General features: G+C 37.0%; 1 protein-coding gene across 6 annotated transcripts; it reads left to right on the top strand.

Moving 5' to 3' along the window:
- The first annotated feature begins 53,862 nt into the window (after positions 1 to 53,862).
- POT1 (protection of telomeres 1) lies at positions 53,863 to 115,977 on the top strand. Of its 6 annotated transcripts, none has more exons than XM_036401231.2 (21): positions 53,863 to 54,295; positions 54,932 to 55,015; positions 58,270 to 58,403; positions 62,945 to 63,017; positions 64,356 to 64,447; positions 68,547 to 68,657; positions 70,498 to 70,545; positions 71,708 to 71,822; positions 78,712 to 78,842; positions 88,170 to 88,460; positions 92,423 to 92,578; positions 99,842 to 100,002; positions 102,301 to 102,386; positions 103,542 to 103,586; positions 104,028 to 104,184; positions 105,457 to 105,662; positions 106,913 to 107,048; positions 109,245 to 109,339; positions 110,801 to 110,892; positions 113,032 to 113,137; positions 114,138 to 115,977. In XM_036401231.2, the coding sequence occupies exons 3-21, from the start codon at positions 58,281 to 58,283 to the stop codon at positions 114,248 to 114,250; spliced, it is 2,337 nt and encodes a 778-aa protein (XP_036257124.1). In that variant the 5' UTR covers positions 53,863 to 54,295; positions 54,932 to 55,015; positions 58,270 to 58,280; the 3' UTR covers positions 114,251 to 115,977. The 6 variants fall into 6 exon arrangements, with proteins under 6 accessions (XP_036257124.1, XP_036257125.1, XP_036257126.1 ...); XM_036401232.2 differs by having other exon boundaries at positions 53,863 to 54,274; XM_036401233.2 differs by having other exon boundaries at positions 53,863 to 54,080.
- The last annotated feature ends 28,202 nt before the right edge of the window (positions 115,978 to 144,179 follow it).

Below are 144,179 nucleotides of genomic sequence, written 5' to 3' on the forward strand. Positions count from 1 at the left end.
TGATTGTATGCAATAAACTTCATAAATTGAATATCTCAACATTTAAGCATCCCTTTTCTAGAAGTGGCTTCTTAAGGAATAAATGTCCTGAGAAATCCCACTGTGTCCTTCATACATGTTCTGAAAGTTTCCCTTTGGCTCATTTCTTAGCTGCATCACAACTAAGTACTGTAAACTAGAATCAATTTTGATGTGTCTTTCTTTGCAATCCCACAGTTTTTTGGGGTTAAACAAAGGAGTTATGTCTAAGCACCAAAGGATAAGCAAATCAGAAGTCAGACACAGATAACCAAACCCAGTTTCAGGGTGCTGGAGGTCCCTGGCCAATACTGTTGCATGAGGCTACAAGTTTAGAGCTCTTCATTGGCCAACTGCTCCCATGACAAAGCATTCAGTAACCTTAAGGATTAAAGGTTAGAACAATGAGTAATTACCAGTTTCTAGATTATTTTTCTGTACTAGCGCTGATCAAAATCTGAGGACTTCTGTGAGAAAAATTGCCTTGTTAATGCATTTTTACATCATCCTTTTTTTAAAAAAAAGTCACTTAATTTAACTTGTAGGCTGAGTATAGTCTTATAGGCAAAAGGGAAAAAAAGACAAACTACCAATCCCAAACTGAATACAAGTTATGTTTACCTCGGTTACTTCCTGCTCTGTTACAGAAAATGTCATTTAAAATCTGGAAAATGTTAAATTTTGATGATGCTTTTATATAGAAGATCATATTTCAATGATCAAGCAGATTGGTAACAGCCAACATATCATTTCAAAGGGCAAATCATGCCTGAAAAATTTGGTGGCACTCTATGATGGGGCTCAGCATTGGTGGATCTGGCAGAGCAACTTACGTTGTATACTTGGACCTCTGCAAAGCAATTGACACCGTCCCACATGACATCCTTGTCTCCAAATTGGAGAGACTTGGATCCTAACCCCTCAGCATTCTATGCCACGTTTGTTTGCAATAAACTATGTTGGGAGGAAAGGGTTAGAAGCAGAAGAAAGATGAGGAGGATGGTTAATTGGCTCGGGTGACCTTGCAGCTGGGAACGCCAGGGCCTGGAGATAACATGTGGAAAACCACGTATCCTGTATGGTATATGTATATTGTCTATTGTGCCTTCTGCTGTGGATCCTCTGACTGTTTTGAGGAGTAGGATCTCTGTGTAGAGGTAACATAGGTGTTTACAGATGCTTGGAGGCACTCTCACTGACCTGCTTGAGTCTCAGTGCTGGGAGAGAGAATATCAAAGCTCAGAGATTATAAAAGAGCACAAGGGAGATCACAGCATGGGCTGCATGGGCCTTTAATAAATGCATGCATGCAGCAGCCGTGCCACTGCTAGGGTGGGTTCAGCATGATGGTGCCATCATTTCCACCTGTGTGTCTCCACCTGCGTATTGTTTTGGGATCCTCCAACTAGTGAGGTAATGAAATAAATTTACTCTTTGCATTTCAGCCATAGTTTTGTGGTAGTAGTGTGTGCCTGCCTGTGTCAATTCACACAACTAGTACAACCATTTGAAAATTGCACAGAATAACCCAAAAGAGCTAAAGATATTTTTTCTGGAACTGTCCTTTCCATCACCAATATTAATTTTCAAAGCTTGTATTTCCACAATTATCAGTTTTACAGTACACGTTTTATTAGTAGACATCTGAGGTATGGGAATAATTCCTTGTACTTAGAAAGACAATATAATTATTGTCTCATACTTTATAACTTACAGCCCAGTACCAGCTGACTTTTAATACTTTCTACATAATAACAGTGTTTTACATCATAAGTGCTTACCACAAAATAGTGTATCTTAACCACAAAGAGTTTCAGAAATACAGCTGCATATGATTTTGTTTTGTAACAGAGATCACCAGTGCTAACAAGAATACACAGCTGTTGAAAACAACAGCCTTCTCAAGACAAAAATACTTCATTATTACTACATTCAGTAAGGCTGGCAGGGATCTTTCAAAGAAAGTGCGTTCATTTTCATGCTTTCATTCAATTAACAGCTGGAAACAGATATAAATTTGGACATTTTGCTGAAATGTTGTTTCCCAAGATTATCTCCCCTCATTTTGATACCTTTTGTAAAAGTTAGTATTTTAGTTAGGCAGTGCATCATTGTCAGGATTCCTAGTGTCACATAACAGGGTTGTGCTAAAATGGATAGGAAATTCCATTGAAGTTAAAGATTGTTTGGGAAGTCACATTTAGGGGGATATTTCTTTATTTCTGGAATCACAATCCTCAAATGAGTAGGACTGTACAAAGTATATGCAGTGAATAATCTAGATACCTGCTGATTCTCATCCAGAAAACTGATTCTTATGAAGAAAGACTGAAAGAGAACACAGGCTAGAATCTCAGCTTTTATTGCTACCTCATGGATGAGTTCAAGATGAATATGCAACATATTCAGCATATCCTACAGTGATTTAAATGTTTTTGATAATATTATTCCCATTTCAGCAAAGAGAGCAATTGAATCCTACAAGAGAATGAGAACAACTTTTTTCCCTTCCTTCCTTCCTTCCTTCCTTCCTTCCTTCCTTCCTTCCTTCCTTCCTTCCTTCCTTCCTTCCTTCCTTCCTTCCTTCCTTCCTTCCTTCCTTCCTTCCTTCCTTCCTTCCTTCCTTCCTTCCTCCCTTCCTCCCTTCCTCCCTCCCTTCCTCCCTTCCTTCCTTCCTCATTAATAATCTATGGAATATGGAAATCTATAAAATTACACACAATTTCTCCTGTAGGTGCTCCCAGGTGATGTGGGACAACAAAGGACCAGTGGAGTTTTAACCAAGTAAGAAAAGATGAGACTGGAATTCCTGGCAAATGCTGTGATTCCCTTGGGACACAAGGAGACAAACCTTACCTTAGAAAGACAGGATAGTGATGCTTTCTGCTTTTGTTCAACATACAGACTTGTTAAATCATGACTGCTGCCTCATCATTAAAACTCCCATGGTGTTGATTCTTTGCCCTAGATAATCTTCTGCACCACCTGACTTGCAGATCAAAGCAGCTGAGGAAAAGTTATCCTAGAGCGTGTTCAGACCTCTGTCTATGGAGGAGTCCGATGTTTATAGGGAGATGACTGCCATGTGGATAAAAGGAGATTCTAGGTAGTTAAATTTTCTGTTCTACACCACCAGAGACAAAAAAAAAGGTATTATTGCATTAAGGTTTTGTTCTCTGCGTGTGTTACTTTTCTTTTTTCCTTGAAAAGCAATTGTTAGAGAAAATTCATCCAAGACTTTATTCCTTTAAAGTTAAAAGCAGATCTTAAATCTAAAAGCTGAGTATACACTAACTTTGACAGAAGAAAAAATACAGATCAGTCAGCAATCAATAGAAGAGTCTGGCCTTCTGCATTTGAATCCTGTAAGGCACTGTTCCCAGAGAGAGCTCCCAGGTTTGTTAAAACATCTCCCTCCCTCTGTTCCTTCTTCCTTTGAAGTAAATTTCTTTCTCCTGCCGTTACTGCTGTCACTGCTAAATTATACATGCCCTCATGTCCTAAAAACTCTGCATCAGGCACAGTAGTAAAGCAGCATTTTTTTCTGTAGCTTACAGCTGTATGAAATTCAGGTTTCCCTGAGATTTCAGGTTATCCTGCCTCCTTGAATGCCTCACCTTTTTATTACATATCCTCCAAAAAGAAGATTATCCTCCACTCGGTGTGTTGGGACAAAGTATTCTGCAGTACTAGACCCCAGCATGTCTTCCACAACAGAAAGATTGTCCATGGTTCAGAATCAAATTTAGGAAAATCAAACCAATTAATCAAGGTACATTACACTGTAAAATTAGGACTATCTCTGGAAATGCTTAAATCTGCTGGAATATCCAGCTTCTCTTTGGAAAATATAAGTATCTTCATTAGCAGAGGACTCAATAATATAAAACACTGAAAAAAAGAAAAAGCAAAAAATTGAAGTGTGCTGAACTGGAAAGGAAGAGGCATATTACATTTGCCTAAATATGATCTCAAGGTAACCAGCTAAAGTCCACGGTAAGCAGTGTAACTTTGACTAAATGTAGCAGACCTGTAATCTTAGAAATAGAAAAATGTTGTCTTGGTTTGGCTTTTTTCCTATTTTTGTCTGTTCTTTCTGTAGTAGTTCAAAATGTAACACAATCAAATAAATACTGTTTGTCTATAATCATGTAACAACAGAGTGAAAAACAAGATAAAGGAAATGTATTCCTGTCTTCTGCACAAGATAATGGACTAGAACTGAAACCAACCACAATATTTTTTAACAATTCTATTCTAGATTGCTGCAGTTTTCCACTTCAAAGCTAAGCAACTAAATCTAAAGGCACTTCACAATAGAGGAGGAATCTGAAGTCTTTTAGAGGTCGTTTACTGGAAATTGGGCAACTCAGAGAGAAGTTCTTTGAAAATAGAAGATTGAACGAGAAGTGTCAATATCCATGTGTAGATCTGCTACTAAGGAATCAAAAAGCCATTTTGTTGCAAAAAATCCTAGCAATGTACCTTTTTATCAGATCCAAATTCCACCAAAGTTTTTACATTGTTCCACGTGGGCCCTATACCAAGGCCAAAGCTAAGGAAAAGGGTGCAGTCAGGACAGATATAAATGCAAACTGCTCATATTGGGAAAGTGTTGGTTTGGGTATACAGACTGTATTAGCACCCACCAAGACTGGAAAAATGGACACAACATTTTCCTGGCTGAATAAAATGGCTTTTTCCTGCTAACTTCCCAGACAAATAGGCATCTTTCTTGCAAACTGTCAGTCATGCTGCAAAGAGCACAGACATCATGAGTCACTCTTCTTTGAGCTCTAATCTCTGCTCATAGTGACAAATAAGCTTCAAAAATCAATCTGCTTCTTACTCCTCATATCTCTGGGGATTTTAATTTTTTTATTATCAAATAAATTTATTGCATGTTTAAGGTACAAAATTAGAGGATATCAAATTGTGAATGTAATTAAATGAAATATGAAACATCCTGGAGTAAACATGTAATGGTGTTACCATCTTGTAATAAAAATGCAAGCTAATTCCCAGACCTTTAGAGCCTTTTTTAGGTTACTCTTCTAGGCTTATGGCAGTGTAGTTCTTGCCTTTCATAGGCTACTACAAATTATAAAGCAACTCAGAGGATATCTCTTCTACAAGTCAGAAGAAAATACATTATAAATGTCTTGAACTATAATAAAAGGATCTACAAGTAATGACTTGATGTACAATGTCTTCTCCAAAGGGTTTCTATCCTCCCACATTCATTCTATTATTGTCCAAGATGTAATAAACAGAAATATTAGTGTACCACTTATATACCTATTGGCTAGGGATAGGTATATAGGTATTAAGGTTGATAGTTAGGGACTTCCTTTGCCCCTAGGTTTCATGGAGATGACTATTCTACTAGTTTCCTTAGTTAGAAGCCTTCCTCCAAAAGAGTAAAAGGAGGTCTCCAAAACAGAATTGTCTTCTAGAGTGTCAGATTTAAATATTTGAGAGAAATTAATATTCCACATTCTAGCCAACGTCCTTGCTTAATTCAAGAATAAATATTTTTTCTGTAACTACCTCTGTCAGGGAATCCCCCATACTCTGAAAAAATACATCCACTTTGATTTTGGTTGTTGTTTCAACAAAGCCTTACAGATTACCATCAACTGAAACACTTTCCTCCTGAAAAATTTCACTGAAAATTTTAAGTCACATTGGACAACACTGTAAGAAAACCAGTAGTCCTGATTAACCTACAGTTTTGCTACTGTTTTAACTACTTTAGTTGAGCATAGAGCTTTGCTTGAGAATGGAAACAATTACATGATTGAAAGGGACACGATTTCTGCTTTGTAAACATCTATATTAGAAGAAAAGTATTCCTGTAAAAGAATTACTCCTTTTCAGAGTTCAGTGCACATTTGACTGATGACACACTTTTACCACTATGGTCACAAATGGCATATATAAAGACAACCTTAGAAATACAATGTATTGTTTCTCTGTTCTCCTCCTGGCCTTGCTTCTTAATTTGCTTATCTATCTCACATATGGTCTTTTACATAATCACTAAGAAAGATGAGCTAATTCTAAAATCAGATTTAATTGATGGAAAAGCATCAGTTTCAATCCAAAAGTACCATTTATAAGTTCAGTACCAAAAGCTGCTTTTAATTTCCCTCGGATTTGAGTAGCCTTCAATTGCATTATCACTTCTTCAAATGAGTAAAGGAAATTAAGGAAAAGAATAGTGAAATCTAGTACTTACATTGAATGCAAGGGTGGATTTTATTTTTATGAGAGGTAATTACAATGTTCATGAAATGGGAGAGATGTGTGAGAAGAGTGCTACAGCAAAGCTCAGTACTGCAAACCCTGCCAAAAAACCCTCCACCTGTTAATCATTCAGCAAGATATTTCTAGTTTGGGCAAAAGGAAGTAAGGTGCTACACTGTGTGAGTTTGATATAACATTGTTTCAGACACCTCAAGAGGATGTGTCAGCACAAATATGAAAGCCATAAGTAATAAAAGACTCAAATAATTATATATGCACTCTCTCTGTCATCATTATGCACCATCATTTATGGATGTCACCACACATTCTTGCTGACTCCTCTGGCATGTGTCCATTAGGGCCACTTACTGTCAAGTAAGCATTCTCCTTTGTGGTACTGGTGATCCCTCCTTTGCTCATCAGAGAAACCTACAGAAAGATCCAAAAATAATGGATATCTTGGAAGCTAACTATAAAAAAAGTCCTAAAAAAAGGAAATAAAAATTATGTCTTTTTGGACATTTTTCTAAATTAATTTCAGAAATTGGAATGCAAGTGTGGACTTTCACAATCCCAGAAAACAGTATTAATCAGAACAAAGCTGAAACCCATACCCACCCTACAGGCTCAGGGTGTATGAGAGGGAATGCACCTGAAAAGTGAATTTCAGGAGGGTTATCAGAACTTTTGGCTTGAATTGTAGAGCATAAACTCCGAAAAAATCAATACAGAGTGACAGCAGTTAAGCTCTGCATTCAATGTTGTATCTTCTTCTCTGAATGTTCCCAGTTCTTAATGTTAGCAGATACTTTTCTCTGTTCAATGGCTTGAGAGAAAGCAAAGGTGTCAAGTGAATCTCCAGCCTTTACCTCCAATGTACAGTACAGCTGTGCAAGGTTTTAGGAGCATCCAGAGAAGTGTAATACAAAGCAAAGACGTTGTAGGACAAAACTGCTATTGTGTTCTACTGCAAAGGCTTTGTAAAGTGAATAACCCACAGAGCAGACTTGCTGCATTTTAACTGACACCAGGCTAGAATGCAAAAGCATTTATTACAGCATTAATCTCCATTGGAAGGAAACATTTCACTGCATCAGAAGAGTGGTGAAAATACATACACTCATACAAACACACAGTTATCATCTTTGCAATTCAGACCTAAAGTGACTTTCAGTGTAATCCAGGCTGATTGACAAAGTCAGCGAGAGCTACTGACAGACAGATCACATGAAAAGATTACTTTTTTGTATAAGCAAAAGAAGTTTTCTTAAAATTGATGAAAAAGGCCATCCTGTCATACCAAGCAACATTTGGAGGTCTACATTTCAAGTGCTGTGTCAATGTGAAAATTCTTCATTATATTATACATTTACTCTCCAGAACAGTAGGAAGAATTACCTAAAGTAACAAAATCTGTGTTTTATGATTCTTCCATCCAGGCTTGACACTTATGAAAAAGTTATTTCAGTTTTAAGTGGAAAGCTAAGATACGGCATTGGATATAAAATAACAATTCTTTCCAAGCTGCACTTCTGCCTCCCTTCAGTTTGAACTTTATGTTTGTACTCTGTTGTGGTTGCATCTTATACTAAAGAAGTGTGAATCACAGCTTATATTAAACAAGTCTGAATCAATGCTGTGAATAGAGATTCGATCTTTTCTTCACAAATTCTGTTAATAAGATTTTTAGATTCATTCTGGCTGACATTACCTGTCCCAGAGTTAGCAGTCTAGTCTAACCTCATTATCTGCCTTCCCTCCATGGTCAATGCAGCAGGAGAGATGCACAGATACCTTCACAGGCACCTTTATATGGCTTTCCACTGTCACTTGTGTGAGGTGGCTCATTGTCAGCAGAAGTGAAGCCCACCTGCTTAGCAGTTGTCAGAGGTGTCAGTGAAAGATGTTTGGTCTGACAGCCATGAAGCTCTGCAGAGCCCAGCTACACAGCCTTCCCCTCCAGCCTTACACCACTGAAACCAGGAACACAGGAAAAGAATTTGGAGGCAATTTTTCACTTACTTTACACCCTTGCAAGTCCATATGTCTTAACTAAAGAGCAACTTCTGATCTATTTGGAAATGTTTGGAAAATTCAGAAGATGGAAGAAAAAGAGAGTTTAAAGTGTAAGGTTAAAAATTAAGAAAATCTGAAAATATAATTACTATATCAAGCTGCTTTTCAGATTCGCAACAGAATACAATTTTACCTGCTTTAAAATGTATTTAAATAAGCCGTAGTTAGTAAAAAGTGGAAATAAATTTTTAATGTTTTTCTAAAGCTTTTCTGTGAAATTTTTTTCACATTTTTTACAAATAGCAGCATCATGGTTTATTAAAAGAGCTCCATCTTCTGGCAGCTGATAAAGAACAATTCATCATAGATGAAGAAAGGCTTAAAATCATTTGCAGAATATAATGAAAAATTGATCCTGAATAACCAATGTCTGCAGCTGCATTCCACAGAGACATTGTGACATTTTGATTTTATACTAATTTGTTACTTGTTAACCTTGATTTCTAGCCTTTTGTCAGGAAACTTACTCATTATCAAATTAAAATAAAGGGGTAACATATTAGAACTATCCTGAAGTAGGGAAGTAAATGTAAAAGCAAAAAAATTCTGAAAATTTATTTCAGCTTTTCAGAAAGAGATGAATAAACATGATAAGCATATTCTTTCACTTTTTTTTTTTGCCTATCTCAGCAGTAGCTCAATACTTAGAAAAGTTAGTCACTGCCCAAGGAAGAAGGTGCCATCCTTCACTTCATCATTTTTAACACTCATCTCATCATTGATTTTATTACTAAGGGGCCTGGCCTTACTCGTTTTGCTTTTTTTCGAAGAGGCCGTGTTGGAGGAAATGTAAGCTGAATCCCAAGGCTCTTTTCCACATTCTACCATCAATGGCACATCTGCTTGATGTTACAGCACCAGAGATCTGAAGACAACTCAATTTAGGAGATTAATTACCCCTCTTTAAAGTGTTTATGAATAGAATAGTTGCATTAACAGGTTGTAGGTTGTAGGTTTTCTGTAGTAAAAAGTCTTTACATAAAGAATAACTTTAAGAAATGGTGACTTAAGAACTAACTTCCATATTTTTACTCATCTCTGTGTGAAAAGAAATAACATGAAAATGGAGAGAGATCTGACTGTGGAATCAGTTGTTTAGATATCTCTGCAACACTGATTCTGTGTAACAACTTCCAGAAGAAATTTTAAACATTTTAAAGTTTGCAATGGAATATCTATGATATTTCCTCTTGCAGGAAATGCAAAAACAAGCAATGAAATAAAAATACTCTTTTATTTTATAGCCATTTCATTTGTTAATTAGTTAATTAGTAATTAATGGCACAATGATTAAATAGAATAAAAAGTGTTTTTCAGTGAAGTAATTGTTGAATATTCACTCTGAAACAATATTAGAAAAACAGGGGAAAAATATGATGTATATAATTAATCAGATTTTCTTCCCTGTATTTTTCTTACCTTTCTATTAATTAATCTTGGAAGCTGTATTTATTATACATTTACTTTAGAAAATCATATCCTTCCCAGTGGCACCTCTAAAATCATACTTAGACATATTAATTTATTGCAGATGAACTGGCAATAAGGAAAAACAAATTCAGATGGAGGTTTTTAAAAATCCAAGCAGTAAAATCTTTCGTTCAGCTGTCACCCGCCAGTAAACTTAATGAAAATTAATCTGAGTAAAACTGACTTGGTTATTCCTGTGTAGACCAAGATGGAGAGAAAAAATGCACACCTTCTTTTACGTACTTAAAATCTTTCAGTTGAAACAAGTGTGTTTAAAGAAAAGGGGTATTGTGTAAGGGCACTTCTGTCAGATACTGGTCATTTTCTCTTCCAGAAGAAATTTGTTTTAGTTTCAGGAGGCTATGAAGGTCTGAAAACTGAATATCAGTGAAGTATGTAATCATCTGGAAAATACTGGTGTAATGAAGAAAAGACATATTGTTCTAATAAAAACTAAGGCCCAGGGTATATGCAGCATGTAAGAAAGATCATGGTCAGGAAAACTAGATTCCAATCTTTCTCTGTTGGGTAATCACAGGCATGTATTTCATTTTCCCTGTTTCAGCTTCTTTCCCTTGAAAAATGTGATAACTTCATTTTCCCCTCTAAAGAGAATTCTGCTTAAAAAAACACATCAGAGAGGTCAGTCAGACATAGTAACTAGAATATCTGGCAGACCTGTGACATCTGGCCATCATTCCTCACTTGAAGCTGTCCTGCTGTAGGGCTTCTATCAGCTGCTCCCCAGCCTGTTCGCACTGTCCTGGACTGAGGCATTTTCTCCTGCAATAGGGCTTGAATGGTGTCTATTGCTTGGGTCTGGGGGGATAGGCTTTATATCAATTGTAATCCAAATGACTGACCAAAATAAATAAATCACAGTGAAATTCCAATCATTTATCGGTAAATATAGTCAGAAGAGTGGTGGAGTTTAGGTGGTCACATGGCCAAAAATCAGGAAAGAGGACATTTTATGGCATACCTAAAAATGCCCAATTCAAGAAAAACTAGTTTCAGGGAAAATCATGTTCCTACAATATAAAAAATAATAATAATAATGATACTGATTTTTTTCATAAATCCCATTTCATTAGATGTGTCTTCAGCTATTTATAAAAATATTTTCAGAGGTAGAGAGAACAGCAAGCTTACTAAATACACCATTTTTTTCATGCCAATTATCTTCATAAAATATTGTGCTTTGTCTTAATATCTCATATCAGTTCTAAATCATTGCTTCTAAATTTGGAAATGACTGTGGTTCATTCAGAATGTCAATTCTCCTCACTTTTCCATAACACAGTTGTTTAATCCACTACTGATAGTGATTCCTCTTTATGGAGCTGTTAATGTGGCAGGGGAGAGCCAGTGCTGGGCCTAGACAGAGGAGACCTCTTCCAAGGGTAACTTCTCAAGGAGAAGCTCTGTCTCCATGCTCTGCTCCATCTAGAACCCAGGAAACATCAGCCCATCACAGATTTATGTATCTCTAAGGTAAAATCAACAAGCCAACTATAAATTCAAACAATATACAGGGAGTGACACACAATCCCTCTTTAACTTTACAGGTACTTACACAAGCCTGCTGCAGACAATGCAGAATGAGTTCCCCTACAGAATAAACAGGCTAAATCATCAAACAGGATTGGCTTTTAAAGTTTCACACATAACAAGCTTTCCCAGCTTCTTCTGTGGCACTTAGGTGTCACTCTGGCTGCTTAGAGTCTAAAAGCAGATATGTGACAGAAAAAAATATTGCATACAAGAATAAAAAATGGAAGTTTGGTACCATTTTTATAGAACTCCCATACTAAGGCTTTCTTCAGTAATAGACAACTTCTAATTCCTACATCCTTGATTAAGTCAGCAGGAAATCCTAGAGAGAGACTGATGGGGTCATGTGTTCCATTACTGTGAAGTTTTGTATCACCATATCCCACCTTCCTTTTCAAGGTGCTGTGAAGTGGATGTTAAGAGCTCTCAACATTATAAGCAAAGGTGGAAGAGGATAAAAATATCACCCCAGCCAAAAAAAACAAGTAAACAGTTGTCCTGAATAGTCATTAAAGAGCAACACCTCTGTGCATCTCTGGACTCTCCAGCAGCAAACTTCAGAAACAATATGACAGATCCACCTACTGAAATCCAGCATCTCTTTTCCATATTATTTATTTAATTTTTATTACTGAAGCAGCATAATAAAAATGAGTTTAACATAGAAGCTTCAGGGACTTATTTCACAGTGTATCAAGCAATTATATATTGAAGAAGATGAAAAAATAGTATCCTTAATATAACTTCCCACCCAGGGCCTGCAAAAGAAACTGCTGGAAGTCAGAAAATAATAAAAATAAGAAAATTAGGAAGAAAAATCATTATAAAGAACTATCCATGACTACCTTGCTCTAATGTTCTTTTCTTTGCATTTGTAAGAGATTTGAACTCCTTGAAAAATGAATAATCAAGATCAGGCAGAAAGGGGAGGACAAGAGAGAAAGGGTTGTCATTTTTATTAAATAGAAAAGACTTATGAAGGATTAACTCTACTGTTTTTTATGCATATTAAAATGTACTTGTGTAATATAATTTAGTTTATTTTCGCTTTCTATTCTCTACATGTCTCTGTAGGAGAGGGGCTGTATACCAAAGATAAACAGATTAGAAATACACAGGTACTGCAAATAAAGTCTTGCATATATGGAGAAAATACGTGTAAAGTTGACACCAAGAGAAAATATTAATTTGTCAGTAAATGTGTGATTGTAACTAGCCATAGATTTGGCAAGCAGACAAAGAAAACATCCACACAGAGGAATTTCAAGCCAGAAAATAAAGAAGCTAAACTGAAAAAGATAGATTGCACCCCATCAGCAAGCTAGCCAGGTATAGCTTTCTGGCCAGCAGGAGCTCAGGGCCAGCCCACAGACTTGTTCTACTTCTGGCAATGGCACAACCCTCAAAGAAATCAGAATGCAATAAACAAATAAAAAAACAAACAAATACAAGTTAGAGTTGCTGTCAGAAGACTAAGCCCTGGCATTTTGTTAAAAGGACATTTTAGTGCTCAGTAGAAGACAGATGTGCTGCTGTCTTACACAGCCTTGACAGATCTTTACAGTGCTTTGCACACCAATTTCAAGGAGAAAAGATATTACTTATTTATAACAGCACAGCTTCCTATTGATGTCTGTACACAGGAGGCACAGGAAAGGGTGGTGCCTGCTGGTTTCTGCTCAGCTGGAAGGTTCCACGGCCTTTGGAATGGGAAGGGCTGCTTTCAAAACTCAGACATCACCCAGCAGGACCCTCACTGTTACCCCCATCTCAGAGCCGAGGAGTCATGGCCCAAGAAGCAAGTACACCAGCAGCCCTTGGTGTTGACAACAGAATTTTGCAGGAAAAGTAAAATATAGCTATAGGGATCCCAAGCTTCTCTTAAGTAAGGATGTCTTCAATTTACCTTCCTTCTAACTATTAGCAACAGGGTTACCTCTGAAACCACACAGGCATTTTCTCCTTTTTGGTAATCTAACCTGTTTTTACTCATACATAGCTACTCATCTCTTCCTTTAAGGAGCTAAGACCAGTTTTGGGTTGTGCATATCCCTACTTGACACTCAAAAGTGAAGACGATGAAAAGATTAAAAGATAAAAAAGATCAAAAGAGGAAAATATTTACAATCACCCACAATGAACTACTGAGCCCCAGACAAATGGGAGCATTATGTGGCTTTCCAAGGGAAATAAAATGTGATGTGGAACCCTGAACTACTTTCTATGCTCCCATGTAGATTCAGGAACACTGTAAGATGCTGAATTTTGTTTTCTCTAACAGTTGAGGAAGTTAGGGTTGACCTTGCTGCCATGCACTGTAACCACCAAAAGGAAGCCTTCAGATACATTTTTTACAGACCATCCTACTGAAAGACCAGTAAAGAGTACTCTCTGTGGTAGTGTTCACAGGGGTTCTTGGAAGAGGCAAGAGACGAGAATGTTGACTCCATGTTCAGAAGGCTTGATTTATTATTTTATTTTATATATATATATATATATATATATATATATATATATATTACATTATAGCTATACTAAAAAAATAGAAGAAGAGGTTTCCAGGTTTCCTCAGAAGGTTAGCTAAGAATAGAATAGAAAAGAATGATAACAAAAGCAGCTGGCTCGGACAGAGCGCGAGAGCCAGCTCTGCCGTGACTGGTCAGTAAATCCAAACATCCACAGGAGACCAATCATGGATCCACCTGTTGCATTCCACAGCAGCAGATAACCATTGTTTACATTTTGTTTCTGAGGCTTCAGCTTCTCAGAAGAGAAAAAATATTAAGAAAAGATTTTCACAAAAAGATGTCTGCGACAACTCTCCTTATTAAGTGTGATGAGAAATATACCCTACTAGAATATGAGTTAATTTAGACAAACATGCTGGGCTAAATTGCAATGTAGGGTTGACTTTTGCTACTGTTGTACTAACAAAGCCATGCAGTGTAGAGGACTGAGTTCCACCTGCTCACTCTGTCTCCATGCAGAGATCCACTTTATATTTTCATTAGTAAGGAACAACAGTGTTTGAGTCAGATAAGGAGACTAGACTGATCTCCATGGTACTATTTTATCTTATATATTATTGCTGTGTTTGCAAAACCTCTGGCAAGGATTTCATTCATAGCTTATATTTTCACCAGAAATCCCATCAAAATGCAGGTCAGAAAAGGAAAAATTACATGATGGTGTATTAGTCTATTTTTCTCTGGACATCCATTATTTCTGCTTCATGACTGTGATGTCCACAGCAGAAAACAGAGAAAACCATATCAAACTGCAGGAGTCTACTGGCTGCTATCAGACTGCACATGCTTCTGTGCACTTTAATATATGCTGAACACAGCTGAGCAGGACAGCAGGCCTAGAGGAGACATCAGAAGACCAATTATCACTACTCTCTGTCAGTGGAGAATACCCAGATGATTTCTCTGCAGGTGAAATTAAAATGAACTTATCTAAATTTCTAACACATTTTGCATCTCCCTCAGATAGAAGGAAAAGCAAATTTACAGTCAGTATAACATGCTACATGGCAAATATTTGAGCTAAGGCAGGTTAGTGACTGAATTTATTGGGAAAAGATTTCATTAAAGAAAAAAAATCTCATAACTGTTGTTGCAACTCCTGCAGTGAAAATATTGAAGCTTACATATTTCATTGTAGAATTGAGGACAAAATTCTGTTATACTTTCATGTTGCATCATCCTTAACTGTGCAAGATTTCTTTTTTTCTTCACCACCAAACTTTCAACTATAATAATCCATTAAAAGTGGTACAGTCTTCTGCAGTGTCTGTTGAGACAAAACCAACAAAAATGCATTGTGACTATTACTAATTGAAGAAAAGACCACTATTGTCTTCTCTATCTTAGCCTATTCTAACTTTATTTAAAATTCATATTAAATTTTTGAGGCTTAGATCTGCCAGCTTACTAGATTTAACCTTGGTTCACTTCTTTCTTTTATCTTCCTTAGAATATGACTGCACTTTTGAGAAGGCTATTTTACACTAACATCCCCCTAATAAATGAACCCAAACCAAGCAACTGTTTCTCAGATAAAACCCTTTCAGTACAAAGATAATAAAGCAAAAGGAGCAGAGGTAACAAAAGCAATTGCCATTTACTTAATTGAAAGTAATATCTAGTAAGTTTGATGACCTTCTCTTCCTCCAAGACCCCTTTATTATCTGGGGATTAATTTTTATATTGAATAAAATTATGCTCTTGGAAATAATCATGCAAACTGTATTTACACTGGAGTTTTTACAAGTATTAATATCTTTATTTCAAATCTTTCTAAATGCAGAGCCTGCTCTCCGGAGTCTACAAGCATCAAGCAAGTCTTGAGGCACAAAGGGGGAGATCAAATTGTGTCTCTATAAGAACAAGATGAGGCAGTTTGCCCCATTGAAGACATTGCAAAAACCTACCCACCATTCAAACTACAAATACAGGGTCCACATTCTGGGAGAAAGAAGCTCCAGTGCCCTTTGTGCAACAATTCTGGCAACATCTAGCCCTCAGAAACAAATTCTGCTGGAGAGATAGATGTATTAAACAAGGTCATCTTGATCCTTGCCTAGGCTGGCATCCCAAGCAGTATGAAAGATCCTCACAAGCCTTAGGCCAGGTTTTTCCTGTTAGTATAGGCAGTGTTCTTCCATTCTGGGACCCACAGGCAGGCTTCTACTGTCACCAGTCTGCCCCATGTCTGAATCTTGCCATATTCTGTGATTGCAATACGTAAAAAAGTAGAAGTAAATTCTGCCCCTAAAATATTTTCAATAAATACACTTCTCAGCTTCAGGTTCATTTATGGATAGCATACAGCTTTCCTTTATGAATACCTCTGGTGTTCTCTCTTCTTTCAAAGATTTATCAGTATCCCAGCCTACTCACATTTAACATTTTCATTCAGTAACAGCCAAACTTCTCTTCATATAAGATGCTTCCAGTCATCAGTGCACCAAACCTTTCACTGATCTTCTTTCATTCATTTAAAATTCTCTTTCAGGCCACAAATTATGTTTATTGGTTTCAGGAGTAGTTTTTAAGCATCCTCTGCCCTGAACCCTTCTTCTAGTTTTATTGTTTGATATTGCAAATCCACCAGATTATACAGTGATTCTTTAAAATGTCACAAGTTAATCAGGGTCAACACTGAATGACAGAATTCAAGAGGACTGAATATTGGAGAAATATTGCTTGTATTCAATGCAGGTTATTTATTCCCTAAATTAAAAACCAAAACCATGAGATAAAAAAGTGAACTGGATGAGGAAAGGACAATGTATTTCAATCAGAATAAGAAAGGTTTTGCTGGTTTGCAGGTAGCTGAAATCTGCTGGTCTGCTAGTCTGTCTACCTAAATGTTTCAAACACAGATGTCACTACTCATTTCAAAGTAGTTTGATTTCAGTTTACACAATGTCTAGTCTCTCTGGTGACTGCTACTTGATATTAATTCAGAGCAAAATTGCATATCACTCTACTGTCTGTTCTTTGCTGTTGCATGCCAGTCTGAATTTGGTTGTATTTCTGTGGCAGGTAAGTCCTGTTCACCTATATCTCCATGGATTTGTGATACCTAATTACTGCTTTAAAAGCTTTCCTACATCACTGATTAAAAAAAAAACAAAAAACCAAAAAAAAAAAACAAACCACTTCAGCCCTCCTAAGAATCATAATACAGTGCTCCTAATAACATTTTCAATTTGAAAGCCCTACATTTCCTCTGAGTAGAGCTGAACAAGAAAGACATTATCATTATGCCTGCTTTTTTTGTTTGTTTGTTGGGGGCTTTTTAAGCATGTAGATCAGCCAATTTAGCCATCACTGTAAAATATATCAGACATGAACTCAGTTCCTCCTGGTACCAGTCTGATACCAAAATAGGTCTCTGACAGAAAAAATGTATTCTTTAGGAAGTCTATATATTCTCTATATGGACCTCAGAAGCACTTGAAGTCACTGTAATCTGGCTCTTAACAAACTGGAGATAGGCATTTGTATTACTTATTTTCTATATTGCATGCTGAAACATCTCTGCAGCTGGCTCCAAAAAGAAAATCCTAAAGTACTTCAAGTGGAATACAAAGAAATCTAAAACTAGATTTTGGCTCTGAAGTTTTACCGGTACTCTAATGCCAGATCTCACAGGCTGCTGGAAGTGCTAAGAATTAATTGCCCAGATTTCTACTGGGCTGCTGGGGAAAGAGTGGAAGGAAAAAGAAAAAACCCCATAATTTTCTGGGCTCTACCAGAACAAGGAGCTTTATTAGCAATAGAAAATACTTGTGTGTATCCCAAGAATTCTGTTCATGAAAAGAAACTAGACACTGCCACATTGGAGGAACCTTGAGTTGCTCTGTAAGCGATATTTCCAGTCTTTCTTTTTTTTTTTTTCACTAATTCATCAAGTCCTCAGCTGCTACTTCTTAGAAACATATGCAGTTTTACTTTATGTCTTTCCAAAATTCACCAACAGGAGGCTTATTTTTTTATCTCCAGAATCACGAACAGTTGCTTTTCTTTATTAAAAAAAATCATTTTTTTCCCATAACTTGCAGTCCTGTGGTTTACTCTAGATTATTATGATCTGAATTTTAATATCTTACATCAGTAGAAACAGAAATAAGGTATTTATTAGCACATCTATAATTTGTTCCTATTTAGGAATATAGTTCATGTCTCATTAAAAAAACTGGCTCTTTGTCACCAAAAATTTAGAGCCGGAAATGATAATATAAAGATATTTTCCCCAAAAAGCATTTTGGAAAAATAAAATTAGATTTTTTTGTCTTAATTGAATGTTGATTTGAATGAACATAAAATAAAAGAAAATATTTCTTTTTCAAAATGAATTTCCATGTCTATTTCTTCTAAATATACAGTCATATCTATAAAAAATCACAACCTCATAAATTCAGTTACAAAAAAGTCAGTTCATTTTCTGGGCTGTCACTCCTCTTTCTGTTGCACTTCTTTATCAGACACATTGAAAGAAACTTTGTTTCTTGAATAAACCTCATGATGTCAGTGACTTGACTGCCATCCCTGGAGATTTCCCACGTTGGCCATTTGTTCTAGCTGTTTAAGAATTTTTCATAATTTCTAACTTAAGAGCTACCTTTCCTACCTTTAGATCATCATTCCTTGTCATGCCATCTTATCAGACAATGTAATTCCTTTAATTCACTTTTATTGTAACTTTGATGGTGTTTATTAACTAGTGATCATGTTTCTCTTAAGTCCTCCCTTTCCTAAACTATAAAATGTTGTTATTTCCCCTATATTTATCCTTGGACTGGATTATTCTTGCTGAATCTCATTGTATTTTCTGACTCCCCCTGCTCATGCCTGTAGTTTGTAAAGAAGCATGCCCAGTGATGCACCAAGTTCCTCCACACTGTCCTGGTGCATCAGAAAGGTACATGAGCTTTCATTTTGGCAAAAAAACAAACTTGCTGAATATTGAATTCAATAGATTCAATATTGAATCTACAGAAGTTTATAATGTTTGGCTGTATTCTCCCTTGCTGTCCCCAGGGTGGGAAGAACAGGACCTGGCAGCCAAGGTCCATTTTGCAGCAGGGCAGGCTCTGCCTGGGGTGTCCTGCCTTCTTTGCCAGCCAGGAACAGGGCACACAGCAGCCTCTGACCCAGCTCCAGGTGCCCTGAAAAACTGTGTGGTTATTACTTTATTGACCTAAAATCACCTTGTTTCTACCTTTTGCAGCTTGTTCCATAGATCTTGTTGGTTTTTTGGTATTAAGCTTATCTTGCAATTGGTTTTTGTGTCTCAGTGTTCTCCTTACCAGTTGATGCTGGTTTTCAGATAAACCTTCTCTTTTGCTGCAAACAAGACAGGGTACTGGAGGAGACTGGAGGACACAAGAAATCAGAAATTAATTGTACTGAATTGTGCTGAGCTGGAAACTTCAATGTCTAAAATCAAAATAAGTGGTTTTTAAAATGTTAATATAAATTTTTAAAGAGGAGTGATAGATCAAAATCATACATATCATTATACAGGTATACCAAAAACATCGCTTTTTACAAAACCTCCAGCTCTATTAAATTATCTTCTACCAAGGGAAAAGAACTTCACTGAGAAATTTTTTTTTTTCTCCTGAGGAGTACCAAACTGGTAGAAAAAAAGATGCAGCAAGAGTTTGGAAAACTATAAAATAAACCCTTAACATTTATGGTTGCCTAGGTATCTCTGATGTCATCATTGTTAGGACTGCAGCATTGTATAGTGATCTAAACTAATTTGAAGAAAAAAAAATCTAAACTAATTTGAAAAAAAAAAAAAAAAAGAAGCAAGCCAGAAATGGGAAATGAACAGTGGCAGTTAGCAAGAACTGGGCATGTTTCTGAGCATTGTGCTATCTTTGTACTACAATAGATGCTATCTGCAAACATAATTCTGATTCAAGTTACACTTTATTCTGCAACAATTCAATCCCTTTTACTTCAGTAATCCTATTTCCCTTCCTAACCCTGTTAAGTCCTTTGATTTTCTATAGACATCAAATCGATGGCCAAGCATTTTGGTCTGGCTGGTATACATCATATAATATGCTATTTTACAACTGATGGACAGAAGTCTCTTGCTGAATTAATTTTACAAGATAAGTCAGCTCATTTTGAGCGCAAGGGGATGCTATCATTTGACAAAATCACTTTAGTAAATCCATCTAGCTCATTAGACACCAAATATGGTCTCTTCCCAAAAAAAGGTTTAGATAAGTGGCCTCAATCCCATGATGAAGAGCCTAGTGCCTATATATCAGTGGCTACATCTATGTCTATGTCTGTATCTATCCATATAGTTCTAGTGGCATATTCACAGAATTTTTCCCATCTTCTCATCACCTTTCCTTATTGCTTTCTTTTTCTTTTTGTATATTCAGTTGGTAAGGAGTTAACACAGCTAACAATGAAATCATGTGGACTTGTGCAAACAGAATAAAAGATTAGGCTGATCACCTTTCCATATATTTCTCTGTGTATGCCCTATCAAAGATGGATTTTCTGGGGGAAGAAGAAATGTGGAGGTCATATAGAACAACCTCATAGTGCTATGCAGAAGAGGGTGACATTCAGCAGTGTGTGGGTATGTATATATTTGCTCACTGCTGTATTCTTTTCCTAAATTTAACTTATTGGAATTGAATTACAGTGACCTTTCTCTAAGTCCTTTCTGACTCTCCTCCCTGTGTAATATATGTGTGTGTGTGTATATATATACACAGATAAATATTTCAGTTCTAGCAACTAGGAGAACAAAATCATAGCCACTTACACAATTCCATTCCATGTCTGTCATTTCAGAAATACAAACAGTATGAGTCTTTTTTTCTATTTTTTTCATTTTTTTTCCTTTCTTTTTTTTTTTTTTCCAGAATATGAAACAAGACAGAGGAACACAATTCCACACTGCCATCCATCCACTGATAAACTCACTAGGACTGTTATTAGCCAGATTCCATTTGCAGCCTGTGTGGCGTGCTGCTGGGAGAGCTGACAGCCAGAGGAGGAATGATGGCTTGGGGTCAAATTCTGCTCTGCTACTCAGGAGGAACCTTCCAAGTAACTCTAGTGACTTTGAAAGAACATAGTATGTGTCTTGCCACAAAATCCCAATGTGCATCCGGACACAATGTAATCACTGAGCAGAGCATCTCCCTTCAGTAGATATCAAATTAATGTTTTCTGATAATATTTTAGAAAGCACTCTCATTTTCAACCATGTTAGGCCAGCTACAGTGACTGCTAAACCCACTAGAGTCCTAAAAGAAGCCAGCCTGAACTCTCCCTGGTATCAGTTATGTCCTTACGTTGAAGGCTTTCAAATGTTTCTTTCCTTGTTTCACAGATGTCAGTCTGATTTTCCATTCCCAGTTTTACTATGAAAGCTGAAATAGGAACAAAATTATTGTACAGTTGTTGATTAAAAGAAATTGAAAGAAAAAGCAACACTGCTCTAAGGTCTGATCTGTCTTGAAGTTCTTCTGTTCACTCATTTTTGGCACCATTTCAAACATAAAGAAATAAATGTGAAAGTTCTCCCTCTAGTAAAAATCTCATTTATGGAGTAACCATGTACACGTTTGTTTCTCTACATTTTCTCTTCTATAATTCTTAATTATTCAGCCTAACACTCTCTGTTTAAATACATTTGTTTCAAACAGCAGCGAAACCGGCCCACTACATTATCTTGCATTTCTAGTAGAGTTTTTTCTTTTTCATTTATGGCCTGTTTTCTTTCCATGCCAAGATTTATCTACTTGCTGTTTGCAATCATTGTTATGTGCAAACATCAACATCCCTGTGGGGCACTGTTGTAATGAGGATCAGGAAATTCCACTTAAAAAAACTGAAAGGGGAGGAAATGGGAGGTATTAGCACCACATTTTACTTTTAAAGATACTCCTCTGCCAGTCAAAGGAAATCAACCAATGTTACTTTTTGTTGCCAAAAATGCATAAAAATTAACTGTTATTAAAGCTCTCTTTTTACAAAGGAATACCCAACAGATTTAATTATGAGAGAAGGCTGTGACACTTATGAAATAAATATGTCACTATATTCAAACCTTTAATGTATCCTTCCTACACTAGAGATTGCTGAGCTGGCCCCACTGCCACAGAAGAGTCAGAAATTTTATTCTTAATGTCATAATCACAGCAATTAGCACATAGTGTCTGGATTTTGACAGTTCAGGCAGAGACAGAGGAGTCTCTTAAGAATGATCTACTGAGATGGGGGGGAAAAAAAAAGTAAAACCAAAAAATCCACGCACAAAACCTCACTCAAAACAAAAGAAAACCCAAACAGAATCAGAGCAATCCTGTAGAGCTTATTGTACAAATGCAGAGGGATTGGTTCCTCTAAGGGGCTCAGCTTCATGACCTGTATTGTAATCAGTAAACCCTGGCTGCAAACCTAGGCTTAGTAAATTTTTTCAGAAAGAGTTGTTTAAATACTGAGTTAATTATCATCATCAAATCAACACACATGCTTGGATGACAAGCTGAAAATCACTTGCAGTGTTTCTTGTGGGAGAACAGAATTAGAGCCAGGGGCCGCTGAGAACTGTTCCTTTGCACTTGAGCTGGTAACAGGGAGTATTTTAGTTTTGCTCTCTCTTTGGTTTACTCTTCATTTCACCTGACAAGGTCAATTTTTTTAAGGGAAAAAGAAAGTGCATTACTAAATATAAAATTTGTAATAGGCTAAGAAAAATATCCCTTATTATCTGAATGAGGTAACAATTCCTAATGTTCTACGGTATATCATGAGTGTCATCAGCCATTGCTACTCTGTGTTGTTATTCTGAATAAAAGAGCCTGTATAAAAGCAAGTCTGTACTAATGCACTTTAAAGTGTTTCAGCTTAAGGGAAATTGAAAGAGATGTGAATATAAAAGACCATATTGTCTGTTCTATTCCATCCATTTTTTCAGCATCAAGCAGAAATATGGCTATACATCCATTTCTTACTTAACCTTTCTGCATGTTACCTTCTTTGTGTGGACACCTGTTGGAAGGCTACAGTGCTGATGCAAATTCCTACTGGTTGACAAAATTTTAAGCTCTATTGTCAGCTAGCCCAGACCATTTCAGGTCCAAGGTTAAAGTATGCTATGCAAAGCAGGGAGAGAACATGGGATCTTTTAGTCTTCCTTTTTTATCTCCATCTGGGTACAATGGGGAGAAAGGACCAAGAGACCTCATACAAAATAGTGTGTCATTAGCCAAGATTTCTTCTCAGTTTTCATCTGTTGCAAAGTACTGCCACTCTTCCAGCTTGTGCTGCTCACTGAGGAAGGACTGAGTATAATTTGGCTTCATTTAGGGTATATTTTAAAAGGGGTTTTTTCCTGTGGTGGCAAATCTGGATAAACAAATGGGTTTTGTGGCTAAAACATTGCCTGCTTTGAAGTTCATGGGTATGGATTTCTTCACCTGACCAGAGAAATGGGAACATGCTACTCAGCATGTAATAGTGCACAAGCTCTGCATCTCTTCGTCATTCAGCAGTTTCAGTTTACAACAGCTGCAGACCCTACGTTCTGTTTAACACAGGACAAAATTTCATTTTCAGTGGTCAATACACACATATTCATGAAATAAATTAAATTAAATTAGGGGTTGTGGTGAATAAACATCTGGTGAACAAACATCTCAGGACAATATATTTAAACTAATTCTAGAAGCAGAGTTAATAAAATTAAAATGTCATCCTCTCCTTTATGTGTGTTTTGTTCACCTAGAAGTAGGATTTATGTCACTTAACTGTGTGCCTAGTTTGGACTTGTCATTGTGCCCTAACCTGTGGAGAGAAACGAGCACACCCAGAGGGAATTAATCCCATTCTGTATTAGAAATCTATTTCTGGCTATAATGGCCCACACCGAAAATATCTTCACTGCCTAAAGAGCTCTCTATATAATCACCTTAGGCTGAACATGTAATTTTGACACAACTAAAGTTAGGTGAGACATATCCTATTAAAGTGTCAATGAAGTTATGTTCATACCATTTTCTGGGCTAAAACAAAATGGTTATCCACAAAATTCATATGTAGATTCTTGTGTTATCAACAAATAACTTGTTTTTAATTAAAGGTTTCACTAGCTGTCAAGGAAGTATCAAGCCACCTATTTTCATGCTCTCCTCCACTTTGGATGCGTGTAGCCCTCCATCAACAATAGCCATTGTTCTGTGACTAGAGTAAATTTACAAAGATTCCTACTCTGGATTCTTAAAATGTAACCTATACACTGAGGAATCATAATAAACAAGATCTGGACTCTTGAAGGATGGCAGGTAACATAACTTTTGTTAAAGATGGACCTTAATTACCTTCCTGTACCTCCTTTTGCATAGTTGTTAGGGACAAAGTCTATAACTCTTGCTTCCAGAAATATAAGCCAGGCAAAATTAAACTCTTAATTTCCCCTTTAGTTCATTTCAGCATCTGTAGAAGTACAAAATAGAATACAAATCTATTGATTGTTTATTTTTAAAAAAAGTATTCTGCCACTAAATCCTCTAAATAACATAGAGTAATTTCTAGCTGTTAAGAAAATCCAGAGATACATTTTTCAGGTGTTATGCACTTCTGTATGCAAGCAGTGTACGATGGTAGTTCAAGGTACTTTTTTCTTATTGCCAAACACAAAACAAGCTTCTTTCATTTTCTCTAATCTAGTCTTATATAGAATATCCTCTTAAATGGGACTAACAGTATCTGAGATATATTTACATTTTTACCAGAAGATTAAAAATGTGATTTGTAAGTCAAAAGATTTTTTTGAAATTATCTCAGACAGTGTTTTCCAAAGCCATCTCAGAGAGATCATGATTCTATTTTTATGCCAGGTCCTCAGTCAAATCATTTACACAGTCACCATAAGATTTTGTGCTGAAAAGGAAGGCAGCAGTCTTTTTTTGTGTGCGACAGCCACACCAAAAACCTACTCTTTTTGCTAAAAAATGTGAAATGTTTGTCATGTTATTAGCATGAATGCACCAGTCATCACAGCTCTGCAAAAATAATAACCCAAGATATGAACAGTTCCTTTTTCTGTTATGTTTTTGTGTTACCCCCAGGTAATGTATGAGAGGCAATGCTTCCTGTGTCTGATCGAAATGGCATTTAGAGTTGTTGCAGCAGACATTTGAGATCAAATTGTAATGATTTGTGTTCACATGTCTGGAAATACCCAGTTTGATTTTTAGTGCATGAGAGAGCCATGGATATGGCAACAAAGAGAAGGAGAGGACCAATAACTGAGGCTTTGAGATTCCTGAAATTAAGTATGGCAGAGAAAGGGTGCTCTTTAATGTTTAAAACTGCAAAAAAAAAAACCCCAAACATGATTAGATTGTTATTGTTCCCCTCTGTGCCTACTTGCACACTATGTGCAAAAGACTTACTGCAGTGAGAGACTACACCAAGGGCTGAATATCTTCTCTTACTCTTTTAACCTGATGCATCTGCTAAAATACTTACTATGTTAATTCCAGAAGACTGAAAACTCTCAGAAGAATGCTCATGCATATTTCAAGCCTTCTTCTGTCAAGAGGTGCATCCTATCTTCTAAAATTATGTGCCCTGAGCTACAAAAGTGCAATTTCCATTTACTTTGTCTGAGGTGAGTCAAAGGGGTATAATACTCTACAGTGCAGAATGGGCATGCACTGTATTTCATATATTCTTGCCTTTTCATAGAAAAGTGGCACACAGTAAATGTTTTCTGTTGACTCAGGACAGTGAGAGCAAACTAGATGGCATAAAAAGAGAAAACAGTGTGGATGCACACAGCTGAAGCTTGAAGAAACTGATTCAATCAATTCTTTCCTTTTTTTCTTTATTTCCTGCTCATTATGTAAGAAGCAGACATACCACACAGACGAGCACATTGTGAATGCTTGTATTAATAGGTTTTCCTCAAAGTATGTTTCCAAAAATATTAATTTGCTCAAATTATATAGTGAATAGGGTAAATCACTTTAACAAAATAAAGTCCTAGAGAGTTTGACTCAAAATCCTATCATAGGTCATATTCACAAGTTTTAAAAGGCATTCAACTGACATGACCAAAGCAATACCAACTTATACCTGCTGAGCAATAATATGATCTCAAGGGATAAGGCATACCTTTGTGTTATCAAATATGAACAGAAAGACACCTCAGTAGCAATCCCTCAGTGGTCAGAGGAGGCTGAGCACACTTGCAAAGTCTTTTGGCTAAAGGACCCTGCAGTTAGATTAGTTAGGACAATACCACCATTTTTAACTGCTTAAGCAGAGGAGACTATACCAAGTTTACTGTTGTGTCACTAGTGTTTTCCACAAAGTTCATTGTTTATTTGTAGCCATGTGATGCAGGCATCACTGAGTTTAATACAGATTAGAATTTAATTACTACTTTGGTGTTTACATGCTATATGAGTTTTAGTTCATAGACACAAGAAGCATCTGAATGTGAAAGAGTTTTGTCACTGTGTCAGATCAAGAACATTTGTAATGTGCACTCCAGTCTTTTGCACCAAATAGAGAAACTGATCATTCTATCAGAGCCTAAGGGAAAGGTAAAACTATGATCTTTGGGAAACAGAAACATTTTCATTGAGTGCCTTAACATTAAAGCATAGAAATATATGAAAAAATAGTTTTTCTATTTGAATTTAATAAATTCCAGTAAGCTTCATCTACCTTTCAGATTCCTTTTTTAATTTGAAGAATATCTTTTAATATTTTAAAAGATAAAAAGGCAGATATGGATGTAAAATATTATTAATATTTCTAATTATTTCATTACTCATGTAATTGGGACATTCCTTAAAGATATTAAATCTTAAATAAAATGACTGACAGCAAGAAAAATAACCTGGTCTTTGTTTCCTGGGGCCAAAAATAAAATCTTCTCCATTTCCAGGTGATTTTTTGGTCACAGCTGACAGTATCAATGACTTGTTTCAGTTTTAAAATTATGGGTTGCAGGTGGAGACCATGACTTGAAAGCTGAGAACATGTAAGAAACTGCTTGCATTTCACCACAGCTGATGGTAATTTCAAAAATCCTAAATGAGAGTTATAATAATCTAGAGAAAAAAAATAAAAAGGTTTAAAAAAATCACTCAATAGGTACAAGAACTAAAAGCATTTAGTGTCTGAGAGCTGTAGATGGAAAGAAATCTGAAGAGACAGCAAGAATGCTGACACTTGGCAGAAGTATATCTATGTGAGTGAAACTTCATCCCTAGCAATATTCTTTCATTACATCATTGTAATGTTTCTAAAGTTACCTATTGCTCACCATGACTGGGAATATGCATTTTGGCTGGAAGGGCTGAAGAGAAAGGCAGCTGCAAGAGGTGTCCTGACTGTCCTTTACACCACAGTGAAGGACTGCCAGCATCCCCCAGAGAGGGTGCAAGGAAGTTCACACAGACCTGCACGAGATGCTTGCAGAAGTGAAGGCCAAAGCTTTTTCTAGAGGAGTAAGGACAGGATAATGCAAATGAAAGGGTGTTTCAATCATGGGAAAGCTGGAGACATCTTACCACTGGGAGAATTTATTTAAGGATTAATTCTCTCAACTGTCGAAATCTATGTAAGTAGCTGAGAAAATACATAGAAAAGACAAATTCAAATTTCAATTACAAATTGCTGAAGAAAATTGTAAAAAAGTCATGTGGTGTCCATGCATTATTTCATTACAAAAGGAAAAGAAAATCAGGCAATCAAAGACACAGGCAATAGATGGACTGCAAGAGGAGAAAAATTATAAGATTTATAGGCTAAAAGGTGCTAGTAATACAATCTTTGATAGACTGAAATCTAATATACTTGAAAAATTTGGTGAGGGCAGTAAAAAGCTAAGGAAACTTGTGCACTCTTGCAAGGAATAAAACAGAAGAATCTGAATTACTGCCATAGAACATATAAAAATATTTTACAAGCAGCAGACAGATAGGAATAATAAATCATAGCTTCTGAAAGATATCTATTATTAAAGAGGTAGAAATAAAAGTGCTGAAAAAACATTAAGTAAATAATATTCCAGAGAAAAGGGATTGAGCAGATGAAACTATGACAAGCATTGGAAAATCACATAAAAAAATTTGATCCAAGGTCTAAAATTAACTTTAAATACTGCTGCTGTCTCAATTCCTATGACAATTCATTTACATTATACAGAAGATTAAAATAGAGCTGAGAAAACAGGGTGGAACACAGATTTCCTGTACTGCACTAGAGCATTCAATACTTTCTTGTTCACTTGTTTGTGTGTTTGGTGTGCTCTGAGGATCTCTGACCATTGGTTAGTCCAGGTACTCTGGTTATGGAATAGGCACAGTTTTCTCAGACACTGAACCACTTCTGTGCATAAGAAGTCACAGAAGTCCTGAGGAACTCTGAAGTTCAAAAATTTGATGCCAAAAGTGACAAGTTTTGGGGCATAAACTTTTTTAATTGCTGTGTTGCATGGTCCAGCAACTTGTCCCCATTTTACCAAAAATTTATCCTAGGTGCGAGAGAAAACTCTCTGAATGTTATCTGGATTCAGAAAGATTTTGAAAACAGTTTGTTGAGATCTTCAGTTTCACAAACCTCTTGATCACAACAGAGACATTTCTTATGGGCTTTTAGGTTTCTTATGGGTTCAGACCATCTTCTCTTACTGGTAAGTATGAGGAAAGCCAGAATACATTACACTTCTGTGTATGACTTCTCCCCTAAGTCAATTGACATGTCTTGTGGAGAGGAAGAGTTTGAGATAGAAAGGAGACAAAACAAATCAAATTATTAACAGCACATTTTATTAGACAGGTTAAGGAAATGGGTCCTGCTCCTCAAATATCCCACCTTTCTACTCCTGGCCTATTGCTAATGGAACACCTTCACGATTTATTTTTTAAAATAGAGCTAAGAATGGTATATATTCATGAATCTGGTGCTCCTTTCTAAATTCATTTGCAAGTGTGTATATACAAATTTGAAGATATGTAAACAACTACATGTTTACCTCAGGTGAAGCTAATAAATATTTAATGTATTTTAGAGCAAAATAACTTTTTCAAGACAGTGCCACAGCTGAATCTAATCCTTGCTGACAGACTGTATTTTCACAATTATTTTTAAAGGTCTGTTTCTCTTCATTTTATTAGTGCATAATAAAGTCAAGCCCTAAGGCATTCAATTTCTGAGTTAAATGATGAAATATAGTATTTTCTGAAGAGGACTAAATTAAAAAGATAGAAATTATGTTGGGAAAGGAAACCTCCATACAGTGATTTTTTTAGAGACTTGGGCTCTTTCAAGGAGTATATAATGACTCTAAGGTGACAGTATTTTATTGACAGTCCATATGTTTTAGTTCCATTTCTATGCCTTTCAGTTTTACTAGCTATTGCAGGATGTGGGATAGAAAATGACCCCATCTGACGTGCTGTTTACAGTCAGTTAAGAGACTTGGTAGAAAACCTGCTGAGAGAGGCAACAAGCTGGCAAACCAGCAACAGCTCTGCCAAGGGTGAGAGGATGCACCCTATCAATCAAAACCTCTTCATGTTGGAGTTGCAACAACAGGGACAGAAATCTGAACAGAAAACTCTCTGTAATTTTGAAATATATCTTTCTGTCTAATAAAAAAAAATGAAATAAGTAATTGTCCCAGTTATAGAGGTAGGAGTTTAGCACTATTCCACATCATCTATGTCACCTTTGATGGGCTGTCTCTCCAAGCACAGGAGGAAGCAGAAGCGTGGCTGCTCTTCACTTGCCTGGAGCTTGGGGACAGGTAGCCTTCGTGCAGGACCGCCCTGTCATCACTGCAGGTTTGCTGGTCATCATTTTTCCAGCTGGGTGGAGCCCAGGCCTTGAAAAGGCAGCTGTTGTGTGGGACATTGCCATGGGGGCAGCCCCAGGAGCCAGTGCAGTCACAGTCCCAGCCCAGGAGCCACCCGGAGAGACCCTGCTCCCTGCAGACCTCACCGGGCCAGCACAACAGCAGCACAGGCTCCTGCTTCAGACCGTGCCATTTTCCCAGGTTTCTTTTTGCTTTTTCTCTGTCTCCCCATCATCTGTCTGGAAAGTGGAGTGCATTGGACCACAAAACTTCATTTACCACACTGTCTTCTTTGTTCTCTTGGCCCATGTAGGCTAATGAAGGAGCACTCCTGCCTCCCACCATATTGTCAGTCTCCTTGGGGCTGTGTCATATGGGAACAGCAGCCTGTCTTAGCTTTGTCCCACTTGTAAATGCCTTACTGTGGGTAGGGCACGTTTTTTTGGTGTACTTTTGCTATGTGTGTTGTTGTTGTTATTTGTGACTTTAGTAAACTGTTGCTTTTAATTTATAGTCTCTCAGTATTGTCCCCTTGTCAAGGGGCTAGGGGAATGAGAAGCCATGGAGGGTACACCAGTAGTGACTTCTATCTGAATGGACTTTATGCCACTGATGACAACCCTCTGGTCCTGGCTGTTCAGCAAGCTTTTAATCCTTCCTCACTCTCTGTTTATGTAAACCAGATTTTGTCATCTAATCTGTGACAATGTCATAGAAGACTCCATCAAAAACCCTCCTAAAGTCAAGGTAAACCCCCACTTTTCTCCCTCCACCTACCAACCTGGTCACCTCACTGTACAAGGCTATCAGGTTGGTTAAGCAGGATTTTCCTTTCATAAACATGCTGACTACTCCTGATCATCTTCTTGCTTTACTGTCTTGTGCTTCTGGTGACTCAGCACTTGTAGCTGCAACCACTCGGGCTGCATGGATTTCTATATGTTAGCCTGAGTTCTCCTTAACATAGTCCTCCTCTATCAAGGGTTATTCTTCCTTGCTCCAGACTTTTCTCTGGTGTCAGGGGCTTGTGATTCCCAAAGGCTGGTCTTGCCAGTTAAGAGTGAAGAAAAGAAGGCACCAAGTACTTTGTTTTTTTCCATGCCCTTTGTCTGCAGCTCCTTTTTCCTGTGCAGCCCTGGGGCCAGGTTTTCCTTAGTGTTCCCTTTGCTATTTATGTACTCGCTTTATCCTTTCTTTGTATCCTTCTTATCGCTTTGCCAGACTCAATTCCAGGTCAGCCTTGGCTTTCCTAACTCCATCCCTGCATGATCAGACAACCTGTGCAGAGCAGCCCCTCCATGCTACTCCCTGGCACAGTGCTGACTTCCAAGGTTGGAGCAGGCTGCTCAAGGATTTGTGGGGCTTGGATCCTGCAGCCTGTCTGTGCTACCAGCTCCTGAACTGAACTGCTCTTTGTGAAGACATTTCATCACCTCCAAAGAGAGTCTAGCTCCATTGTCTCTATCTCAGGGGGGAAAGACCTCCTTAAGCCTAAGCAAATTCAGCTTCAGAGCCCCTCTTCCCACTCTATATTCCTCAGGCCCTCAACACCTTAATGGCCCTCCTCTATCTTGTTTCCAGTCTCCTGATATTTCTCTTCTACTGAAGTACCCAAAGGGGACAATTGTAACAGGTTAATAAGAAAAGATTTGTCAAGGCATTTAAAATTATGGTCACCTTCAAAATGTTCATCTCTTCTGAGTAATTCCTTTAATTAAAGAAAATAACGTCTGACATTACTAAAGGAAAAACTCTGCTGACATAAAAGAGTTAAAAAATTATTCAATCTTTCTGGCTAGCCATCTTCATCTGAGATGACATGGTTTGTGATATTTGAGTGATGGTTTGTGATACTTGAGAAACAAAATCTGGCAACTGAAGCAACAGTTTCAGGAAACTGAAACTTGTTAATTGAATTAGGGTAAAGGTGAAACCTTCTTGTTCAACACCTTTTCTGCTGCCTCAGGCTGTGAAATTCCTGTACATCTGTTTTGCTTATTCTTTCCAACAGCCAAGAAAAAAGGAATTGACTGCAGTGATTTGATCATTTTAGATACTGCCAGCCAACACTGTAGGTTTTGGAGTCAGAGTTTCATTTCAGAAGAAAAAAAATCCAATAATTTAACAAAGCTTTCTTTTAACGTGATTCCTTGGAAAGTTTGGACTTAGAATTTCAGGCTGATTGCTAAAACTCACAGGAAAGAATCATGAACAAAATAAAGGAAAAAAACCCCAAACCTATGTGATTTGCTTACATAAAAGGACTAATAGCTTTATTAGGAATGCTCTAAATATAGCAAAAAAATGAAATTAATTCATATAGATATATGTTTAAATATCATTTAAAGCTTTAGCTAGACCTTGTAAGCCAGATTATGCAAGCATTAACATATTTTCTTCTACATGTTACTACTGCACTTCTTAACAGGACCTGCAATATTTTACAGTATAATAGGCAGAGATTATAATAAAAAGTTTAAAGAACAGAGTTTAAAATGCTAATTTCATATTCTCATGGTTTGTGTGAAGTGGGGACCTATGTATGATATGCTTATGATGAGAGCTTCTTGACAGCAAGAAAGATTTGCCTATTTTTTTCAGAGGTAATTAAGAAACAGAGCAATAAATCGAACAACATTAGTACTATGCAACATTTCCAGGCCCTGGTCTGAGGAGAGTCACTCCTTCCAAAATATAATTATTATTTATTATTATTTATTTATAATCTTTTTCCCATAGAGCATAGCTAGGATCATTGATTCACTTTAGAACTTATTAGTTAATGTCTCAAAGAAAGACATTTAAGCCAAAAGCAAATAGGAATGATGCTGAGATGGAAATGATGCAGAAGAATTTAAACCAGAACAAAACAAAACAAACAAAATTTAATCATGGGAAAAGGAGAGTGTGCAAAATTTAGATATTTGTTCTCACCTTCCAACAAAAAAATGTAATATAACACCAGTCTTAAGGCTGCTTGTTCTTTCCATTAGATTTGCCTGTTTGGTTTTATCTTTTAAAAACAGGTCTATTGATCCTATGCTTAGATTTTATTTTGAGGAAATGTTTTCATTTGTCATGTTACAGAACTGATTGCACATAGTCTGGTTAAAGTATACACATTCACATTCCCCCTTGTACTCATCTCATACAAACTGAGTTCTTCAGGCAGGATAGGAAAGGGAATTGGAAAAATGAGAACTCATGGGTTGAAATAATGGCATTTTAACAGGGAACACAAATGTCACAGGCACAAGCAAAGCAAAACAAAGACTGTTCAGCCATATCCAGGAAAGCAGGGCTCCATCACACGACTAGGGAAGACAGATATCACCACTCCAAAATTTCCACCCTTCCTTCCCCTCTCTTTACATGCTGAGCACGTTGCCACATGATCTGGAATGCTGCTTGGGTTGGTTTGGGTCGGAGGTCCTGGCTGTATATCCTCCCACCATCTTGTGCACCCCCAGGCTCCTTGCTGGAGGGGTGGTACATGTAGCAGAAAGGCCCTTGACACTGTGCAAGCACTGCTCAGCAAGAACAAAAACATCTCTCTATTGTCAACACTGTTTTCAGCACAAATACAAACCACAGCCCCATACCAGCTGCTGTGAAGAAAATTAACTCTACTCCAGTCAAAACAAACACAGATAAATAACTTTTTTAATAAATCACAGGAATAATAGACCATTGAAACAGAATTCAGAAGAGTTTTCATCTTAAAATGAAATGAGAGAATTGGAATTTGGGACATGTTCTCATCCTGATCACTCAGCTGAACCGTTCTCTGGGAGTCCAGATACTCCAAGGGTGTGAGCAGATCTTCAGGGTGCTCTAGGCCACACAGCCTGTTGAATTTAGCTTAGCAAAACTGGAACAGCCACTGAACTGACAAAGGCCCCCAAAGCTAAGCCCCATCCCTTGACAAAGCTGTTGCTGAGCAGCAAGTCAGGCTGTTGCACATGGAGGGCAAAGCTCAGCTGAGGCCATGCCCAGCACAGGCATCGCTGCATCCCCACCAGCAGATCCCAGACCCACAGTATCTGAGCAGGGTGAGCACAGCAGGATGCCCACACCAGTGGGTTCCACCCACCATCCAGAGAAAGCTGAGGTAATGACTCAGCCTAATATCAGTCCAGGAAATCTAATCAACAGCTGGGGAATGATGTGGACAGGGCTGGAGACAGGCAGATGAGATGATACTAGGGGCCCAGCTTGAGCTGGAATGGGACTTCTGGCCATGGCATGAGAGTAGAAGGGTAGGGGTCCCATTCTAGGCTTGACAGGGCACTAGAAATATTTCATAATGGGACTCAGGAGGCCCAGAGGAAGGGGGGTTTACTATTAGCAAGAGGAAAATGCTTTCAGCAGGGTCTCTAAGCTGTCCTCCAATGTCTGTAGCAAAACATCCCAGTGTCATTAGAGTTAGAATTACCTTGGGTAACCGACTGTGAAGGAAAAGTAAATGACTGTAGACAGACCCATAAAAACAAAGAAATAATTAAATAGGTCCTTGTGGATGAGGAGCTTTTCAGAAAGCAGAGCAATGGTTGAGGCTATTTATCATTTGGTAGATGGTGCTCTGACTTTACGGGAAGAATTAAAGCTGCTTATTACCTCTCCCATTTTCAGTATTGATCCTAGTGCTGTAAAAAATAGTGCTTGGATTATGATGCCAACTGGTTCCTGGGAAAGTAGACAGTACACAAACCATAAATTTCACATTTCCTTCCCAATGCAACAGCCTTGCCCATCTTGCCTATTTTACTCATTATTAGTGTTAGCTAAATTTAAAACTATTAAAACCCTGGAAACAAAGATTAAAAGAAACCATTCTGCTCTCTGATTCTAGACCCCTTGGTTTCTGTACCATAATGTAATTAATAAATTGCTTAGTTTAGTGTTTGAAGTAATTGGTGTTTTTGCCATCACTGTTTTTTCAAAGGCTATTCCAAGGTATTTTTTTGCAAAGCCTGTAGGCAGGATGTGAAACTGTCAATACTATTAACTCCTACAATCAAATGTTCCTGATATATTTTTAAAGTAAATGGCTAATTTTATGACTGGTAATATAATGTTATTTATTTTATAAAGAAAATGTGATCAATATCTGAATCTGTGACAAGGAAGGACCATTAAACAAGTGATAACAAGGTCCCATCCTGTCAGGAAGGGATGGATGATCAAATCATCACCATGTCCTCAGAAGCAGCACTAAGCCTCTTTCAAAAGTGTTTATTAAGCAAGGTGAAATAATTGTCTGATCAAAATTAACACCTTCCCTTGACATCCACATAGCACTGAAGTGCTGTAAGTAATTATGGTAGAGGGAATCTCCACCCGACAGAAATTCAAGAATAGTGAGAGTTTTCTGCCAATAAGTTTTGCATCATTCTCCATTCCTATGCCCAACTTTTATCCAGTCTGTGGCAGAGATATGCTAATACTTTTCCATTTAATAATAGAAAAAGATTTAAAAGAATCCTGTTTCCTCCAGCTCTGCATTTTTCAAGTATCTGGGCCGTTTCCACACTCTATTTATTTTATATTTCATTTATCTTTATATTATTGTGGCTACAACAGTACTCCCAACAGTGAAAGAAGGTCACTAGGACAGCTTAGTACTGGCACTAGGGCTCTTCTGTGACAGCTGGTTGTAAGACCCAGGAGTACTCTCAGTATGTGAATGCTCTAGTGATGGAATTGCTGTGTAAATTTGGATAACTTCAAGCTACTTTTATTCATAAGAAAGATAAAAAAATGGCTCTTGGCTTGCCAGTATTACAGAAACAGAAATCTACCTTGCACAATTGTTCACCAGAACTCAAGGGAAGCTGTTTAGTTAGTTGCTCATCGGTCTTTTATTGTCCAAGTACTAGTTAATACAACTATACTGCATTTTTGAAAAGTAAAAATCCCACAGAGAAAGGATAGATTCCTGTACTTCAACTGACAGCTTTAACTTTGGATGTTGTGAGCTCCATATCTTTTTGAACACCTGCAATTACTTTTCTGTCAGGAAATCTCATATAGTAAAAAAACTCAAGAAGAAATCACTAGGCTACTCAGAAGAGCTTGTAATAACTTACCTCTGGTCATCAATAAATTCCTGTTGTTTCCTCTGAGTGAAATCACAATTTTTCATCATGAGAAGCTGTAAATTACATTTTAAAAATCTGAGGTGAAATTCTGAGGAGACAGTTTTTCTTTTCTTAGATGAACTTTCACTAAAAGAGAGATGCCAAAATCAGTATCTTCTTTTAAGAGATCTGACTTGTTGGGTTTTGTTTTTATTTTGTGGTCGTGAAAATTTCTGATTTTTTACTAAGTCTGCTCCATCTGACTATAGAATTTTGAAAAAATAATCTTTCTTTCTCTATATGTGATGCTGCTGTAATTACCAATGCTTATCCTTTATATCATCCATTGTGAGATTTCCTACTGATTTCACAAGGATTAGTTATGTCAGTAATATTAAATGACTGCATCTGTGACTATAGAGAATTTGAAAGGACGTGATACATTGATTACTGTATGCTTTTAAGCACTTCTGCGGTTAACTTTATGTGCTTCTTGCATTTTATGATATTTTGTTGTATATTTCATTTACAGCAAAGTCTATTGACATATTTTTTCAAAGCATCAGTGTATGGATTTGGCTGATTCATGAGGGGCAAAACCACTAAATTACTAGACCTAGGTGGTTACAGAGAAAAGTTGGGGCCTCTGAGATATAATACTTATGGTAACTTGAAGCAATAAAAGCAACTTTAATTTATTTCCTGAATCAGCCCTTCAACCAGTTTCCTAAGTAGGAAAGACCCAACTCATTTTTCAGTATGCAGGCTCAGAAATTCTGGATTGCAAGAGATTAGACAGAATTTTATTGAGATCAAGTTAAAAGGTTGTACAGGGAATCTTCTTTCTAAACTAGTAACCACTGTTATCCTGGGAAATTAGATGGTTGCATGCAATCTGTTGGCAGTCCTCATTGGAACCTTTCAATTCCAGCATCATGCCCAGGAATTCTTTGAGTGAGTTACTCATGGCACATTAACAAAATCCCGCTAAACACACTAGCTGAAAAGATAAAAGCTTACTAGCATTAGCAGTTGTGTTCCAACACAGAAACATCATTACCTACTGCATAAAGAGCTAGAAATTTTTGTTAAGTATTAAGATTGTACGAAATATGCACATATAAAATTTTAGATGTACATAAAATAAACATATAAAATAAATGTTGTAACAGTCATATAATGTGGCAACAGCTCCTATGGCTTCCTATGCACATTGTAGTCTCAAACACTATGTTTATTAATCCTGATTCAATTTTACATCATCACATTATATTGATCTAATGCTGTTTACTTATTTGCTATTGATCTCACACCACTCTTCTGCTCCAAGTTACAGCTGAGGAGCCCCCTGGCAAGGGAACCTGCAGCATTTTTGCTGGAGCAAACCTACAGAGCACACACAAAACAGAGGCAAAGCACAACAATGTCCACACGTTCCTTTTGTCACATATACTCTGATGTTGTTTATGGCCATTCTTCAAGAAAATCCTCTAACTAACCATATTGGATCACAGAGTACTCTCAAGCTAGTTCATCATTCAGCAGAACAGCACCTTACCTGGACTAAACTGGAGAATGTGGAGCTGAAGACCAGTAGCTATTATCAGGTTCGAAGTTGAATCTGTGATAACACAAAACAAAGGGGAACTTCTCCTGTCTAGGTAAACTCTGTTGGTGTAATGTCAGCAAATACTTGCATGCATGCATGGAGCCCAGCTGAACTAGAAAAATAAAACTGTTTCCATGCAGCTCCAGACAAATCCAAACTGTCTGGCTACTTGCAGCTCACCTGTTCTATTATGTCTACCTTTGGAAGATATTTTGAGTGCACAGATCATGACTTAAAGCAGAGGAAACTTATTGCAGGAAACTACCAAACACTTCTTGGTAATAGAAAATAGAAATAACATTATGGCTCTTGTTGGCCAAACCCACCATGATCATCTGTAGCTGCTTCCAGTTGATTAATGGACTGAACACTTTCTCAAGGAACAAGGGATTGTTGAAGACTTTGTGAACAAACTGCTGCACAAGTTATAGGCTGGGATAAATGTCATGGACCCCAAAGAGTGAAAAACCATCCTCATATTTTGAAGCATTTTTCATCTCGAGGACAGAACATCACGTCTGAGGAATTTATAAACTGCCAGCTGAAACAGACAAATTGATTTCCAGAATGTTTTGAGCAAGAGCAGTTTGATTTGTCAAATTTGGTATTTCTCTCTGCTGACAGAGAAAATGTCAGGTGTACTAGCACAAATCAAAGTTCCTCAAGTAATGTTTGCATTCATGTCTCAAGAACAAAAGAATTTTGTTGTTACCCTGGGCTCTCTGACATATAACTGCACAGCAGGGCCAAGCGTGGCCAAGCGTGCAGGTTACTGCTGAGAATGTGAGTCAGAAGCAATTGTATAAAAGATTGCAAGCAATTTCTTGTCCTGTTTGTGCCATAAATTGTCCAAAGACTTTTATGATTTTGTGAATATCAATTACACATCTCTGCCCACACATTCCAGTAATCTCAAGCTCATACTCCTGCCACTGCTTTGGCCAGCACTAAAAGATCATTTCTTGTCCTCTGAAGCATTGCCATATATATGTTGTTCTGCTAAGCAACAAATCTGCTTTGTCTTCATTCAGAGCCTGCTATCGTTTTTCAGAAAAACCTAATGCAGTTTTCAAAAAGCTGAACCGATCACTCCACTGCATGCAGAGATTCAATCAGTACAGAAAACAGTAAATTAATCCCATCCCACAATATTTCTACCAATGTCATGACGTGCTACGGTAAACAGGCTATACCATTTCATAAAGTCTGGTGATGTGAACAAAACTTAATTCCAGTTTAGAATTCCACACAGTCCCAATTAGTTTATATATTTGTATTCTTATTCACCCTCTTTTCCCTTATGTCATGGTTTCAATCCCAGCTGGGGATGCAGCGATGCCTGTGCTGGGCATGGCCTCAGCTGAGCTTTGCCCTCCCTGTGCAACAGCCTGAATTGCTGCTCAGCAACAGCTTTGTCAAGGGATGAGGCTTAGCTTTGGGGGCCTTTGTCAGTTCAGTGGCTGTTCCAGTTTTGCTAAGGTTGTGTGGCCTAGAGCACCCTGAAGATCTGCTCATACCCTTAGAGCATCCGAGTGCACAATTCAGACACATCATGAGGACTGAAGGATCGGGATGGGAACATGTCCCAAAACCCAATTCTCTCTTTTCATTTTAGGAGTAAAATACAATAATAATGATAATGATGACAATAAAAAGGGAAAGAAAATAATAAATTATTTATGCACAATGCAATTGTTCCACCCACTGACTGATGCAAGACCCCTTTCCTGAACCTAGATCAACCCCACTTCCAGGTAAGTTCCCCAGTTTATATATTGAGCATGATGTGGAATATCCCTTCAGCCAGTGTTATCCACACCATTCTCATTCCAAGTTTAAACTACAGCACTGTATCAACTACTGAGAAGAAATTAACTCTACCCTAGTTGAAACCAGGACATTTCAGTAATTTACACAGTTTTCTTCTTTGAACTTCTGTCATCTGTTAAAATATGGTAAAAATCAATTTCACTGAAATAACAAGAATCATGTGTGAAAGGGAATGAGAGTCAATTGTTAATATCCATTTTTTCCTTTAACTGACATACATATTGTAACACCCCTGCTCTTCTCTGCAGTACGGAAAAAATAGCAAAATACTTAAGTGGAAAACTTCTTTACTAACACAATTTTGAAAGCATCACAATATTTCAGGAATGCAGTACTCAAGTTGTTTACCCAGACAGCAAAAGAAGTGGGGTTTTTTGCTCAACCAAGTGCCTAAAGGTTCTACTCTCATCATTTTTATAACTCACACTCTAATAGCTTATGAATTTGAACCAAATACCTTCTCAAGGGGAGCCTTGAGTTTCTCCAGACCAGTGAGAATTTCAAACATAAATCTTTGCTGCACAGGAAACTCTCAGATGTTGTTAAATAGCTTTTAATGAAGACCTCCTGCTACCTTCCAAGCCTCATTCTTTTGTTGAGATTTAAAAGTATATTGCATTATTTCTAAATTAGTCACACTTGAAGCAATCTCCAGGGGTTTCCTTGCCAGTCTCTCAGGTTGCATCACAGAAATTTTGACTTTATGAACTGTGAATGGATTGGAGAAGCTGACAAATTTGTCAAGCCTGAATTGGAATGTAAAGACAGCTTGTTTGATGCAGTAAATCATGTGAAAACTATTTCCAAGGAGCCTCTTGACAAGCTGTCAGGACATTGGTTGGACAAGCACCAGGTAGCGTTACTCAGGACTGGAACAGCAACTACAGTGAGGAAACATGTCATTTCAGCTCTATATTCCACTTCTTGAGAACTGGCTGTCATATGATAGAAAATATCCTTTCTGTCAGATTGATTTTATATGCTAGGGCTCTACAAACTGGCTGCTTTAAAAGGTGCACATTCCCTAAGTGTAACTTCAGGCACAAAAGCCTAAACTAGGCAGGTTCCCTTTTTCTCAGCAGTGGTGAGAGACAGACTTTTCCAGAGACTCCTTCAGAGATCACAGTCAGGTTCCTTCCAGGAGTTCCCTCTAAAATGGCTCATCTCTGGGCTTCTTCTCATCCCACTTCTCTAGCCAGTTGAGGTCTTCCTGAAGAGCAGGTAGCACAGCCATCAGCTGCTCCTCCCAGTTTTGCATCATATTCAGACTTCTGAGGGTGCAGTCTATCCGCTTGTCCAGGCCATTAACAAAAATGTTTTGGGCAAAAATATATCAGCTGATGGTTTATTCCACTAACAAGTGTCCTCCTGCAGGACTTTGCCCTGATGACCACAGTTGGAGCAGCCAACAGATGAATGTGTTTTCTATTCTCTCAGACCAATTTTTGGTTTTCGGGACTGTTTTCCTGTTCTTCTAGTTAAAAAAGACAATGGCAGTTACTTACTCTTATGTTCTGAGGATGTTTCTCTTCTCTGTGGAAAGCTGTGAACAATTTTCCATAGTATTTTTCAGAAGTGCAATTAATACTGCACTGATTTAGAGGAAAAGCATTATGAGAGACTCATGGTCCCACTTGATAAGCTCTGATGTTTCACAACACCAACTGACATCCTTTGGCTTTCATCAGAGCCTTATAAAATTTTAAAATCTACTGTAGGAATATTCCTCTTTAGTTATCAATAAACTTAAATGGCTAATTGTTAGCCTCTATTTTGTCTCAGAGCTTTTACTCATCTTAGTTTATTCCCTAGGTGACATTGTATAGCTTTACAACATGTTATAGATGTCTAGTCAGATACTAAAATGTTACTTGCATCTTTTATTGGTTTTATAGCTTTTTTTCTTGTCCTGTTTCTTTGTTACCTTGTTTTCCATTTCAGTTCGTCATAACAACTTTCTCTGATTTTTCTATGTAGAAATGCCTATGACAGTTAAATAATTCATATAAGGATTGTTCATGAGTTTCCATAAATATCCATTAATCTCTGAAATGTCACTCTATATAGAGTCCACATCAATTCTCAGATGCAACACCGGTTGATACCAGAGGGAGCTGTGCTCTGTTATACAATATCATTTGAGGTGGTACTGGTACAATTTCCATTTTATCAGTACCACCTGACAAACATTTCCAGAACAATCTGATTCCTGAAGTGAATATAAGAAAGGAATATTTTTAATATTCTGAGTAGTGTATTACTTTCTTTTGCAAGCACATCATATGGGAAATCACTCTATATTTCAGTGGTTATTAAGTTTAGAGTAAGATTATGGTAACAAATAGACTACCCATCAATCAATGTCTTGCTATTATCTTGCCTAGGAACTTCATGATTGCCATCTCTGAATCTTTTTACCTGTGAGATGTGCCAAACTGCACTGCCCTAAGAAAACTCTGTAACAAGTCCTTTTCATAGAGGCCAGAGACCCTGGTTTATCTTCTTTTCTTCTTCTGACCCCAAGAATTTAATGAAATTGCTATGAAGAATGATGGATGAGAAAAAAGGCAGAATCTGGTAGTGATGGCATTTTCAAGAATTTAAGAGATGTACAAAGTAATCAGCCTAAATCACTACTGCAATAATTTTGCCTTTTTTATTTCTGTTTGTGATTTCTAACATCATTTAATAAAATATACTAGTTGTGAGATATTTGAATCCTCTGAAATTGCAGTTGGCTATTTTTCCAATGAAGGTAACATTGTACAGTATTATAACCCCTTTTTTTACAGCTTGTTCATGACAACTCATGCCTTTGGACTTTTTCTCCCTCTTGACTTCTTCTCACAAGTGGACCCTGGCTTCTGTCAGACCATCAAGAAAATAGACAGATTACTCACTAAGAACTGTGGCAAAGCTTAATTTGCTGCTGTCTTAAAACTACTTCTCATCAAACTGACCTCATTACATTGCTGGACTTCTCTTGTGCCAGTTGAAAGCACTTACTGTCAGTGGCTGATGTTCTCCTCAGGACAATGCAGTGTAAGTTCCTGACAAATTTCCTACTTTCTAGAGTAATAAAACTAATAAATAAGAATAAATTTTGCCCATCCTGAAAGAAATTTAGAATTGGACGTCAATACAAATGACGTTGTCATTGTCAATGCATAGCAATATCTGTTGAATACTCCAAAAGTCAGACTAATAGCTAAAAAATACACCCTTTATTTAGTATTTGTTTAAATTAAAATCTGTGAGGCAGGCTAAAAAGAAAGGAGTTATTAAAGCTGATGAGAGCAAGTAGAACTTCAGAATTCTGATGAATCTATTCAGTTCTTAAAGAGTAACAAGGTGATATGGATTTTCTATTTGAAAATGCAATGTGGATAAAACCTTTTGTGTTGGTGTAGCAAAGTTTTGGGATGAGTAGTTGCAGGGGTGGCCTCTGTGGAAGGTCAGAGGTTGTCCAGCACTGGACACAGTCACTTCCAGATAGCTCCCCACCCATCACAAGCCAAAGATGATCCCATCACTGAATTTGATATTGCCTCTGCAAAAATCTTTTTATGAAAGAATAGAAACTCTTGAAAGAGGAGGAGAGAACATGGAGACAATGAGAGAACAGAGATTGGTGGAGGGAACCTGAGGGAAACAGCAAGAGAATACTGAGGTCAGAGAGGCTGGAGCTGTTCCACGGCAGAGCACAATTCCCAAAGGCACAGAGCCTGTGGAAGGCCCATGCCAAAGCAGAGGAAAAAAGCAAAGAAGGAGCACCAAAAGGAGCCCTGACTTGCAAGCAATGCCACTCCTCCACCACTGGATCCCTTGCCTCATTGAAAGTACAACCTGGGGCATAACAAGCTGGGAGGTGAGAGGGGCCCGATGAGAAGCTTGGAAAAAGAAGTGGTGTATTTTCTTAAATGTTTTAATGGTTATTTCTTGTTTTACTTTTGTTTCTCAATACCTGAAAGAGTAATTAAGTATTTATATTAATTTGCAATAAGTAATTTGCCCAGTTTGAGTCTACTCTGCCTGTCACAGCAATCGTGACCTTCTTGTCTTTATCCTGAAACACGAGCTATCTTCTGTTCTGTTTGCTCTTCAGCCATGCTGAAAATGAGAAGAGTGAGAAGGAGCTGTGTGCTTGCCTACCAGCCAGGAGCAGTCCACCACAGACCTTTTTGGTAATTATCTTTTTCATAATGTTGCTGACCTCCTCAGTAGTCCCCTTTCTTACACAGAAATGAACCTTGTTTACAGTAATCCACCTAAATCACAGAGAAGCTAAAACTGCCACCCTCACTGCTGTAGATGCTTCAGAGACAGCTTCACATTTGAGATAATATATTCAGATGTGCAGTGTTTGATCAATTGCAATGTTCTGCAAACAAAATAACACATAAGATTTGCATGAAAATAGCAAAGAAATACTCATATTCACCAAGTTTGAGACAAATGTGATCTACCTGACTCTTCCTAATTTTTTCCTGGAAGAGTGTCCTGTTTTTCTAGAAAACGCTATCTTGGACATCAGTTATAAACAATAACATTAATTAATATATGCAAATCATTTGTCCACCTGATTTAAGAAAACATTACTTCTATTAGCAGAAGCTGCAAGCTCCAAATTTGGTGTACTATTGTGTTCCTTCATGCTTGACTCTTTCCTAAAGATGCAGAAGTCAGTATCAGGAAGCTTTGTCTATATTCAATGTCATAATGCAACATCCAACTGCAATTTTTCTGCAAATAATTAGATGCTTGGTTGAGCACCTAGTCATAGTCAATTCAGTTAAATGCAATGACATATCAGAAAACGCTGTTTACGATGCTTATAATTTTTTGCTACTAATCAAATTATCAAAGAAATTTTAAAATCTATTTTTGAAATTTCTTACCACTTTAAAGATTTTTTGCTATCTAAAAACAATTAAACAAACAACATTAAAACACACAAACCACAAAACTGAATGACATTGTCAATATACAAAAAAGAACAAAGAACAAATGTAGCATGAAAATGGGGCAATGAACAATCAAGCCCAATTGTTTAAAATAAAACTAAATGGCAGCTCTTAAGCTCATATTAATCACATCCAACCAAATACAATGAATATATGCTAAGTCACAAAAAAGCAACAAATTGTAAATATTTCACAGTCTGCATACGAACAAATTTCCATCCTTGTCTAGTGATTACTTTGAGTTCACATAAAGAGCTGAGAATAATGCTAACTGAGAATAATACAGCTTTAAGAAATGAATAAATTTAAAATAAGCAAAGGTTTCAAGCCAAATATGAAAAAATCATAGAAGAATAGAGTTAAAATGACCTTCAGAAAGTATCCTACCTGTCTATCCATCTACTCTGAGACAAATCATCTAGCTAAACTAAATATTTTATTAACCTGGCCCAAAAAAATCCATTCAGTAATGCAGATCTCAGAAAAATTATTCCACGTCTCAGCATTAATTTTTTTTGGTGAGAAAGTCTCTCCTATTGTCAAATACAAATAATTCACTACAAAATTTAAGGTTATTACTTCTTCTCCTCTGTACCATGGACACACACACACACACACAAAAATACTCTTTTTTCAAAAAAAATACATCCCTTTTTACATACATATGACTCCATGTTAGAAAAATTTTAGGCTAAATAACCCCAACTCTTTCCATCCATCTCTGGTGGTCATGTTTCCTAAGCCTTTCCTCATTCACACTGATGTCCTTCAGAATGCCTCCAATGGATTGATGGTTTTATTTTCTTCAAGCTTTATGACAGAAACATGATGCATTACTTCAGCTTATCAGAACTCCTGAACAGGAAGGTTATTTTATGCACCTTACAAGTTATTTGTGCAATTTGTTAATTTTTTTTTTTTTAGAACAGAATGACACATCTGACTCACATGTGATTCATTCCTTTCTTCTCTAAAGAACTGCCACCTATCGCATTGCTTATCCTTGTGTATTTACACTGTGATATTTTTGTTTTAGTATCTTTTGCTTGTCTCTTTTGACTGCATCTTATTTTCTAATCATTTTCTTCAATTCAACAAAATACTTTTGTAGGACAATGACAAGTCAACATTATCAGTATCTGCTATTATTAAGAATCTTCAATTTACCATTCTTCCTTGGTGTGATATATTTGACAGAGCATGGAAACAAGACCATTGCCAAGGTTGTAAGAACATACCAGCATATTCTCATAACTCTGCAGAGCCTGAACATCTGCCCTGAGATTTCTGTGGAAATTGAGCTCATGTAGTACCTCTCAAGAGCTCAGCAGTCTGTTACATAAGGTCTTGACATAGCTGAAAAATCCTGATTTCTACAAGAAATCATTTCTACCAGATTCCATGTGGCTCTAAGTGCCATTGAAGTCCAGAAGAATATGAAACATCAAGTACAACACAGCTGCACTTTAAAAATTGTGTTCAGTAGTGGATGAAATCACAAGCACTCTTGAGTTATGCTGTTCTGGTTCTGGCCAGGACAGGGGTAATTTTTTGCAGTAGCTGGGAGGGGGCATGGCTGGGACATATGGTGGTGTATATGCTACACCACCTCATGTCAGTGGTGGGGCAAGGGAAAGGGACACTCTTCTGGCGAGAAGAGGTTACTGCTAGTCAAAAAAACGTGGTATTGTCTGTTATTGGGGCTTTTTTTCCATGTGAATAGTTTCTTTTGTTGTACTTTCTGTCATTAGTACTGTTGCTGTTATTGTTCATTTTCTTGTTCCATTGCTGTTTCCAGTAAATTGTTCTTATCACAACTTGTGACCTTTGCCTTTTGTGTCTCCAATTCTCCTCTCCATTCCCCTGCAGAGCAGGGAAAGGGGAAAATGGGGAGTGAGAGAGAGTAGAGCATGGTTTGAGAGTCTTGCTGGGGGCACTGAACTGGGGAGCACCATTCCTAAGCCATAACACAAACAAATTCTAGAAGTAAAGACAAGTGCAAACTCATCACTAAACTGTTAGGTACTAATACAGAGGTCAGTCCTTCTTGTGCTTCCCTCTTATTCAGCTGCTGAGGGAGACTTTCTGTCATTAAATGAAAACATAAATGGTATATTTTACCTGACTTTGAACAGTTTGGCTGTTTCCAGGTGTAAAAACAGGTTTATGTTTACCATGTTTTGGAAAATGCTGTTTCTGATTTTCCCTGACAAAGAAGCTTTAAAAAGTAATCATCTAGCCCAGAAATTACACAGACAAAAATGTTTGGAAGACTGAAGACAAATATCTTCCAAGTTATAAATGTTTTTACATAAGGTGGTCTGTTATTCCTGGTAGAGCAACTTCTGTTCATAGAAGTTTAAGCTGAAAAGGTTAAGAGGATTGGACACCCAATGCTTTAGCTTCAGGTTACTGAAAAGCACTTAAGACCTTTCGAGTTAAAACCTGAATTAAGGATCTCTTAGAAAATATTCAGAATATCTCAGGATAGGAGGTGAACATGTGACTCAGTGAACTAGTGTGACTAGATAAAGTCATTCTGTTTAAGCCACAAGCTTTTTCCACCTTTGTTTTAATTTTAATTTCAATTTCATTTTCGTTTTACCTTTATTTTACTGAAAACCAAAATAAGTGCATCATTAAAAAACTACTTTGATGGAAAAATGAATTCAGAATTAAATATGAACAGGACAAAAAACAAGGGAAAAAGTATTTGGAAAAATCCACCACAGTCAATGAAGACAGAATAATCAGAATTGAGCCCTAAATGCTAAAGGATTTTCAATAAGTGAATAAATGGGATTTGTGCTTTTGGGGTATTTTATATATACCAAAAGGTCCATATTTTAATAAATTATAATTCATTTTATGTATAGAAGTTTTCTCCAGGCTGGAGAACTCAATGATGTCTGGAACTGGCACCATCACACACATGAAAGCTACATAACTTAATAGGAATAAGCTTCCCAGTTACATTTCTTTCTAAGTCTCTTTTAGCTTCTTGACATATTTTTTTGTTTCAAAGTAGCTCACTACATATTAAATTAACTCCAATTCTAAGTTTCAAAGTGAGTAGTTCACTACATATTAAATTAACTCCAATTCTCATTTTCTCAGTGTATTTTGACTACAAACCTGGTGAGGTGAAGACAGGCTCTTTTGTTCATCACTACATTGTTAAACACAATTATTTCAGTTCATGATGGCATCTATAGATTTTCACAGTGAAGAAAGTGATGCCTGTGATAATAACCATAGTTAGACTTTCATTCTTGAAAAGGAAGAACTTGAATTTTCCAAGTAAATTGGTTCATAAAGAATTCTATGTAAGAATATTTTCTAAAGAAAAAAAACCTCAGGTTTTAGCACATGTCATAGAAAATAAATTGCTTCAGTTATTGAAAATATCAGAAGAAGAAACACTTTAATATTTTACAAATAATACATAAATAGCTTTTATAGAAATAGTTGAGTTTATCTGCCCTCGCACAATTGTACCCTTTAAAAAGCTCTTTCAATGAGTTTTTTGAAAATGTATTCCCGAATTCCTGTCCACTGTTGTCTGCAACTGATGCACATGTAACAAAAATTCATATGCAATAAATGGATATACAAACAAATGCTCCAACATTAAAAGATTAAACACTCCAGTGAGTGATGCCACTTTGTTTTTAATTACCTTGTAATTATAAATATTTTTCTTATATAAATTTTCTGCTTTTCTCACAAAATATCTGAATACCTCCCTGGTTTTATTTCTCTGTTTCCAACAAATGAAAAGATCCAGTGCTTCTGAAGTGTAGGGGTTTCTTTTTGTTCTCTTACTCCTGGGATATGCATTACACTGACTCTTACATCAACTCTTACATCAACTCTTTGGGCAATTATATGAATTAGATTTTTTTTTTTTTGCAGAAGCCTTCTTAGTCAGTGCAAGCTTATAACCATCAAGGAAAGAAGCACAAACCTCTATAGCTAGTCAGACAGCTGATGCTTTAGAATAAAGAATAGTATTTCATCATTCTTAGAGCTAGTGAGTATTTCAACTGAAATACAGAAAAACTTCTATGCAAAGAGATAATGAATTTCCATCGTTGATTTCTACAGAGGGCTTTTGGGGAGATGCCTTATTAGAAAATAAAATCCTGTTGCTAAGAAAATTAGCTAAGAACACAACCACCGAGCAAACATATTTAATGAGTGTGTTAGATTTAGAAAAGAAAAATATCTCATTTTAAACAAAGAAGCATACTTAATACCTGCAAACAGAAATCTAATCTGCAGTATCTGTGATGATTCAATAAATAGGAAACCTTTTGAGCCAATGAAAAGATTAACATTGAATTCAAACAACTTTGTGTCAGCTTCCAAAATTTACATTAACTGTAATAACTGAATATTAATATATAATTAATATATTAATATTCTCTTAGCATTTATCTTAATAATGCTCAAAATCCTAATAAGTTTTGAAGGCTCCAGCTGGCACAAGAATCCTTTGCAAGAGACTCCATGTATCACCTTCTTTTACTAGCAAACTTGGAGATTCTCAGATACACTTTAGAGCTGCTGAACTACAGAATTGCTGCAAGCAGATATGTCTCCAGGATCACATTAGTGGAGACTTTCTTCATTTCCTTGCCTACATTTATCCTTTCCCATTTATTTTTCCTTATCGCCTAGATACAGAAGAAAATTGTCTCCTGCTCAAAATGAGTCTTCCTTCACCCAATAGTCCATTAGTGAGTTATTTAAAGCTGGCTTCTTCTGATCAGGGAGCCAGCCATGAATCTGCTCAGTGATTGAGCTACTGAAATATCACTAAAATTCTCTAAAGTTTTCTGTGCTATCATATAACTTATACAAATCATAACCTATACAATTTGGTCTAATAAAAGATTTATCCTCCTCTGCAATTCCTGCTTCTTAAATTATCATAATTTACCCATTAAATACTTAAAAACATATGCTCTACTTATTTTTACACTCACATAAGATAAACCCATGTAAGTGAGCTTCAATCACACAAAATGCTAATATAAGACAAACAGCAAAGAATTCCTTATTTTAGTATTTCATATATACTTATTTCAAACTACTCTAATTCTGGTCTCTGCGTTTCAGATTTCTCAGCAGTTACAAAAAGTCAAGAATCTGCCTGTTCTTTACAGAAGGAAAATCCTTTAAGTGCAGTACTTTGTAATGAGAAGCATGCTATAGTAATATGATTTCTTATTGAGTGACTACACATTATTTCAATACAGATGCAATTAATCAAAATGAATTCCTGGAAATCATCTAGAAATTCTTAAACATTTATACTGTAATAATAATTTCTGTGATTTTAATAAATCTGGATTTTTGACTTCTCTTAGCCTATCAGTTCTAGCAAGCAACACATAATTTCAGATGTATTGCAAATGACCTCTGGCTGAATTTGGCTGGTATCCATAAAAGTTAAAGTAAAAATCAAGTGCTATCATCAAAGCAAAGCAAAGTTAAAGGACTAGAAAGGGCTGCATTTAGGCTGTGAAATGTCTCGTGATGAACTTGGAAAATATTATACCCAGGCAGCTGCTAATGAAAATAGCCTGTATTCCTATAGAACAATTCTTTTGCTACTGTTTAACAAGATGTCTGAGGAAAATAAGATTGAAGAGATAGAATTTTCAATATTGCTCAAGGACCTGATTGACACTGGAATGTGTGTTTGGAAAGACATAATTGAAAAACTTACCCATTTTTGGGGGGTTTTTATTGGTTTTTAGGTGTTCTGGAGTTGCTTTTTTTTGTTGTTGTTTTTTTTTTTAAACCCATGAACTCAAGTCTAGTTTCCAAAACCCTTATCTAGCTCTTGCCTTATTAAGAGAACAGTCTTCAGAAGCACCTGTGACTAGGTATTGATTTAATGTATAAGGCTCCTATTCCTGAAAGCTTTGATTCAATGTCTTATGTTACATACAATTTTGATGCACAGGGGACCTTTTGGTTTCCCTCAAATGAATGGAAACTTTTATTATTTTCAGTGAGACCAGAACTTCAGTTGCATTTGGGGATTTCCAAGGATACCTAAACTGCTTAAGAGCATGTGTAACTTCCATGAGGATCCCACTCCAAATAAGCTACCCTCTTATTTATTTATGGACTTTCGTTTTGTAGAGTAAGGGGTTTATTAAAAGCCACAAAGCAACCAACATTAGGATCAGAATCATGGCTTTGTTTTTTTTCCTCTGCTGAGGTACTATTTTCTATTATGATACATATAACTTGCAGCACATTTCAAGATTACTGCAAGTAGTGTGAGAATACACACACTTACTGGAACATTAAAAATCACCTTCTGATGTAATTCATCTAACTTCTCATAAAATTTCTTGAATTAAAACTACTAACTGAAGAAGAGGAAGGTAACTACCAGAAAAAGCAAGGTTAAAATTAAAGAAGAACAGACTTCTGGCTAAATTTTTGGCAGACCCAATTGTTTTGTTGTCTCATAAAACTAAGGTATTCTTTTATCAAACTAAAATTTTTGCTTATATAGAGCTTTTTCTCAGTTTTTCTCTTTTGATTGTATACAGGACGTAAAATAGGTTTAAGATTACTTATAGAATGAATTCAATAGTAAATTTAGAAAAAGTAACTGGAAATAGAAGGAGCAAAAGAGGAGAGAAGCAAGACCAGAAGATCGAGTAACCATTTAAATTACTCTGGAGCGCAACACGATGTTTACAAATCATTTTAATTTAATTCACCTATAATGTATAAGCTTTCCATGATTTCACTTCACCATAATTTTAATTGCTAAAGAAATCTTTTACAGACATGAGAAAAAGAAATCTAAAAGAAAAGCAAAATGCATCAGTGTATTAGAGCTCAATTTTCTCACCATATTCTTTCAAATTATCCATTTTTTACTGAATGACACAAAGCTCTAAAAATGTTTAATTCCTGAATACATCCTTTACCACTTGATCAACTTGGTTTTGGCTGTTGAATTTTTCTTATTGTTTTCTATATTGAAAACTATTGTTTTCAAAATGTAGATTTAAAAATAGAGGTCATAAAAGAAGACAGATCATATTCCACCAGAAATGCTCACTTGACAGGACTTAATAGCCTAAAGATAAGTTTGATCTCTCAAAATCTTTTGATGGAAACAAAGGATGTGGGCAAGTCACACTAATCTTCTGAGCCTATCTGCCATAGCTGGCTCTTCAAATAGGAGATCATTAGTTCTCCATGTAGCCAGCTGGGCTTGAATTCCCATCTCTGACTTAGCTCTCACTGTGGGCTGCTTTTATCACGCCTGTATAACAAGGTCTTAATAATATTTTTGTTCATAATCAAGCATGGTACATCAATACCCAATGGAAGGTACAGGATTAAAATTTATTGAGAACTGTGATGATCAAAGAAAAGAAGCCTGTTCCAGAAAAGGTTGTCAACGGTGAAAATGAGTATAAAGCATAGAAGTCCCTCCAGAGGCTTCCTGAACATGGATTGATCCAAGTTCCATTTTTTGAATTGGATTTGAATTCTAAGTGTAACTATAAAATACTCCAGAGACACAACTAAAAGAGTTCCAAAATAGGAGGAGGGTTGTGAAGGAAATTATTTGAAGGTAGAGAAAGGAGAAAATTGTTTCCAGTGGGACTTTTTTAAAATCACCAAGCGATGAGAAACAAGAAAAAGAACGCTGTCCCAGATATTCAGGACTGCAGAGATGGGAAAGGAAAGAGCGAGAGCATAGACTGGCAGCAGAGGTGTCTCTGAGGTACTGGAGACAGAAAGCTGAAGTCTCTAAAGGAAGAGGCGTCACTGTTGCAATGCTGAGCCACAACTGCTGTAATTTTGAATTGGCAAGCACCACAAATGGGATCTTGGCATGTGTCACTGGGATCTTGGCATGTGTCAACTTGCTGCATCCAAACACCCGCAAGCCTCAGGGAACCGTGTCGCTGTCAGTGATGAATGCTGGTTTCCAAAGCCGTTTAAACAACAGATGCCAGCAAGCAGCAGGGTGTTCTTTTCCCCCCTTTTTTTTTTTATTTCTTTTTTAACTATCTGCAAGTGGCAGCTTTAAGTTCGCCTGAGCACGGCCGTGGCATCCAGGTTTTACGGGCTAGCCCGAACCCTGTCCGGGGCTGGGAGCGGGCGCTTCCCCAAGGCAGAGAATGGGCAGCGGCCGGAGGGGCCGGCAGGAGGGGATTCCCATTCCCCTGCAAGAGGGGTGTGGGAATCCTCAAAATCAGAGGGTTTTGGGAAAGCTGCAAAAGGCAGGCCTCAGAGACAGCAGAACTGTGATTAGAGCTACGCAGTACCCATGAGATAGGTCAGCCATGAGATAGGTCAGCAGAAAAATAATGTAAGAAGTAGAAAAGTGTGGACAAATAGAACAGTGGTCTGTGTATTAATGCTTGTCAAGAATAACTCCCTAAGCTACAGAAAAAGTATATCTAGCGAGATATTAGGAAGTTTTAAGCTTAATAATGGAGATCTGTGATTGTGTTTTAAGGCTTACAAGCAGGTATTGTATTCGAAATAAGCAAGCATTGTTTCAACTGAAGGTATGTGTGCTTATAGTGGTCGGATAGAACTACTGCCAATATGCTTTTGCCTTGTGTGATTGGTCAAAAAACCGTATAAGTAAGTTGTAACATTAAGTTCTTGGTCTGCTGCCTGGGATATGAGCTGATGGCATCTTCCCATTGTCATAACCACGTAATGAGACTGGTGCTGAAAATAAAACAGCTCAAGGCACGTTCCACAGCAGTCCCGTCCCGTCTGTGATCCGTACATAGCCCCCGGCCGGCGGTAGAGGGGCTGCAGCGGCCCGGGGACACGGGGACACGGGGACACGGGGACACGGGGACACCGGGGACACGGGGACACGGGGACACGGGGACACGGGGACAGCCCGGCCCCGGGCAGCCGCACTTTGCCGTCAGCGCTCTTCCCCTCACCCGTGCCATCCTCCTGCAGAGGAACAGGACTACCGCTCAAAAACAGTATTAAAACTTAAAGAAAAACATCCAGACTTCAGGCTAGATTTCTGTCAGACCCAATTGTTTTGCTGATATATAAAGCTGGGGTATTCTTTTATCAAAACTCTGCTTATTTTTTTTCTCTTTTGATTATATACCGGATAGGGTATAAGAACCTCCAATTCTTCTACGTTTAAGATTACTTATAGAAAGAATCTAGTAAATATTATAAAAAAGTAACAGGAAAAAGAAACAGCAAAAAAGGAGATGAGTCAAGAGAAAATCAAGTGACCATTTAAATTAATATGCAGTGCAAATTGATGTTCCCAAATGATTTTAAGTCACCTATAATGTATAAGCTTTCCACGATTTCACTTCACCGCAGTTTTAATTGCTAAACAGATCTTTTACGGACATGAAAAAACAGAACCAGAAGAGAAAACAAGAGCATCAGTGGGTTCAAGCCCGTCCCCGTTCCCATTCTCGGCCCTGTCCCCGTCCCTATCCCTGTCCCTTCAGGACGGGTGTGCCCGGCGCCGCCGCTGCGCGTGCGCGCGCCGCCTGGGCATGCGCGATGCGCGGCCGGAGCGCGGGGAGGGCGGAAGTGGCGCAGGAGGCGGCGAGGCGGGACTGGGACAGGGACCGGGACAGGGACAGGAGCAGGAGCAAGGACCGGGACAGGGACTGGGATAAGGGCTGGGACAAACGGGGTTGGCGGCACACGTGGACCAGCGGGTTTGTGGGCCCGGCTTTGCTTCTCTCCGGCTCGCAGCTGCCCTGCACACCGGCTCTGCTCCGGGAACGCAGTCCCCGCACGGTGCTCCACGGCTTTGGAAGTTTCTTTCCAGGCACTGAGTAAACATTGTTGGTAATTGTGTTGATGGGCTTGGTTCTGAAGTTCTCGGCTGCTTGTAGCTGGTGGATTGACTTTCTGAAGGGATTAGTTCATAGCGTGTGAAGTGTGGGATCTGCGAGTAGCGCTCTCCTCCCGAGGCCGCTGCTTTGCAGTGGATTCAATGCTGCTTTCTAGAGCTGAAGTGCTGTTGAGATAATAATGGCTGTGTAAGAATCCCTTTTCCTCAGGTAATGTTTGATTGTAGTCTCTTTTGCACAACGTCAGATAAGTAAATTTTAATCTTAAATAAAGGAAATTTTGTTTGCGTAAGAAGTCTTGTTGTATTCTAAGGAAACTAAGTATCACCTTGTTCTTAAGAGTAAGAACAGCCAAGGACATACTTCCCATAAAGATAAATGCTCTTCAGCAAGGGCAAGCTGAAGCCTTGCAGCTGAGGGAATGTGTCATGCTACTGACTTGATTTCTCCTTCTGTTTTAGTTAATCTGACAAGATGTTTTCACCTCTTGAGAATTCTCAAGGAACTAATTTATTATAAAATCAGACTTTTGAAAAAATTCTAGACAGACTACACACTTTGTTCACTGATGGTCTTCTTGATTTCATTAAGACTGCTGTATAACAGAAGCTTTGTCCTGTGATGGCACATTGGGTTTGCAGTAGTACTGCCTATTCTGTTCAAGCAGCAAATACTCATTTTTATGACAAAGTGTTGCATAAAATATAGTGGGAATGTGTGGTGAATGGCTGGTCTACACAGGTCTGTGCTTTTATAATGAAGCATAACTTACTTCATAATCATTTTAACTTTCGACAATTACTTCTTATACCTGAATATTGCACTGACTAGTATTTGTGTTTACAGGGCCTTCAGATATCTACCACTGACTGACCACATCAGTAAGATGCTGATGCTCTTGGCTATTCCTTCATTCTTCGTGAGACTTTGGTGAGGTTTCCTTCAGAAGTCCACATAGTCACGTGTTTTATTCACTTCTGTTTCCCAAAATGACATTATTCTCTTCATGTAATGTGGTGCATATTGCATTCTCTCTGGGGTGTTAAATTGTGGGTTGCATCCTATATACAGTATATAGTCTACTTTAAACAGTCTACATCCTTTCATATATTTCTTTGCTAAAGTTGTGAAGTTCTTTGCTCACTCTACAAATTTCTGTCACTTTAATTACTGGAAGGCAAAAGGTATTTGTAGTTCACAATCTTCTTCTTTCTGCTCTGTGTATGTGTTGTGTCTCACTCCTCTTCAAGGCATGTCCCATGCTGCTGTCTGCCTTTCTTGCAGTCTCTGTTGGTTTTGTTTGGGGATTTTTTTCAATATCCATCCTTATGTATAGCTCTCTTTACACCATTTGGGGGCTTCTTAGGCTCATCTTGGAATTATTCCTGTCAGGCTTTTGAGAGCAACAAAGGTATTTGACAGACTTACTTGCACTGAGTTGCTCTCCAGAAGAGTTGGGAACACCAAGGACAGCACTAACAATATCTTCATGTGGATTTTGAAAGCCAACGCTCTATCAGTTTGTTTTGGAAAATTTACCTTCATAACTCTTAGAACTGGATACTCATATCTTTGGTTTTTAATTGCTAGGAACAAGAATCTGAAAGCTTCAGAGATTAGCAGTTAGAACACATAACCTTAGTTTTATATATGTAGGAGTTTTAGAGCTGTAAAAACATTCCACTTGTTTTCAACTGGAATGTTATTTACAATGCTGTGTGTTGTTAAGACATCTTCATGGGAAAATTAAAAAAACAAACAGAAAAATCTATTTTTAATTGCTGAAGTAGTGTAACAGATAGAAACAGGATAAAAAAATAGTTAATCTGTTATGTTGTATATCTCCCTGGCTCATTATACAGTTGCTGGGTGAAGATCAATATTGCTGATTAACTTTGAAGTTGACTCTTTGTAGGTGGAATAGATCAGCTTCTCAGTCTGCTAGAATAAAGTGGGAAGTAGATACTTTGAAATGAAAAGCTGTGTAAATCTTCCAGTTGCTCTTTTCACTAGAGACTTGAAATGGCCGGTAAGCTAATGACACTGCTGTTGTGGTGTGTGTTTGAAAACATACAGATAAAGGCATTTTTTAGCTTCATTTAGTAACATCTTACAGAAGTTCTAACTTCTAATACCTCACTAGTCAAAGCAGGAACAGCATCTGCACCTTTGTAGCAAGCTTTTATTTCTGCTTCAGCTCAAGGAGAAATTGAAACCTGTCTGGTGCTGTACCTCCCAGCTCTGTGCTGTCATAGGATGACCCTGGCTGGAAGACAGGTGCCTGCCAAAGCTGCTCTTATCATTCCCCTCAGGAGGACAGGGAAGAGAAAATACAACTAAAAACTTGCAGGTTGAGACAGGGAGGTCACTCACCATTTACATGGACAAAAGAGACTCAAAGTAATTTAACTTACTGGTCATCAAACCAAGGTAGGATAATGACAAATAAGAACAAGTCTAAAGACCTTTCCCCCACCTCTTCCATTTTCTGGGCTTAGCTCCACTCCAGTTTCTCTACCAGTTTCTCCCCCTGAGCAGTGCAGAGGACAGAATGGCGATTGCGGTCAGTTCATAATGCTTCATTTCTGCCTCCTTGCTCCTCATGTGAATTGGAAACTAGGAAAAAACAAAAGCTAGGTCACCCTGTATGTGCCATTACAGCTGAGACACCCTCAAACCAAAGTATTTTATTGACATGTCATGAGTTACTGTGACTTCTTGCTTATATCTGTTAGACAAGAATAAGAGCCGTGGGGAGTTTGCTGTAAATGGGGAAGGAGAAAGAAGGGTTGCTCACAACAAGAGAAATAGTCACGAGTTATTAGTGAAGTCTGATATCTTTGGATTCTGGAGTAACAATAAAGTGGATTTTTGATTTTTCTGAAGAATAAGGTACTTTTTAAAAGAGTGTGTATAATTTTGCTTTCTGCACCTGTGTGTGTTGACTTATGATTCACTGGTCTTTTATTTTGCAATGGTTTCCCAATTCCATTTAATTATAACTGAATATTTTGTACGGAATTCAGTCTGCATAGCACTGCAAAAGCTCTTTTGAACTGTGATTTAAATGTAGTTTAAGCTTTTATTGAGTAGATTACCAAGTTTTTGTGTCCATTCAAAACTATAGGAAATACTTTCTTTTCTGTTCTTTACTATCGCATAAAAATTGCTAAAACTGTTGGAAATTAGGGCTGTGGCTATAATACTGCCATCTGGACTTTCAGAAAACAGAAATTGTTTTTTGCTTAGTTTATTGAAACTTACTGCAAACAGAAGATTGATAATGTTGCAGCTTTTTTTGAAATAAAAATTATACTGCACTTGAAATAAAAATTATACTGCAAAGACAAAGATACCCCCAGAAGAAATGAGATGACAATGTAATGAAAAAATACAGCAATAGCTACTTACTGCTACATCACTTTTTTCTATTTCTCTTATGTGTAACTTCACTGCAATAGACTACTCTTCCTCTCCCCTATTCTCAGCATTATAGCACTGTCACTAGTAATTTATTTCATTGACTTTTGTTACAGTGAGGGCAGACCAGAGATGACACAGTCATACATTTCTTACCTTGTTCTGAGTGCCTTCCGTGCTCAGCATCTGTAGATACCATTCTTATTTTCTTTGTTATTTTTTCTTTACTTGATTCATTGATGAAATTTTTTTAATCTGTGCATAAGCATCTGTTGTTCAGTTTAAGTTAAAATGAAAAATGTTTTAATTTCTTGCAGTCAAATTTTCATATAGGAAAAAAACTGAATATGGGCTGCTTGTCCATGACCTTGTGCTGGGGAAGGAGTCATTCAAAGTCTTGCGCGCTTTTTATCTGTATTTCTGCACATAAAATATCATCACTGTTTACATTGCCCTTTGCATTTATATGTATTTCTATTTATTTATATGTAAAATAATATTTTATTGCCATTTATGGTGTTTTGGAATGTTTGAAAAATTGAGTAATTTGGATGGTTGTTTTGCCAAGGAAATGTTACTTTCTTCTTGCTGTGTGTGGTACTAAGAGATGAGGCTAATCTTTCTGAAAATTTAGTTTTACATAATTAAACTCTCTCGTTATGAAATTGGTAAATATTCCCCTTCTGAGTAAGATGCAACTTCTAGTAACTCTTAATTTGAACAAAATTAGGAGCTTCAGGACTCTTTTCATTATTTTTGTTTAGATAAAGCAGCTATGCCTGTTCAATTGCTGAAGATCATTGAAGGACAGTCTGAGACTCCACTACCAAGCCATTTGCAGAAGGAGGATTTAAAACATTTGCAAGAAGGGTGTGATTATACCAACAAATACATTCAGGTAAGCTGACCAGTAAAAAAATTTTGCCTTGCTTTGAAATAGCTCCTGTTACATTAGCAAGGTGCTTTCGTATTCCATCTCACTTGGTGACATTCTGCAACTGTGTGTCCTTGTGTTCATCTGTTGCATATCTTTAAGCAGTGAAAAATTATGACCTTGAGCTTCACTGCATGTTGCTATTACCTTCATTGATTCACAGTCCTGTCCCTTTCTCTTATGTTATCAGACTAAAATTTTGTAGGAGTTTCTCTTTTCAGAGTTTTTAAGCAGTGGACCAATTTAAAGACACATTAATATGCAGAATGTTTTGCTGCGAATGGAGGGACTGGGGGGAGGTTAAGTGGTATTTTGTTTAAAAAAAATAGTAATAAGCACCCCAATCCTGTTAAAGATCAGATTTCAGAGTAACTAAAAAGCTTTCTAAAGTAGTTCTCCTTTTGTATGAAATTATACAATATCCAGTTTTATGAAAAGTGTTGTTTGTAGCAACTACCAGCATCAAAACACAATTAGTCTTTTTTATCATTACCAAGTGTGCACTTATATTTGACAGTAATCCCAAATGTATTTCAGATTGGAAGTACAATCCTGCTATAGTAATGAAATGTAGAAATAACCTTTTTCATGCCTAAAACAAGTGTTCTCTGTAAAATGCAGCATCAATTCTTGAGTGTGGTCTTTTTCTATCCTGTTTAACTTTTTTTTTGTCTGTGGCTCTGAGAATCATTTTAGGCATCTCTGATGCTTATGTATCAGGAAATCAGCATTAACCTGGTTTTCTTTCAATCTATTAATTAAAAAAGAGGGGGGTGGAATTAAGGAAATTTGGTTCTGTAGAAAACATAAGTTGTCTTGAATCCTTCAAAAAATGGCACAAACATTTTAAAAATATGAGCTGAACTGATCTGCTTTTTCTGTATCCGAAAGAAACATTTTTGCTACCACAGCTGTATATTCTCAGTTCCAAATCTAGTGCTTATGTGACCCTGTGATTGAGTCCATTTATGAGAAGGAAACTGGCAGAAGACCATCCATATTGCTGGAGAGAGGATAATTTTCTTCTGCTGTCACTCTACACTGGATCATTGTGGTGTCAGATTGATGCTGGGAGTGGTGCACTTCGGTATAGTGAAGGAGCAGAACTGCTCTGTTTGGAAGCAGGCAGCAGTTGAGTGGTGTAGGAGGTGATTTGATTGAGAATGATTCAGCCTCCCTCAGGTCCTGTAAAGGAACAAATGGAAATGTCAATAGCCACTGCTGCTAGCAAACAGGGTTTATTCCTCAGGGGGCAGTTTCCTGGCCCTGTTCACCTGCACAATACATAGACCTTCCTGCTTTGAAGAACCTGTGTCTGCAAGCAGCCCTGACATGGAAGAACAGGGATTCTTGTTCAGAAGAAAGTGGTGAAGGAAACAAAAATGCATTATAAATTAGAAAATATTTCTGCCAAAATATATGTTTCCATTTGGAAAGCAGGGTAATTACTACCAGACTATGATTTAAAGCATATATGCAGTGAAAGGCAAAGTGTGTAGAATGTCTTTCTCAGACTTCTGCTTTATGTTAAGAGAACTTCATGCTGCTGCTGACATGGATTAGTAGGTGGCTAAAACAGCTTGGCATAAACAGCACAACTGGAGGGCTGATAAAGCTGGTGCTAATGCACCATTAAATGTGAAGGAAAATCCAGTTCTGCAGGCTGAGCTTGAAGTGAACCTTAGAATGCACTGATGTTAGGTTATCTTAGTGGTGGCACACTGTCACTCTAGACCTGCCAAAATAGGGATCAGGTCCTGCTTTGACAAGGAGGGAAGGGCAGAAGAGGATTTTTATGAGCTGTGTTCTGGTAAAAGCCACAAAAAACATTTGGGATGCTTCTGTCTGACTTGTGTGCCTCAGTCCTTTCATTCTTCTGCGTTTTTATCTTCCTGATACCTCTTTGAAAACTGCAAGTTTCAAATTTGTGGAAAAACGGCACAAGCAATGTTTGTACCTCCTCAGTCTGTTAACTAAACATGATACCTTCTCCTCTTAGTTCATAATTCTCTGTGTTTTGCTGTAGCAAATCTGAAGCAAACCTTAAAATCAGCTGCCAAATCAGCTACAGAACCAAACTGAGGGAGCGAGGCGTTATAAGGAAGGAGACACATGCAGCAGAAGAATTGTACGGGGTGGGTTTGAGAGTCTGTCTAGTGGCATATGGAATGTCAAGGGTTTTGGAAAAACCCTTTTGGAAAAAGTCTGCCTCTGAGCTCAATAAGCAGTGCAGAATTTGTGAGAGAAGAGCCAATTTGAGCAAGTTTTACTAAGGTGGGTTCTTTTGAAGTTTGGAGCTCAAGACCTTCAGGCATGGGGAGAAGGCAGTGGGGCAGTATGAGGAAATGGGTAGTAGCTGGGGAACAGAACTGTACTAACACCTACTATAGTGTAGGTGCTTGAGATACAAAGGAAAGTGGAGGGGCCAAAACATTATAGCAAAGAATGTGGTCCCAGAATTTGAAAACTCTTTGGAAGATACTGGGATGTAAAAGGAAAAATAAAAAATAAAGATGGTTAAAAAGCAACCACTATCACATTGTTAAGTTTCACTTTTAAATAGTGTGCTGGTGCAGATCGAAATTTCTTACTAAGAAAAAAATATGTATGTAAATGTTGAGTGTTCTGAGATGACTGTTTCATTGCAAAGACTTTATTACAAGCAAAATTCTGTAGCCTTTTGTTTACCTGTGAATACAATTCAAGACAATCTCAGCAAGAACAATTATATATATATATATATATATGTGTGTGTGTGTGTGTATATATAGCAGCATTTTAGACAAAGCTGTAATTTTGAAAACAAGTGAGAAACCTTTCTGGTTTTAACAGGTAAGTTCCTGCTTTTCACAGAGAAGACTATTGAGTTTTGTTAAGGAGATTAAATTATCAAATTATTTTGGAAATCAGAATTGGCAAATAATGCTGAGGTTTTGTGGAGTGATATTATTTCTTTATAAAACAGATAGTAAAATCTTGCTGAATTTGATTTGGATTACTCATCAAGTAGCATGTTGTAGGACAGATTTTACTCTGGAAGGCCTCTGGAGTAACAATTCCCTGCTGCATATTTTATCTTGATTTGGTTTAAGAAGCATTTGCTACCATTTAAGTCAAGTTTCCCACTGAATATGTGTACTGTAAAATCACTGTGATTTACCTGACTGTCCTCTTAATGGTGCATTTATAGACATATTATCATACTTTCTTTTTACAAAAACCTTTTAGTCTATTTTTGTGCTGTTTGTGTCATTTTTTAAGCATTTTGCAGAGTCTGTTTTCAAAAATTTTATTATTCTTTATTGAACTTTTTTGTTTTGGTTTTATCGTTGAGAAGGTTACAGTGCTTTATCTGCAGTTCTGTTAAAGAATACATGTGACTGACATTTTTTGTTGATGATACACTCTTTCTAACTAGATATGTAGATTCCAAAGAGATATTAATATCACTGAAGTTGCTGATTTTTGCTTCATTGTAACTCCAGCATTACAATAAAAAAGAGTACTTTGAATTAATTGTTAAATCATAGGATCTTTTAGAGCATTTGTATTATTACCAAGCAATTAGGACATGACAGTTTCAAAACGTTGTAATACTCTTCTCAGAGCTGTATTTTTTTTTCCACAGAAGGTTTTTTATCTTCATATGCATCTATTATATCTTGACTGAGATTTTGTTCTGACATTTATGTTGTAATCCTTTGCCAATGTTTTTGGAGGAATTGCTACATGTATCTCTTAAGATTTTGATCACTGTCTCTTTAGATGTCTTTCCACTTTTGTCCTAAAACTCTAGTCTTTTTGCTATTTTTGTAACTACTAAAAGTTATATGAATAGTTCCATAGCTACTGTTTTATTGTTAGTTATCATCTGGTCAGTGGAATCTAAATAATATTGTCATGTAATGTCACAGACATCTTTCATGAAAAATCCTTTCTTAGGATTTTTCCTTGTGAGAAGCTGCAGTTTCAGTAACCAAAGTAAACAATGGTTATCTGCTGCTGTGGAATGCAACAGGTAGACCTGGGATTGGTCTCCTGTGGGTGTTTGGATTTACTGACCACTCATGGCAGAGCTGGCTCTTGCTCTGTCTGAGACACAGATCTTTGTTATTCATTCTTTTCTATTCTTAGCTTAGCTAGCTTCTGAAGAAACCTTTTCCTTTCTATTTCTTTTTAGTATGGCCTTAATGTAACATATATCATAAAATAATAAATCAAGCCTTCTGATCATGGAGTCAACATTCTCATCTCTTCTTCATCCTGAAAACCCTTGTGACCATGGTCACAATGTAATACTTGCTTTGTTATATCTCAGGAATGTTGCTTTTTGTTGCTATCCATAGCAGTTGTTTTTTTGTTAAGAATGTAAATGCCAATTTATGCTTGTTCCATGAATTCTGCCTTTTTTATCTTACAGATGTTTCAGCTGTTATCAGTATTGCAGTAACTTAGTGGCATGAAGTCTTAGTTCACAACATTTTATTTTATTTTTTGCTTTGTAGGGAATAGTTACTCTTTCCTACCCATTAACAAAACTCAGAGATGGAACAGACTATTTCAAGATTGTTGTTCAAGGTACTACATTTAAGTATATATTTTTAATTTATGGTACTACATCAGTAGTTCCTGCTTTTGTGTTCAGTAGCATGTTAGATTTAAAATAATCTCTAAAACTGTTCATTTTCTTAAAAAAAAAAGTTTATCTTAAACTTATGCCAGGTAAGTTAATAGAACCAATGCAGTCTTTATATTTCAGTAGACTTCTTGTTGCCTAACTTTTTAAAAGACTGTCCTGGGAATGTATTAGCTATATGTATAGCTTTAATAGTGTATTTTCAAACTGCTTATCATAAGAAGGACCAAGAAAATTGCACACATAATAGTTATCACATAATATAAATAGCATATACTTTGCAAGGGCACCTTTAATATAGGTCAGTATTTTGAATAATGGCAAAATATTTGTGTTTCATTCTGTTTTAATTTAAGCATTTAAGAAAAGGAAATTTCACCTGACTACTCAAGTATTTAAATACCAGTACCTAGATTAGCACTTTGAAACACCTGAATTGTTCATCATGATATGAAATGATATGAAAAAGTAATATGTTCCTTTTAAGTCTTAAGTTTATCATCCCCTCCAGTCAGGAAGGTGGAGGAGGTCATTTGTCAGGGGTCTTTTAGATTCAAGGAACTTTCCCTTTTTCTTTCATTTCATGCTCAGCTTATTCCTTACAGTGGCTAGGAAGCACATCATCATGTGTTCCCTCTGAGCCTCCTGACTCCTGAGCAGCCAGCCTGGGGTCTGCAGCTGCTGCCTGGTGCTGCTGCCTGTGCCTGGTGTTAGCAGAGGTGAATGGAATTGTTGGGGCCTCAGTCAGCCTCCCTGCTGGCTCCAGGTTTCTCAAAGGGATGCTTAACCTCCCTGAGTCTTGCTGATTTCAGTGACTGTTCAGGAGAGGAGAGTTCATGCACATTCTCTGTAGAAACATAAGTTTGCACATCTAAATTGTTGAAACAGTAAAAAGTAGAAAACTCTAAAAATAATAACATTATTTCTGCTTCAGTCCTCTGGAAGGCTATTAATTAATATTTCTATGACCTAGAATATCTTCAGTTTATATTAGATTCTACAATAGGCTCTATCGTTAATCTAACACTACACATTGAATTATCCAAGTAGAAATCTTTTTCATTTCTGTTTAATTGTACACTGGTGTACAATACACTCATTTTAATCCTCTTATGAAGAATATACTGAGCAATATACCTGCAGTTAGCACATTTCCTGTTTGTACATTAATTGAAAAAATTTAGACTGTAGATCAACTTGTTTTGTAAACCTCTTTCCACTGCTGTTATGTTTTGGAGAAGGTATAGTGATTGGAATCACTTTTGCTTTTTTTCCTCCAGATTCGGATAACTTGTGTTCTCAGATCAACAGCATCAATGTTTTCATATATGGAAAAATGGCAGAGGATTGTGCAAAAGTTATACGCCATGGGGTAAAAAACCACCAAAACATATATAGATATAAATTCTTGGATTAGGAATTGTTTTTCACAGATGTATGTTGACTTCTTGTCTTGTCTTGTCTTAGTCTACCTATCCCTAAAATTGGAAATAGTCCTGTTCAGTCCCTTCAAATCTATAGTATTTGCTTATATAAATTCTTTCTCACACTAATATTGAAAAAAAGGAATTATTTTTATCAGTGCTGTTTACCTAGCAAGCAAAGGATCATGAATATGGATAATAGAGAAGTCACCCATTTATATTCACATTTTGATAAGATATATTTTATAATTAAATTCACTTAAAAGACAGTTACACTAAAAGATTAAAAAAAAAAATCAAAACTGTGCATACAGGGCTTTTTTACTGACTTGGTGCTGGTGTCTTGCTTTGTCAGAAGTAGAAATTTGTTTTGATTAGCTCCAGGAAAAGACTTAGACAAGTCAGCCTGTGAGTTTGTTTACCACTAAAGAAGGAAAACAAGATAAAAACAATTACCTCAGTCTTTTTATAAGACTGCCTATCAGTTTACTGATATTTCAATATTAGCCAAATATGAAATTAAAATTAGAATATAAAGCATTACAAGCTCATGTTAGAGCTTTTTCATTTGTGGTATGAATTCACATTAAATCATAGAATAGTTTGGGCTGGAAGGCACCTTTAAAGATCAGCCAGTTACAACCCTCCTGTCATAGGGAGGGAGATATGGGCAGGGACATATTTCACCTCATTAGATTGCTTCAAAGCCCTATCCCAGCTTACTTTGAACACCTCCAATGATGGGGCATCCATAACGTCTCTGGGCAAATCACAATCTTTATACAGATTTCTCAATTCCATGTAATTCTCAATTTTGATGGGGAAGCCAGGGTGGAAAGTTCCTGAACGAATTTGCTAAATATGTAAGGTGCAGAATCTTTTTAAATTCAGTGAACAAATCAGTTTTGTCCTGATAAAAATACAAATGTTGAACAGGGCACTGAGCAGCAATTAGAAGATAAAAAGATCATTACTAAAGAGTTGAATTAGAAGCTACAACCCACAGGCAACAACCCTTAGACAGCCAAGGTGTGCTAGAACTTCAGTTTGTTCTTCCCCAGTGAACTGAACCATCATGGTGCTTCCCTCATGTCTCAAATGAGATTTTAATTTTGGAAGAATATGAATATAAGGAGATGGTGATTTCTGAAGCTAGCAGAGTTTGGAAAAATGCTCCATTTTTTAGCCATTAAAGAATTGCTTCAGTAAGATCCAGAAGGTAGTGTTTATTTGCTGCATACCATTTCAGATTTTAGTATTTTTTAAGATCCATACCATATCTTCCTAAAGTTCAATACTGTAAGAACTTTAGCTAAAGTAGCCAGGGGGACGAGCTGGCAATTTCTAAAAAATGTAAGTGACCATGTTGTTTCCTGAGAGTCTTCTTGATCTGTAACAGAATAACCATCAGGAAAAATATTGTATTTCCTGTATTTCACACTTTCTGAATGAGGGAAATGGAATTTCTTTTTGCCTTTTAAAAATGTTGTTTGAATCTCATAATTTATTTTTGCAATATACTTCCGTTGACATCAAAATCCACCAATTTAAGTAAATAGCTTTGATTCCCAAGGCAATTACAAGATCTTTTTAGCTAAAGATTAGATGGAAACTAATCTACTTTGAAAACTAATATAACATTAAATTTCAAAGCAGCAAACAAATATTAGTAAAATTTTTTTGCGTGTTTAGAAACTGCAAGTCACAACCTGTCAAAGTTGACTGTGAACTTGTAAAAAATCTGAGAATATATCTGTTCTTTCTGCTTGTAGAACTAGATTTTGAGGTTAGTGCTGTCTTTTCTCATGAAAATTGCACTTTGAGAGGAGGTTTGTTTTTGTTTTTTGTTTAATGTGGTGCTACGTATGGCATATATATTACGTGAGAGTAATCACTAATGACCTAATACTACTCCAGAAAATTTTACTTATCAGCTTGTCGCGGTGAGGGAAACTTGGACGCTCAATATGAGTGTTTAGCAAGCTTCATTTATTGAAGAGAGCAGCAGACTTTTATGCACAACAAGTAATAAGCTCATACATATTCTGCAAGCTAAGCAATCTATTGGCTATACTACAATTTCAGCTCTTCCTCATACCTTAGGGGTTACATCTTTCTTTTCTCATGTCTCTCTCACTACTTGTTATTGTACCACAGCCATGCTCAAGGACACAGTGTTTGCAGGTGCAGGGACCCAGATTAGCTGCATCCTCCCGATTCTTGGTCCAGAACGTGGCCCTTGTCATGTGGCCATTCTTCCACATCAGCTTGTTAAAAGGCTGAGTCTCTGTAATTCTGAAGTTCATTCTGACACAGCAAGAGGAAGGAAGACAAGAGACGTTACCGTACAGATCTCCAGTCTTGTCCCAACAGCCATATCTCAGAATCTTGTGCACTCTATATTCTAATAAAATGCTGAATTGGAAATAATGTATAAGACATAGCTTTTTAGATAAAGGGTGATTTTACTGTTGAAGGAACATTCTGAGTAGCATCACCTAACAGTGAAAGGAAAGACACATAGTAACACCTGATTTTGGCAAAAGTAATGGAGTTTGCTGAAGCTTATATTTGTGTGTTTCTGTATCTGGAAAGAATGAAACAGCTTTCATGTATGTTAGTAGGACAGCGTGTTAGAAGTGCAGAGAATACTGAGTGTTCTAATTGTTTTGACATGTTTTAATTTAGCTTTGAGTATGGCTTACTTCTAGGTTTATATATTACTTTTTAGTCCAAGTGTACATTGTGACACTACCTGAAAATCACCGTGTCCTAAGTAGTTTCATTGTGAATTAAGCTGTCTGATTAAATTTATGTTTTCTGCAGAAATTTTTTCCCCAATGTTTTAATAACTACATATATCACTGTCACTTAATCTAGATGCCTTTCTTTTTCTTGCACAAAACATTAAGGTTTTGGATCTTAAATCATTTAGCGTAGCATTGTCAGATTGCTGAAATAGCAAAAAAAGCGCTGTCATAGTGCAATATTTGCTAAAACTGTCAGCTTCAATCAGAAAACTCTTTTATTTGTTGTAATCAAATAAATACATGAAGAAAAGTTATTCAGTAAAAGTTTATGGAAGTGCTTTTGGTAGAAGCTTGAATAGAAATAGAGTTCCAAGTCTAACATGTTTATTGGAATGGAGCACACTGGCACAGCCCTGCTAAGCAGTTCTGATAGCAAGGAAGCTGACTATAAAGGAGCTTTACATTGTATCAGATAGCTTTTTTAATCACTTCTGATTACCTAAAGATATTTAATGTATTCTCTATCTTCTCCTCCTTTTTGCTTTTTCCTTTTTGTTTTTCTTTTTGATTTGGTGAGGTTGCTGCTAAAAACATGAGCTGCTGCTGGGACTTGAATCATGTACCCTTTAAATCCGCTTTTTCTTCTTCATTTTGTGATGTCTGAGGAACTTTGTACCAAAGTGAAAATAGAGTTATAATTTCTTTCTGTGCCAGAATCTCAGGAGTGATGCCAGAGATGTTTTAAGGTCTCTTTTGCTACCAGAAGCTTACCTGTTGATTGACCTACCTATTTAACCCTTAAGGACACTGTTGGTCCAGCCAAAACAGAGTTTATAGGAGAGTTTCTTAAAAGTACATTTGTAATTCAATGGGAAGGAAGCTCTAAGAAAAAATGGTTTATCGCTGCTGGTCTGACGTGTGATTTCTTTTTACTTTAGTTAAACTAAACAGAAAGCAGTCAGCCTTCATTGTATTCAAAGAGTAATGATTCTTTTGCTTTATTCAGTGTGAATCTTCCTCCCTAGGCTTTTTCAAAAATAGCACTCCTTTACAGTAGCATCACGAGTGTGAAAATTTCAGCAGAATTAAAAAGAAAAACTTTCTGACATTTGTTGTAAATATAAATTCCATGGGGAGAAGAACTAAATTGGGAAACTCAAGACAGATTTTAAAATTTGTTCAGGATTTTTGTTTCTTCAGTGTCTTGAGACTTTAGGGTGAAATTTCACGATATAGTCTTAAAATAGAGCATGTGTTAGAATCTCTATAACTTTCTGTTATTGCTCTGTCCCCATAGGAAACCTTCATAGCTGCAGGATTCAAGGTGATAAAATTGCCTACAGAGAGAGAGGATGCTAGACATGATTGTCACCTGGAAGTGTCTGAAGAAGCTGGATCAACCATTTATGTATGTGGTTGCCCAACTTTTTTTTTTCTTTTTTTTTTTTTAATTTCCAAGATGCATTTATTTTGCTTTATAATAGGAAAAAAACCCAATAAAATCTATGTGAAACTTAAATGGTATAGATTATTTACCATGTTCATCAGGAAACAGGACATGTTTCCTGTGTGTGTGTGCACATGTAATTTTATATTAGCCCTAACCAAATTATTTTTCAGGTAAAGTTCTACTTGTTGAGTGCAAGAATTTGACTATGGTTGACTTTATATAGATTCCCAGAGCTGTTTAAAGTACTGTTGTGATAACACATTTCAATAATGCAGACAAGGTAGAGGGTGCAAGAGTGATCTCTGGTCTAAAATGTTTAGTTTTCTCTGGTCTATGAGATTGTACTGTTTTAACTCAAATCATTAGTTGTTGCCTTTCAAATACATGGATTGCTATAATCTAAATTTTATACAGAGAATTGTACCTTTTTGTCCTGAATAAAAGATTTGTTCTTTTGTACTATTCTCACATCAGTTCTGTTTAGTTTTATCTGAACAGTATTGTCTAATTAAATCCTAAATTTAAGAAAATAAAAACTTTTTTTTTAATTTCAGAAAAGCACTTTTGTTCTGGTATTGACCTCTATAGGTAACTAAAACTTGCCACACAGCTCAGTGAGAAACAAGATTATTTAAAATGATAGTGCAGACTGTTTCATGGCATTCATTTTCTGTTGATGATGATATATAGGTAGAAAGAATATTTTTCATTGAAGATCATGGATAGCAAAACTCAGTCTGAATAGGTGTTTGTAGACTAAAAGTGTCTATATTTTAGAAACTACTCCAGGCCTTCAACTGAGTATTGGCAAGACCTCATGACATACAGTCTAATCCCAAAGACACTGTGCAGCTCCCTGAATGCCTGGGTTGTGCTGAAGTGTTTATCTCATCACTGACCACAGAATGGAGCTTGTGGCACTTTGTTTGGTGACACACATACTGGATGCTTAACATTAATACAAATGAGCAGACTTTGTTGTGGGCTTCACTTCCCCAGTCATAACTTTTTACTCAGCTGTTTCAAAGTGAAATCAGCTTCAGGAGTGCAGCTGAGGTGGAGAGCAAAAACAGATCCCTGCAGGAGTGGGCAGTGCTGAGGCAGGGTACAACTGTGACAGGGGGGCTCTGTGTCCAGCAGCCAGGCTGGGCTGTGGCATTGGGGTGATGGCTGAGCCCTGTGTTCCTCACAGAGAGTGGAGAGTGTTGGCTTTTCATCAAATCTCCATGATTAGTTCTTTAAAAGACTTCACATTGAAGGTAAGTCTGGCTTATAAATAAGGCTCAAAAAGCTTAGGAACTATCTTTAAATAAAGCTTATCCCATTCTGGTGAGCTTTTTCCCCCAAAGGAACATAACAAGTCACTGAGAATAGATCTGCTCTAAGCATTGACATGTATATACATCTTTATGTACAAAACCTTAAACCCATTTAAGGTCTATGTTAAGCAACTGTAGTTCTAAATTTGTGGCCTCCAGCTTTCAAATGCTACTCTGATAATGTGACCTAACGTGTTCAAATGGGTGACTTTAGCAAATGTGTGTGTTTTTTTGAATGAATGAATACATGGTATAAATACATACCTTTTGTATGAGTGTGAGTGCACTAAACACTGCTTTCTTTTCTTCTGTAGCTAAAATTTTACTAGCTTCAGATATTGTTCAGGTACAGCAAAAATGTCTGTAGGGCTGGTTTGTATTTCTATATGGTGTTGTATTTGCTTTAAAGTTATCAAATGTTGTTATATTTCCAGTACCTTCAATTTTTAATCAGAAAGTTTGTTATTTTTTCTCCACAGATTTACACTAAACCAGGAACAACTGCTGCTTCAGAAACTGCATCTGTGGTGAGTTTGTATTTGGGATATTTTTAAATCACATGAGATTAACTGCATGTTAATAAGGTGTGGAATTCATTTTTGTTCCGGTTTAATTTATTTCCATATGCTTATCCCAGCCGTCATTTAGCTTTTACTTTTGCAAATAATATACCTGGAACACAAAATAAAATATGAAAGAAGTAGTACATTTTCTAAACTTGGAGTACAGTTCCCATCTCGATCTCCAAATGGATTTCATGTTGGTTTAGGAAATTTGAATTAGAAAGGTAACTATTGGTCTAAACAAGATTGTATGCTTGTGTTGTAAAAAGAAATAATGAAATATGAAACTTCCTTTGATTTAAAATCAGACTTCCAATACTGGCTTTAACATTTGTTTTGATTTCTGTTTGGAACAAGCCCTTATGTGTCTGACTTAAAATTCTACAAGAAATAGTGGTTTAAAAGCAGAGGAACTGGTTTATGAAATTTTGGTATTCTTTATCATGATGTTAAAGATTCAGTACCAATGGTGATAGAGTTTGTTTTCAATTTTTATTTACTGTTTCATTTTTTCAGTATAGTACTTGAAAACCTAAGTTTTCAATCAGTTTGAGAGAACTCTTATTCTTTAAAAGAGTCTAATCAGCAACCTTAAGATGAGAGGAGAATAGTCCTTATACTGTAGAAATTAGCCCTTAATTTCTTTAATCCTCCAGCAGCTGTGGAATTTTAATCAGGAGATGTGCGCAGTGGCTGTGAGAGGTAACCCCCCCCACCACCAGCCCAAGACAAGGATTCTGTGCAGTGACACTGCCAAGCAGAAATACAAAGCTATTTATATATGTGCTTTAAAAAGTCGTCTGGATGGACATGTATAAATGAAGCAGTAAAAAATTGTCTTTCATTGTTCTTTATTGTAATGACTTTTACTCACCTGGTTCATGTGTTGAAACTTACTTCAGTTAACTGGTTGGCTTATTGTAAGAAAGGTGCAATCACAGAAAGAAATTAAAAGTCCTTTCTTAGTCTCAAGTGAATAAGATACAAAAAAAAATAGATAATCTTTATTTCTTCTTTTAAGATTAAATAAATATGTCTGAGGATTAATGATGTTACGAGACAAAATTCTGTGTGAATGTTTGAATAATTTTTTCTTCTGTTCCTTTATTGGATCATGCCTTTTCAGTCTGTTGCTCCAAAATATGTGTATACTCCCCTGAATCATCTTAAAGATGGAACTGTAGTGAACTTGTATGGCGTTGTGAAATTCTTCAAGCCTCCATATATTAGCAAAGGAACTGGTATGTACTATATTCAAGAGATTTGAAATGTCCTCCAGCCAGAACTGTTCTTACTATGTTTCATCAAAATCAACCAGAACAGCAAATTCACATGATCCTTTGACCATAGCTTTGCCCAGCTAATACCAAGGAAACAAGAAAACAAATAGATAAGAGATATCAGCCAGTTTAGGCAGACTGGTGGAGATAGCAAATGAAGAAAGAGATTTATAATTTGTCCAGCTCCTTTAACAAGACTTCAGGGAATTGAGGACTTGGAACATCTTAATTAGACAAGCACTGATTGCTGAAAATCATTAGGGCAGCCATTCTTTCCAGATATGTAAAAATGTGAAGTTAAATGCCCTGACTTTCAAAGTAGCATGTCTCTGAATCTGTCTGCGAGAGATTTTTTTTTCAGCTGAGTTATTTGTCAAGTTAATCACTTCAATTTCTGTAGTTGAAATTTAATAGGGAAAATGATTATTTGTTTAGCAACTAGTCCTTTCCAAAATGTCATAAATAACTTCCTGATATGTCTTCCCTATTTTCAGTTGACATTATTAAAATAACCCAACAGTATCACTGGAGAACAGGAACACAATCTGATATTTCTTATTTATGACGATAGTTGTAAATTCGCGTGCTACTTTATAATGAAAATCTCTAATACAGTTCTAATTAGTTTGGGGTTTTGAGTAAAAATGCTCACTAATCAGTCCAATATTTTAGTGTTGGTCTTTGGTTTTTTGCACAATCCAGAGTGATGTTTGCTTGGGAGGGTACAAAATGGTCGATGATTGTTCTGCATTGTCAGGGCATGAAGTGGCTCATTTTTGTCAGAAAATTCTGCAGTTGCTTTAGATCTGAGCCAGTCCTGCACAAATACATTCTCTATCTGACACTGTAATAATAAGAGTCATGTAGCTTCAAGCTGATGCCCCCTGGAAGCATGGCCACTGTACTTTATCCACATGTAGATTCTTTAGGATCTTTATTCACTGTATAGATATGCCCTGAGGTAAATGATGCTGCTCCTTCTTACACATATTAAGGCTTAAGTCTGAGGTTTTGTACTGTGTTCCCACTGAAGGTGGGTACCACTGGACTGGTACCTAATTTAGTCTTGTTGGTTTACATAATCTATAATTAAAAGTTCATCATTTTCATTGCCATTATTGCATTAGGTGAGTGTTAAAACACTGACGAATTAAATGAGTTTTCAGTATGTTCATAAATCATTTCTTACAGAGAAAGTTGTTTTAGCTAAGCATGCTTTTGCTTGGGGCATATATTTTGACACCTCAGTATATGAGAACTTCATGAGTTCTGAAAACTGCCCAAGAAAGTGCTTTGGGTCTTGCCTCATACAAGAGACAGATGGGATTTTGTCTGATAGAAGATCTGCTGGAAGTGTTCAGAACTATATTCTAACTTTCCTTCCCCAATAGTTTAGGATATTTTAAATTTTTAACAAAGATTATATTCTCTTCTCTCCCTCCCTTAGTCTTAAGGATATCTCAAGTACTTAACCTTGATATTTAAAAGAAAATGTAAGTAAATAGAAGGAAAAAAGAGCCTCTGTCTTTGTAGTGCCCAATTACAGAGATTATGTGCTTGACCATGAAAGTTTTAGGACATTACAACGTGACACCTACTGCTTCCCCAGCCCTTCTTTTTTCATGTAGATACTGGTCAGTATTTTCATAAAGCAGGGGAGAATGAAGAGTAATCCTTGCTGCTGGTTAACAATGTCATAGAATTAATGTTCTGTTTTTCTGGGGAAACCTCCATCTAGCATTTTTTCATAGATACATGCAGTGTATTTTTATGTCACATGTTCAGTTAAAATCTCATTTTACCCAACCTAGACATTCATTTAGATTGTAACTATTTAATTTTTACAAAATATTTCTTAGAATCAAAATTAATAAAGGATAGCAACTTTGGAAAGGACACTTCTAAAAAGCTTGACCACTTCCAGGTCAACAGTTCTACATGCCTAAAATGCAGATGAAGAATCAAATCAGATTCTTAAAGAATTTTTGAAGCCCAGAGTTTTATTTTTGTTCTCAAGTTTTATTTGATCTTGAGCCAAGTTCATCAAACAGCCCAGAGTTTGTTTAAATTATGTAGCTGAAAAATGAGCTCTAATTTCAATGATACCATTTGGTCAACTTGAATTGCAATAGTCAATTTTAGCAAGTAATAGCAAACCAACTTTACAGTGCAAAGCAAGCCCATCACAGAATGTTGTGGCATCCTTTTGTGAGGCAGCAGACTCAGTGATATCTGCAGTAGTTTTTCCTTCAAAGTATTGTTCAAACCTATTCAGACCATTTTTGGATTCTTTTCTGAATCAAAACGTTAAGGATTTATATAAGTTTTGCAGAAGAGAATAAAAACTGTTGCAGAGGTAAAGACAGCAATTTAATTTCTGGATCCCTAGAGATTAGAATAATGTTTTCCTTTCTGTTCACAGTGATTTATATGCATTTCTTTTTAAAATAATCACTCTTTCTTATCTTAAAATATAGAAGATAAGTAAACGATAAAAACATATCTAAAGGAATTAGTAATAATAATAATAATAATAATAATAAATAGTTAATAGAAATCTACAGTTACTTTGATCTAGAGATTACATGATGCTGGCATTGAAACATCTGTTTAGCCAGATGCTTCTGGTAGTTGCCAAATTGTATCTCTAAAGTGTATCACTATTATTTTAGAAATAACAAGCTCTAGTAAAACAGTTTGATTCTTCAGAGATTTTGTTTTGGGCTTCTGCAGCATATGTTTTTATGTATGTATATATACACACATAGGAGTTCTGTGCACATGTATGTTATTTTTTCCTGTCTTGTTGAAATATAGATGGTAAATTAGCTGGGTCAGCTGTTTGGTGTTAGTGCAGACACTTGTGTATTGAATGGCCTCAGTAATTCTTGAAAACAGTATTAAATGTTTCATTTTGTTTTGAAGAGAGAATAATTTGCTACAATAATCTGTCTTTTTTGTGTGCATTGAAATAAAAGAAACAGAAGGCAGTCTTTAATTAGAGTCCCTGACTGCTAACAACATTGCCCAAAACCTTTTTTATCTCTTGGAAAGGAGAAGTTATTGGTTCAGGGTAGTGGGTTTTCTACTAAATGTTATTGAAGAATAAATATGTGATTGCCCAAAGGGGGATGTGTAATTAGATCGATGCTTTCCACCTTAACAATTTATACAAGCATATTTGTCAGGAACTGCTGAAGTCCTCACTAGAACTACAATAAATTTTTAATCAGTGAATACTAAACAACTTGTTGGTCCTACAACATCAATAACTACTAATCTGGAAAGCTTTTTTAGCAATTTTGATTTTCTTAGGATGACTGAAAAATGAGTTTGTACATGAAGCTGTGGAGTGTGGGGTTTTTGTGGTTTTTTTATCTATCTGAACACACTGTGGAGAAATGCTGGCTTTCTGCTCATGCTAATAGCCAGCATAACAGAGATTTCTGTAAAAAGAGTGGAAATGCTGTGACATTATGAAGGAAAAGTTGTAACCTGAAGAAGGAACCTAGACTATCATAGTGGAGGCAACTTTAGATTTTCAGTAACTTTTACAGAGCTGCAAGGGATTCCTATTTCAGAACTATTTAAAGGTCCTGTATAGCTTGACGGTCAGCATTCTCCATGCAGACAGTGCAACCTTCTACTGATTACCAAATTTTTTATGAAATAAAATAAAGAACTTGTTAACAAGTTATAGCAGTTGTATTTTTAAAGAGCAATAAGGACTTAGCTGAAAGAGTATAAAAAGTGTGTAAAATGTATGCAGACCATCACTCTGTACTTTAATTTAAATTAAACATGAGTTATGTCTCCTTGTTTTTGTAACACCAATTCTGGGGTGTTACCAGCATAGGTAGCTGTCCATTGACAGGTGGTTCCTCACATGATGTTAAGCCTAAATGAGAATACCTCTTCCTAATAATCAAATATATTAAAAAAAAAAGGTAGGTGCAGTTTAAAGTTCTGTGTAGCGCTATGAATTACTGAAATTCAGTGCTTTTACTGAGACAATCTATTATGAAAGTAGAAAGCTCTCTTCTGTAGCATATAAATTTGCTGAACTCTGTGCATCCTTTGTGTCATATTTTTAAGACAGGTTATTGCAAGTAAAATCTACCAGTGGTAAAAATTCTCTTTTAAAAAAAATCAGTGGATTTTTTAAATCGAGTTAATTTCTCTAGTAAGGGAAAATTTACTCCAATATGTAAACTTCCATTATTTATTTATTTATTTATTTATTTATTAGCTTAGTAATGATGGAATTATGCTTTTTTTGGGTAGTATATTGAGAAAAATCACAAGTGTGAACAATGACATTACATAATGTCCTAGAGTTAAACAAAACAATATAAATTCAGCAATTCTGTGTAGAGTTTGACTCACTGTTTTTTCAGAAAAGTGAATTCATTCAATGATCTCTAATGCTGCTGTGGAAAACAGGAAACAATTTCCACATTTCAGCTGGAAGAGACAAGTGGCTTTTTATTTTTAACCTTCAGAAAGGACTTCACTGAATGAGGATTTCATTTAAAAAATGAGTATTTATGCTTTGTTCTAAGAGACCTCTGTTGTAATTTGGTTTGTAGAAGGGATGTTTTGAGGTGATAGTAAGGCATGGAAGACTGAAGTCACAGAAGACTTCATGGAAGACTGAACCTCTATTATGTAGAAAGTGTTCCCTGGCTATGTAAAGCAAGTGTACTATTTTATACTGCTTTGACTAGGATGATTATCTGTCTTATATGATTATGCTAATTACACAGACAGTTGAGCTAGTGTGTTTAAGTTCTACCATTAAATAGGCAGCTGCACATGTATGAAGCTGACTAGTTTGCATAATCACAGCATCAAAGAGTAACCACAATTTTAATGTGGAATGTTTTTGCTATTTCCCCTTGATTGTGATGTTGGATTTTATCCGTGCACTGTAGCATGTTATTCTGCATCCCCAAAGGATTGTAAATCTATGAACCATATGGGCTTTTCTTCTTAATTGCTCATTTTGCTCATATTTGCAACAGATCTTTTAAGTTAACCTCTAGAAATCGTACCCAAAGAAATACATCAGTCTTTGGATTACAGTAGTAAATACTTCCAGTTTTGTCAGCCAGTGACTGAAGTTTATTCTTGACATTCTTATCATAAAATGTTACAATTGACTGTATGTGGACCTTGTGCCTTTGGTGGGAGTGGAAAAGAGTCATCTCAGCAACTTCTGAATCTTGGGAAGGAAGAAGAGTACTAGTTTTATAGAAATACAGAAGGTTTTTGTATCTGTAGGAAAAATTTTATTTCTTGGTAAGCCTTCATTGGATTTCTTTCACCCTTCATTCACTCAAATCATTAAGGAATTAAAACTTTTAAGTTTAAATGATAGCAAAATTTAAGGGTATATGTGCTAGAAATGGAAGAATATTTCTTTTGAAGCTTGTATTTTATTCAGTCTTACATACCTACCCTCATGTTTAGGGAATCTATTCAGAGAGTTTACATATAACAGTCATCTTTTTATGACTGCCTTCATGTAACTTTTTTATATAAGGCAAATCTGTCAATTTTACTAGACTGATAGCATTCTCTTTCAAAGCTGTCTAGCAAGAACTTCTGTGTCTGCATCTTCATAATGTGCATGATGGGGACTTCATTGACTGTTTTAGACCTACAACACATTTGTTCAGTTCCTAGCTGTATAAACTGGTATAGTGTCATTATCACCAGGTGTCTCATAGAATTACAGCTAAAGGAAGTTGGGGTTTTTGATCATTTAGATTTTTTTTCTCTTCTGTTTGGATTTCTCTTTTTAAGAGATGAGAAAGTATCTGTCAGGGCAAAATAGATTTGATTTGCGGAATTTAATTCATTGCCAGTTAACATAAACATCTAATATTGAGAAACAAAGAAATACTTGAACAGTTAGGGAGAACACTGTTCCTCCACCTTTCCCAGGTTCAGCTTCACTCCAGGTACCCCTCCTTCCTCCTCTCTAGTCTCTGTTCCTCTGGCTATGGTTACAGGTGTCTCTTGGAGGGACAGTAGGAGGTACAGGAGATCAGGGCCAGGATGTAGCCTTTCTTTCTGCTGCTACTTGGTTTCTCAGGTAGGTTACCGGCTGCCATGTTGTGAAAGAGCAAATGTGTTTTTACTCTGTTTATAAGGTATCAGAGCACACATGTTCTGTGAGCTGAACTGGAAAGTACAGGTTTTGTTTATGTCATCCACAAATTCTATGTTCTCAGCTGATCTGCATTGTCATCTTTGTATCTTGTCTTGATTTTACTTTTTAGTTCATTATTAGAAGTGAAATTCTATGAAGTTTAACTTCAAAATGGCATATTTCATATTTTCACTTTCTGGCTACCACCGTGTGACTCTGTTCTTGTGGTATATATATCTATCTTGCATGTTTTGTTGAAATCAAGGATATGTAATTTATGCTTTAATTTGCTTGTAGAACTTGTAGAACATATTACCTTTTCAGAGAGCTGTGCAAAATAAATCTTAGAAAATGATTTTATTAAATTGTAGATATGTGCCTCATTTTGTAGAAGTAATTGAAACGTGAAAGAATAGCATGCCTGTTGCAGACAGAAGAAAAAGGTTTGTGTGTTCTTGCACACAGAGCTGTGCTTAATCACACATTTCATTTTCAGTTATTTGGGCTAATTATTGAAAAGATGGGCCACACTTCAGTTATTATGGTACTGTAAAAAAATTAAATTAGAAAAAGTTACACAGATCATAGCAAAAAAATAAATTTGCCATAGGGATGTTCCTCCCAAATTTAGTATCTGTGTATTAATAATTCTATAATGCCTGTTACTCATCCAGACACTTTTATATTTTACAGATTATTGCTCAATTGTAACACTTGTGGACCAATCAAATGTGAAGTTAACGTGCAGTCTTTTTAGTGGAAACCTAGATTTTCTACCAAAAATTTACAAAGTTGGAGATATTGTTCGATTTCATAGAATAAAGGTATGTACTAGGATGTGGGGGGTTTATGTGCTTGCTTTTCTGCACTGAGAGGACCATAGAAATAATTTAGTTCTGTATGTACAGAAATTAACTCTTGGAGACATTGGATAAAGCAGCTGATTGTTAAAACAGCTATGGTTATGGTATGGACCAAAACTGAAAGTAAACTATTACATTTTTCAACAACAACATTTATTAAACTACTTGACAAAAAAATCATGTGGCACTTCTAGATGGATAGAATTTAACTGACATAAATCAGCACAATTTATTCCTCTTCAAACTGATATGATTGAGGAGTTTCTCTAGGTCTTCTGTTGTGGAGCAGTTAAGGTCAGCCGGAGAATCACTCCAGTAGAGGGAATCTGTCTGGGCTTGTTAGTGTGCCGTGCACTCCTGCTGCTGCTCCAGTGTTATCCTGCATTACTCCCTATTTACCTGTATCAAAGGGCATGCAGGAAACTGTTTGTAGCTTTGATACTGCTTCTGCTGGGTGTTTGTCTTATGCCTGCTGCAACTGTATAGGGAAGGGGAACCACCCTACAGGGAATGAATAGAAATCTTGTAATGCTGGACTGTGGTTAAAGACGTGCATAATAGGACCAAAGATGTGATTTTACCATTAATTTGCAACATAACCATACATATTTATTTTTTATGGAAAATAATTATAGCAGAAATTGAATGTAATGAAAGAGGCCAGTAAAAAACAAAAAAAAAACCCCAAAACACCAAGAATAAAACAACAACGAAAAACCTCCCAGTTTGCATATCTGAACACTCTTGAGAGTATCCTGGGAAACTTAAGAAATGTAGGAAATTTAGGATTGTACCAAAGGATGATAAAAGGGATAAATATCTGTAGTACTAAGTATGTACATTTTGAAATGCTGTAGCAGGAGAACAAAGAAGAAAACCCCATGACAACAAATGTAAAAAGTGGTAAGATTTATCCAGTATTTGAGTGTCATACTACTGAGATTGTTAAGAAAGAACTTGTTAAGATTCAGAAACAGTCTTAAGTTACTCCTTTATATTGTAAGTATTTACAATTGAGAGAGAAATTAGCTAACCTATTCTGGGTTAGTATCAGGTTTCTCTGAGGTCATCTATATATGTAATAAGAGTGGAATTAAATTGTACTTACATTTTGAAGCTTGTGTGCTGATCAGTACTTGAGATGTGTTATCAGTCTTGGAAGTTCATTAATTTGACTTCAGATGGGAAAGTCTTACGCTAAATTTAATATTTTCTCTGAATCCATCAGGGTAAATGTTGTACAGATACATTCATTTCAGAAATTCAGTGGAGATAACTTGTTTATTGCTTCTGAAAACAGAGTACATGTTTTATAAATGTGAAGAAATAGAAAGGGACTGGTCAAAATAGTAGCATTGAAAAGTGAAAAGTTGTATGGTTGTGGTAAGTCAGTATTGGATTTCTAAGTACACATTAAGAAAATAAACAAGACCACTGTCAGGAAATTTATGTATGCACCCTCTTTTATACAAACATTGTATTGTCTAACTTCTATTTATTATTATCACAAACTTACTAAGGAAGCCTACTGATACAGCACAGGTAAGGGACCTCACTGTTCTGATTTGACATCACTTTTTTGAGGAGATCTAGAATTCTAGAATCTTTGTCAGTTGACACTTTATCATTCTCTGAGATGATGTTCCAGTATTTAAAGAGAGGATCTATCAATTTGCTTCTCACCCTTTTTTTCCATCACAGTTGGGCTGTTCTAGGTGGTTTCCAGTCCTAACAGACCTCCAGCTACTCACAATCTATGTCTCTTCAGATGCATGAGCTGACAGCTTGTTTAATTACTTTCTAAGTGAAAATTATCTAGAGTGACTAAGATATCTTTTTCTGGATGGAAATGTTCTGATTACCCCAGACTAAGTAACAGGTACTTTGGAAGTTTTCACATCTGCTCTGAGCAGGTAGAGAAGTCTGACACAAAAGCCTGGTGCCAGCTTCTGGGAATGAACTGGGAAGGACCTCTTTCTCTTTCAGCCACAAGCAGCATAGTAGGTATGACTTCTAATTACAATTTCTGCAGTTTCTCCTTCACTCTTTCCTGCTTTGGTCTTCAGGCTTTAATCACCTTTTCTTAGCTTGCTGAATGGAAAGCAAGCCAGGGTAGCAGAGGCCACAGTCTGTGAAAGCTGTGCTTACCAGTGAGGACAGATAGATATACACAGCCATTACAGTGGTGTCCTCATGTTCTGTCTGCCCCAGATATGCTTTCCAGGAAGTTGACATTAATAGCAAACACATTTTAAAAATCACTGCTTCCACTTACACTTTTGGCTTCTAATGGATAACTCCTTCTCCAGTAACAGAGGTGTTGGCAAGATCTGATGGCCAGAGCTAATAAGAATTTAATGAAGAGGATTTTTTTGGAATTACTTTGGATAGAGGGTAATTTAATTTGCTTAGTATTTGTTTCAGAGAAGGATAATTTTAAGTGTCTTAGTAATAGAACTAGAAAATTATCTAGTTTTATTACATTTCTGTTAATATTTCTTGAAGTGTATCTTTATGCTTGTCATCCTATGATGATTTCTAATGAATTTCAGAATTTAGTGATTTACAGTACTGTACTTGGGCTTTCAGCCATAATCAGTGCTCTGCAGAGATTGTGGAAGGTGAGCCCCCACTCTCCCAGTATAAAAGCCAGGCCTGTGATCTATTTGTCTAGTCTTCTCCTACTATCTTCATGGCAAAGAAAGAGTTTTCTTGGGTGGATTTTTCTTGGACCTTCTTGTTTATTTTTCACTGTGAATGCTCTTAGTATCTTAGAACTAATGCCTAATGGTACACTGTTAAAGAGTGGGAAGGGGCAATCTGCTGGTACTGGCTAAGCCTGCAATATTTTATACTCCCTTGACTTAGGAGTTTTGGCTGGTATTCTGCCTTTCTTAAAATGCCTCAAACCCTGCCATGGTGATAGAATGGTTAATTTCCTTGTCAGCGTTCCTCTAATATTCCTTATTACCTCTGAGTGATTCACAAACAAGAACTTATTTCCTCACTTCCAGTGAAGAGAATTGGTATTTGATTTCCATTTTAATGTTTGAGGATTGGAAAAAGTGAAGCACATTCTTACTTTGGTGTTCATCTTGTTCAGTGTATTCTAATTGTTTAATGCAGTCAGGATGCCCAGGCTGTGTTCTGGTGGCCCTTCTTCCTGAATGCACAGCATTGGAGAGCTGTGTGATCCATGTGACCTCTGATTATAAACTTCACTTGTATGGCTTCCCTGGCATGGTGCAAACTCTGTAGCAATTGCAAAGCCTTAATTCTCTAGCTTTTTTTCATAGTAATCCTGATGCTGTTCTCTTCTCTTCCTGTCATGAACCTTATCTTCTTCTGTACATAGGAGCCAGTTGCTGTAACAGATGAAGTCGGAATTCTAAAGCTGTCACCCTCTTTCTTAGACAGTATTATTGCATCACCACTGCACTTCTCAAGTCATGCACCATGTCAGAAAATATTCTTTAGAAAAATAGGGTCTTGGGGGTTATTGAACATGGTATCATCACATAAATGCATCATGAGCTGAACTGAGTTTGCACAGACATCAGTAACTGTCATCTACTAACCTTGGGATAACCATGGATTATAATCCTATTGTTTTAGTGTTGTGGTTAGATCACAGAATCAGAGAATCATTAAGATTAAGAATCATTAAGATTGGAAGTTACCTTCAAGGTTATCAAATCTAACCTTTGACCAAATACCACCATGCCCAATGCAGCATCCTAGATCTCTAGAATAAAAAAATGGAGAAAAACACCCGGAAAATCAGATTCCTTGCACGCTATTAATTGCATATTCATCTGATTCAAACTCTTTAGATTTACAGTGTAAACACATAGTCTCTTTGAGCAAAAGGATTTCATAGCCACAATATAGACAGTTGTTCCTTTCATAGATCAGTAGATTGACAAGTGTAAGATGTAGGTTTTGCTAGTGAATTTCTAAGGTATTTGTCCACAGAGGAGAGGGAATCTGAATGTCAAATATGTGGAGCATGGCTTCATAATAGCATAGAAGTATCACACTCCCTTTTTTGTTATCCTTACTAGTTCTGTTCTGTCTCTCTTCTTGTGCATCACTCTCCTAAATCTAGTAATATTTAACATAGCATTTGTTCCACTGTGTTGCTTACTTTGATCTTTAAACAATCTGCTGTTATTTCCAGGAGCAATCTTATTTTTGCACTTAGCTAGCAGTTTCCTTGTCACTTTATGCTCTCTCCTTTAGTTTAATCCAGTTTGTCCAATGAAAGTTGATTTCTTTCTTCTTTCTACTTGATGCAATATGGAAGGTACTGGGAGAAAGACCAGCAGAAATATCTGCTTACTTCTTATTCCTGGGCAGCTCTAGCCATAGCTGTCAGGTTGATAAGGATGAGGGGGAAAGTCTGGAGCTTGGATGTATAGCAGGCTGCATGAACATTAAACTTCAACAGAATAGAGCTCCTGGACTCTTAGTGTCTTCTGAGAAAATGTGGTCCAAATATATAAACTTGGCCAAAATTAGGTTTGAGACTTTCTACTAAAAAAGATGTTGAAGAGCGTGTGTCTTTTGCACTGCTACCCAGTTTTCAAATTCTTTTTCTGAAGAGTGGAAGGAATTAAATTTTTTTATGGTAAGCAGTTAGGAGAATTTTTTTAATACAGAAAAAAAAGAACTTTTTTTTTTTTAGAAATGTCAGTATTAATATGGCTTGTGGTTCTCCTTCAAAATTTCTATAAGGCATACAATACACTTTGAATGGAATTTAAATTAAAAACAAGTATTTTTCCTATAGTAAATAATGTCAGGAAATAATGACTGTAGGCAGTGATAGAGTGTTTCTGTAATTTCAAGTCTTAGCAATTTGCAAAAATGATTTTCCTATCAGTATTTTTGGTCAAGTTACTGGATCAGGTTTTTAATATGTAGAAAATATTCCAAAATAGTAATTTTTTACTCTATTAGAATTTCTAAAGCAGTATCACAGTGCCTGCTGGCTTTTTAAATTACTAAACCAGAAATTATTTCAACTGACTTAAGTATATAAACTTCTTGCATACAATTTTTTCCACAAAATACTTATATCTTCAGGTGAATTGAATTGGTAAATAAAATACATTACATTGCTCATTTTCTTCTTTAATTTGTGTTTCTATTGCTACAGATGTTTCAAACTGTTGCAGTGTGGAGCAATATCCTGTTTTATTTTATTTATTTTATATTTATTTATTTTATCCCTATCCCAGTTTCCCAGGTGTGCCAACCTCTCCCTCCCCTCCCCCTTGCCCCCTTGCTAAGTGCTGTCCGTCAGTCTTAACATTGCAGCAAGGGCGTCGTCTGGTTGGTCAAGTTCCAAAGATGCTTCTCAGCCCTGGGGTCATTGGCCAGTCCAGGTGTCATTGTCCCCTGAGACTGCCCCCCTCCCACCTGGTTGGTGGCTCACCTACCCCTTCCCCTCCCCCTTTATCCGGGCTTAAAAAGACACGGGACCATGCGGTCTGGTGCTGTTGGAGCTGTTACCAAGATTCAGAGATCTGTGACCATGGAATAAAACTCTGGATTAACTCTCCAGCAGAATCTGTCTCCTTTTCCTCTTCACCTCACCTAAAGCCTTTCCACTAGAGGTAAAAACTGAGTTCCTGCTTGTCTGGACTTGTCCCAAGTGCCAGCTGCAGCATACAGCCTGCCTGGGGCGTCTCTGAGCTGAAAACACCACAGCTGCTGCCTCTGGTCAAGCAGCAAGGGCCAGAAGAGCCCAGGCACGTTCCACCCGGTAATATTGGGATCCTATTCCAATATCAAACAATCTTACTTTGCAGGGAGCAATTCAGGAATGCTAGAGAATAAGTTATCACTTACGGTCCTAATATCTAAATGTGTTTATCATGTCTTCAAAAAAAAAATCATTTTACTTCCACGTGACTATCTTTGTTAGTTTTCTTTTAGGAGTTGCCTCCACATAGTTTGTATAGTTCAGCTTTCTTCCTGTGATATTTGAACATATTCAAAATGGTTTAATTTATACTTCAAATGACTTCTCTGTTTCATTAGTATCTCTCTGCTCATACAGCTGGCGGTACAAGTAAACCAGAATTACATTATTAAAATATAAGAAAATAAAATCAGCATCCTCTGTTATCCAAATTTCTTTAGACTATTTACTTAAGATAAGAAAACATTTACAAAATATAATGAAATATACCAGATGCATTCTGGTGGGTTTTTTTCTGACAGGATACTTTCCTTCACACAAATATCATCAGTGACAATCATAAAAATTTGAGATCTTCCTTCTTAGTATAAAAACATACATTAGTTTGGTATATGTTGTTTCCCTAGGCATTTTTTGATGTTCTAAGATGATGTGTGCCTGCAGTGGTTTCATAATAATCCTTTGCTTCTATAATTTAACAGTCAGTTTTGATGATAAGCTACCATGGAGATGCTATTATTCCAGCTTTATACACTACTTACTATCACACTTTTCCATTTAGTGAAACGAATAACACCATCTTCAGAAAAAAAAAAAGATGTATTTTACTTTGCTCTAAATCTATTTATAAATATTTCAAGATTAGCTTCTTTTCAATAACCATATTCAGTATAGGGTTGTACCCCATAGAAATCACTAGAGTTTATTGTCCATGTAGTTTATTGAGGTGACATTTCACCTATTGTTCTTTAGTTTACAGAAACCATGCTAAAGACTCCTGCAATATGTATTGGAATTTACTTGCTTAGAACAAGATAAATGCATTTTATCTGCTCCATTTTTTGTCCCAGAGGATATTTTTATTTAGCAACCATTATTTATTGAAATTATTTAAAATTCTCAGGGACTTTTTAAAGAGATAGCAGTCTGCCCTGTTTCGTTGTTAACCCCCTGCTTCACCCTCCCCCACCAATTTTTTTAAAAACAGGTCCACATCCTCTAGAAATGACACAAAATCTCCTGAAGGGGAAATCATTGTCATATGCAAAAGTCTTAGATTGACTCTTTTATAAATTTAATTCAATTTCAAAATAATTTGGAAAATACAGCATTTTTACAGTATCAGTGCCCAACTTGATCTGAGATCTGCATGAGTGCCATAATGAAACAACATTTTTCCATAGATTTTGTTCATTTTACACTCCAGTGATCCCTCATGACTTTAGCAATGATTTTTTTTTCCAAGGACAAGCCCAGAGAATTTCTGTTGGCCATCATCTGCTTTGTGGGTCCAGCACACGTAATTTTCCAGCTGTGAAATACTTTGTTCTATAACCCACTCTACATTTTCTTCTCCTGTTTCTTCTGTTGTTCACTGAATAATATTGTTGAATTCTGTTTACATTTGAGGGGACTCAGTGGCTTCTCCACCTGTCTGTGCCTGAGGACATCTGGTTTTGCTAAAGATCATTGGTAATTTTCTCTTCATGACAGTTGAGATTTACCTTCTTACATATTTTATTTCTTTTTTTTAGTTATTATTTTATAATTGCCTCTTCCAACATTAAGGCTGATTTCAAATTCACTAAATGAGGGTACTGGGAGATGTCAGAAGTACAGTATGTCAGCCTCCTGAATGCTCAAAGCATGACATAAAGGATTTGGGAAAAGAGGAGAATAACTGATGGTGGAAGCCCAGGGAGAGAAAGTACTTCCTTTCTGGTTTTGTGAAAGGCTTAGAGCCTTTGCAAGGAGTAGGATAGAATTTTTACTAAGAAAAAAATCAAGATATTTTTATGATGATTTTAAAGAACTAATGATGAAATAAATGAATAGGTAAATTAGAAATTAAAACACTTCAAGAAACATTTGACATGTCAGACAAGATATGAAAAATACTCTTGAAGTATATTTTGATACAGGATGAATAGGTAAAAGTGATGAGAGTTTTCATCCCCTCTGCATGTTACCTGTTTAGAGAAGCTATGGAATATAATGCCAGTGATAGCAACTAAAGAACTAAAGTAAATCTTACAGGGGAACATGTTTTTCCAGATTGTAGATAATGGGGGGAAATTGGTTATGAAACCATGTATTTTCCTTATTTGTCCTTTGGCTTTTCTTGCATTTTCAGTATTTAAATGTGAGGTTAAAAGATCGAAGCTTTTCAGTGTTTCACTGAAAAAAAACTTCATCCTGAATTGATGTGTTCCATTGGTCAGGTTTGAAGAATGCTTAAGTAAATCAAGGTTCATCTTAAAGATGACCCTTAATGCATTTATGCATAATGTCAGAGTAGCAGGGATTAAAGGAGTACCTGTCACCAAATTGAACTGGTTTGCATATGAATTTCCAAGGTCAATGAATGCCTGATTTGTTTGCTTTTTAAATTTCACCACGTTTATAAAATACAGGCCTAAATCATTGGCAGTGTTTTGCTGTTTAGAACTTCTGACACACATTGCATGTTCTGCACTTTCAGATCAGTGGGATTTTCGACCATTTGGACATTGAGCACTGGGAATCCCATACTAAACTGTCTCACAAATGCCATGTTCATGCATGTTACCGCTTACTTGGTGACCCTGCATTAATTAGAAAGGGATGAATCAAAACAGACTGTTTCAGATTTCTGGATAATGAGTCATGCAGTGCTTTGATACAGATAAATCTATAATTGCAGGGAGCAGTAGGAATAGAGTAGACCCTTGAAGGAATGCTTCAGACTTGAAGTACTGTGTTTCATATGGCAGCAGATACACAGCGAAATCAGCAGGATTCAGGAGACCTGCATGAGCAGGGCAATAGACATTGAATAGTTGTGATAGCTGTATTCATAATTCAAGGAATGAAAGCTCATCACTGCTTGCTTTATGGAAAACAAGTATCTCCTTGAACTGATAGATTTTTTTATATTGGGAAATGGCTATTGGGAGGTGCCAAAAACAGGAATCTATAATAACTTTGCCATTACTCTGCTGCGTAAACCCTAAAAATTAATTTCTCTTGTGCATTTAGTTCCCCATTTATTCCCATCCTGATATGTTCCCCACACAAATATTTTGATGTGTGCAAATAAAATACTCTGTAAGGATGCTGTAGGTGTAAATGTTACAGGTAAGTATTAGTCTGCCGCTTCAAAAATTTTTGTGTAAGATGATATTCCTGCTTATACATTTTGTTTTCTTATTAATATTAATTTTACCTTTTTGTTTTGTTTTTATTTTGACTCTGTTCTCCCAGTAGAAACAGGGACAGAAATGATCAATGGTCCATTTTCCATGCACATGATAAAGCAGAAATATATTTGTTTATCCATGCATACAAACTTTTTTTTTCTCATTCATATTTTATTACAGATCAGGGAATACAATGGACAGATGCAGGGAATTACCAGTGGGGGATTTGCATCCTTAACATTTGATGGAACTGTAGGAGCTCCAGTAGTTCCACGAACTTCTAGCAGAGTGTACACATTCATGGACGAAGAACAGAAAACAATAGAAGAATTACGTGTTTGGGCAGCCAGTAACATTTCCATCTCTGGACCAGCAACAAAACTGTCTGGTGTTCAGCCAATGCTGTTCTTTGATCTCACCTGCCAGCTGGTAGGAAAAGCAAAAGTGGATGGATCTTCCTTTCTTCTAAAGGTAGACTTCCTTTTTAAAAATAATTTTTTAGGTTTATTAAGACATTCTGATACATTTTTCAGTAAAACAGACATATTAATTTAAATAATATTATGTAGATAAATGTTTTTAGTGTAAGCAAATCTGTGATCCTTGGCTGTTTGTTTTTATGAAAACAGAGTAGAAAGCCTGGTTGTCTTTGAAGTTGATCACCTGAATTGTTTTTTTACTGGGGTTTATTAAGATGGCATTATATAGATCATAATTTCACAAAGATTTGTAGATAAATATCACAAGATTTCTTAACCTTGAAAAATATTGTTAGTTTTAAACTGTATCCTTGTTTTCTAGTTAGCAGCATTTACTGTTTGTTTTTCTAGATTTGATGGATATGATTGGTGCAGTAAGTAGCACTGCCTGAAAGGAATGAATGGATTATGTTATCATGATGGATTTCAGGTAGCTTCTTTTAGTTACACATAGCACTCTGGGCATCAGCGCTTACTGAAAATACAAAATGCAAAGTGCCACAGAACAGGAAAGCAGATTCTAAAGGTGATCCTTAACATTACCTAAATGAAAAGGAGGTCTCCACAATATTCCCAGTTGAGATGTATTGGTCTGGTGTTATTCCAAGACTTCTATATTTTTTTTTTGTACTTGATTCTTAAAACATACGTAGTGATCAAGCTGTTATTTTCCACTTTGTGACTTCTTAAAATTATTTATTGGTTCTACCGTGTTAAACTGTATTGTTACAATATTTTTAGAATTAGCACTTGGCATTATTCCTTCATTGAATCAGCAAAGATTTTTCTCATACAGAGCAATGCATTACTACAGAGAAACAAACCTTAAGTCCATGCTGTCACATATTCTGCAACTGCTACAAGCATTTCCATTTAATTATGTCTTGTGAAATATGTGTCAAATGAGACCCAGTAAATTTTCATGACTTTGTGGACTGTAATCAAGTTGTTCATGAATAAGTGTATCTTCATTGAAAGACCTTTTGCAAGGACAGAGACAAGTGCTTTCTTAAATTATTATTTCTTTACATGCTTTTTGTGTTGTAAGACCTGAAGTTAATTTTGTCACTTTTGTATAGTAAAGGTGATTGCTTGGGGAAATTTTAGGGTAGACTTAGGAAGGTAGAAGTCTGAGGTCAAATAACAGTTGATCAGTTATTAAGTATAAAATATAAAATACCTAAATATGTTTTACAATACGTTGGACAAGCTTAAAAATGTTACATTAATATTCTGTTGCTAAATTCCTCCATTTTTCAATAATGGCAAAGTCCATTTCTGATATTAAATACTGGTTATGATAGAAAAGAAACCTCTCTAAAAACTTGTCGACAGATTTCTGATTTTTTTCATGATTTGCTGAATAAATCAAACAAAATAAGCAATTCAATACCAGCTCAAATTGAGTGATCATTAAATATTATTTTATTGTATTATTTTGATTATACATTTTATAATAATGTTTTACATTTTTTTTTCCAAGTATATCTGTTAAATTAATGGTTGATTATACTATGAAAAAATATTATTATTATTATTATTATTAGCATTGATCTCATGTTCCTAGTGGAGACTGCTCATAGACAACTAAAATGAATTTCAGCAATTCTGTGCATCACCTGTAGCATAGCTTTTAAATAACACTTGATAAATTAATTCCTATTTGCACAGCAGCAAAGTTGGACATGGCATAAAGATGGTATCACTCAGCTGTTAGTGTTTTCCATTTTCTGAGAATTTTGTTAGTCATATTGGAGGAGACTAAAGAATACACACTAGAAATTATTCTGTCATGTATGCCTTTCATAAGAGTTTTATTATTAATCCTTTCTTCCTTTCTGTGTGTCAGTTAAATTGTGTACATTAAGGTAAGTCCTACGATGAGCATGTTCTGCTGAAGATAAAAACAGGTGTTTTGTCTCTCCCATTTCAGTGTTTTCCAATCATGGTGATCGAGTGTTAGCACTAACTTTTGTTTAGCTCCAATCTGTCCATGACTAGTAATAGAACAATTTGTTGTTTCTTACTCAGAATTAATTTAACCAGTTTTGGGTTTTATTCCAGTATTCATTTTTAAAACCAAGACAGTTTGAAACCAGGATGTTTTCATGTTTAGTGTAAAGTAGAGCTTCCCAGCTCCTGAGGTAGAGAGGTTTATCTGTTTTTGTATTTGTACAAGAAAAAACCCAATCCCAACTATTTCTGAAAGATTTTTTTTTTTAAGAAATTTCACTAGCTTATAAATTCCTTTCAAAAGGTGCCCTGGTGCCAGCCCTATTAGTTCCTCTGGCAAAGGACATTTTAGAAGTGAGTCACCATCCTTTTTATCTGAACAGGGAGCATGCAGGTTATTTTAATCCATTTGTCAGTTCATCTTTCCAGTGTAGAATTACCAAAGTGTACCAAGTAAAGCCAGTTGAAAAATAGTGAAAAAATTGACAAATGCAAGATTCTTTACTCTGTCAGTGACTAAATTTGTAGTATATAAGCACTAAATCTGTTTTCAAGCTGAGTTCTGGAAAAGATGTGATAAAGCAATAGACAACCTCTCTTTCAAAGGTGGTTTTAAGTATTTCATGGTGCAGGATCAGAAGATAACAGGCTTTTTTTTAATCTGTGGCAGAATATACCACCTCATTATCTGGGTCCTTCAGAATATACTGTTATTTGGCAACATAATTTGATGTCATGGGCCATTTTCTCTGTGAACAGTTTTCCCTTTTATCTCTTGATTCTGGATGCATATTCCATGAGTTATTCCTAGTGCATTTATACATGGCTCTGCTGATTCTTAGATCTTCTCCTGTGGGTCTGTTGATCCAAAGCAGTTAAGTATAAGAGGTAGAAATCCTTTAAAAATTAGGCTTTGGTGTCTTTTTTTCCTGCCCTCTGCAGTGCCTAACTCATGGGACAAAGCACCTTGGAATCACAAACTGTCTGAAATTGGAAAATAGGTTCTTCTGCTGAACCTGTATGTATGAAATTCTATGAAAAGCAGCATTTCAGAATTCCAAATGCTTCCAGATTTTTGTTTTACTATGCCAGTAAATCAAACCATTATTTTTGAGTCTTTGAGAAGAGTGTATCTTCAGAAACTCAGGAGACCATGGTTTACAGAATAATGTTTGGGTTAAGAAGTAAGATTTTGAGTTCAAGGTGTTAAGCCTGTCAGTAAACTTACCTTTTCACAACACTTTGATAGCTGAAAAATAACTATTGATATTTCAGTACTTGGAGCATATCAAGGAATTAGCTTTAGGCAAACAAGTTTTAAAATCCTTGTTAAAGAATTTAGGTTAAGTATTGATGTTTTTCTAACATGTTCTGGGTATCTAGCAGTGTATATTGCTATAGGAGATCATCAGAAATTAAGTCAATATATGCTGTATATGCATATGCAATATATGTATATGCACTCAGTGTTCACATACTGTAGCTGTAGTGGTTAAAAGACCCTTATAGCAGGATTAAAATATTAAGTACAGACAGTTCTGCATATGATGAATTCTGATAGTTGTGACAGCTGACCCTGAGATTGTCTCAGCTAGTCACCAAGGTTGAGGGTTCAATCCCCATGTGGACCATTCACTTAAGGGTTAGACTTGATGATCTTTGTGGGTCCCTTCCAGCTGAGAATATTGTGTCATTCTGTGCTGGATAAGCAGCTGAGCTTTTGCTAGAGCTGTTCTTTTTCTTTTTTATTTAAATATTAATGAATTCCAGGTCTTAGCCTTTGATTATGCTCTCTGTAGAGGTTATTTTATGCTCTGTAAGGAGTAATAAGTTACAAAATCCTGTAAGGTCTAATCCAAGTATTTTAAGGACTTTTAGATTGAGACTACAACTAATATCTCTTACTGTTAATAATTTTTAATTAAAAAAAAAGTAAAAAGTTTTTTAAAGTCTGAATCTAAAGTATTCTGAGCACATTGAAATAGTTCATTTGCATTGCAGGTTTGGGATGGCACTGAATGTCCCTACCCCACATGGAAGGTGCCTGTGGAAGCAAAAGACCTGGAAGGAGAAAAAGTTCTTCTTCATCAGCTGGGAAATCTAGCAGTGGACATTCTGGTGTATGATAATCATGTACAACTGGCAGAATCACTTAAGGTAATGCACAGTTTGGTATTTCACTCTCTTTTTGTGGCCTGTTTTCTGATTAGAAATAACTTCAGAGAATGCATCAATTCAGTTCTGCTGTAATTAGTTTCACATGCCTTTTTATCTTTTACTGTATTTCCCATACCTTTTATTTGAATGCAAAACTTCTTCAACATGTGTTAAACAGGCTCATTACCCAAAAATTGCCATGAAAAAATTCTTCAAATTAAGCACTTTCCAGACACTGCAGTATAATAGATAATACAGTGAAAATAATACACTCAGAAAATGTATTCTGTGCTTTAGAACTATTTTTAAATGATACAATGCAGTGTTAAACCTGTAGTCCTGTTAAAGACCTTTAATTCTTAAATCAATAGAAGATTTTCTGTTCTATAAGCTGCAGTTTGCAGTGCAATCTTCATTTAGTAGGTCAGTAATGTTGATTATGCTTAGATAGAGAAAACAACAACATAATTAAACATCAGATCTTCAGCAATACTGCCATCTTGCTTCTGAATACTTGAACTTGGCAAAGAATGCATCTTTCATTTCATGCCTTGCCCTCTATACTCAAGATCATTTTTAAGAAAACATTTTACCAGAAAATAAAAGTGATAACCCTTTTTTATGGTGGGTCTATCAGCAGACATGAAATAATTTTGATAAATTAACACCCATTCACAAGTAAATTACAGATAGCAAAATAAGTGTAAGAATTTGTGTAAGAATTCATAACAAAATTGACAGAAGTGTTTCATTACTTTAAAGTTTTCTTCCAGAATTTTTCTCTTGCTAACTGGTGTAAAAAAAGCTATGTTCTAGTGAAATGGTATGCTTTAAATCTGAAGGAAAAAAGTATTTTAATATTAATAAAACATATTTTCTTGATTAGCTGATAATACTCCCTTTATTATTTTCCCCCATTTATATTCAGGAATTTAATCACAATATATATTGAGTATGTGATAAATGGGATGTCTTCATACTTGCTCTCAGTTTTTTACTTCCTATCCACTTGCTCTTTCACGTTTCTGGAGCATTTTTATCTTTGCTGGATACTGCACTGTGTAGTAGATGGTTTAATAATTTCAAAGGAAATTGTTAAGGAACCCCCCTCGACCTCTTGTGGGTGTTTTTCTCCCTCTGGCTATATCCAAAGTTGCAGTAGTTTCAGTCACAGAAGTTGTAGAAGTTTCAAATTAGGTAATTTTTGAACACGGCTTTCTAGATGCTTGTCTTAGTGGAGTTACCAATGAAAAAGGGCTGATATGCTGACAACTAAATTTCAGAAATATTTACTAATTTCAGATTGCAACATGTAGAATTAATTGTTGTCATGGTTTGACACTGGCACAATGCCAGTGCCCCCATGAGGATACCCTCTCCCTGGTTTCTGCTGTGAGATGTGACCAGGAATAAGCAAAGCAGGCTCCCACTTAGAAATAAAGAAAACAAAACGTTATTAACTACACTACAACTATATATAAAAAGGAACACACAGGAAAAAATGAAAACCTTACAAATACATTTCCTCCTCCCCCCACCAAATTTCCAATACAATACATCTATTCCTCAAATCACCAACTCTTGGTCCAGCACCACCCTTCAGACAATCAATCCTCAGTTCATCAAGAGGAGAGGAGTCCTTCTTGTACCATGGGCTTCCCCTGGAAACACCGCTGAAGCCTCGTGTGTTTCTGTGTCACTTGAGGCACCGCCCGGAGAACATCTGCCGTCGTGTGCTCTCACCACTGAACACGGACCAGAGCTGCTTCTAGCGTTGTCTTTTTAAGGATGCTTTGTCCTGATCCAAAAAGGCACAGTCTCACCTTTGGGACACCTGTCCCCCCCATATTTTTTCACCCCCTGGGGCCAAGGGGTACCCACACCAAACCCTCTTGGTCCTGAGGCATTGCCTCCCCCTAGAATGCAGTCTCTGTATCACAAGGAACATGGTTCTGTCCATGGCTTTACAAAAAGAGTCCAGCAAAAGCCACTCCATCATCTCTTCCCACCAAGATTCCTCTCTATTCTTCCAACATCTCTCACTTGCCCAGACCTCTCTCACACTTGCACATTTCCTTCTTCATCTTCCACTCTATCTCTCTTCTAGGAGAGGTCAATGATCTGTAAAGTTCTCATTCTCCAAAAAGGGGTTAAAGGCTTCTACAACTGGCCGGCTGCACCCCCCCACCTTCTTCTCCGTGCTGCCGGCACAGGCCCATGTTTATCCAGTCTCAAGGTTACAGTCCCAGGCAGTGGCTCTCTTTCTCTCTCTCTCTCTCTCTCGCCCGGGGGGGGCTGCCCGATGGCTCCCGGTCTCTCTCTCTCTCTCTTCCACCCTTCCACCCCCGGGCTCAGGCCTACCTCTCTCGGCCTCATGGCTTTTCCCCTCCCCCTGCCCAGCCAGCAGCTGGGCCGGGGCAGAGACCCGAACTCTTTCCCGCCGGAAACCCAAGAGAGCCTCCCAGGCGAGAGCTCTGCTTTAACCCCGTGTTCTTAGAGGCGGATCCAATGTCCCAGTGGCCAGATTAGATGCCAATATTAAAATCTGAGCATCCATTGGCCTGACCACAGCATCCCAGAAAACACATTTCCTGTCAAACCACCACAATGGTATTTCAGAGAATAATTTTTACCTCTATAGATATACACACATATATATTATAAAACTTGGCAGGAACTTTCCTTAAAATTAGAGGGGTTTCTTTAAAAGCTTTTAAATACTAGTGGAAGTTATGTCATATCATAAAAAAGTATAATCCAAATACGTATGATATTTTATTGAGTTCAGGATCTTGTTATGCAGTTTTTTTTAAATTCATTTTTGTAGCAGTGTAGAACTTGCAGATGTCTAGTGTATCCACATGTACCTTCCCAAGTGTGATTAGATATTTTGCCAGTTTGTGGTTTCAGACACAATAAAAAGTGCACTATTTTTCAATCTTCTTTTCTATACTTAGCACTAGCTTAGAGTGGCCTTTTTTAATGTAAATTGTTACAGAATTGTTATGTTACACTCTTGCCTGTTGTTGTGTGCCATTTGCAATGACAGTCACAGCTTGCAAATAATGTTTTATGTAGGAGCAATCTGATTTATGCAACCTTGATAACAAGAAGGGCAGATTTATAAAATCTTAAAATGCATGTTCTTATTTTAAAATGTTATCTGTAGGCACAGGTTCAGACAAGTAACTGAGTAAGTACTGCACGCCAGAGAAAGTGAGTAATGTATTACAGGGAACTTTTGGCAAATCCTGGAGCACATTGTCAAGGAAATTGCTGCAAGAGATTTTTAAAAACTTTAGATCAAGTGTCCAGAGAATACTGAAGATATGAGCACTTTATCTCATTTTCTAAGATAAACAATACTTAAAATGTTCACTGGAGAGAACCTTAGTTAAAGGAATGTTGAAGGTATGTTGCAGTTGATACCGCAATAGACTTTCTCTCTAGATTTACTGGCCTCCCTTTCCTGCTGGGCAAGACTGTGGCTTTTCAGCAACACAAAAAGAATTTTCAGAAATCTTACCTCTGAAGCAGATTATTATTGCCTGGGTCATAAGGACATGGCAAGACCTACAGCTAAGCAAAGAAAATGGTGTTCACTGCTTTTTCTTGAATTTTCCTCTTCCTCTGGCAATGTACTTGGAGTAGATGAGGCGTTCTCATAACTGTAGGAACCCCAGCCTACAACTGAGTGGAATACAGTTGCTCCACATTCTTTAGCCTTATGCCAATTTTCCTGAACTTCTCAGGGCTCACTGACTTTGCCATGCAGTGTGGGAGTAGGTCTGTGACATGAGTTTTTCCATCTGGGGCATTTTGCTTAGGTGGTAAGCATCAAGGTGAGTGAGTGGTCAGCAGAGATCCAGCTGCCCACAGTTGGTCAGAGATTTCCTTATTTCTCTCTTTCACTGTGATCCAGTGCATTCCTCTTCTGGCTTGATGCTATCAATTCTGTGTTGCCATCCATTTTATGGATAGTGCAATTGAAACAATTAACCTTGAGCATACATACGAGTCCTAGTCCATAGTTCCACAGTATTTGCTCCATGTTACATATCTTCAGATGTAGAATCTGTATATTTTCAGCTGTTTCTCCCACCATATCATGCCATGTCTTTCATTATAGTAGTTTGGACTAAGAAGTTTGCTTTCCCAGTGCCAGAGTCACATTTTCAACATACAGCTCAAATGAGTTCACTGCATGGCCGCAATATCTAGCTTCATAGATTACATTCCTAGGTAACATTCCTTTGACATGTGAGTTGTATGCTCCCCACTTCTGTCTTTTTACTCCTTGAAAAGGGAAAAAACCCAAAAGAAAAAAACCCAAGACCTACTCTTGAGTCCTTCAAACCCTTAAATGTAAGTTGGTATTTCTTACTGCCCAAGATGGTGCCCAAATGCCATAATGTGCTTGTCTCATTTGCAGAAAGTTGTGCATTATTTACTCAGTAAAATTGATGCAATAAAAAGGATGGCAAAGAAATACCACTGAATATAATCACCGTAAGTATAGGCAGAGAAATAAGTACAGGTGAATTTGTTAGGTGATTCCTGTAGATAAAGACAGCCTCTTGTGTGCCTTTTTGTACAAACCTGAATATTTACCTGCAATGACAAATGCTGTTATGAATTCAGTGAACTCCAGAGTGATTGTGAACACACTCTATGTTTTGAAATAATCATGAGAATTTCCTGTGCTAAAATGTTGTTCTAGTTAACTGGTTACAGGGAACTGCATATATGATTTCTGCATTTCAATTCTTTCTAACATTAATATGTATTCTTTAAATAGTAATATTTTAATTAGACTGAAAATAGGGTACTAATAGATTTTATATTACTACAAGAAATATTTTTATTCACTTTAATTTCACTTTCAAATTAACTTCCTCTAAACGAGGTAGGTCATAAACAGAACTGCTGCAAAGTCAAGTGAGGAGCTGGGTTTGTAGATTTTAGTGATGGCTCTGTGAATCATGGTGTTTACTTTAATGTAGATCACCATTTCTTCTGAGTCAGAATAAAGAGAGCTGTGTATGTATATAAAGAGCTCTGTCTGCAGGCATTCTGTAAACAGAAATACAGTAACATTTTTATCCATAGCATGCACATTTGCTCTGTGTTTTTAACAGTAAGCAAGGCTGCCTCCCAAAGGAATCCAGGGAAACAGCATGCTGTCCACCCAAGCATCTCTGCACTGACATTCAGAACCTTACAGACCCTTTCAGTATTTGGCAATGCTGATTATTATGCATCTCTTTTTTGTAGTTCAAAGTGATATTCAAATATATAAAATATAACATGTTATATAAAATATAAAATTTTCAGAAAATGATCCAATAAATGTTTGGAAGATTATTTTTTAGTGATGATATGCAAAGTGAATATTGTACTAAAACTTGTAGTTCAGTTGACTTTTGTGTGAATTTCAGCACACAAGTTTAGAAAGGAGATACAGCATTTTATATTCTTGGCTTCTGAGCTCTCCTCACACACATTTAATTGTTTGTGTTTATACATAAAGAAAATACTAATTTTTTATATACTATCTTTAAAAAAAAAGAAATTTGTCAATTAAAATCAACTTTTTCCTGCTTATATGCAAATTATAAGCAAATTTCTTGGCAGTAGGGAAGTAGTTTGTCACTGTTACATAAGGTTATTCCATAAGCAGAACTTTGGTAAGAACTTTTTAAGAAACTTTCTCCAAAAGTATTTGTCATAGTCATTAGATTAGTCTTATGATGTGAGTGTCCTTTGCTTTTTGGATATTCGTAATTAAGTGAAATCAGCATCTGCAAAGGAAAAAAAGAATGTCTTTGGATTAGCCTCTTAACTGCCATCTAAATGCATAAACTGTTCTGGTGGTGCTTTGAATGAACAAAATGAGCAGCTTACTAACAGGGCAGATAGATTAAAAGTCTGGTAAGAGCTCCATGCCAGAAGCAAAATAGGTGCAAGCTGAAGTGCACTTTTTATGTCCCTGCTGCCTTAATTGGAAAATATGCTGCCTTTTTCATGTGTGATTATTGTTCAAAAGAGCAGTTTGATACCAGCATTATGCAGTCATAGTTTGTTCTTGATAAAGAGGAGGATTCTAGACACAGGTTGCTGCTCCATCTGCTTTTATGCATATATACATGTGTTTAAAAGTGCTGTAGTATGACATGACCAGTCCAATCAAATAGGAATACTGTTTCAGTTTCCACTGGTTAAAGTTGGATCTCAAGCTGAAATATGACTTAATAAATTGACTTCTGTAATATTAATTTTAACTGAAGTAAATTTAAAGTAATTTGTCATTTCTGTCAGCTATTTATAAGATGTTTAGAATTAATATAAAACCAGGTTGTTGAGCGTGTGTAGCTTCCCAGCTATTATCTGGATCTCAGATTATATTAAAAAACATTTGGTAACTGTGTAATTGAGTTTCCATTTTATCTGCCTTTAGAACACTGGGCTTGGTTTTGGTTGTTTGGTTGAGTGTGTGGGTTTTCTTTGGGAGATAATGGGAGTGGTATTTTGAGATAAAACTAGATTTATAAAGATGTGTCCAGTGTTCACCACTGCATAACTTTCTTTTTAATAGGTGCTTGTATAAGTTAGCCTAAGTTCGTTTGTGTAATTTGACAAAGCTCTTTCAGCAAACACAGAATCATTCTAAGCAAAACAAGAAGCATATTCTCCATGAGCCTGAGGAGATCTAACAGAGATAGGAAAAATGCCAAGATCTTTCAGTTTCTAACACATACTGTCTTTTTTCCTGGTGCTATATTATCTGTAATGTAAGATATGATGGAGAAATCTGATAAGCAGATATGTTAGTATGTACATGTAAACATAGTAAGCCATGCACAATGATGAGCAGGAGGTCAACTGCTAAATGTCATCATTCCCAGGACAAATCACAGGATGTCAGTCTCTGTCAAGCTGGGAATACACAAATTGTGCCCCTGGGAAAGGAATGTATTGACTTGTTTGGTCTGTCTTCTGAAGTGTGTTTGAGAATTAGATTTATTAGGAAGGCTTATTCTGGTTCTGAGTCACTCTTTGCTGCCAGTAATGTTTCCTGATAAAGCAAAACAAACAGATCTGCTTTGGGCACAAGAGTTGAACAAGGTAATCACCAGAGGTCGCTGCCAGCTTCAGCTGTTCTGTGGTTCAGTTAAAACAAGGAAGAAGCTTCATGAGCACAAGAATTTTCCATGTAAATAACTAACTTTGTATTATCAAAGTGGGTTTTTCTTTTCCTTTCAGATTGGAAGTTTTCTGAGAATTTACAGTATTCATGCAAAAGAAGCAAGCGCTGACAATGAAGATGTCTCACATATGGAATTTCATCTTCATGGTGGCACCTGTTATGGTCGAGGAATAGGAGTCTTGCCAGAAAGTAACCCAGATGTTAAGGAACTAAAAGAGTAAGTAGTATGTGTAGATGTTTGGTTTTCTCTAGATCACTCTTGAAAACTCTAGGCTAATGTAACAGCTGTACAGTTTAGAATTGTAAATGTTTCTAAGAATCAGAAACTCAAAAACAGAATATGTCTTTAGCACCACTATGAGAAGTATTTGGAGGGATAGAAAATAAAGGCAATTTTTTCAAATTTAAAATACAGTATGGATCAAGATGTCAGTTTTAATTAGCTTAATTCTAATTATGCACATTTCAACCTGTGCATATGTGCTACTTGAAAGGGGTGAGATGTAAAGATGTCCACAATGAAGCAGAAAATTTGCATTCTTTACTAAACTGTCTTATAAGGAATCAGAATCATTTAGGCTGAAAAACACCTTTAAGATCATCATGTCCAAATGTAAGGCTTGTCCAAGTGCCCCACTAAACCATGTCTCTAAGTGCCACATCTGCATGACTTTAAAACACCTCCAGGGATGATGACTCTTGCCTGAGCTACTTTTTCCAATGTTTAACAGCACTTTCTGTGAAGAAATTTTTCTTGATATTTAATGTAAGCCTCCCCAGGCACAACTTGAAGCCATTTCCTCTCCTTCTGTCACCTGAGAGAAGAGGCTGACCCCACCTCAACACAACTTCCTGTCCCCTTGCTGTAGAGATAAGTGTTAAGGTCTCCCCTGAGCTTCCTCTCCTCCAAGCCAAACCATCCCAGCTCCCTCAGCTGCTCCTCACAGGACTTGTGCTCCAGCCCCTTCACCAGGTCCTTTTTGGCTGAGTCTCTTTGCAGCCACGCTGCCCCAGTCTGTAGCTCTGCATGGGGTTGCTGTGACCCAAGTGCATTTCACCTTGTTCAGCCTCATACACCTGGCCTTGGCCATCAGTCCAGCCTGTCCAGAGTGCTCTGCAGAGCCTACCTACAGTCCAAGAGATCTACACTCCTGCTCAACTTGGGGTCACCTGCAAACTTACTGAGGGTGCTGTGCCCTCAGTCACCTTGTCCTCATCACTATTATAGATACTAAACAGAGCTGGCACTAGTACTGAGCCCTGGGGAACACCATTTGTGAGTTGCCACCAGCTGGAACTAACTCCATTCTCCACCACTCCCTGGGCCTAGCCATCCAGCCAGTTTTTTACCCAGCAAATGTGCACCTGTCCCAGCCATGACAGCCAGTTTCTGCAGGAGAATACTGTGGGAAACAGTGTCAAAGGCTTTACTAAGGTCCAGGTAAACTACATGCAGAGCTGTGTCCTCATCCACTAAGCAGCTCAGTTTGTCATAGAAGGAGGTGAAGTCAGTCAAGCAGGATGTGTCTCATAAACCCTTGCTGGCTGTGTCTGATCCCCTGGGTGTCCTCCATGTGCTGCATGATGGCACACAGAGTCATCTGCTCAATGACCTCCAGCACTGAGCTCAGGCTGACAGGCCTGTAGTTCCCAGGAGAGCCCCTCTGACCCTTCTTGAGATAACCATCTGCATTCTACTGGGACCTCCTCACTTACCCAGGAGTGCTGATAAATAATAGAAAGTGGCTTTTTGAGCACTTGTGCCAGCTCCCTCAGTATCCATGGGTGGATCCCAGCCAGCCCCCTAAACCTGTGTAAGTGGTGTAGCAGATCAGTGACCATTTCCTCTTAGATTATGGAGACTCCATTCTGCTCCTCATCCCTGTCTCCCCGCTCAGGAGTCTGGATACTTAGAGAATAATTGGTCTTATTATTAAGATGAAGGTAAGGAAGGCATGAAGTACATTGGCCTGTTCCTTTGTCATGTTTCCCCCCACATCCAATAAAGGATAGGGATTCTCCTTAGCCCTTCTTTTGTTGATGATATATTTGGAGAAGCTATTTTTGTTGGCTCATACAGCAGTAGCCATATTAAGTTCTAGTCAGATTTTGGCACTTCTAATTTTCTGCCTGCTGAGTGATCTGCCTCTGCTTCTAAACATTATAAACTTTTTTTCTTCCTTAGGAAAGGCTAAGTAACCAAGTCCATATTCCATTATCAGGAATTCTGTTTCTAGTAGTACATATTTCTTTTGGCACTATTTTGTGTTTCAATCACTTCTGTTCCAGAAGTGATTTGGAAAGTGTCTTGTCTGCATCATTAATATCATCTTCTGAAAATTCTGGTTCAGTTGAGTTTTATGTCTCTGCTGGAACATTTATGTCTGAACATTATACCTGTGTATATAAATAGGTTTCATATAAGTGTCTCTGTAATCCCATATATATATGTGTGTGCATGATGATATAGAAAAGATTTCTCTAGATTGTAAAATATTTTGCCATTTATCGTTAGATTCCTAGAATCTGTTACTCTGACAGACAGTCAGAATATGGAAAGCTGTTCAATGGACATAGACAGCACTTTTGGCAATGTTACAGGTAAGAGCAACTGAAAGCTGATTTGTTCTTTCTTCTAAATATATCTATGGTCAAGATAAAGTCACAGTTACTGCTTCTCTATGTGTGTAATGCTACTTTCACATTCAAAGCCCTAGAGAATTCCTTCAGTTTATTAGACTGGAAATTTACATTACTCTTTCTTGTCTTCCAGCACAAGCATTTCATATTACATGGAAAGATACTTTTGTAGGAGTTAGTGAATATTCTTAAACACAGATGGTGTTCTTAATCATACTATATTAGGTCACGAAGTAGAGTTATGTAAGTGCTTCCCTCCAAAGGGAAATTCTGCAGAGACAGGCACTGAAAATGCTGCTAAACAGCTGCCTGTTGAGGAGCCCTTCTTAAGCTGTTGGATGGAAAGTTGTGTCAGTGGCAGAGGTGTAAGGTGCACTTCCATGGAACAGTAATATCTTATAGACAGTTCTACAGACCCCATATTATTTTCTGAATGGTATTTTTAGCCCAGGAAAAGAATAACTAGAAGGGAATTAAACTCTAAAGCTGGTTTGATATAGTCTGTATCTTTGCTTCGAGCTTTTAAAAATCTGTGTTTCTCAGCTATTATTAAAATAAAAACATAAGACATTTCTAAAAGGATGCAAAAGTTAAGAATAAATCAATGCTTCATGTCCAGTCCATAAATGAAAATTTAGAAAAAATTGTATGCCTATTTACTGCACTCACTGTGTGTAATAGAGGTGGTTCAGAGGGGGGACCAAGCAGTCTCTATTGGTCTTAGAATAATGTATTTATGTTCTTGTCCAGAAGGATCACAGGGGATGAATACAATTTATGTCAGCAGATCATTCACAGTATACCTCTGAAAAGTGTTCACTTTGATAAGCATTGCTATTTAATGTATATGCTAACGTCCCCTCTAATATATTAACTCTTGATATGCAATGTATGTCTCCTGCTTACTTTTGCTGCTTTTTATTGTTTGTTTGTTTGTTGTTGTATTGTTTTCATACATTATAGGGATTTTCATTTGTTCAGCTTTTGGCTTTGTGTGTATCTACCTGTCTATCTGTGTACCTACCTGTTTGTATGTGTCCATATGTCCATTTTTGTATGACAAAAAAGGAAAGAAGGAAGGAAGGAAAATAATTAGATAGTTCTTCTCTATTTTAGATCTTGAATTGCACTTACAGAGATGTCAGCAGTTATCTGTTACAGGTAGGTAACATTTTGAACATAAGGTGAATTTTAATTTTGCTGAAGAACAAAAGTAGTTTTGAAACATTATCTTAAGGGTTATTATAGGAAGAGCTATTCTAAGAGTATAAATCCCAAGAGCATAAATGCATGTATGTTGTACTGGGTTTTTTTGTTTTTAAAGGAATAGAGCATATTTGTATATTCTACTTAAATTTGGTTTTTGTACATGTTGTGTTTCTGTACCCTGAAGTACACCATGCTCCCACAGCCTGATTTGATTTATCTTACTGACTGTAATAATAAGTCCTATTGATAAAACTAAGCTGCAGCTGGGAAGGAAAGAAAAGTTGGAAATAAAGAGAAGTGCATATCTGCAATTGCCATTTCCAATATTACAGATATTATGGTGATTAATAGTATGTGTGGTGCTTTTTCATCTCTCTGTGTATTGTTTTGCAGTATTAACAGATCATCAGGATTTGAGTAACACAGAACTGAAAACCATAACAAACAGCTCAGCTCCTCAACAGTATCGCATTAGAGCAAAGCTGAGAACTTACAAACCCCAAAAGCTCCATCAGTCTGTTAAACTTCATTGTTCCAAATGCAACTCATTGTAAGTGTTTTGCACAGTATAAGTAACTAGGAATTGTTCTGTGTGTTTTGGGATGCCGAGATTTTCTGTGTGTTTTCAACTTTTGTGTAAGATAAGTTCAATGTAAATTTATATAATTTTGTGCAAAGATTTGAAACTCACCAATACTAAGTAGGAAATTTTTAAATCATTACATGAGTTCCATTTCCAGAATCCTTTGAGTGCTTTCAAAACAATAATTTTTCCTTATTTGCAAATGCAGCAGTACAGTTTTTTCCATACCATAGTTGGATAGAAGTATCTTAAGTGTTTTGTTATTACAGTTTTAAAATAGGATACGCAAAGAGGTATAATAGTTTCCAAATGAATTAATGAAATACCTTTGACTAAAGCATGTCTTCCAGATAAGGCATCTTTTCTGGATCAAAAATATCAGGAAAATCACACAACTTCAGGCCATTCCTTTGGGTCCATCACTGGTCTACACAGAGAAAGAGATCAGTGCCTGCCTCTCCTCTCCCCTTAGGAGGAGGTTGTAGACTGTGATGAGGTCTCCCCTCAGTCTCCTCCAGGCTGAACAGTCCAAGTGATCTCAGCTGCTCCTTATATGGCTTCTCCTCAAGGCATTTCACCATCTTTGTTGCCCTGCTTTGGATACTCTCAGAGACCTTTTACAACCTAATTGATTCTGTAATATTTGTGTAATTTGGATGGCCTGCATTATTGCTTCTCTGTGTATGACAAGTGGAAATGCACAAATGGTGCACACTAGCAGGACAGGACAGAAACTGTGTGGTGCAGAGCTGCAGATTTTCCCTTGACAGTACTTAGGTGAAGCTATCCTGGTCCTGTCCTTTTTCTCTTTTTGCTCCCTCAGTTTATGCAAAGCCAAACAGACTAAAACATAAAACTTGAAATTACATAAGTTTATATAATCTTTTCACTCTAATGATGTGCTATGCAGTTTGTGGCCCTTTTAAGGCCCAACTGAAATCACATAAAGTTGATTTGGTTTTCCATGGATTTCATTTGTGTGGGATGAAACCACTGGGCTGCCTCTGCTCCTAGGTAAGTTAGCATATTACTTAGCATATTTATTAACATGGAAAGCCATAATATACTATACAACTCTTAATGTTTAAACTGATAAAACAATGAGGATATTTTTCCTGTATGTCCTTTGATTCTCATGACTATATTCTAATATTTTTTTGGAATACTGTCATCCTTGTTAGTAGACTGCCTAAGGAGAAGCTGTTAGAACATACTTACTCAATTTGGAAATGGTTTTAGGCAAGAAGTTCCAGATAGAGATGACTTTGACTTCATTTTACATGGCTCTGCTGGTACTGCCCCAAACCCAGAATTACACAATACATCCTGGTATGAATCTGTAACATGGACTACACAAGAGCAGAAACAGAGGGAAATAGCCATCCATTTTGTGAAGCATGATGAAATGCTTCAGCATCCTGAAGACACCTTGATAATGGTAGAAGGTAAGGTAAATTGCAAATACACCAATTCTTACAGTGCTGTGTCCACTCTGTATGTACAAACAAAGATGTGCTGAAGTTGTATTCAGTGTAAGTAGAGATGATCATAAAGGTATCTTCAAAGAAAAGAAAAACTGAGCTGGAACTACAAGTTACTGTTGTGCAAACGGGAGATTGTAGTTGGTAAAGGTCTTAGAAGCTGCTTCTGTCTATTTTCAAACTGTGCCAATATTGTTTATTGTTGATTATGCTAAAATTAACATCTGAATATGGGGGTTTTTTTTTGCTATCTGTGCTTACGTATTTTTCAGTTCTGATTTAAAAACTAAGTCTTCTAAACAAGCCTATTTTTAGTATTGATGGAGAAAGTTTTGAAAGGCTTCTGGTAACACAAGCCTCCAATTAAATTTGTCAGCCTCTGGATGTCAGTGTTGTTTCAGAGTAATAGAGCTTCTCTGAGTAGTTTTTTTTTTGGTTTGGTGTGGTTTTTATCAGATTTCCTCAGGAAAGAGAAATAGCCACTGACTTTTAAACAAATCAATTTAGCAAGAATGCTATTGAGAAATTTTTATATAACAAAAATAATAAATTGCATATAGCACCATTCAGAGTTCAAAACAAAGCCTTCAATTGTGCTCAAGTAGTGGTGTGAATAAGCAAATGTAAGTCAGGTGGTCCTTTGTGTGAGGGTCAATGACAAAACGCCTTCTGTTTTCTGCTTTCTTCTATAATAAATTAGTTCTGATAGCTGCTTTATTTCTGACATGTTCCCAACTAACTTCAATCTAACCTTTTCTTTCTGGGAAAAAAAAAAAATCTATTTATTCTCTATTTTCCTAGAACAGCTGAGCAATACAGTACATCTCAGTAAATCTATTTTCAGATATTAAAGTGTCACCAACTAAGTAGGTCTTTGTATGGATATGTGCTTATAAAAGGTCAGTTTTGTTGCTTTGATTTTTTTCCTAAGGAAATGGCTAGTAAAATCATAGGAGTATTTATATATGAAATATATACATATGAAAGTGATGTTAAATAAGTCCAACTTCTTGGTTACAGTGTTAGCTATGAGGAAGATATCAAAGCATCATTGAGTCTGCTGTTGGATAAAAGTGAGAAGGTATTGGACTCTTTTTTGAGTTTTTGGTAGTGGATATCAATTCTTAATGAAGGCCCTGAAATCAGCTGAGTAAGTTGTTTGATTTATTTCTGACTACTGTTTAAGAAACCATGGTTTGTTTGGTTTTTGATAGGTGGAACACTAAAAGAAATCTGGAAGCTTACAAAAAGATTCAAGTGTGTTATTCCTGTGAGATCCACAGAAGATGATCTTGAATTACTAGATCTTTCAGCTCCTTTTCTTCTAAAAGGGAATGTAAAATATTATGGGTAGGTTAAAAGTATTTGTTGCTATTTCACTAGTTGCAGTAATAGATAGCATTTTTATCAGTAATTCATTCTGCAGTGCTTGAAGGGATAATTCACCCAAAGATTCTCTGTAGAATACATAGCATGACCCACAGTACTGACATCAGGGATGAAATGCCAGATCATCTGACACCTGCTATCAAAGGACTGACTGCAGTTTGGCTCTTGGTCTATAAATCTTACACAGCACTCCAGTTCCAGTCTTGTCTGTGGTGTGTGGGCAGGGCAGTGTGCTGTAGAAATGGAAATGCACATGCAGTGCAAAGTACCTAAATACCTAAATACCTCTTCTTGTCCAGATCTTCCATTTTCTGGTCTCATTTAGACTGAAGTCAAAATATATGTTGTTTTTAAAACTGTATGCTGAGAGGTTAAATGTACTGTTCCCCCAGTGCCCAGCAGCATGCAGCTACTGAGCTCAGAAATACCAGTCTCCTCCATGAAAGCTCCTGAGTCCTCTCTCTCAGCAGTTCAGGCAGAGCACCCTGCAGTGGGGCACTATGCTAGGTCTGCAGGTAGTAAAAACATTTCTGTGCAGAAATATTCCATGTTTCCTGTGAACCCTACCGTTTCCCATAAGGGACTATCCATAAAATAAATACAGATAATTGTTTCTCTCTGTCATATATAGTTTTGACCTTTACAGATATTGCTGTCTACAGCTTTTTTTTAATAAAGGCTTTTTTTTAATATGGGTACTCCTACTGGGACAGGATCTTCACCAATACAAAGTATTTCTGCTTGTACTTTCATAATCCATATCCATATATTTCTCCAGCTATACACAACTCACCTTCAGACCTTGTTCTCTTTGCAAATGGTTGGACTATAAAAGTAAATGGTTTATAAGATATTTAAGAAGGAACCTCACAAATATGCTGACATTTCAGAGCTATGTTTCATGCACGTTTTTATCAGTGGCATATACTTAGCAAAGTCTAGAAAAGATTCTGTATAGTGGAATGAATTATATATGTGTGCATTTGCATGAATATTCATTTATACATAAAAATAAACACAGACACACTGAATAAAAAAAGCAAAATTCACAGTTAAGTTAGTTTATTGGAGTTTGAGTGGGTTTTTTAAAGGAAAAAGTGACTTAACTTTATATCACTTAAGCAGAAGTAGTTTTATTGATTTTTATAACATGCTTTGCATATAATTCTAAAAGATAATAAATGTTTATTTCAAGCTCTAACTGTAATATACTAATACGGAAGCTTAATTTGGGACAAATAGTTTTGTTCTGTAATTTTATTCCTTGAGGTGAATGAGAACAACTTTGAAAACAGTTCTTCAGTATTTCCACCCACTTGCAGCATTAGCTTACTATGACACATGTAATTTTATAGTTATTGATGTAAATACACCAGGAATAAAATAGATTGTTTTAGCAACTCTTAGTTAATATTCTCAACATAGGCAAAGCCAAATTTCTCCTGTAACTCTGTAACGGGTTTAGAGTGTGTTACAAGTTCAGATTCATTACTACTTTTACAAAGTGAGAAGTAGTGGCACATGAACACCTGTTTAGCAGTGTAGTGATCTTAGAATCATAGAATGGTTTGGGTTGAAGGAGATCTCTCATGATCATCTAATCCAACCCCCTGCCTTGAGCACAGACACCTTGCACTGCACCAGGTTGCTCAGCTCCATCCAGTCTCGTCTTGGACACTTCCAGGTATAGGGAATTCACAGATTTTCTGCACAGTCTGCATCTACCCTCTTTCAGTTTAAAAATGTTTCTCCTTGTTCTTCACTACAGCCCAGGTTAAAAGTCTCTCTCTGTCTTTCTTATAAGCTCCTTTTATATATGGAGAAGCCACAGTAGGATCTGCCTGGAGCCCTCTGTTTTCCAGGCTGAACAATCCCAGCTCTCTCAGCCTTAATGTTCAGTTTAATTCCTGTCTAATCACTGAAGTAGTCTATCCCAGATTTATTTCTCCTCATGGATAGTTCAAAAACAGCAGTAAGGATTTTGTTGTGCTCTAAAGCTGGTGTGTCTGGTAAAATAGTTACTTCAAGCAGCAATAGAAATACTTCTGTACTTCCACAGTGTAAGAAAATCAGAGTTTTGTTTTTTTCTGTGCAGAACACTTCTACTACAAATACATCAGTGTTTGGTTAGTCTCAATATCTTGTTTTAAATGCTAGGTGCAAGCAGTGTTCAACTCCAAAGCCTGTGAAGAATCTAAGTTCCATTGCAGCAGAACAGCGGCCATCATGGGAACCAACTGAAATAGCACAAGGTTAGCTGACATGATAACTGTCCTGAAATACTTTTGTGCCTTGATTCTGCTGTATTAATGTGAAATGGTTTGATTTGCATTTCTGGGTTGCAGTTTTGTACAGAAAGTATGTAATTATGGTCATGTTGAATATGGTGCTGTAAAATTCATTTCCCTTATAGCAGTTGAAATAACATAGTTACTTTTGGAACTATTGCAGTATGAATTAAAAGATTTTATGTGTTGAATAGTTTATTCTACCACTGGTATCAGTAGTAACACTTAGGTTAGTGCAGAAGTCAGGAATTTTTGATTGTAGATGTTACCTTTAAACTGTACGTGCTTGTAGTCCTTGAAGTTAATCTTGCTTTCCTTTTGTAGATACTGTTTTTCTGACCTGAACTAAAGACAGTCTTATTTAATGACTCATACAAGTTAGACTTTTATTTTCTGTGAAATCCATATTCCAGAGAGAATGCAAGAAATAATACTCAAATGAAAGGAATTATTCCACAACAATTATGTGTGCTTCATGTGTTCCTTGTGTTACTGTATGCAGTCAGCATGTTAAGATGATGGAAATGGAGTTTAAAACTTTACAGTGCATTAAGGAAAAAGAATATTTGCATGTTTATCAATTCATGTTCTAACATATTAAGTTGGAATATCTAGCAATATGGTAAATATTTTCTAGAAGAATAAAACTACTTGAGCAATACAGTGATTTTCTTATATAAACGTTCATAACTGTATCCTGTTAAATAATTGTAAAGCAATATTTAACTGACACTGATTGAGATTTAATTCTCAAAATGAAAGCAATATTAATTAATGATTCCTGACAGTTACACTATTTTATGTATATTTTTCTTCTATCAGTTGTATTTTGAGGATAATTAACCTGCAAGTCTGTCAGATCAGTTGAACATAAAATGACTGCCAGTTTAAGTAGGTGTACCCAGAAAAAGCTGATGAAAAAGCAAGAATACTTTCAAAACTGCCAGTAAAGTTGTTTTCTGAATAAGCCTGGTAGCTTTTTTTTACATCATATCAAATAAACTGGTTTCCTCAGAAGATAGTTGTCAGGTGGAATTCTTATTACCACTGAATTAAGAGCATCTCTCCTTTAATATTCCATGGATAAAAGAACACAGGAAAGGAGGACCCTACTAAGGTTGGATCTAAGATCTAAACAAATATAAGCTTTTTTGTTCACTAGCATGGGTATAAGCGCTTAAAAATCTTTGTGTTTTTATAGGCTCATCTATTAAAGTGTTTCTAGGAAAATCACAGTGTGGCCCCAAGAGATAAATGATATTTTGCTGTCAGACAGCAGAGCCTCTATGTTTTGGTCTGTTAATTTATACTTCTAATGGCAGTATTTAAAGTCAGTTACTATTAAAAAAGGGATATTGTCAGCTCAAGTTATTATAGTTTGCCTTGCATATCCTCTCAGAGAAATAATTTTTTTTTTTTTTTCAGTTTTAGGTATTGAACTGCTCCAGTATGTTTTTATTATGAAGTTTACACTGGTTGATGAAACAGGATCACTAAATGCATACCTTTTTGATTATGTAAGTAAATCTAGGTAAAGGTAGTCTCTAAAGATTATGAGAGTTTGGATTTTATTTGTTTTTAAAATGGCAAATGTATGTGCACAAATACTCATTCTATGTTACCTGCAGTGTTTTGTGGGAATAATTACAATATTATAAGCTAATACTGTACAGAGTGTAGAATGTTAAAGCATAAAGACAAAACCGAAGCTTGAAGATAGATTACTTTGTATTTCCATAAACTTTTATATATTCCTGTTGCTGAATTTCTGTTTTACTAGCAATGTTAAGTTATGCAGCCTGAATGCTGTGTGAATGATAGGAATGTTTCAGGATTTATGTAGCTAACTTCTGCATCAGTTTAAAATCTCATTGCCTCTTTTTTAACTCTCAATAGAATCTCTCCATTAAGTAATCCTTGATTTTTTTTTTCACATGATCATGAGGTAAGGAGGCCCTCTTTCCCTAGGCAGCTATATCTGTACAGATATTTATCTTGGATTTCAGAAGTAGTTTATTCAATTACTTTACTAACCTTAGAATTAACCTATCTTCAGTTTTCTCTGAAGCAACTCACACCCATTCCTGCTACCTGAGACACTGAAGACTGGATGGTTTTCCTGTCATAACAATGTGGGTGTGACAAAATGGGACAGAAAAAGAATTAGTGAATTTAGTGGGACTTTTTTCTGCACAGTAGTGTTGTTTAATGTGTATATATCTGCACATATTCCACCATTATATTAAATTACTTAGACTGGGACTTTAAAGAGAATACTCTTCCTTGTTTAATTTTAATACTGTAAGTAAAAATAATATCAGGAAAAAATGTGTTCTTTCTTAAAATACATGGTGTTTTAATAGCAAAGGAGATCAAAAGACTACAGTCCCCATTTCAGACAGTCATCTTTTCCTTCTAGTGTCCTTTTTCCTTTTTATATCAAGAAAAATAAAACTGCAAATTGAAGTTGGGGGAAAAGATTTAGACCATCTCTTGATGCAGAATTCCAAAAATTTTTACTTCAGGGTGGCTCACTTTCTTAGCAGATACTGCTCAGTACTACAGTTTAGCTGCAGGAAAATACCTACAGTTTCTTCTGAAGTGCCAGCTGCTCGCATTCCTGCTGGTGGCACTTCAAAGACAAGCCCAGAGTTTCCAGCCTAAACTCCAGTCCTTCAGCACCACTTGAGAAGGAACTGGGCTGCTTTGAAGTGCAGTTTTACATTAGCTTCCAGTTGTGCTTCCATAAGAACACAGTGCTTTTCTTTCCTCCCCTCCTTACAGGAAAAGTCAGTGAAGGAAAAAAATGAAAAAGTTCTATAGTCAGAAGAAGACTGAAGAGAGAGAAGAGATAGTTATCAGTGTCATTTTTGCTGCTAGATTATCCACTAACTTCTGGTCATTGCCATTAAATATGTCGTGCAAAAATTACACAGAGGCAGATTATTCTGTATTTGTATCTTTTAACAATAATGAGAAATTACTACCAAAAACCTTAGCTCACTATGAGAAGTTATAAGATTATGAGCCTTTAGAGATCCAAAATCAGGTAGCAAACTTGGAAAGAAGAAACTTAGAGTTTTTTCAGTCATGCTTAATGTATGCAGTTTAAAAATACACAGAAAATGTTCATTTAACATTTTACTGTTTCATTTATTATTTTCTGTCTCCATTCAGAAGTGCACCCCACAGTATAAACCTTTTTTCCATAGTTTCTAAAACTGCCAGCAAATGAAACTCACACTAAAGAGAATTCCACAAATATAAAGCCAGGTTGCAGTGCCCCTTGTTTTCAAGTGATTTTGTTCCTCTCAAGATGTGAGGGACTGTTGAGGGGGACTTACCGTCCTCTCTGGCCCTAACATTGTCTGATATTGTCTGGTTGTGGAGGTTCATGAGGAATATCTGCCAGTTATCTATAGAGACTGACATATGTGCTTTATGGGTGGCTGTAGTCCCTAAAACCTCAGAGGTACTGAAAAAAAGAGCATTAATATTTTCAGACAGCTTGGGTTTTTTCTGTATCCAAACAGGTTTTTGAAATAATACTCTTCTTCTGTTACCCGATTTTAAATTTCTCTAAGAACATGGTCAAGGTTCTGGCTAATGATTTTTACAGCTCTTTCAATACCTCATATTCTTCTGTTGTCTTTCAGGAGAAGTTTTTCCAGATTCCTGCCTCTGAAATCTTAACTAGTAATTTTCTTCAGCAAAAGATGCAGATGACCATGAATGCGCTCTGTCCTCCAGGAAGAAAATTAGGTCAGTTTGCTGTTACTTTTTAAAGGGGGGTGGGAAGGAAAGCAGTCTTTCAATCTGCTATTGCATATGAAAAGTCTTAGAATTCAACTTAGGCACAGGCAAAACTCAGTACAGAAAAATGCAGGAGCCTGAAAGCAGGGTTCATGTTAATTTGTTCTGAAGCACGTCTTTCATATTAACTCTACTTTGAGAAAGAAAATAAATGGTTCATTAAATTCTCATGTAGCATGCAGTGGTGTGTGAATACAGCCATGCCTGTGCAGCCACTAACATGCCATCTGTATTCATATGGAGGTTAACCAGAACACCCTCATACTGAATGTCACAGCATGTTAGGGAAAACGAAAAGGAAATTCCGTTTTCCCAAAGCACATGCTTTGGGTGATATCCTGCTTTTGATGCTGACTTAAAGCATCCCTTGCAATGGGAAATATCCATGGAAATGGAGCAATGCTTAATCCAAATCCATTTACAGAGATTTTTGTGCAGTGCATGTGTTGTGGCAGAAAGTATCTCTGCCTAAATTAAACATGTCCAAGGTAGATGGATGTGTCATGCAGCCCCAACCTCCAGAGCATGCTCCAAATACATGGCTGTCAGTGGCCACTGCAATCACCCTGGAGTCTTTGCCATACTTTAAAAAGTTGTCCTGTAAAAAAGATTGTAAAGGATTTTCTCATTGAGACACATGGAGATGAAATTTTATTATTGCAAAGTCATTACAAATATGTATTTTATACTGTGGCGTGACTACTCGGTCCAAGTGTTTTGTGGAGTGCTGGTGCAGGGAGGACAGGTCTTGGAAGATTGTTACTGAAGACCATTTCAGATCTTGTGGGACACTTAAAAGATACCAATTGGAATTTCAAAGTTAACAATTTTTCTTAATATTAACTATTGTGTACATTTAGATATCCAAGTTAATATCTTGCTCTAGTTTACTTGCCTTCTATAAAAATGAGAAATGAATACTGAACAGTAATTTGGATTTTGTTGGTAGGTGACTTGCCATGGCTGGAATGCTTCATCAAATCCTATAATGTCAGAGACGCAATGAAAAATCAAGTTTGTTACCAAATTTTTGACACCACAGTTGCTGAAGATGTTGTATAGTCATGTGTTGCTAATTGCAAGTAATCCAGTAAGACTCAGTTTCTGTGGGGGGCTGGGATCAGAGACTGTATTAAAAAAAAATTTTTGTTCCGTTCTTAGGAATTCAACTTGTTTTTATGAATTTTTAGTTTATATATGAATGGGAATGGGAATTATACTTTGATATGTTTGCTATTTTCCTGGCACATGACTTTGTGATCTAAAGGCAAGTGGAGGTGTTCAGCTTTTCACTGGAAGCTGCTTGGCTGAGGTTGATGGAGGCAATCTGCTTTCCATCTATCCTTCAAAAAGGCAGTGAGGAGGTTACTCTAAATTTGTGAATTTTACTCTGAAAAATGTAGTCAAGATGATGCTGTGTGTTCATTTTTGTATTAAATCACATCACCAGAGGCAGAGATACAGAGCTCTCCAGTAAACTCAGACTACTTTGTGCAAGCCAATATTACTGTTCCCAGTTTGACAGGGAGGTTGTTTTTTAGAAACTTCTTTGATTTTGTACTGATACGTACATTTGGACAAACTCCTCCTGTTAGTAACACTCAGGTAACTGCTACATGTACCAGCTAACTGTAGATTCTGATGGGGTTGTGAACATGACCATGTAGTGATTATCTCTAAAATTAAAGTCAATCGTGAAAGTGTAAAATTGCAAAATGAATATTGCTATTTGGTAGATGGTAATGATTCTGGGGTGGCCTTGTTGGGTACCAAAGTTGTTAGCGTGTTTGTTAGCTGGATCTGTATTTTCAACGGCTTGATCTGCCTTTCCATCTTGCATAATCAGAGTGTGTGCCTAAATTTGGAGATACAGAACTGATCTGGTGCTGTCACGGATTGAAAATTCTGCTGGACTAGAAAGCTATGGGGTGGTTTTACTTTGCATTCAGAAGTCTCTAGGACAAGTTCAGGACATGATTCTCTAAGCATAATTAATGTAGAAATCCCTGTCAAATCAAATGCTTTCCATCAGAGAGCAAAATTACTTAGTATTTACAGCAGCTGTTTTTAAAGAATTACAGAAGCAAGATGCAATATTTATAAGTAGATCATTATTTTGATAGTAGATGACATTTTATTTTTTTCATTTTTGAGGGCTGTTTAATAGATTATGCAATTTGTCTTAAAATTTCATCATATATCCTCTGGTAATTTTCTTGTACTGTAAAAATTACACTGGGTTTATATGTCATAAGCCAGGATATTGTTCTTTATTGATCTGTGTATAGGGAAAACCAATATTAAAAGTGGTGAGTATTTCCTTTAAAAATTTCTAAAAAATAAAAATATTTTGGAATTGATCCAGCAGTTTATCAGTCTACTGACTTAAGAATGTTTTCTTGAACTTTTGCATAATTGCATCAACAGAAAATAATTACAACAAATTAATATTATAAAACTTTGGACACTGGCCATACACAAATGTTTTCACAAGTTAGGAGTTAAATTGAAGGGAATCTTCTTTGCTTTTATTTATATATTGTGTGAAAACATGAATTTCTGTTTTTAGATTTTTGTTAACTGTGAAAGATATTGATACTGTACATTTTTTCTAAACATGTCTTCATAAAGGAATAAATATAAAGATGTTTTGAACTTCAGTGTAAAATAAATAATTTCACCACATGCCTTTTCTGAGATCCCTGCCTAAAAACTCTACATATGCATGACATTATTTTTTTACTATTGAATGTTTTATTAAAATGTTTAATAAAGATTTATCCAAATAATGAGGTTTTTCTTGTATTTGATTTTTATTTCAATTTCATAACTATGAAAACTTTGTCATCAGTAGCCTTCATCCAACATAATCCTCCCAATGAATGGCTTGTTGGATTAAAATGTACATGTTTCTGTTTCTAAATATAATGTGTAGAAATAAAGTAATAACTACATATTTGTTCATAGTAAGGATCATTGTATAGGAAGGAATTACTGGACAGACATTTAAAAATGGCTTTCATTGGTGGCCTTTGTATGGAGCAGTGGAAGTCACTGAAAAGATTTGGAGATTTGGACCTTAGTTACTTGTCCTGGTCAATGCTGAGAGCTGTCAGTGTGTGACTGGTGGGTGAAATGCTGAGATTGTTGTGTCCTGAACGTGCAGCACCTGCAGGCTCTGGTTTCTGGAAGATGAGCATCTCGGGCAGCAATGACTTTTAGCCATTATTTACAATTTTCTTATTTACAAGTAAAAGTCTTCTTTCTTTTGGTGAATTTCTTGACCAGGTGTGTGATTTCAGTTTTTAAAACATTAATAAAATTTCAAATGTCTACTCTAATAGTTTTTAATTTTTTGAAATATGTTTTTAATACACTCAAAATCTGCACCAATAGGAGATTGGGTTAATACTGGTATACTAAGATCCAGTGAAAACTCCAGGCATATCTTGCTGGTGTCACATGTTTCTTCCTCCACATACATTCCAGCATATAGAAAAACTGAATCAAAACATCACCTTCCTACTAGAAGGGGAAAATATGCATGGAATGTGAAGTTCATCACACAGAGCCAACATCAAGGGAGAAGAATATCTTAATATAAAGGAGGAGCTGTGAGGGAAAATAATAGAACTATGAAAGACCAATAAAGGAACATGAATTAATTGCTCCAACTACATGGATAAGTGCAAAAAAAGTGATAAAATTGTAATTAAAAAGAAAGGTATTTTCAGGGTAAAAAGAAAAGAAAACAAAATAGCTTCGGAATAGGGTTTTTAGGGGTGCCTGTGTAATTTGGCTCCTTGAATTCTGTGTTTTAATGGAATTTAAAAACTTAAGGACTTGGGAAGTCTTTCCAAATTGAGTTAAGCTCTTGGATGTGTCATACTCTGGAAACTCCAGCTGGAAAGACAGAATGTAAATAAATAACATATTGCAGAAACAAGGAGGCACTCCTGGTAGGTGACCTGCTGTTCAGCAGTGACTGAACTTTCTCATCAGCTTTTGCAGTTACCCAGAGATTTACAGACCAGGCTTTGAAATGCTTAGCTTAATGCTAATCCTTTGCCTACTGAGCAGCAGGAAAGTGGCACTGTAAGAAGGGCAGTGCAGCCCAGAGGATACAAGCTGAGGTTTGCAACAGAAGGAAGAGAGTTTATTGTCTCAACAGGGAGGAGTGCTTAGCTTTTCAATACCAGTATTTTAGATCACAAGAGTTTATGCAGATTAGGTCACTTTTTGGCCAAGCCATTGCATTAAGATGTAAAACTGGCAGGAACTGGGATAGTACCATATAGGGCAAGGCCAAATATTTGGTATTTTTTGGAGTTGTGAAAAAAATTAAGTAAATATATGTTCAAGTTCTTCAGGTGCAATGGGACCACTGCAAAAAATGTTACTCAGTGGAGAAGAAAAATCCAAATAAGAATTTACTTCAAACATTATTTAAAGTATACAGTGAATGTTAAGAATTAGAAACAAAAAATCAGAGGATTCTGATTTTTTTCAGAGGAAACAGACAAAATTCCAGAGGATAGTAGTAAAACCAAGAGTGATAGAGAATCTTTGTGAGACAGTTTGCTGCAGCTCCTGTTCACAGCATTTCCTATACATGAAATTCCCAGTTAAGAGCTATGGTTTGGGAAAACATGCATCTGATGATGGAATACCAGCTCCAAAGTGCTTAAAAATGTAGAGCAGCATTGTACTACTATTAATGAATTCATATTTGTGGTAAAGCTATGGGTGGACTTCACCCCAGAACAATGTGCTACAGTGTGTTTTTCCTTGTTTTCTGCTGGAACTCTGATACATGCCTACAGAGGTATCTCCATAAAACTGCTGTTTTGGAATAAATTTACATTTAGTAGATACTTGTTTTAATTTGAATTTTTTACAAGGATATATGCTGAATGGGGAAATACATGCCAGCAAAGAAAAAGGGTTTGGGTTTTTATTTCAACTGTTCTGTTGCACAAAGCTTTAAGCAGAACTTTGTTCTGTACCTTCTACTCTGTGTGTGCACAGCCTGTGGACTGACACTGCTAAACTGACACTGACAAAAAATAGAGTTTTGTACAAGCTCCACCTTTAGAATTGAGTCCATATTCAGGTGTAATTTCAAAGGCCAGCTATCAGATAGCTTTGAATTATGGAGGTGTTACTTCACTGAAAGTAATTCTCTGCATAATGGCAGTTTATAAATGCTGCTGGAATTTTTTGGTTAAAAGAGCAGCAAAACTGAAACCAAAATCTGCTGCTGGAACAGATTTAATTACAGATTTTATTTCTTTCTTCTTCTGTCTACAAATGATGCCTTCAGCAACTCAAAGCCCCTCTGAGCAGTGTTTGAAGTGACAAATATGATCAGTCGCTGACAGGGTGTGTATTAAACAAAGGGGCTCTTTATTGTTTTTAACAGGGGGTGGGTAGGGGGCTTTCACCACCCAGCTTTCTTAAATGCTGTCACTGACATACATTCATTTGCTACTCCATCTTGGAGGATGCACTTTTCCTAACATACTTACTATGCTAAAGGAATAAAATCCCATTAATAAGAATGGAAGCATGGGAGTGATTGTGTTTGACATAAGCCAGGGATGCAGAGCTGTCACAGGCCATCCAGGCATGCTGCCCTGTGCTCTCCTGTCACACAGAGGTGCCCTGCTACCTGTAGTGTCATAGTGCCCTGGCTCTGGTCAGGACAGGGGTAATTTTTTGCTGTAGCCAGGAGTGGGCATGGCTGGGATGCAGAGTTTATTCTGTACCACTTCACATCACTGCCAGGGGTGGGGGAAAGGGACTCACTCCCTTCTGAGGAGAAGAGATTCCTTGCAGTGGAGTAAGCATGGCAGAGCAGGCCCTCTGGTCTACTATCAGGGATTTTTTTCCATGTGCATAATTTCTCTTCTTGTACCGTCTGCCATTAGTGTTGTTGCTGTTACTGTTCATTTTCTTGTTCCATTGCTGTTTCCAGTAAGTTGTTCTTATCTCAAGTTGTGACCTTTGCCTTTTGTGTCTCCAGTTCCCTTCCCCATTCTGCTACAGGGGATGGAGAGGGGAAACTGGGAGAGTGAGAGAGAGTGGAAGGTGGTTTGGAGAGTCTCAGTGGGAGCACTGAACTGGGAACTGCCATTCCTAAACCATGACATGTGTGTAAGGTCTCACTGCCCAGAAAACTGCATTTGACTTAAAGGAAAACAGCTGCTTCCATTACTTGGTGTTTTGTTGAGAGTAAACCAAAGAAGAGTAAGGAGAAAGGTGAAGAATTGCTTTTTCCCTACAGGTCAGACAATGCATTTGTTTAGCCACGTGCTGTGGCTTGGGTCCTTCTTGCAGGAAATAAAAGCAGAAAAGAAAACTTCAAAAGCTTTGTTTGAAGGGTTGGGATAGGTCAGAAGTTACACATGAAGGAACAATGAGGAATGAGGAGTGAACCTTAAACATCTAAAGTGGCAGTTCTATAGATCAGATATTATACCTTGCAAATCCTAATGCAGATCTGTTCACTGCTGTGCTCTGTATGATTTGATAATAAATAACATTTTGAATATTATTCCAGTTTGTTGGAAGTGATTAACTCGACTTATTCACAATTATATTTCAGAATGAGTTTAATTCCTCTGGGTCCAGTTACTGGAAATTGGTTTTATCCTTTAAAAACTGAATAGAAAAAGAATTGGCAGAATGACAGTATTTGTCATTCACCAAGTGCCAGACCTACTCAGATCACTCTTTCTGGCAAAGATGGTATTCCACAATGATACTTTCTAAGTGTACCTTTTCACAGCAAGCTTTTCAAGGCAGTTTAAAAATAGCAATAATTTTCAAAACTCATTTAGCTGTGCTGTAAGGTCTAGAAAGATGTGAATGTCTGGCCTACTTTTCAATCTGGGTGAAGAGGTAGCTGATGTGATGTGATGGAGCAGGGAATCCTGAACTCTTTTCTTAGGGGATATGGCAAAGGTACTCAAGCCTCATCTCAAATATCGAGGTCATTGGCTAATATGTGTCAGGAAAGCACAGAGCTGTACCAAATTCTCTGTCAAGAGCACGTGCAACAAAGCAAATCAGAATTGGAAATCAATTATAATTGAAACTGACACGTGGAAAAATGGGACAGTGATATATTCTGCTTTTGGTAATTCAGCTTTGGTAAAGAATTTTCATCTGAAACTTAAACCAAATACTAAATAAAAACTTAATTTCATGAAAAGCATAACAAATTGCTTAAATAGACGAGAGGCCCCAGAGGAGGCACTGTATTGAAAAGGGATTTTTTTTTATAGATACCATACAGTTACTTTATACTGTAGCATAACTGATCAAGGTATACATAACAAATTCACAGGTAACCAATTTTCATGTATTCAATATGTATTCAACCATAGTAATATGAATGCACCTCTTTGGGAACCATACCCTTATTGAGCTAGGAGTATTGGGGTGTGTGGGAAATGAAAGCACAGAGAGCTCCCAAGGCCTTGAATGTACAAGCTCAGAGATAGAGATGGATACAGTGTTTGACCTAAGGCCTTGGAGGAGGCTTGATGCTTTAGAACAGAAAAGTGAAACAGACACAAAGAATAAAGATTTGTAGTTTAAGCAGAAATATGTTCTAAAGCTAGTAGAAACATGCCTCATATAAGCAAACAAATATGCTAAGCAAGATAGAAATAATTAAAGTGTAACAATGGAACTTGTTATAGAATTGGTAAAAAGAGAAGATACAGCAAGAAGTCTCTGTAGAGTTACATGATTGGATAAAAAGAGACATTGCAGCAGAATCGTGTAAAATGTAGCAATTAACAATTGGTTTATGAAGATGCTAGTGAGCTTTGTGGAAGTAGCTGATTGGATAAGAAATTTATAAAATGCATTGTAAATAGAAGTAAAATGGCTTCTGATGTGATGGTTTTGGATGTAACAACCTATGGTCTCACCCTTCCATGAGACTGATTTTGCAATAAACCATCTTTTAATCACCTCATCAGTTGACTCCATCTATTCTGTATCCCAAACAGGAGTGCACTGTCCCTGGGACTCTGCAAAGCTGAGTCCAGGTTCCAAACCTGCCAGCTGTCAGTGACAGATGAGTCTGTACCTGGGAGTGCCAGTGAACACCGAGCTGGCAAAGCCCAGTCCCAGCAAACACTGTGTGGGGGGCTGTGACCCACAAGGAGGGGCTCCTCTGGCTCTGCAACAGCTGCACTTCTCAGCTTCAAATGGGACTCAGATTGCTGTCAGCCCTCTACAATTTCCATACTTAATAAATCATCTAGTCAGCTCTGAGAGTCCGTGCCTTTCTTACTGGGATCCCAAAAGAACTGGCACCTCCTTGGTATAAAACACCATCAACTTTCAAAGAATATATCAGTACTCTCCTGCTGATCCTCAAATTAATTTTTAAAGGTTAGATATTAAAAAATGAAACAGTTGGTCTAGATCTAAAAGAGAGCACTGACAAGTTCAAAATAGAAGCAGCAGATTAAATCAAAGTTTACAGTAATTGTGTCTGAACAGTTTCAAAACACATATGGACAGCTGTGCATCTGTGCCCAGTACAGCCTCTAACTTTGCAGGCTCAGGAGCAGATGCTTGCACTAGGACACTTATGTCTGGCCATTGCTGCCTGAGATGTCCTGGCCTTAAAGACAAGAGTGTGAGAATTGAAAACATAACAAATCACTTGGAAAGTTTTTAATCTAAAAATTCTGGCATGTTCACTGATGGAGCAGAGTCAGGCCCTTGATGAGATGTGGGATTTTGATAAACACAAATAAATTTGTTATGATATTTATGATATCCATAAATGGTTTGATTTCCCAAATTAAGAGCAGGAATACCATGGGGCAGAAATGTGCAGTGTGCTAGCTACCCTTCTGTCCCCAGCTCTGTGACAAACACACTGTTTAACACTCAGGGTTAAATCCTTCCCTGTACTGGACACACACATCTTAACTGATAGTTGGTAATAGAGGTCTTGGGCATTTTAATCAAGAGGAGAACTTAACTCTTAAGGTCTAATTGTACAAACAACCCATCTTTTTTGTATAGTGCAGAACCACAGCCATATTTTTAAGGTTAAATCAACCCCTTAGAAATTAGACAATCTGTTGCAACTTCTACGCAGCTGTGCTTCAGGCAGTGGCACTATTATCTATTGATCCATCTAGTACTAAGACACATGCAAGTAGATGGAAAGGGCTTCAAAAAATGGAGCAAATGAGTATCACATCTCCTCTTCTAATTGTACTAGAAATACTGCAGCCCAAAGATGTATGTGCTCATTGAAAGAAAATGTTGGTTTGTTTATCAGTGTGTAAAAGAAGGAACTGAGATATACTCCACAGATTTCTCTTATTCTGGATATTATTATTATCTGCAGATACTGGAAAATAAGTGCTTTCCTTGTAAATAAGACCTTCATGACAGGCCCTAGCCCAAGCCTTTTACTCATCCTCTGTTTTGTAATTCTAATCTCTTTGGCATATATCTGGAGGATGTTTAAGCTTTTCATGTTTACCCTTATTGTTCTGGCAGCATCAGGATGCTTTTAAAGGGGAATCCACTTAAATATACACAAATTGAGGATGATGACCCAAAATTTGCTCTAGAGAAGAGACAAGCATAGATGCAAGCAACAGTAAGTCTTTCCTGAGTCCTGGACTGCTGTCCAAGAAAATGATGACATTTATGTTTTTGCATAAGGCTTGCCACAGGCTCATTCATTTGGCTAGCCATGTGTCCACTTAGGCAAAATCCAAAGCTCAGCCTGAGCAAACATATTATCTTGTTAGAAGTATATCTGAAGTATTTCCTTTTTTATCTCAATGGACAGAAAATATCTGACTAATGCATAATTTTTAAGCCAGTCTAGGCAGGAACCACTGCCAGACTTGGGAATCAAATGTGCTGTGTCCCTCCCAGACAGGCACATGGAGACAGCCTCTGTTGTAAGTTGAGTGTGCTTATGATGAGATGCAGCTCATAAATGAAACAGATGAATGGAGGGCATCTGAATGGAAAAACCTGACTTTTTTTCCCCTTACCTACTCTTATTTAGGCAGGGTTGGCCTGAGAACATTCAGAGAAAGAGGTTTCATCTTTATTAAAGCTTGGATTCATTCCTCACCAAAACCTGTTGGCTTATTTCATGCTTCCAGAAGTCATTGAAGGCCTGGCAGCTTTTCCTGACTGTTCTGTTCTGGAAATCCTTTCTGAATTTTGAGAATTTCACCATCAAAAAAATGCTTAAAGAGCTTAACTGAGAATTTTCAATTTTTAAATTATAGTGAGTTAGAGGGAAGCAGCTCTCTCTCCACACAAGCTGCTGTTGTACTGGCAGCAATTCCACCTCCAGATTTACATTTGTACCCAGCTGTGTTCTCCTACACCCCCTCTCCAAAAGTTTATCATCTCCTCTGGATTTGAGCATGGCAGCTCTCCAAAGGAATTTTAAATATCCTGGCCTAAAATAAATGAAATCTTAAAAAAATGTTAGGAAGTGATCACTCAGTCTGCATTATTCCACAAGTGCAGCCGTGAAAAGAGTCACATGAAAATTTGGGTTATCAGAGCTAAGAAAGAGTGGTAATAAGTGACAGAAATTGTGGATGTAACTTTTTAAACTGGATTTGCTGATGAGCATTTAGTGACATGTAGCCACAGCTAAAAAGACCAAGTGAACAGGGCAATCTTTGGGTGGTGTATCACAAAGTATTTGTACTTAATTTTTTTAAAGCTGTTGTATTGGAGGACATCTGAAGATCTGTTCAAGTTTCAGAATTGTCTCTGGTAATTCCAGACTACCTTTTTAATATAACATCCTTAGATAATATCAGCCCTTCTTTTCAGACTGAAAAAAGAGAGTATTGTTCAGAGGTGCACAGGCTCTACACCACCCTTACTCTGAGCCACAGGAATCAGACCTAGCTTAGGACTGTGCTGCTCATTCCAACATGGATTTCAGTCAGCTCTGAGCACTGGCAGGACAAGTTTACACTTTCCTATGAAATATCCCAAGTGAAAGACTCAGTCCTCTGCTGAATAATCACAGCACTTGGTGCAGAGATCATCATTTTTATGAGCTGTGGCTAGCCCTGCCTTAGCAAAAGGCCTATGTTACATTTAACTCTTAGGAGACAGAGTAAGATTTTGCCCACAGAGTCCCCATAAGTGAGATTTCACCCAGAGAAGCACCTATGAGGGGAAGTTAAACCAAGGAAAGGAAGTTTCTTAAGGAAGACGTGTGTCCTAGCTTAATTCAGTGAATTTTACTGGCTAAACATCCTAGAAGTTTAAACTATGCAGAACAGAGAAAGCACAGGAGCTAGAGGAAAAGAGAATAGCACATTTTACAAGCTTGCAATTCACCTTCCAACAGAATTGTAATTGCAGTGGATGACCATAGCAACTGAAATGAGGAGAATGACACACATTTTTGAAATCACTGTTTTAGTTGTTCTTTATTTTGTTGCATTTTTTAACTATTCAGAAGACTTTCTAGCAAATCTCTGGCACTTGGTTGTCAAGTAAGTTTAGCTTGGATATGTTTTCATAGCTCCAAATTAAAATTTTCAAAATCTCTCTTCCAGAGCAACGTAAAACTTTTTCCACATCACAATTTTAGCCATGTCTGAACTATAAAGTCCTTACTTTCCAATATTGCTATTAGTACATTGATAGGTAAACAAAAACATCTACTTCCTAACACAGATCAAGGACTTCTGTATGTGGAGAAGCACAAATGGGGTGAGTTCCAGTTCAAAATGTTAACAGCTAATTAAAAACACACAAGACTTGCAGTGACCTCAAAACACACGTGGCAAAACTCTTACTTAAAGAGTACCTTTGGCTGTTTTCTGAAACACAGGGACACGTTTAAGAATTAGAGGGTGGAGCAGTGCTTTGCAGGCAGCCCCATATTCCTACAAGAAGAGAGGAGGAAATGGACATAAGTTCTACTGCAGGTTGTTGGAACAGCAAAATCTAGGCTGGGATGTGGCAAAAGCAGTTTTAAAATTGTTTTATAAAATGAAAAAAAGTCTAAATGCAAGCATTTTGCAGAAATGCATTCTGTTCAAAGCCTTCTGCTGGAACATGGCTATGTTGAGCTGGAGGCTTGCCAGCTGCCTAGCAGCAGCAGATGCTGAAGAGCCTTGTTTTTCAGGCTCTATTGCTCCAGGGCTGTGACCATGTGGATGGCTCTGGGCCTCCAGGGCTCCCAGGTCATCTGCTTCCCATCATGGAGTCTGGAAATCAGATCCTGGATCTGACATCAATGTATGAAGGACAAGCTTCTCTTCCCACTTCTTTGCAGGAAGCTCCAGTCCACCCAGAGCATCTGCATTAAGATTCACTTCAGGATTTCTTCTTGGGTCTAAGTCGATGTTTCAGAATTACCAACACATCTGAAAAACTCAATTTGCTTATAATAAATAGATATTTGCACCAGATCTAGTCTAAAACCCAGATGTTTAAAAGGCCATTCTAGCCCTTCTCCCAGTCCCATGCAGCACTGAACATTTTCTGTTTGCTTTGGGCAGGTGCAGCTGACCCTGCTGCCCACGGCAAAGCCAAGCAAAGGATTTGGGCAGTGACTTCTGTGGGGAGAAGTTTTGCAGCACAGCAGCAGCTGGCATGTACACATGGCTGTGGGAAGCACCTCTAGAACTTCTTTAAGTCTGTCCCACCACTGCAGAGCCAGGATGAGCCACACCTCATCCACACAACTTCATATTTCTGATACAGCCACCTCATAAGGCCATGAAAGCTGTGTGGCAGGAAGTCTGTAACAGGGATTTAAGTTTGTAACAAAGATCATCCACACTTAATTTTTTAAGTAATAAGGGCCAAGCAATAATTAGCTGATTTAAAAAGTCACAAGGATGAGGGAAACAAGAAAGAGAGAGAAACACATTATAAAATATGAAGTGCTGAATAATATTTTAATAATCAGTGAATATAGCATGTCTGTTTCTTAATAGACCAGGATGAACTTATATATGGATTTCATTAATGTGGTGTAAATCTTGGCATATTTTAAGACATTGTTTACAGAGAAAAAGGAGCCTTAATATCTCTCCCAGTCTGTCACTAACAAAAGAGGCTACATCACAAAACTAAGATCTTGCTTGGAGAACTTTGCTGGCTATCTAACCAACAACATTCAAAACTGCCTCACATTTGGATAATTAGAGATATTTTTTGTGAGAAAAACACTACACATCTGGAAGTGAAAATAACAACAATATGTCTGTTAAAAATTTTCATAAGCTCTTATTTCAGACCACACAATGCAAATTTATCATATATCATAAGGGAAAAAAACCCAGACTGACATGGATATTTTGGGAAAGTAGCAAAATGCAGAAACATGACAAGATAAAGTCATACCAGCCATTTGTATTTACTTTAACTGTGTCAAACCTTCCATCAAGTTAGTAATAAGCATGCAGGTCATTAAACAGCTTAATTGAATTTGAGTGACATCTGCTTTTGAACAATTAGATGGCACAGCATATTTTCATAATGAAAGATTTTCCTTAATTTTCATCTTCTTTCACTGAAGGCTTATTAAGTAGTTCAGCCATTAAAGTGCTTATTTATTAGTGAAGCCCAGATGGGCAACCACTATAAGTGTAAATAATAGCTGAGCCATGTCAGACCTTAATTAAGAGACTGCAAATTAGAGGAACATCATTCAGATCACAGGGGTTAACATTACACTTGGCTGCTGTTAAAATACCATAATGGTTTGTGCAGAGAAAAATACCCCACACCCTAAATATGACTCATCCAGGATGCAATCTGAGGAAAGGGAAGGTAAGGAAAATGTGTGATATCCCTGGTGTGACCCCTGCACCAGAGCTGTCATTGACTCTGTTCAACTTGCAGCCCCTGAACAGCCTTTCCTTCATGTACTTGCAAGGTGCTGTTACTCCTGTATTCCACATGACCTCCATGGGAGCTGAGAAGTCTGTCATGCACATTTAGTTATAAATCTGTCTTGTTTTCTCACTCTGAAAGGAGATGAGCATGTAATAGCCACACAATTGTTTTTGTCTAAATGTAACAAGTAGCTAAGGATTGCAACACAGTGTGAGGCAGATATCTTTCCTCTCTGAGTAAATTTAACATGTCCCTGCTACTGTGGGACTATTTTCTTGGGTGAACATAAAAGTAGAGACCCAGAGCCCTCCCAGGACCCATTTTAGCAGTTGTTCTGCCCCAAAATGCCTTCTTTAGTGTACACAAGATTCTTTATCACAAGCTAAAGAAACGAGTTCTGATTTAAACTGTAATGGATTTGAATTTTCTGATGATCCACAGGTACCACTCTGGACAGTTTTCTGCATGCTTTGCACAAAGCTGGTGGAAAATACCTCAAAAGTCCAAATGTATTGACAAAGGATCATGGCAAATTTAAGCTCTTTATAAATACAGATTTATGGTTCCCACGAGATGTGCTTTACAGCAGCTGGGTTTTTCTGTGGCTTGGCTTCTGTTTTCATTGTTTGTTTCTAAGCTGAGTACTCAGACAAAACTACCACAGCTTAAATAGCAAAGGCAAGTTTTATTTGATGTTTATAGTTCCCAATTAAATTCACCTCAGAACCACAAGAAGAGTTTCCTTAACAAAACATAATTCTAAACTAAGAAGAGAGCTGTTGCAACCCAGGCATTCAATTCTGCTATTTAAATAACTGTAGATACTAATTAGATCCATTGTCCAGGCCAGTGCTCAAACACTGAAAATCAATTTAAGCTTAATGTTGCACATAACTCTTCCCTGTGTAAAGACTGTGGAAAATCCATAACATACTTCATTTCTCCTTTAAACATTTAGGAATTCTCTGGATGCTGCCATCAACAAAGCAACTAGAAGACACCAACTTTTAGCTGAATGCAGTCATGGCACAAGCCCACCATTCCTTTTACCCCCCACACTGGGTCCTTAGTCTAGGCAGTGCCACAGGGAATGATTTATTTGGCGATGCACAAGGGGTGACATCATTCCAAAGTTCACCCCCTTCCTTCTGGCTTTAACTCTTTTCAGTCCCAAAGGCCACAAGCAATGAAGATTGCTTTGCTGACAAGGCTGGCGTTGCCCACTGGAACGCTGCCACCTCACTGGAGAGTCACTAATCAATCCATGATTTTAGGGCATCAGTTGACTCAACATTTGCTCCTGTGGATTGAAAAAGCTGCTGGTTACACAGCCTTTCTAGCATGAAATAGGAGGTGATAGTCACACTGGGTGCATCAGGGATGAGAAAAGCAAACAGATCAAGGATAAACCGGTTGGTAAACTGGTAAGTGATGCAGTCACTACATTGCCAATGCTACTGAAATCCATAGGTGCATTTTGCTTTCAATTTCAGGAGTGGGATTTCACCAAAAACTTCCCTGTGCTTAATTCCTCATGGGTTCTACACCCACAGTTAATTGCTTAGCAGTTCCTACTTCCAGGCTATTCCTGACTAATTAGAAATGTGAACTCTCTGGCACAGCATACCCCTAAACCACTAACCCAGATCAAAGGACATTATTCATCAGTGCTGTTTCTTATGCTCTTCCTCAGCTTTTGTCAGATGAGAGATATTTTCCTAATGTTAAATCTGAACTTCTTCCTTTATTTCCTCACATCCTGTTGCTGGTCCCCAAAGAGAGATCTACAGCTCTGCCCCCCTGAGGGAGCTGTAGACTGTGATTAGGCACCCTCAGCCTTCTCTTCTCCAAACTGAACCAATTAAGTGACCACAGCTGCTCCTTATAAGCATCAGCATATTTCAATATATTTTAAAATTGAGTCTTATAATGAAAAAGAAGATAATAATCTTTATGAGATTTTACTCTCTTTTTTTTCAGACTATACTGTATTAATTCTATAGTTAAATGAAATGGATATCCATCTATTCAATCTGACTTTAAAAGTCTTGCTTTGTATTATAATATGGGTCTGGCTTCTTATAACAATAACTTTTCTCAATATTTTGTCTTTGCTAATGGGTTATTTTTGAAAGACCAGCAAGCTATGTCTATATTTATATGTTTGCACACTGATTTCAACTGTGGGCCAGGGTGTAATTTGAAAGAATCTAGGGCATCATAATCAGTCTCAGTAAGGTTATTCCCTTTATTGTGGCTGAAAAATTAGACTCCAGAGTATGAAGTGAAACCCAACAAAAAAGTGCCAACAGTAACCAAAATGTAATAGCAAGTTTTAAAATATTTGCTGGATGAAAAAAAGGAAAAGGAAACAGGACAGTGCATCCAGAATCCCATGTTGCTAATTCTGCCAGGTTTATTTCTCATATTCCAGGAATAGTTTGGTAATGACTGTGATCTGATTCCTATTCCATCTTTACAAAGATTCATCAGGAAGCAGAGGCAAGACTGAGAATGGTAGATGTCAGCAGTGACAGGTGGAGATCTGAAGTGCTCTGTACCCTGTTCCCTGCTTGGTAGCCAGTTCTCATGGAAATGAGAATAGACATGTAAGCTGTGAATGGCTCTGGCTGGGATGGAGGGAATTTCCCTCCCAGAGCCCCCATGGTGCTGTGCTTTACACTGGGACCTAGAAAGGTGTCAATAGCACCCCAGTCTCTGGCTACTGCTGAGCAGTGCTGGCACAGCATCTGTGCTCTCACCCCAACATTGCACCACTCCACTGGGAGGCTGGGGGTGGGCAAGGTCCTGAGAGGGGAAAATACCAGAGCTGCTGACCCAAACTGACTGAAAGGATATTTCATACCTAATGATAAATATAAAAGCTAAGAGGAAGGAGGAGGAAAGAAGGGCATTTGTTATTTACAATGTTTGCCTTCTGGAGTAATTACTATGGATGTTAAAAGCTTTCTTCCCAGAAAGAGGCCAATTATTGCCAGCTGATGGGAAGTAGAGAAGAAAATCTTTTGGTTTCCCTTTTGCTTACACATGTGGAATCTTCACTTTTTCTTTAGTAAATTACCTTTTCCTCAAACCACAATTTTTTTTTCCATCTCATTTCTCCCTCTGTCCTGCTGAAGAGGAGATTGATAGAGCAGCTTAGTGGGCACCTGGTGTCCAGGCAGGATAAAATCCACCACAACCTGTTAGTGAAGCATCATCTTTTTATTGTTCTTACAATTGTCAGTTTCCTTCTGACAACTTTACTTACATGTATATGTTTTATGGATAGAGTGAGTATTGCTAAAGGTAAAGACATGCTTCTTAATAATCATATTTTCAGAACCAGAAGAAATATATTAGTGGAAGTAAAAATTCTGGACTCTTCAGTAGGTTCTATAGAGAAAGGTTAATAGCTTGTTCTACAACTGTGTGCCTGCAAAATACATAGAATGTGAAAATCTTATAATATATTGACTTCTAACCAAGGTCAAACATAAACTTCTTCATCCAGTTTTAAAATCCAAGTGTCTTACTCCTTCTGCTCACACTGCACCTGAAGGGGATGGTTTTGATTCTGAGATGAGCAGGCTTTCGACCCACCACAGCTGGGCCTGCCCATTGTCAAACCTTTACAGATTTACTGGAAAACAGAGAGTTTATGATTGCAAATATTATTTCTATTTTTTAAAAAATCTATTCTAATATTTCTTATAATTTCATGCTTCTAATCCTAGGACAAGGGAAGAAGGGGACTTTGATCTATGTTCACAATACTTTTATTATTTCTATTACTGTTGCACCCAGGGGTCTCAATTAGTATGGATATTCCTAAATACCAGTTAAGCAAATGCAAGTAGAAAACATTATCTAAATCACTTTTCATCTTTGGCAAACCCACTAATTTTCTTCTTAGGCCATAGCTCTTCTGGAGGATGCACATTCTGTTACAGTACTTCACACATTTTCGTGCAAACACCTGACATATTACAACTCATGAAAATGAACTGGAAAACTTTAACCTGCAGGAAAGTGGTGGCTTGAGGGCTTTGGGGTGGTTTTTTTTTGTAATGAAAAGATTGCTCTCTGTGTATGCTAATCTTACACTGTTCTCAAAGCCTTGGATATCAAATACTTTTTGAGGACTGACTCAGCATCTGCAGTTCTTGTAGTGTTTGCATTCTGACACTATTATGCTGTCTAAATGATGATTATGAAAGAGATGCATCTTTTATCTTCTTTTTATTGAAAGACTGTATAAGTCTCTCCAATCAGAAATAAAAGTCTTTAAGAAGTTTGTTTGGTTTTTTCTAGGGAAAAATTTCCTTAATGAGCTTTTTCTATTGTGCTTCTTAAAGACTCTTATTATATTTGTAAATTAATTTATAACCTAGAGATCTGAGTACAGTTCACAAATTACACACTATACATAGTAAATACTGTACAAATGTATCAGCAAATGCAATTTACCACTGCAATCCAACTGAATGGGCTGATTTTCCCTTTAACACTTAAGGAATCGGTACAAAATTGGTTCTCTGTGACTTGCAGCAATACCTTATCTTTTGCAGGGGAGGGAGCCATTCCCTACAAATTTTAGGATATAGACCTGTAAAATCAGTGTGCTAAGGAGAAATATGCAGCAAGTGCAACTATGCTGGGTAGGTTAGGGGTGCCTGGGAAATATTTTGTGCTGTCTCCAAGATTAAAAGAGATAAATAAGATTATAATAATGGAGGGAATTATCTTTCCTGCAGACCTTCCCCTTAACAACATGTTCCAACCATTTGCTTTGCCCTATATCCCCACCTAAATTCTGGAGGAAGGAATATCTAGCTGAGGACTCAGATTTGTTTATAGGGAAGGATATCTGCACAAATTTGATGACATTAATACCAAACTCTTTTTCTGTCTATATAAACAAAATCTAACAATAAAACACAATATAATTCTTCTACCAAATCTTGGCTATTTGTTGGCATCTGGCAGATTTCCAACCCAGCTTTATGTCCTCTCAGCTGGTATGGCCCCAAAGGGAAACTGCGCTGAGGGGCCCTTAAGCCATGAGTTGTAAGGTCACAAAGGTCTGAAGGAGAATCTGTTTGTGTATTGGTAGTGTCTCCATCTGCAGTGTCAGTAGCACACAACTATGGGCACACACCAGGTGTTTCCTGCAGGGCAGGCAGCAGTGCCTTCTGTGCAGGTGAGAATGGGGCACTCCTGGTTGTGCTCTGTGGGTACACCAGCTTATTGGTACCTGGGTGAATGATATCTGAGTAAAAATGGATTCCTGTTTTATCCATGCATAGCCCCAAACTTGCATTTAAAATTGGAGAAGTATGTGTTAAAAAAAAATGGAATTATTAATAGTGACAGCTGGAATTATCTCTGCATCTGCTCATTTAGTTCCGAATTCAAATTTCCATGCAGGCTCTATTTATGCTGCATAACAGTTAACACTGTAAATTGATGCAATTTCAACACAGCCTAAACCACACAGGTAAACATATCCACTACATATTCACTCCATTAATAAGAAACATCAGTCAATCACTTGCACTGTAAATTGCAACTCACAATAGGATAGATTGTATCAGCTAAGCTCTTTCTGAAAAGCCCTGATCGCCCTCTGGATGGGAGGCAGAGAAATGGAAAATAACTTCTTGGCGTTTATAACATCTCCCCAACCTTGCCTTGCCTTCCTAAGGTTGTGTTCATTAGTATAACATGCACACAGGGAACTGACTATTCCCTCACACCTGCTTCTTTCTACAAAAGGTCAAGAAGAAACTCAAATGTGACTCAAGCTCATAGAACCAATTTTAAAGTAGGGAAAAACTGTTGAAACTGGCAGGCCTGAAAAGTAACTTCCTCTGTTCTCATTTTTGCTTTGTAATGTTAAAGCAATTTTACATAAATTTTTGTTGGTTTGGTTTTGGTTTTTTGGTTTGTTTGTTTTGAGTTTTTGGGGTTTTGGGTTTGGTTTTTTTTTTTAGGGTTTTTTGTATGTTTTTGGTTGGTTGGTTTGCCTTGTGTTTTTTATAAATTAATCTTTTTTTATTTTCTCTTTAGGTTCCAAAGGGAAATGAGTGCCAGAAGCCCACCAGTTTATCTGAACAAGCCAACTTGGACACAAATTGGAGGAAAATGATTGTGGTAAAGAACAGATTCACTTTCACACCGACTGATGGTTGTTATGGAACACACAAAGAAAGAACAAGTTCTACAGTAATAGTCATAATTTGAATGGCATCCTCCTCCTCTCTGCTGTTTTAATCTCTTGGGCAATTGTACTTACAGATGTTAAAAGGCTGTTTAGTTCTGTGCAAATTCTCCAACTGCAAAAACAGCTACAAACACCTGTATAAATTCCCTGGATAATTTGCCCACAGAATCTTCTTTAAAGCTCTATTGGTATCAATATAGAACAACATTGTTGAAAAGAAACATGAAAAGTATACTTGTTATTACACAGGGTACAGAAATAGCCAGCCCTTGCTTCTGTATTGGATTCTAATATTTTTCACCACCTAATAATATTCATTACCTATATACAATTAATTTTGTTGTAACCTTATATTTTAAGGCCATTACTGAGAAAAAAAAAAGTGTTATACTATTGTAAGACAGATTAATGATCAATATTTTCATTTTACAACTTATATTTATGTAGCATTTTTGGTACAGTACTTTTTCTGCAAGTATTGTTGTAATTTGCTCTGTTTCATGATTAATATACTTCAACAAATTCTTCTGCATTTCATTTTTGTGATGGAGTTTTTCTTGGGTCAAAAAAAGGAACTTCAGAGCTTTGAAGACATGGATCCTTTTTGCTTGATATTCATGTGAAGCTCTATTTATTCCCTTCTGTCAATTGAAGCAATAACAGCAATAGAATGAATAATCATTGTGAATGTCAGGTTCAGTGTTCCACAAGATTGATTAATAATGAACTATCATTGCAAAAAAACCCATCCTTTTGGCTAAACTTGAACATCTTGGCTCAGATTTCACTCATGGTTATTTGCCTCAGTATAGAAACAGGAAAATAGCCTGGAGGCAGTCGAACAAAAAAGCGTCAGATCAAGTGCCTGATCAGTCAAATCCTTTTCTTTTCTGTATGGTTTTTCTGGGTCTGGGAAAAGCCTATTTATAGTGACAGGGTGAGTCCTGAGTTCAAGCTAGAAACAAATACCTGAATCTGAATTCCCTCAGGAGACCCTCAGGAGAACACCAGGAGCTCAGCAGACCTCCATCAATCCCAGGGTTTCAGGACTGCCAGGACTGCAGTTCCCCATTTCAGAGCACAGCTGAAAAGGTTTTTTATACGCTCCATCCCAAATAATTTCTCTTTCCCTTCCACATTAAGATTTATATTGCCAGTACTGCTCAGAAAGAAATTCCTCCTCCCAGTGGATGGGGAGGCAGTGAACTGCTCAGTCACCAGCAGGTACAGCTTTTGCCCTTGGTGTTGGAGATCACTTCTCAGTGAGTAAGGAATGGAACGTGCAGGAGTGCCCTGGGGAGCAGAGATGTTCACTTGCTTCCCAGGAAAGTCCTAGCTCTAGGATGCCAAGTAGGCAGGAGTCAGGAGGCTGAATGACTCCAAGCAGGGAACTGAAGGTAGGTTGTTATTTCCCCACAGAAGCTACTAGTCTCTAACCTGTAATTCAAAAGATGAGTGCCTAAGCCCTCATTTATGGAGCCACTCTTTCTTCCTTTGTATTCCTGAAATTCCCACATTCCTGACTACACAAAGGAAGAAAAAAGCTTCACTGGTCTGGAAATGGTCATATTCTGGCCAAAAACCTTAACTATTAGAATATAATTGAAAAAAATTGTCTGCTACTATTGCAGTATCATCAACTTCCATCAGTTTGCATGAGTCATTTAATGCACTGCTACCTGTCAACTTCAGAGCTACTAAACTCTCTTGTCCCTTCAATAATTATTTCTTTTTGCTGCTTCATTTCTTCAGCCATCCATTATAGCCACCTCAGCATTCACACTGCATACTTCTCACTCATTTCTCAAATACCTGTTCTTGCCTTCTGTTAGTTACAGCTATGAATTGCTATGCTGCAGCAAATTTGAATAGTTCACTTGATATCTCATTGTTAAACACTTAAGTTGCAGCTCATCAGTTTAATTTTTATGCTGCTACAGCAGGATTGCTGAGTTTTCAATGGCAGGAACAGTAGCATCCTCAGAAGATTTTCAGAGATGGTTATTGCTAATGGTACTCAAACTTCATCAGTTCTGCAATGAAGTGAGTATATTTCTTTTGAACTGAGAAAGCACATGAAGCATTTCTCTTGTTAAAACACATGTCAGCAGTCATGGTTAAAACCTCTCACTCTAATTCTGGCTAAGGTGCCATGGTATTCAAAAAGCCCTTGTGGATTAATTTGTCTGATTCCAGAAGATCACATTACTCCTCCCTTCACATTTTACTAGTATTTTTATGTCAGACTTCTTTTCCTTAGTTCTTTTTTCAACCAAAATTTTTCAGGCAAAAAATTCAACAGCTTAATCACTGCAAGTAGGAGCATCTTCCAGTAGCCCTGGAACATCCTTGATTGTTGAGAGAGAGGTTCTGTCTTTTCAACTTATTGTAGCCTCAGAAAATAAAAACACAGGTAGGATGAAAAGAAAGACTTTTCTGCAGGTGTATTCTGTTCTCTCACAGTTGTTCTCTGTTATGATCTGAGAAGTCAATCATATGGAATTTATTTAACAATAAAATGTGATGGGGAGAGAGAAAGAAATAGAGGGGTGGGGGTGGAGGGATGGGGAAAGAGAGATATCAAGCAAAGAATAGTCAGGACCTGTGTCTCATTGATCCTCCTTCACCCTGGGCTTCTTGGTGATGGGGGTCCTGAGGTCATTCAACACTTTTTGCTATTTATAGATTTTAGCAAACAAGAGAATTAATGCTCATTGGTTATACAGTTCTCTTATTATATTGGCTAAATTATTCCCTCACTTCTAATGCTAAACAGTCCCATGTTCAGTGTTTCTCTTCTTTTGAGTTGGTGGGTTGTGAGTCAGTGGGTTTTTGGAGTCAGTGTGTTGTGAGTTGGTGGTCACAATATCCTCCCACCAGAATTACCTTTTACCTGGTCCAGGCAAATTTCAGCACAGTTGCTGAGCTGGGTTTCCTTGCATCCCATGAATTCTGCCATTATCAGTGATATATTCCTCTCCTCCAGCTTTGTTAACCTCCCCTTTGGTCTGAGATAACCTCTGGGCAACAGTACCACCTTTACCTTCCTCAAGCTCCTGTCATGATGACTTAACTTACACTGCACCTTTCAGGTATGCATGGAGGCACACTCAGGGGGGCTTCAGTAGTCTTTGGTATTCACAGGTGCCATCTATCCCATAAATTGAGGTGATCTTGGTTTAACCAGTGATATGTGTACCAGCAGCTGCTTCTTTACACGGTTTGCCACAGTGGGAATTTTTATCTGGATGAGTTATCCAGGATGTGCTAGGCAGCCCCCACCAGACCAGAGTCAGCACCATCCTGCCACTGTGCTTATCCCATGGCAAAGTCCTTCTGCATCCTAAACAGTGTTTGACACAGGTAACTGTGGTCTTTAGATGCTTACACTCTCCTGTCTCCGTCATTACCTTTACGCAAACTAGAACAGGCACCCTTAACATCTCAATCTAAAGTAAAAAAACCTGTTTTCTGAGGCTGTTCCCATAGAGGCTGGGAGATCTTTGCTGGAGAATTTTATAAACATGCCTCACATGTATCTGCTGGAGACAATTGTTACTTAACCCAGGAAATTGCAGGAGAATAAGGTTTGTTTGAAGATCTCCAGTCCCCAGATCTAGAGAAGAAGATACTATAGTGATTTCCCACCACGGCAGTTTAAGACAAAAGTGCTGTGTCTAGTCTTCCCTTACACTGTCTAGATATTAAGATGTCAGATATAGCAATATTCTGGTAACAGGAGACAAAAAAAGAGCTGCTCCTTCACTTGTTATGATTATATGTGGCAGGGGAAATCAGCAAGGAAAACTAGGAATTTGGGTGTCTCAGTTATACAGAACCATCCACCAGCACTCATGAGTGACATAACATCTGACAGCAGAAATACAATAGACATATTTCTGCAGAGGCAACGCAGCATTCATAATTTTATGTGTTTTTGTGAGGGGTAAGCATCTTCCTTAAAAAAAGAAAGCACTAGGGAACACACTAATGAAATGACATTACCATTCCTAAAAGTCCTGCCTCTCTGGACTGGGTTGTCTGACTTGACAGTGACTCTCTAGGATAACAAATTACTGCAGACCCTGCACAGCTGGTACCAAGATTTTTCAACAAATATAATTTTAGAAATTTGCTGTGAAGCACAGAAGTATAAAAGCACAAGTGTTCTGAAAAATATGAATTCAAATATAGTTAGTAATAGCTTCTGCTGAAACTGTTACATGAAGGTACAATATATTTGCCCTCTGGCTCTTCTGTGAATGCATAATTAACATAATAGAATTCTTGTATTAAGAGGCATAGATAATTTGCTCAATTGTTGTCTACTTGCCCTGATAATCTACCAAGCTATTAGTCCATGTCAGTCTGATATGATAGGCATTCCAGAACAAGTGGATAGAAATACATCAAAAAGTGGTAATCAGAAACAGTAACATGTTGGATTGAAAGTGTAGTCACTTATTTAACAGGCTGGTCCATAAAATATTAGCAAGGCTCCCCTTATTTTATCCAGGATGTTGTTCCAAGGATGTGCTGTAGGAGTTGTTAGCATTCAAACAACACCTCTCGCTGCAGCCAAGGTCCTGCTGCTTCTCCTGCCTGCCCCTCCCCTCCCCTTCACTTGGTGAATACCAATCATTCAGATCCAAGAAAAAGATCTTTAGCAGCATATAGGGCTGAGATCAAGAAGCATTTTGCTCAGAAGGGGCAAGACCTTATATCTGATGGCTCACAAGCCGTTTCAGTGTGTGTTCACTGTAGGAAGCAGGTAGAGGCTTAGAGGAATTACTGCTAATGGAGCCTCTGCAGTTCCAGCAGGGCATGTGGCACAGCCCACACACCTGTGCTGCAGTGCTCACCAGCATCACCTCCTCTGGCTTCCCCTGCATTCCTTCCTCCCCTGTCTCTGGTGACTAAGAATTGGTATGGTCACCAGCAGACACACAGAGACATTTCTTGACAGACTCCAAATTTCCAAACACAGCCCTGTCATGAGCCTACAGTGCCTCGAGGTCCTGCCCTTACACCATCAAAAGAGAAGGGCACAGCTTGTCGCTTGCAGAGAGAAAAAACCTCTCCAGCAGAATAAGATTTCAGGGAAACAATAAAAGGGAACCTCCTCTTTATTTGCCCTGTTGCAACACCTTTCAAGCTTCTGCTTGAGAATTAAATTTGAGGAAAACATCAATTACAATTGTGATTACCTGTTCAGTCCCTCAAGAAGTTCAGTATTGTTTAGTTTTTCCCGGGACTCTTAAATAAATACTTTATCTAATCCATATCATTTCCTTTTAGCAGACAGAGGAAATGGCTGGTGTTTCTAATGTGGTTCTCCAGCAGTCTTGTTCACTGTTCGTCTGAAACAACTGCATGCAGTGTAAGAGCTGTGTGCTTGGAAGGGCATGCAAGTCTAAACAGCATTGGAACATTGTGTGTCTGATACTTTGTAGGTGTTTGGTGTCAACCCATGGGCCTAGAAATACCAAGAAAATTAGAAGACCAGGAACAGTGATCCTCTTGCAAATAAAGAGAAAATAGTAGCCAGTTGAAGAACTTACTCAAGGGCACACTGAACATGCTCTCTCAGAGCCAGCTATTGAGCTTGTATTTCCTAAGGTCTGACATGTAAGAGCATACTTCCTCTTCCAGCTGTTGGAAAAATGGGAGGTAACTGGCTCTGCTGGGTAATTATGTGTCAGAGTAAAGGAATTTGAAATGTGACACCCTTCAAGGCTCTTTGCCTTTCCCATTTCCCATGCTGTAAATACAAAATCCTGAGGTGAGATCATTACTGAACACAGCACAGAATATTACCATTATGCTGATGATGCAAGATCTTTTCCTGGCCTTGGAGCTGCAGGGCCTGGTCCATGGGAAATTTTGAAAGACAGGTAACTGAATGCATCAGAAGTCATTAGTGTCCAGACCTGAGAAGATAGAGCTGTGCTCTTGGTGGATGTCACACACCTCAAGAGGGTACTCAGAAGTCTCCAGCCTGTTGACACACTGCACACACTGACAGAGCCTTTGTTATTATTTTATTCAGTTGCATCATTCCAAGACCCCATCACAGGGCTCTCAACAGAGCAGCTGACATCATTGCAGCTGTACATTATCTCAATGTGATGGGCTATTGTGACACATTATGTCCACCAGCAATTTTTTTTTTTTTGCATCAGCTGCTGTTTATTATTCCTAAATCTTTCATCAGGCTGTACTTTAGCTATATTTGAAAGATATTCACTGAGCTCTAAACTGGTGTGACTCTGTGCTCATACACCACCCACTGCTGAAAGTTTCTACCACTGAAATGAAGTCAGCTGGATAGCTTAATTCTGTCATGACAGCCCTCCAGAATAAAATTCCTTCTACATCACATCTGTTCCCATTACCCATTCCTAGTGTTATGAATTTAGACTGAAAGTATGCCTCTACTTTCTTTGTTTTAACATTAACATACATCACAAAATAGAAAGTGTGACATATACTTTATTAAGTGTATGACCGAACACGTGTTTCTGTGAAACAGTGCATGTGCATATGTGCACTCACAACATACAGGTTATAAAAATGTAATTAATATTAAATTTGAATGCACAATATGTAAAGAAATCTATTTCAGGATATCAGTGTTTTGCATTTTTATATTCCCAAGATAATTTTATAAGCACACTATGAAATTCTGTGTAACTTTTCTATTTGCCTCTTCTGCGTGCACAATTGCATTCCAAATGCCTCTTGCACTCTACAGATGTCACAGAACATGCAAATATTTTATTATTATTTTATTGCATAATGCACGTACTGTAACTTGTGCTCTACAGGGTATTCCCTCATTTATAAGGGCTTGATGAAGATGTTTAGATTTCATTTGATTTCATTTATTTTTGATGGCATAGCAGAAAGGCTAGCGTGCAGGGGATAATCTTGATGGATTTGCTATAACAGATTTGGTGCTTATAAAATCTTCTACCCCACAGAAATCGGTTTTCCTGCAATGATGGCTCACGGGAAACTCAGATCACTTCCATTAGCAATGATGCATTGGTAACATTACTGTATTCAGACATGGAGAACTCAGCTTAAGATTTTTACAGCAAACACAGAGAAAGGAAGGTGTTTTCTTGGATGGACTCAAGGCAGCTGCTGTGCATTACTTTCCAGCACAAAGATACCTGCAATATTTATATTTTTCCTTCCACTTTGCCAGCCTTCCTTCAGAGTTGCTCAGCCAACACCCTGTATTTTTCAGGGAATAAAGCTTCTCTCATCACCAAGAACACTCCAGGGCCCTCTGACAAGAAACCCCTTCCCCCACCCACGGCCTCTGAGTCTCACATCTGTCTGAAGTCATTAATCCAAAGACTTCTATGGAGGCGGGATTCTCACGCTAACAAGCTGGCAGCTCGGGTCGTGCTCTGTTTTCTGGCTCTGGCTAAAGCCTTCCTTGCAAGAGGTTAGAAAGAGCAGCCCTTCATTTTCAGCAGTGTTCCAGCGAGTGACTGGAGCTGAACGATGGGTGCTTTTCAGACAGGCTCAGCCTGAAAAGAGAAGGATCTTCACAAACCTAACAGCCCAGCCCTTTCCTATTTAAAATATTCATTAAATACCTCTTGAAAATTCTTCACATAAATCACTGCTGCTGGTCCTTACCTTTATAATGTGGGAGGGGATGTGGCAGAAGCCCTAGCTCACAGCAACATGCAATTCTACCAGGCTCATCTATGATACATGTGTTCCCTGTGAAAAGCATATGTGTTTCACTCTACAGGAAGCTAACAGTTGGCCAGCACACAAATACAGTTTCACAGTAGATGCTAAGGAAAAAAAAAAAGCATTCTCAAAAGAGATAATATTCACTTCACAATCAGACTTTAATAACCCTTAACTTTCATACTCACAGGTGGAGAGGAAAATAATTGCCATTAGCTTTCTTTCAAACCCTAGTAATTTAAAAGGGGATTCAAGATTTTATTATTTGGAAATTTGAATTACTGTTTTTAAAAACAATTGCAATACTTCTTCCAGCCAATAAAATATTTTTCTTCCAGAAAACATATGGCTTTCTCTGCTGTTCAGGCTTCCATGGAATTCTTTGGGAGGTCAATAACATATTTCTAAAGCTCTTTACAGTGATCAGACTGGATCCTTGACCTTTCTTTTCTGGTCTCCTTGTGCTATGAATTACACATATTAAAAGGCAGCTAAAACAAGGCAAGTGAGTTTTCTCTGGTTAAAGAAAATTGCTGATTGTGAAAAATCATCTAGCATGGCTCTGTGAAACCCCTCAGGAGGAAAGCGAGCTGCAGATGACAGTCCAGAGCACTGTTTTTGTGAGCATCCCTGAATCTCAAAGCAGTTTTTAGAGTCAAAGTACCTATAAGGAAATTTACTTTAACTCTGTATTTTTGCTGGCTTGTTTAGCAAAGAACAGCCACAGCCAAAAATGTGTCCCCACTGTACAAGTAATTTACTTACCACTCAAGTGAAGAGATTTCTGCTACGGGAAATGACCATGCTCTCAGTGTCAAGATATTTTCAGTCTTGTAAGAAGTATCCTAGAATTTATTACTGGGCACAGATAGCAAGTGCCTCCAAATAAAATGATATTTTATTTGACAGACATGTTCTGGTACCAAAGGCCATTGCTTAAATCAGGGTATTCACTGATGATTTTAAGAGAAGAATATACTAACTCAGGCAGCAAACTGAGGTTTACACCTGTACAGAGATAAGTGCTGATGCTATTTATGTAGAAAAAGCCCAGCCTAATTTAACATCACCACAGGCAACTTTTACCAACACTCTCAGATGCCTTCTGTGGCCCTGGACATCTGTGATTCATAAGACCAGTGACAGAAGAGCTGGCATCCCTGACTGCTTCTCCTCCTTAATGACCTGCTGACACTACCTGTGACTTTATACTATGACCTCGTTAATAAATGCTGGCAAATTTGAACAATGCTCTAGAAGGCAAGGATTTCAGCCTTTGAAACAAATACAGAAATTTTTCTAATACAGATTATCTACATAACATAAAAATGCACAAAAAGTAACCCACCAGCTGCTGAGATGCAGTTAGCTGATCTCCTTATTCCCTGTCATTCTTCAGAAGCTATCAATTCATCATGTGATACCAAAGTGGGAGAGAGGAAAAACAAAAAAAATAGGAAAAAAAAACAAAAACCCCAAAGCATACCAAAACAGAAAAGAGAACCCTATGCCAAAATATGACATTTGATAAGTGAAGGTGAGATAAAAATTATTTGTCTACAACTTTTACAAACTCTGTATCTGTCCTTAACAGAGAACAAATAAGTAATGAAAGGAAGAATGTGTATGACATTTATCAAGGTTTTAAATAACTCTTCTCCCTAGGGTGTTGTGTTTACTTGTGAAGACAGTACATACAGTGGGCTATTCTTCAGGGAGAAGATGAACTGTAGAAGAGAACTTGTATGAGCAACAGCAAAGCATAAAATCTTGTGCTTAACCTGAATGTATGAATATTCTCAACACTAGGGAATATCCAAATTCCTGCAGGACAACTTGAGCAATGAAAAGGAGATTTACAATTTCAATAGACTTCTGTCAAAGTGTTCAGTGGCTCTCAGGATAAAGCCAAGAACAAGTTAATGACCCCAAAGGGAATTGTTAAAATATATAAAATAAATGCAAACAGGGTACAAATGTAGCACTACTTTGGTGGGAGAGAAGTGGGTAAAACTCACATTCCCCACATACATGTATTTATTATTTGTTCCCATTGAAAACAGGTTTGACTGAAAACAAAGTATCATAGTTTAACCACAGCTGGCAACTTAGTACCACACAGCCCCACACTCACATCCCCATCCAATGGGATGGGAAAGAGAATCACAAAAAGGTACAGCTGGTGGGTTGAGATAAAAACATTTTATTAATTAAAGTAAAATATTATAATAGTAACAACAGTAATAATAATGATATAAAACCAAGAGAGGAATAAACCAAGAGAAACAAGTGATGCACAAGGCAACTGCTGACCATCCACTGACCAATGCCCTGCCCATCCTCAAGCAGCTCCCAGGCAACTTCTCCCAGTTTCTATACAGGGATGATGTCCTATGGTATGGAACACCCTTTTCTCCAGTTCAGGTCACCTGTCCTGGCTGTGTTCCCTCCCAGCTTCCTGTGCAGCTCCTCACCAGCAGAGCACCAGCCAGCTGAAAAGTCCTTGACTTAGGGTAAGCAGTAATATGCAACAATTAAAACATCAATGTGTTAAAACATTCGTTTTGTACTGAATCCAAAACACAGGAATCCAGCAGCTGCTAGGAAGAAAATTAACTCTATCCTAGCGAAAATCAGGACAAGAAAATTAACTCTATCCTAGCCAAGATCAGGACAAGGAAGAAAAAATTGCTATGGATAGCACAAAAGAAAAACAGTTGTATCCAGTCAATTAGCCCACACTAAGACATCCCTGAGTGCACACTGAAAAGTGTAAGCTCTCAAAAACTATTTCTGAAAAGTCATATAGCGTAGGAAATATAGCCTCAAACATCAATAAAGGGAAGAAGTGTGGTTTATTAAACAAGGAGTTTAATTTCAAGCATATTCTGTAATGAGAAAGAACAGAACATTTGTTGAGGGAAAAAATAAAATAAACAGAAAAAAGAAACAGAGCTTATGACTCCACAACACTCCTCTAAACATTCAAAGGATAATGGTACAATGAGCAATAAGCAGCATGGGTTCATAAGGAACATGTCGTGCCAAGGAAACATGATTGCTTTTTTGATAGAACTGAAAAAATCCTGGATGAGAGATACACAGCATGACTTTAATAAAGGATTTAATACAGTGTCTTACTAAATCTCCCAAAAT

This window comes from Molothrus ater, chromosome 5, assembly GCF_012460135.2.
Source record: "Molothrus ater isolate BHLD 08-10-18 breed brown headed cowbird chromosome 5, BPBGC_Mater_1.1, whole genome shotgun sequence".
Taxonomy (NCBI): Eukaryota; Metazoa; Chordata; class Aves; order Passeriformes; family Icteridae; genus Molothrus; species Molothrus ater.

What these genes read in the sequence shown, in the direction of transcription:
- POT1 (XM_036401231.2), top strand. Translation starts at nt 58,281, where the DNA reads ATGCCTGTTCAATTGCTGAAGATCATTGAAGGACAGTCTGAGACTCCA. An exon ending in TTTCAAGATTGTTGTTCAAG is followed by an intron (nt 63,018 to 64,355) that starts GTACTACATTTA and finishes TTTTTCCTCCAG; the next exon opens with ATTCGGATAACTTGTGTTCT. An exon ending in CACTTTTGGCAATGTTACAG is followed by an intron (nt 102,387 to 103,541) that starts GTAAGAGCAACT and finishes TCTCTATTTTAG; the next exon opens with ATCTTGAATTGCACTTACAG.